General features: G+C 51.9%; 7 protein-coding genes and 2 long non-coding RNA genes across 14 annotated transcripts; 3 read left to right on the top strand and 6 right to left on the bottom strand.

The window, feature by feature from the left end:
• Positions 1-1,889: 1,889 nt before the first annotated feature.
• SLC16A4 (solute carrier family 16 member 4) lies at positions 1,890-16,156 on the bottom strand. 4 transcript variants are annotated; one of them, XM_064635716.1, is made up of 9 exons: positions 15,732-15,999; positions 15,146-15,249; positions 14,028-14,160; positions 13,206-13,349; positions 12,221-12,382; positions 11,165-11,704; positions 9,771-9,982; positions 8,802-8,895; positions 1,890-2,920 (listed from the first exon to the last, which is right to left on the bottom strand). In XM_064635716.1, exons 1-9 carry the CDS (start codon positions 15,745-15,747, stop codon positions 2,772-2,774), a joined length of 1,554 nt encoding a protein of 517 aa, XP_064491786.1. In that variant the 5' UTR covers positions 15,748-15,999; the 3' UTR covers positions 1,890-2,771. The 4 variants fall into 4 exon arrangements, with proteins under 4 accessions (XP_064491786.1, XP_064491788.1, XP_064491787.1 ...); XM_064635718.1 differs by lacking the exon at positions 13,206-13,349 and having other exon boundaries at positions 15,732-16,123; XM_064635715.1 differs by lacking the exons at positions 1,890-2,920; positions 8,802-8,895 and having other exon boundaries at positions 9,203-9,982; positions 15,732-16,148.
• Positions 8,874-10,613, top strand: LOC135402500 (uncharacterized). Its single transcript, XR_010425142.1, has 2 exons — positions 8,874-9,120; positions 9,734-10,613. It is a non-coding gene; the product is annotated as an uncharacterized LOC135402500 (long non-coding RNA).
• A 1,266-nt stretch (positions 16,157-17,422) lies between the features above and the next one.
• On the bottom strand, positions 17,423-19,307 carry LAMTOR5 (late endosomal/lysosomal adaptor, MAPK and MTOR activator 5). The gene is made up of 4 exons (XM_064635735.1): positions 19,190-19,307; positions 18,972-19,033; positions 18,190-18,307; positions 17,423-17,748 (listed from the first exon to the last, which is right to left on the bottom strand). Exons 1-4 carry the CDS (start codon positions 19,222-19,224, stop codon positions 17,688-17,690), a joined length of 276 nt encoding a protein of 91 aa, XP_064491805.1. The 5' UTR covers positions 19,225-19,307; the 3' UTR covers positions 17,423-17,687.
• On the top strand, positions 18,307-26,919 carry PROK1 (prokineticin 1). The gene is given in 5 exon segments (XM_064635734.1): positions 18,307-18,466; positions 22,246-22,434; positions 24,363-24,444; positions 24,447-24,487; positions 25,583-26,919. Coding segments are annotated over 4 exon segments (315 nt in total). The 5' UTR covers positions 18,307-18,466; positions 22,246-22,362; the 3' UTR covers positions 25,703-26,919.
• Positions 26,920-32,677: 5,758 nt separating this feature from the next.
• On the top strand, positions 32,678-36,565 carry LOC135402496 (embryonic pepsinogen-like). Its single transcript, XM_064635736.1, has 9 exons — positions 32,678-32,748; positions 33,123-33,285; positions 33,544-33,661; positions 34,039-34,157; positions 34,245-34,444; positions 34,780-34,893; positions 35,370-35,514; positions 36,081-36,179; positions 36,347-36,565. The coding sequence occupies exons 1-9, from the start codon at positions 32,690-32,692 to the stop codon at positions 36,482-36,484; spliced, it is 1,155 nt and encodes a 384-aa protein (XP_064491806.1). The 5' UTR covers positions 32,678-32,689; the 3' UTR covers positions 36,485-36,565.
• A 2,490-nt stretch (positions 36,566-39,055) lies between these two features.
• On the bottom strand, positions 39,056-51,038 carry KCNA10 (potassium voltage-gated channel subfamily A member 10). Its single transcript, XM_064635723.1, has 2 exons — positions 50,871-51,038; positions 39,056-42,770 (listed from the first exon to the last, which is right to left on the bottom strand). Exon 2 carries the CDS (start codon positions 42,694-42,696, stop codon positions 41,146-41,148), a length of 1,551 nt encoding a protein of 516 aa, XP_064491793.1. The 5' UTR covers positions 42,697-42,770; positions 50,871-51,038; the 3' UTR covers positions 39,056-41,145.
• Positions 51,039-53,678: 2,640 nt separating this feature from the next.
• On the bottom strand, positions 53,679-60,225 carry LOC135402499 (uncharacterized). The gene is made up of 2 exons (XR_010425141.1): positions 57,148-60,225; positions 53,679-55,155 (listed from the first exon to the last, which is right to left on the bottom strand). It is a non-coding gene; the product is annotated as an uncharacterized LOC135402499 (long non-coding RNA).
• Positions 60,226-77,088: 16,863 nt separating this feature from the next.
• On the bottom strand, positions 77,089-87,336 carry KCNA2 (potassium voltage-gated channel subfamily A member 2). Of its 2 annotated transcripts, none has more exons than XM_064635725.1 (3): positions 86,968-87,336; positions 85,493-85,879; positions 77,089-84,712 (listed from the first exon to the last, which is right to left on the bottom strand). In XM_064635725.1, exon 3 carries the CDS (start codon positions 84,629-84,631, stop codon positions 83,132-83,134), a length of 1,500 nt encoding a protein of 499 aa, XP_064491795.1. In that variant the 5' UTR covers positions 84,632-84,712; positions 85,493-85,879; positions 86,968-87,336; the 3' UTR covers positions 77,089-83,131. The 2 variants fall into 2 exon arrangements, with proteins under 2 accessions (XP_064491795.1, XP_064491794.1); XM_064635724.1 differs by lacking the exon at positions 86,968-87,336 and adding an exon at positions 86,723-86,954.
• A 9,657-nt stretch (positions 87,337-96,993) lies between these two features.
• LOC135402482 (potassium voltage-gated channel subfamily A member 3-like) lies at positions 96,994-116,578 on the bottom strand. 2 transcript variants are annotated; one of them, XM_064635713.1, is made up of 3 exons: positions 113,170-116,578; positions 100,747-103,812; positions 96,994-100,695 (listed from the first exon to the last, which is right to left on the bottom strand). In XM_064635713.1, the coding sequence occupies exon 1, from the start codon at positions 116,418-116,420 to the stop codon at positions 114,678-114,680; it is 1,743 nt and encodes a 580-aa protein (XP_064491783.1). In that variant the 5' UTR covers positions 116,421-116,578; the 3' UTR covers positions 96,994-100,695; positions 100,747-103,812; positions 113,170-114,677. The 2 variants fall into 2 exon arrangements, with proteins under 2 accessions (XP_064491783.1, XP_064491782.1); XM_064635712.1 differs by having other exon boundaries at positions 96,994-103,812.
• Between the last annotated feature and the right edge of the window lie 5,318 nt (positions 116,579-121,896).

The raw sequence follows: 121,896 nt of genomic DNA, 5'->3' as shown, positions 1-121,896 counted from the left end.
AGGAATTGGTCTGATGGAGAGGACAGGGAGGGCTCTCCTGGAAAACCTGGAGGTTTGGAGGCAGCCCATGTGTTGGAGCACACAGGATGGGAGGGGTGGACACTGTGAGTTGTTCTGTGGTGGCAGAGCTGAAAATCTGACAGGGATTGTGTTGAAAGGAGGAAGGTGTTGAGCAGAGAGGTTTTATTCCCAGGGATTGAGCAGAGCCTGGGGAGTCATGTGGGGTGAGAGCCAGGGGGGCAAGGATGTGGTGGGTTGGCTCTGTGTCCCCCCATTGCTTTGGCCTCACACTGTTAATAACTAAAAGCTCTGCTGAGCTCAGGGAGGTGCAGAATAAGAGGGTTTTAAAGGTTTGGGATTGGAAAACCTGAAGCCAAACATCCCTCATAGCCCCTGTTAGAGCAGCAGACCAGAGCTGCTGGTGATGTTTGGTTTGCTCAGCAGGAGAGTGAAGATCTCCAATGTTTCTAGAGGTGGAGATTCAATTTTTTCACTAAAATCATCATCTCTGCTGCAGGAGGGCTTGACTGAATTAGTGCAGGATTGGCTGAGCCAAACTACACAGCATCAGCTCCCCTTCCTAAACCCCAGAGCCTTCAACTCTTCTTAAATAATAATCTTCTCCTTAAATCCTGGTGGCTTGGGAAGTGTCCCCCTGGAGATCCTGTCCTGGACACAGACATTGACTGCTCCATCTGGATGCAGTGTTTGACCTTGTGGTTTGAGGTGTAAAAGGATGGGGGTTACAGTGTAAAAGGACCATTCCCAAAGCACTTCCTCCCTGTGGATTCCTGGGAGAAGCTACAAAACGAACCATTTTGTAGCATATTCCCCATTCCCTTTAATTTTTCCTGGTTTCAGCACAGTTTCTCTGCCACTGTGTAGTTGTGTAACTGCTGAATTTGGTCCATCATCTATGGAGGAGCTTTTTTTACCTATGACAATAATTCCTTTATGCTTTTATAATATTCCATAGCTTTTTATTAAATATAGACCACTTAATTTTGGGTTTGAAATGACCCATTTGACAGTTTGAAGGAGTGTTTCTGTTGGGGAAACAACTGTCTTGATGCTTTAATATTAAAAAAAAGGGATGAAGAAAAAAAAGAGTGAGAAAAAAAGGATAATTAAATCTCTTTGCAATTTAATAATAAAAAAAAAAGAGAGAGGAAAAAAGAAGGATAATGCCAATGGCTGGAATGAATCCTATGATATTCCAGGCTGACAGAATAATTTCAAACAATAATAATGCAAAAAATTGCAACTTCACTACTAGAAAGAAAGTCATAGCAGCTGTGTTGTGTCTTGACCTTCAAAATTAAATTTCTAGGATGCTGGTTAAATACAGGCTCAGCATTGGAGCTGCCTTTGTGTGCACATGGAATCCAGGGAATCTCTGGGGGGTTGGGAAGGGCAGAGGAGGTGGGGTTTGGTCTCTGACTTTGCTGTGTTTTGGTTCTGGTTTAATTGGACTGGTTTTGCCTCCAGGTCATCCATGCTGTGGGAAATAACAGATGCTGGGAGATGGAACTGCCTTGTCCTTCCTGCAGGAAAAGAGGGCTCTGTGGAGCAGCTTTGTCTGGATCCTCATGGAAGTATCAGCCTTATTCCCTGTCCTGGGATCCCTCCCCACGGCTCATTGTGTCTGAGCAGAAGGAGCTGAGATCTCTCTGTGCTTTGGCCTTGGGAGCTCCTTGGCCACCCCATCCCAAGAGGTGACTCAGCTTTGCTCCTGGGAATGCTCGGGAAGCCAAGGGATGGCTCAGGTTTGGAACTGTCTGGATGGACACACCAGGATTGAATCCAGGCTCTGGAAAAGCCCAGCTCAGGAGCAGAGGCAGGGACACCCAGGTCCAAGGGGCTTGTTGTGCCCATCAAATGACACTACATGAGAATCTCTCAGGTGGCTTTAATGAGGAGAAATAGCCAGGTATCCAAACAGAATCTAATCAGGAGAAACACCCAGATATCCAAACAGAATCTGATCAGGAGCAGTATCCAGATATCCAAAATAAATCTAATCAGGAGAAATAACCAGATAAAAAACCATAATCTAATCAGGAGCAATATCCAGATAGATATCCAGGCTGAATCTAATCAGGAGAAATATCTAGATACAAAACAATAATCTAATCAGGAGCAATATCCAGATATCAAAACAGAATCTAATCAGGAGAAATATCCAGATATCAAAACTGAATCTAATCAGGAGCAATATCCAGATATCCAAAATAAATCTAATCAGGAGAAATACCCAGATAAAAAACCATAATCTAATCAGGAGCAATATCCAGATATCCAGACTGAATCTAGTCAGGGGAAATATCCAGGTATCCAAACAGATTCTAATCAGGAGCAATATCCAGATATCAAACTGAATCTAATCAGGAGCAATATCCAGATATCCAAAATAAATCTAATCAGGAGAAATATCTAGATAAAAAACCATAATCTAATCAGGAGCAATATCCAGATATCAAAACTGAATCTAATCAGGAGAAATATCCAGATATCCAAAATAAATCTAATCAGGAGAAATACCCAGATACAAAACCATAATCTAATCAGGAGAAATATCCAGATACACAAAGTGGAGAAATATCCAGATATAGACCCAGAATCTAATCAGGAGGAATATCCAGATGTTCAGACTGAATCTCTCCTCTGGACTTCCCGTTCCCACTGTTGCTGTGTTGGTATTCCCGGGCCAGCTGGGCCGTGCTGGCCATGGCTTTGCCTCTGTGGATAAACTCCAGCCCAGCCTTTCCCCTTCAGCCAGCCCTGGGGTGGGGGCTCAGACGTTTGAGCTTCCTTCTCTGTGCCCAGGGCTCGAGGCAGAAGGACAGGGGGGAGAGGAGGGCACAGGCCCCGGCGAGGAGGAAGGAGCACACGTAGGTCTGGGTGTAGTCGTAGAGCCAACCTGAGGAGACAAGGCTGGGGTTAAAGCTCTGGGATTTCTCTCACTGGAAAAAGGTGGGGGGGAGGCAAAGGTTGTGTGTTCTCGTTTCAGAATTCCTCAGTTATTTGAGCTCTTCCTGGGCAGCATTTCCAGTCAGCACTAAATGTGTCTCTCTTCCCAGGGCCAGCTTTGATCCTTGTTGTGGGCATTGGGTTTAATTTGATTGAATTTAAGCCCTGATTTTTTTTTTTTTCCCCTGTTTAAGTGGGCCAAAAGCAGGGTGCCTGAGCAGGTGGAAGATCCCAATGGAATGACAGGATGACTTGCACGTGTTGGTGTTTCCAGCATCTGGGCTGCAAACCCCTCGTTTCTCCAGCCTTTTTTCTTGTGCCCCAATTTAATTCAGTTTTCTTCAGCCTCAATTTATTTCAGCCTGTCTAAATGAGAGACCCCAGGCCAGGAGCTGGGAGTGGACTTCCTTAAAAGCAGCTTTGTGAGGACTTAAAAGGAAAAGCTGAATTCCATAAAGCCTCAGGAATCTGCGAGGGTCACCTTTTAAAGTGACCTCCAAGTGTTGTGTTTAGTTCTGGCAAATGTGGGCAGTCACTGGAAAGGGGGATAATTCCTCTGGTGGAATCTAAAATATCCGGAGGGATGGGAGATGCTGCTGCACGTGATCAGATCCTGACTCACTCCCAAGTCTGGCATGGGAGGTGGGGGAGCAGCTGAGCCAGACCTGCTTCTGGTGAAGTGAAATTCCTTTGGGGACATCCCTGAGCTTCCAGGATTCACACAAACAGCAGGTCTGGCCTAAATCTGGGATTCTTAAACCCGGGAAGGAGCATGAAGCACCCCTGAGATCCTGGGCTTAGCCGTGTGGGAGCTTTAATGACCAGGCAAGGGAAGAAATGGGGCCTGAATGTGAAATTGGGGCTCAGAGATGGAGCTGCCGTTCCCTCGCCGTGGATTTCCCGGCTGCAGAAGGGTTTGTAAAGGCAGCAGAAGCTGCTCTTCCCCCCTTTCAGTTCCTCCTGGCTCATTCCTTTCTCAGGGGAGTTTCTCTGGGTTTTTTTCAGGAATTTCTGGGAGCCACGGCACAGGAGGAGCTGGAGCTGCTGGAGAAGGGGCTCCTGTGTTGCTGGATCGGTGACTGGCTGACATTCCGTGACCCCGAGGGGTTGATTCTCCAAGGTGGGCTCTGCTTTTCCTGCCTGGAAGTCTCTGGGATGTGGAGAGGAGACGGGATGCTGACCCAACCCTCTGGGTTGTTCAGGACAGAGCTCCAGCTGAGCTCAGATTTATTGGAATTATTGGTAATTTATCCTTCCTTAAATTAAGGATAAATTATCCTTATTTTTAATATGTCCTTCAGAGTATTTTTTGATTTTCCTGTGGGTTGAAGGGGATTTTTTGGGACCAATGGGATTGAGGAGCAATGGGATTTTCCAGCATTGCCTCCTCAGTGGCAGCACAGCATCACCTCCCACCACATCACACCTTTAAAGCACCTCCAGGGGCTGTGCCCCAATTTGTATAAGAAATATATATATTTTATATACTATATATTTCATACAGTAAATATATGTTTTATATATTCTACATATTCTCTATATTTTATATATATTTTTTATATGTGTATTTTCATGTATCCATAAATTTTATATATTCTATATATTTATATTAAAATATATATTTGATATTTATATATTCAACATATTATATATTTCAGATAGTCTATATTATGTATATCTATATTCTATATTATATATATTCTCTATATTTTGTATATAGAATATATATTTATATATTTTTCCATGTATCTGTATATTTTATATAAGTATATAATATAAATATATTATATATCATATATTTATATATGATATATATACTTATAATTTAATGTTAATATTATATTATTAATAATATTAATTTAAATAGTAATATTTAATATATACTTATAAAAGTATATTCTATATACTTATATTAAAAATACATATTACGTATATTTTACACATTCAATATACATTTTATATATTTAATATTTTATATATTTTATATATTATATATTTTTATATATATATTTATATATTGTATATGTTAATATTAAGATATATACTTTTATACATCCTATATAGTTATATTAAAAATATGTATTAGGTATGTTTTATATATTTTATATATTATATATATTTGACATATTTTCTGTATTCTGTATATTTACATTCAAAAATAATCCTTCCTGCTGCCACAAACCGAATTAGAAGCTCCTGGTGTCCAAACACCAGCCGAGCAGCAGTTTTGGAAGGAGTGCTGGTAACTCCCAGGCTCCAAAGCTCTCCAGGTGAAACACTCCTGGCACTGCTCCTGCTGGGATCAGCTGGTTAAAATTAGTCCTGGTGCCCTAAGGTGGAAAATGCAGTGGGCAGGTGAAGGTAAAATGTCAATAAAATGCCAGCCCAGCGTTTGAGGGGGCCCATCCTCCCCCCCCAGCACCCAGCCTTCCTGGGCTGCAGTTTGGGTCCTGAAATTGGGGTTGTAGGCAGAATATATCCTGAAATTCGGGTGATATTTGTATTCTGTAATTTGGATCATGTTATAGTCAGTTCTTCTGCACTTTGAGTTAATGGTTTGTGCTGCTTCTGGAAACAAAACAAGCCAAAATAATGTTTTTCTGATTTGATTTGAGGGGTTTTTCCAGTGTGCTGGTGGATGGGGAGCTCCAAAGGAGATTCCAGACTTTTCCCTCTGGGCTTTTGGCTGAACAGATTTGCAGGTAAGTCACCTTTCCTTGCATTGGGCTTTCTAATGTGCAATAGAATAATATTTTAAATATTATTAATTTTAAATACACTTATTTTACATCTAATATTTTAAATATTATTAATTTTAAATACACTTATTTTACATCTGATATTTTAAATATTATTAATTTTAAATACACTTATTTTACATCTGATATTTTATATATTTTATAGTTTTTATAATACTGTTATAAATATTTTAATAAATCTTAATGAAATTTTATAATTTTATAAAAAGTGATAAAATGAATTTACATTTTTATATTTTTGTGTTTTATAAATATTTACAAATGTTTTGTTTTTATAAATATTCTTATAAATTATATAATTTATAGAGTATATGACAGATTTAATTATTGTTAAAATATTACAGTAGCTATAATATAACAATATATAATATTGTATATTGTTACATTATGTAATACTATATATTATACATTTGAAATTATATATAATATCAGATTATTTTAATATTTTTGACCATTTTAACCTTTGCAGTTTTCATTATCAGTCAGGTTTTGCTGCATAAAAGCACTTGAATTTTATAAAATCCTAATTCTTAAGGTTTAGGGAGGTCAGAGCACCAAACCCCAAATGCTGAACTCTGGGTTTGGACACTTCATCAGTAGCATCTGGTTATATTCAGTTTTCATGAGAAAATGGAAGAATTTATTTGGATAAATTAATAACTGAACAATAAATTAACAAATGAATTAATAAATAACCTGGATCTTGAACTCTCAGTTGTTTCCCTCTGGGTGGATCAGTGAGAGTTTTATTTCCTGGCTCTATTTGGCCTTTCTTCATCCCACCAGCATTAAGCCAGATATCCTAAAAATCTGGAAAAATCACGAAAAAGCTGGAAAAAAAGCTTTTTACTGGAAACCTTGTTTTCCACAGTCCGGAAATGCAGCACTTCAGGAAGCAAAAGGCTTCCAGTTAATGAAAATACATTGCAAGGGCATGGAAATAAAACTGCAGTAGGAGACAGCCAAGTTATTGAGCTCCTTCCATGCTCTTCCCGGGGCAGGGAGTTCCGAGGGATTGCTCTGTGCTGGGAATTCAGGGAGTTCCGAGGGATTGCTTTGTGCTGGGAATTCAGGGAGTTCCGAGGGATTGCTCTGTGCTGGGAATTCAGGGAGTTCCGAGGGATTGCTTTGTGCTGGGAATTCAGGGAGTTCCGAGGGATTGCTCTGTGCTGGGAATTCAGGGAGTTCCGAGGGATTGCTCTGTGCTGGGAATTCCTCCCGTGCCAGCAGAGATCTCTCCCCAGGCAGTTCATCCCCCTGACAGGGGGAGCTCCCTGTCCATGAAATAAAATATAAATGAAAATGTTTGGGCTGCTCGAAATTGGATCCACTGGCAGAGTTTTACCAGCCCAGAGATATTGATTAGAAAAATCAATTTTTGCCTGTGCTGGCCCTGCTAAAGCTTCCCATTGAGCTGGGATTTCCAGAATCCTTGGCAGGCCTGGAGATTGGGAGGGCAGGAGGCAACAAATGATGGTTTGGTTGGGAAGGACCTTAAAGCTCCTCCAGTGCCGTGGGCAGGGACACCTCCCACCATCCCAGGTGGCTCCAAGTTTATCCAGCCTGGCCTTGGACACTTGCAGGGATGGAGCATCCTCTGGGAATTCCATTCCAGTCCCTCACCACACTCCCAGGGAAGGATTCATAGAATCCCAGAATCAGCTGGGTTGGAAGGGACCTTTGAGATCATCCACTCCAACCCTTGATCCAACCCCACCGTGGTTCCCAGCCCATGGCACTGATGCCACATCCAGTCTGTCCTTAAACACCTCCAGGGATGGAGAATCCACCCCCTCCCTGGGCAGCCCATTCCAATGGCTGAGCACCCTCTCTGCAAAGAAATTCTTCCTAATCTCCAACCTACCCCTCCCCTGGCCCAGCTGCAGACCCAGCCCTCTTGTCTTGCTGAGAGTTGCCTGGGAAAAGAGACCAACCCCCCCCGGCTCCCCCCTCCTGTCAGGGAGTTGCAGAGAGTGAGGAGGTCTCCCCTGAGCCTCCTCTTCTCCAGGCTGAACAGCCCCAGCTCCCTCAGCCTCTCCTCACAGCACTTGTGCTCCAGTCCCTTCCCCAGCCTTCTTGCTCTCCTCTGGACCTGCTCCAGCCCCTCAATGTCCTTCCCAGTATCCCATCTCTCCCTACCCTCTGGCACTGGGAAGCCATTCCCTGTGTCCTGTCCCTCCATCCCTTGTCCCCAGTCCCTCTCCTGGGAGACTCACTTCTAAGAGCTTGAGATGTGCCAGATCCTCCCCAGTGCCTTGTTTTCCTGGCAGAGGAAGAAGGGGAAAAGCTTTTCATCCTCCCTGTCTTTGGGCCCAGCAGCTCTCAGGGCTGAGCTCTGGGGTCTGTCCCCAAACGAGAGGTTATTGAGGCTTTTCCTGATGTTCCAGAGCCTCTGTTTTATGGGAATGCTGCTGAGCCCATCCCTGCCTCACCTGCCTCTCCTTCCCTCCTCCCCAGTCCAAACTCAGTGTTAACTCCAACACTGCTGGGGGGAAATCCACGGGAATGGGGTCGTTATCCTGCTGTGGTCGGGGTTGAACTGGGCACATTTCCCAAGCTGCTGGTTGGGTTTTGCAAACTCCCCAGCAAAACGTTGCCTGTGTGGAAAGACATTCCTGAAATAGGATTTTACCCCCCCCATTTGAACAGAAAACCAGGATGGATCCATGTGGTAGAGTGAACCAGCAGCACTCTTTATCACTGGATGTGTGTGGTGGGGGTGTGTGCATATATATATATAAAATACATGTAATATTATACTATATAGTATAAATAATATATAAAATATATGCATATTTAATATTGGAGATGTATAAGAATACAGAATATTAATGTTTATAATATAGAGTGCACAATATAGAATGTATAATATATATAGTATATTCTAATAAAGTATATTATATTGTATTATATTTATATTAGATAATATTTATATTATATTTTTATATTATATTGTATTATATTTATATTATATTTTATTATACTATATTATATTTATTATAGTATAGTATATTAATTATATTATATTATATTATATTATATTATATTTATTATATTATATATAGTATTTACCTGCCAGAGGAGGTCCTCCAATGGCTGCTATCCCTGCAAAGAAGGCAGCAAACCCCAGGTAGCTGTGGAGCTTTTCCACACCCACCAGATCCACCTGTTGGTAAACCAGAATGGATCATTAGTGATGGATTTCATGGGAATATGTAAACAGAAGAGATTTATTGATTTGTTTTTAAAGCACAAGAGATTAACTGATGTTTTTCCTGGGGAGTTTCCTCTTCAGCTGCAGCTCTGGAAGGACTTTGCCCCCTGTGGGTCTGATCCAGCCTGGAATCCCTTCGCCTCCTTAAGGCCAGGATGGAAATTACTGGGATGTGAGGTACTTTTCTGACTTCCAGACAATAAGACTTTGAGGAAGGTGTTTTAAACTGTAAATTTAAAACTGTAAATTTAAACTGTAAATGCCTTCCTAGAAAGAAATGCCAAATTATAATTATGCCTCCTCATCCTGATCATGGAATCCTGGGATGGTTTGGGTTGGAAGGGCCCTTAAAGCTCCTCCAGTGCCATGGGCAGGGACACCTCCCACCATCCCAGGTTGCTCCAAGTGTATCCAGCTTGGCCATGGACACTTCCAGAGATGAAGCAGCTTCAACTTCTCTGGGAATTCCATCCCAGCCCCTCACCACCCTCCCAGGAAGAATTCCTTCCCAATATCCCATCCATCCCTGCCCTCTGGCAGTGGGAAGCCATTCCCTGTGTCCTGTCCCTCCATCCCTTGTCCCCAGTCCCTCTCCAGCTCTCCTGGAGCCCCTTTAGGCCCTGGAAAAGGCTCCAAGGTGTCCCTGGAGCCTTCTCTTCTCCAGGGGAACATTCCCAGCTCTCCCAGCCTGGCTCCAAAGCAGAGGGGCTCCAGCCCTTGGAGCATCCCTGTGGCCTCTGTGGATTCACTCCAGCCAGATCCTTCCATGAGTGCTCCCTGTGTGTTGCAGACAATTCTGGGATCGGGAGCAGATCAGCACAACTCACCAGCACCGGGAGCACCAGAGCCATGAACCCCCCACAGCACAGGGAGAAGGCCACGGTGTAGGTGAGGAGCAGCGGGAATGTCGTGGCCAGGGGCCCCAGGAGGTTTGTGATCCCGCTCAGGACCAGGTAAGTCACGTGGAAATGGTACTTCTTGGTCCAGTTCTGGTCGGCCACCCAGCCCGAGAGCAGCTGGCTCAGCATCTCCGTGATGCCTGAGGGAACAGGAGCCACCAGAAACTCAGAAAACACTTCTTTGGGGATAGTTTTTCCTCTTTTTCCTTGTGGCACGTCCCAGTTTCACCTGCCTGCTACGACCACAAAGGGCTGAAACGCCAAAAAGTTACAGGGAGGTGTTTTTAGGCTGTTGTAAAATTGATATTTGGGGGTTTTTGCCTTTCCCCAGCTATTACCAATCAGTAAAAATTCAGTCAAGGGCTCTGCACTCAGCAGAAATCTCTGAAATGCCCTTCAGTAAAAACAGGGCAGATAAACTTGCTGTCTGATCCCTTTTCTGAGATGGAGAAAAAGCGGAATATTAAGAAATATGTGCATGAGATTTTAATTTTTCTAAAGAAGCCAATTGCCCAGCATTTCTATAAAGGCTCAGCAAACTTTTGACACTTGTTTTTTTACATTTCTCGCTACATTTTTATGAACCCAAGATCAGAGGAGAGCTCACTGTCAGCTCGTGTCTTGCACCACTGTGTCCCTCCTACTCTTAGTTCAAAATACCACCTGAATTTCTGGGCTCTCCCAAATCCCTTGACAGCACATCACTGCTAAATATCCCACAGCTCTGTAGAAGGAAAATGTATTTTTGTACAATAAAATACTTGAATCTGACTGAGATTGGAGCTGCTTTCTTAACCCAGCATGTTAATCCCAGTTTATAATCAGGCATGGGATTGTTTTTTGGGGAGTTTAGGTTGTTTTTTCCACCACCCCGTGGAGGTGGATTTTTTCCATCACCCCTTGGATGTGGATTTTTTCCATCACCCCTTGGAGGTGGATTTTTTCCACAATATTGAATTTTTCTCTCCTGGGTCAAACTGGAGCTCTTTGGGTTCTGAGTGATTTCTGTGGGTTGCGGGTTTAAGCAAGGCAGGGATGGTGGTGAGAAGGCTCCAGGAGGACAGAGAGCACCTTTTTACTGGAAAATTGGGTTTGTTGGGAGCAGGGAGGATGGGGAATCATCCACATTGGGTTAGGAGAACCACCCACCCTGTGAGAGCATCTTGTGCTGCACAGAAGGGGATTCTGAATATACAGAGGGGTCAGGGCTGTGAGCTCAACCTCCAACAGGATTCCTTCTAGGACATATCTGGGACTACTTCTTGGCAAAATTTGGGTTGGTTTTCTCTTCTGAAATGGGTTTAAAAGGTTCCTTTGCCTACCAGCCACTGAGATGAGGTAGGAGCCATCCATGCTGCTCAGTCCCAGGGTCTTGGCTCTTGCCACCAGGTGAAAGAAGGGCACGAAATAGGCCAAGTGGCTGAACAAAAAAGACCATGTGAAGATGAAGAAAAGGGGATCCTTCAGGGGGGACAAGTCCAGGAGAGGCTGAGAAGTTTCTTTTTTGGTTGCTGAAAGGGGTTTGTTGCTTCTCTTGGCCCCGGTGGCCGTTTCTGGTGAGGATCTGCCTGGGGTGGGTTTCTCCAGCTTTCCCAAAGCAGATGGATTTGTGGGATCAGAGACATCTTTGCCGTGGGACATCAGGAGTCTCTCTGTGGTGGGAAGCTCCTGTGCCTTGTGAGGGTGTAATTCCCTGTCAGTGGTTCCATCTAAACATCCATCAGGAGTTTCTGGGTCCTTCTGTGCCACTGGGGACTCACAGTCTTGGGTTTTGGCAGAGGAGTGTCGGGTGCTGATGGGTCTCAGCAACAGGCTGGAAGGCACCAGGTTCAACATGATGCCTCCAAAAATCAGGAGAGTTCCTGAGGGAGGACAGGAGGTGTTTTATTCTTGGAGTGAGAAGAAGGTACAGTAGAAAATAAGCTTTTATAACAGGCCATGCACTGAACATGGAGAAAGTCTGCCACAGGGAGAAGGCATTTTGCCCCCTCCTTATGGAGGAGGTAACAAAAGAGGAAGTTTTATTCCTGTTTTTCTGCCTAGAAGTCCTTTCTGCTCTGATGTACACAACAAATCCAGAGCTGCCTCTGGGATCTGGGAGCTTGTTTTGTTTACCCTCATTAGAAGTTGTGATGGACCTTTAGATGGCATGAAACTACAGTAAAAGGAGGGATTTTTGGGTTTGATTTCTCAGGTCTCTGTTTTGACGCCGATTTTGATGCGTGATTAGGTGTTTAATCATTAAGATGTCCCCAAACCATCCTAGGAGAGGCAGAGCTGTTGAATTTTAATCTTTAAAAGGAGCCTCTTCCCGTGCCCAGCTCTCCCCAAACGCCCTCCCAGTGCTGATAAATTCGGCTAAGCAGGAGGTCACTCACCTTGCCAGCCATAGAAGTCAAGGAGGAGCTGGGTGAATGGTGCCATGAGGAAGGTGAGCCCCATCCCAGAACGGGCCAGGGCGTTGGAGAAGCCCAGCCGTGCCCGGCAGCGCTTGGCCGTCATCACCGCGGCCGCCTGGTACAGGCAGGAGAAGCCCAGCCCTGGGGGAAGGTCAGAAAGAACACATCTGTGCCCAAACTGCATCGTGAGCTCTTGGAATTTGAAGTCATGCCATGCCAAGTCTCTGGGATGCAGCGTTCCTGGGGGGGTTTCCCCTGAACGTGGGATTTCTGCTCTTGGAGTCAGTGGAGAACAAGGTTTTGTGTGTGGTGGTAAATGTCTGGGGGGTTGGAGGCTGTGCCCTTTCAGTGAGATGTTTTAAAAGGCCAGGATTTGTTGGAGCCAGAAAAAAATCAGAGTTAGTTGGGTCTAGTGTGTTGAAACTCTGTTTTATTCTCCTGAGCATGGAGTTTTGAGGGTTCACACAACATCTCAGAGAAAGGAGCTGGGGATGCTTTGCCACTCGAGGTTTACAGAATCACAAAATAATTGAGTTGAAGGGACCCCCAGGGATCATCAGTCCAACCCCTGGCTCTGCACAGACACCCCAACAATCCCACCCTGTCCCTGAGAGCGTTGTCCAAACCCTCCTGCAGCTCTGGCAGCCTTGGGGCTGTGCCCATTCCCTGGGGTTCAGTGCCCAACCACCCTCTGGGGGGAGAACCTTTGCCTGAGATCCAACCTGAGCCTGCCCTGGCACAGCTCCAGCCATTCCCTGGGTGCTGTCCCTGCTCCCCCAGAGCAGAGATGGTTCTGCCCCTCTGAGGGAGCTGCAGACCCCCAGGAGCTCTGACCTGTCTCCTCTTCTCCAGCTGAACAATTCATGTGCCCTCTGCTCCCCCTGCAGACCCTTCCCCAGGTTTGAGGCTAAAGGAGCCAATTCCTTCGTGGTGCCCAGGGAAAGGTGTGTGAGAGGCTGCTCACCCAGGAGGAGTCCCATGGAGACGCAGAGGAAGGGGACACTGGTGGCCTGGGTGCTGACCAGGCACCCCCCGGCCACCAGCCCGGCCCCGAGGAGGGAGGTGGGACGTTCCCCCAGCCCCCGGCACACGATGGACACGAGAGGGGCTGCAAAGGAGAGAGGGACAGAGCTCAGGCTGAAGGTGATAACAGGGCCTCCCCACCCTCACAGCCAATTCCTTCCCCACATCCCATCCATCCCTGCCCTCTGGCAGTGGGAAGCCATTCCCTGTGGCCTGTCCCTCCATCCCTTGTCCCCAGTCCCTCTCCAGCTCTCCTGGAGCCCCTTTAGGCACTGGAAGGGGCTCCAAGGTGTCCCTGGAGCCTTCTCTTCTCCAGGGGAACATTCCCAGCTCTCCCAGCCTGGCTCCAGAGCAGAGGGGCTCCAGAATCCTGGAATCCCAGGATCTTTTGGATCGGAAGGGATCTTGAAGCTCAACCCATTCCACCCCCTGCCATGGGCAGGGACACCTTCCACTAGGCCAGATTGCTCCAAGCCCCGTCCAGCCTGGCCTTGGACACTTCCAGGGGTGGGCAGCCACAGCTTCTCTGGGAATTCCATCCTCACCACCTTCCCAGGGAAGGATTCCTTCCCAATATCCCATCTAAATGACACACAACCCCATCTTTAGACCACATCCCTGCGAAGTCACGTGTGGGTACCAACCATGTCCAGCTTGGAGCAGTCTGGGAAGGGAATTGGATCTGCAGGACATCATCAGTGCTCTTAAAGCAAACGTGCCTGGGGTTGAAGCACTGCCCCAGTCCTTGGGAATGCCAACTCACCTCCTAGGAAGCGCAGGGAGGACATGATGGAGCCAATCCAGCTGACCTGCTCCGAGGAGCCCCCCACCTCCTCTCGGAAAGCCACAAAGAAAATCCCAAAGGTCTTGAGCATCCCCATCACGAGGACGTTGACCTGAGTCAGGAGCAGACAGAGGTGAGGAGCCACAGGGGATCGGGAGGGAGGAAAAGCTTTTCCTTTTGCTTTTCTCATGTGGGTAATTTGTTATGATGATAAACAAATGGGACACTTGAGCTGGTGTTGGGGATTGTCAGCAGGGTGAGCTCATGGTGGCTGTTTAGTCTTAACAGACCCTCAAAAACCCCTCTACAAACTGCCTTTTCTAAGAAAAAGAAACAAAAATCACACTAGAACCCAACTCTTCCAGGATATTTTTGCTCTTTGAGTTACTTTTTAATACTAAAGCAACAATTAAATGGGTCTTGGCACTGCTGAAGATCCCTGGGAGTGGATGAGGGGGTGAGAGGAGCAGGATGGATGTTATCCAGGGCAGTTTCCCAGGCTTGTGCTGCCGTGGGAGCAAAGGACACACACTTTGTGTCCTTAATTTTAACTCCCTCTCACCTCCCTGGTAGCAGGGGGTTAATGATTGGCAGCCAGTTACTTGGGATGGGGTGGAACTGGGGAAAGCTTTCCCAGCTTGGGGGGTGGTGCCTTCATTACAGTTGGACTTGACGACCTAAAAGATCTTTTCCAGCCTTAGGGATTCCTTGATCCATCACTGGTGGGAAGATTGTGTGGTGTTAAATCCTGTGGAATGGAGAACTGGTGCCTTTGAGTGGAGAAGGGAGTCCCAAGTGTGTGTGTGCTGCTCTCAGTCAACCCCTGGCTCCATCTCCCTGCCCAAGGTGGGATCCCACCCTTTCTGAAGGGACAGGACTCCCCAGTGGGGTGTGTTTGAGTAGAGAACAGTCATTTTATCCTTGCAAGGTGCCTTTGGCCCTGGGCTGTGGGCTGGGGACCCTCATGTCCATCCCTGGGATGTTTGCAGCTGCCATTCCATAGGGAAGGATGAAGCTGGGTGGGATCAGCCTGTCCTGTCCTCTGAGTGAGATTTGAGGCTTTCCCTCTGCCTCAGAGGGATTTATTCTGTGCTTACCAGGAAGAAGTGAAGCACCACTGCCCAAGCCCACCCTCCATGTGCTGCTCCAGCCCCTGGGCTCTTCCCAGCTTCCTCAGGCTCTTCATGCTCCTTCCTTTCCCCTGCAATGGGAGTTTCAGGACACATTAACACCTTCCTTCGGTGCTGTTTCAGTTCAGAAGCTGTTCCCCTGACGGCAGGAGCTGCCTCGGGACCCCTTGGCTGCTGCCAGAGCAAACCTCACACTCTGCCTTCAGTTTGGAAGGTGGGGGAAGATCCACCAGCTTTTGTTGACAAGGGATGTTAAATTACACATTATCCCTGCCTGGAAGCTGTTTAATAGCCTTTCTCTTTCCCACCAAATTACTGTAACGACTTAAGCTTTAAGGGCTTTGAAGTGAAGCACCTTTTCAGCTTTAGCAGTTTGGTTTGTGCCCCAGTCAGGGGGTCACATCTGTCTGATCCAGTTTTGAGCCCCCGGGAAGCTCTTCCAATCCCATCCTCTGCTTGTCTCCCATCCCCTCTGGCAGAGGCAGGATCCTGCCCGAGGGAGCAGCTGGACCCTGGAGCAGCTGGGGCTGATGATCCTGAAATCTTTCCTTACCTCCTTGCTGCCACATGCTGGAAAATCCTCCCCAGAACAGTCGATGGTGAAGAGGAATTGTCTCTTCATTTGCTCCAGAGCCTAAATCCCCCCTTCCTGACTTGGCAGCCCAAAGTCTGCTCCTTCCTTCACATCCCGAGGGGATGATGGTGTCTGTCCTTCCTGCAAGCCCCAAAGCAGAACGTGGAGCTTGGCAAACGCTGGGGCTGAGTTACAGAGCCCATCCTCCTCCCCCTCCTCCTCTTCCTCCTCCTCCTCCTCCTCCTCTCTGTTAGGCCACAAGGCCGGAGTCCCTCCCCTTCCCCAGCTGGGAGCAGGAAATCCAGGGCGTTGGGAGCAGAAATCCTGTTGGGAAAGAGGAGGGGAAGCCTGCAAGGGTTGTAACTCCGGGGAAAGCTTTGAATGTGGCCGGAGGAACGAAGCGGAGGTGGCAGAGCTGGACTGGATCCAGGCCTGTCCCTGCCCAGCCCTTGGCTTGGGAAGCTGTCATTTGGGAGGGGATAGTCTGGAAAACTTTGGCATTTCCAGCGGGATGGAGCAGCTGGGATGGAGCAGCTGTGCTGCTGCAGCCCCGGGAGTCAGCGGGGTTGGCTCCCTGCCCCCATTGTAAACGTGCCCCAGCTCTGGATAAACATGGCCCTCGTGCTTCCTGCCCTGCTGTGGGCTGACTGGCACCCCAGTCAGCATTCCTGAGGTCAGAGAAAACTGGGATCACTGGGGGACCCTGATACTGATCTCTGCTCCCTCCCTTGGCAAAGTTCCATCTTTCCAGAGGAGCCCAAGAAATAAGGGAGTCTCTGAGCTTTCCCTGTAGGAAGACTTTTAATACTTGTATTAGACTTTATTTACATGGGATGGGGTTTGCAGGGAGGGTGGGAGAGGCCTGAAGGAGAGGGGGGGCAGCAGGGGCTGGGAGCAGCAGCATGTGCACTCAGAGCTCTTGGAATTCCAGGGGGAAATGCTCCAGCTTCAGCTGGCTCCACCTTGGTGGGATGTAGGTAGAGCAGAGGACTCTTCGAGGCCACCAGAGAGTTGGGCAGGCAGAGATCTCAGGGCTTTACTGAGAATTAACACTGAGCTGGACAGGACTGTGGACTCAGCCGTGCAGAGCCTCCTCCTGCCTGTTCCACGGGGGACTGGCACTGGCACTGTTGAACAGAGCAGCTCGTTGGAGTCCAGTCAGAGCAGCCTGAATGTCATTTTCTCTCTGACCCAGCCCAATTTTCACCTCATGCTCTGCTATGAAACTTCCCTTCCCCTCCTGCACGAGACCAGCTGCAGCCCAGCTCCTTTTCTCTCCCTGCCACACAGGAAGCATTGGAGTGTAGCAGCTTCCCGGGGCTTTTTTCAGGATTGTTTCCCTGCACTGTTTCAAATCTGGGGGCTGGGTTTGTGAGGATGTTGCCAACATGCATTTCCAGCTCACACAGGGCCAGCACATCCAGCTTTAATCCAAGGCACAGCGAGCAAGAAATTCTCCCACAGAACGTTTAACTCGAGGAGGTGAAACGTTTCCCAGGAGAAATTCCTTGGGAAGTGTTTGTACCTTTCCTGCTGGAGGAGCCTCCATTAATTCCACTCTCTTCTCTAGAGAAATGCTAATGAAGGGAGTGGGAGAAGTTACCTCATTTGGCTTTGGAAACAAAGCACCAGGCCCAGCTCCCACAGTGGACCAAAGAGAAGCAAAGGGGTGTTTTTACAGGTCATTTATTGATTTCTCCAACCAACAACACACATGCACCTGGTAGGATCTGACCTTCCACAAGCTGGGTGAGTGACCACGTGTCACCCTCAGCACCACAAGTGCTACAGTGGGAGTTGGAGACCTGGAGAGCTGCACAGGAGCTGTTCAGAAGAGAGGGAGAGCCTTCACCCCAGGACTGGGGTTCCAAACTGGAGCTGGAGTGCAGGGTTGTGCAGGGAGGAGGGGCTGGCAGTGCAGCTGGTTCCCAAGGATCAGGATGCCAACTTATGCACTGCTACAGTGATGGTGTCGTGCTTCTGGATCATGATGTTCCTAAAACAAGGAGAAAGTGCTGAGGGAGGGGGGGAGGAGCTGGTGGAGGTGGGAACTGGACCCGGGATCATTCAGCAGCTGCAGCAGCCCCAGCTCCAAGCCAGATCCTGCCTCCCTTCCCACTCTGTGAACTGGAGCCATCCCTGCTGCCACTGACTCCCACAGCACCGCCTGAGTTACCCACAGGGATCCCAGTGTGGAAAAGGAACAGAGCTGCAGTAACCACCCCCCTCCCAAAAGCTTTCCCACTGCTTTTACAGTGCCTGCCTCTTAAAATCCTGTTAATCCAGTGAACCCTGTGCCTGTGGCAGTGCCTCCTCCACAGCTTCAGAGCTGGGGCTTCCTCCAGGACCTGCTCCCGAGATCTGACTCCAGGAGGCTCCCAGGGCTGGGGAAAAGGAAAACGGGGGGAAAAGTGGCCCCGGCAGGCTGGGAACTTACCCGGTGTCCGACTCCAGGCACACCACGGGGGTGTCCGTGGGGTCCGAGCTGAGCTTGGCCGCCTGCTGGGCCAGCACGGAAATGATCCCGGCGTGTTCGTCAGAGAGAGTCCCTCGGCCTGGAGGGGGCACACGGTGGAAAAAGCCCCGTGTGAAACCCATTTGCCTCCCCCGGGCCAAGGGGGGCTGATCCTCTCCCCAGACTTGCTCTCAAACCACCAAAATGTCCTGAATTTCGGTGGCAGGAAGGGCCGGCTCTGGTTTCCTCCGCAGTACAGGTGGGTGGTGGCCCCTGGGGACACTCAAAGGTGGGGCCAGGACAGCAGGGCAGGGCCTGGTGTCCCCAGAGTGGGGTTCATGCAGGACAAGGCCAGGTACCCCCAAACGGGGTGGGGGGGGTTCCAGTAGGGCCAGTCCTGGTGCCCCCCCCTCCCCCGCGGAGTCCTTACAGGGGACGGGCAGGGTTTGGGGACCCCCAGCCCGGGGCCTCACACCCATAAGAGCCCTTAGGGGGCATGGGCAGGACCCAGGGGCCCCCACGCCGGGGACCCCCTCGGGGTAGGACCAGCTGCCCCCCACCCCCGGGAGCTCTTAAAAGGACTGGACGGGTGTTGGTGCCCCCCAGACCGGGGTCCCCGTGGGACAGCACCCGGCGCCCCCACCCCCGGGAGCCCTCAGACGGGATGGCAGGACCCGGCACCCCCACCCCCGGTGGCCCCCAGCCCCGCAAGCCCTCGGAGGGCCCGTGCCGGCCCCGGCCTCCGGCGGCGCTCGCTCACTCACAGCCCAGGTTGAGCCCCTGCGAGTCGGTGCACAGGACGCCCACCACGGCCGGGCTCTTCATGCTGGGGGAACACAGCGCGCTCAGGGCCGGGACCTCCGCCCGCCGGGGCGTCAGGCCGGCCCAGCCCCGCTCCCCCATCCCCCCTCCGGCCCTGCCCGCGTCCCCCGTGTCACCCCCCGTGTCCCGCCCGTGTCCCCCCGTGTCCCCCCGTCCCCACGTCTCCTCCAGGTGCTGCTCCAGGGTCCCCTCCATGGCCCCGCCGCCACTTCCGCCCCGCTCCGGGCGGCTGCGTCACCACGTGACCCCCTCGGACGGCGGCTCCGCGCGCCCAAAAGGAGCCGTCCCGCGTTCGGCGTCAGCGGCGCCGCCGGGGGAAATCCCACCCGCGCCGTTCCCGGGATCCCCCCGGGATCATCCCGGGATCCCGCACAATCCTTCACAATCCCTCACACCAGTACCGCGCCCTGAGCTGGGGGGAGCTCGCAGCAAACCCGCACCCCCAAGTCAGCCCTCCCTGGGTGCCTTTTCCCCGCAGAGCGTGTGACAGAGATGCAATTTTGGGTTTTTTTTTCCTTCCTTTCTCGACCTTTTCCCGCCCGAGCCTGGTTTAGTTGTGTCCCGCTCCCTTCCCGCGGCACCGCTCGGGGTTTGTGCAGCCAAATGAAATTCAGGCGGGGTTTTGATGGAGTCCCTGCAACTCTCTCCCGGCAAGAGCATCCTCTGGGAGCTGGACCACGGCGGGGGATGCAGGCTGGGATGCAGGTGGGGATGCAGGTGGGGATGCAGGCTGGGATGCAGGTGGGGATGCAGGTGGGGATGCAGGCTGGGATGCAGGCTGGGATGCAGGTTGGGATGCAGGTGGGGATGCAGGCTGGGATGCAGGCTGGGATGCAGGTTGGGATGCAGGTCGGGATGCAGGTTGGGATGCAGGTTGGGATGCAGGCTGGGATGCAGGTTGGGATGCAGGCTGGGATGCAGGCTGGGATGCAGGCTGGGATGCAGGTGGGGATGCAGGTTGGGATGCAGGTTGGGATGCAGGTTGGGATGCAGGTTGGGATGCAGGCTGGGATGCAGGTTGGGATGCAGGCTGGGATGCAGGCTGGGATGCAGGTTGGGATGCAGGTTGGGATGCAGGCTGGGATGCAGGTTGGGATGCAGGCTGGGATGCAGGCTGGGATGCAGGCTGGGATGCAGGCTGGGATGCAGGTTGGGATGCAGATTGGGATGCAGGTTGGGTGCAGGGACCTGGGACACGAGGATACAGCTGGGGCCCAAAATTTGCAGCCATGCTGGACCCTCCTCACCTTCCCACTGGGCAGAGAGGTGATAAAAGTGATTCTCAGCCCAGATTTCCATCGAGAACCCCCTCAAAATCCAGCCCGTGCCAGACCAATAAACACAGTGGCAGGAGAGCCAGGACCCCATCGCCCTCCCGAGGGGCAGAGAGGTGTTAAAAGTGATCCTCAGCCCGGTTTTCCGTTGAGCACCCCCCCAAAATCCATCCCTGCTGCCAGCAGAGGGTGAGAGGTGATTTACGGCGGAGCAGCCCCGGGCTGGGTGACGTTAATGAGGCCCCGGCTGCCGCCGCCCCCGGCTGCTCCTGCCGGTGGATTCGGGCTTGGCAGGTCAGGAAATTAAAATGTTATTGATGGGGGGAGAGAAGTGCAGCAGGATCGTTTATTTTTTATGTGATTTTTCTTTCTCCTTGGTCCAGCTGGGAGCTCCCGCAGGCAGCACAAAGAGCCCCCATTCCAACTGTCCAGGGGCTTCCCACTGCATTTCCACTGCATCCCACCCCGTGGGATGGCTGGGGATGGAGTTGCCTTAATTTGTTTGCTTTTTTTTTTTTCTTTTCACGCTTCTAGGAAGCAACGCTGGACAAAAATACAAATGGAGATGAGGGGCTGCAACCTCCCTGTCCCATCAGCCCCTTTGCAGGGAAACCTCCCCAAACCAGCAATTCCTGAGCCATGGTCGGCTGTGGGATTTCTGGAAGGAGAGATTTTTGGGAAAGTGGGGATTAATTAATTCAAGCCCAGGTGGAGGAGACTTCAGTGATGCAGCAGAGCAGCTGCCACATCAAAGGCTGGCCTGGGGGCAGGGCAGTGTTGGGGTTGGTTTTAACTAATTGAACTGATGATTTAGCACCAGACTGAACCTCTAGGGAAAAAAAAAGTTACCCAGAAAAGTCCCCTCAAATCCATATTTCAAATCCCAACCCACCTTGGGCCACGTTTCCCACATGGGGCGGCCCCTGGTCCCTGATTTCCCCCCCTTGGACCAGGTCTGGCCCCAAAATCGGCCTGGGGGTGTTTGTTCCTCAGTGGGAAGAGCCAGAAGAGATGGAATTCATGGTGCTGGTGAGGAGCTGGGATCCCACTGGGGTGGCTCCTGCAATCCAGGGCTGAGAAAATCCATCCTGCTCAGTCAGAATCATGAATCCAGTTTCTTTTTTTGGGGGAAAAAGGAATTTTATTCCCTGCTCTCGTTGCAAAAAGGGTCTTAGGCATCATGCCTGCCCCAGCCAGCACTGGGAGCTTGGTCTGGGGAGTCTCAGACAAATCCAGGATGCAGGATCCCGGGGTGGGTTGGCCATGGAAGGGTATTGAAATTTTTTAATTATTTTAATTCTTTTTATTGCTTATTTTATGGCCGAGGCTTCAGGAATTTCTTGCCCCCTGATGGACTGTGGTGCCTGGGGGTGTTTCATTTGAGTCCCCAAGCCCTGAGCACATTAGGATGTTGTCCTTTGCATCCTCACAGGAGGTAGAAATTAAAAAAGTAAGCAAATAATTCCACCTTTTCCTGCCTTTTCAGCCATCCTCTTATTCCCCTGCACTCCCAGGAGAGGCACCAAATGCAATTCGAGGTAGATGGGTTGTACTTTGAGCCATAAATCAACATATTTGCACATTATATTCAGATTGAAATGATGAAAAATACATTATTCCCTTTCTGCCTTCTTTTATTCTCCCAAATAAATGCAGCCAAGTCTCTATTTCTGGGGGATATTTATCACATTATTGCACCTTGGGCTCTTCCAAGATGGGGGGAGAGCAGCAGAACTTAATTCTTAGGTTTTCTTTTAGCTAAATAACCCCAAATTTTTAATTAAATTCTTCCATACACCTGTCAAGGCTACATATGGATTTAGGGGTGTACTTAGAAAATCCAGCTGTGCTGATAAATCCCCCGGGGGGGGATGAGGGTGGAGGGAGGGGACTTTTTCTCCCTTCTTGGTGATTTATTAACATTTCTTTGATGCCATTGGAGATTCAGGTCTTACCTGCTTCTTCTGGGATCATCAGGGGAGGAAAAAAAGCCCGGGATGGTGGAGCTGGAGGGGTTATAAAGGGTGTGAGGTGTGAGGCTGCTCAGAATTCCAGCACCATGGGCCGAATCCTGCAGCTCCTCTGCTTCCTCCTGCTCCTCCATTCCTGCCCCTGCGCCGTCATCACTGGGGTGAGTCCTGCTCCCACCCCCCAGGGGTTTGTATGGATTCATCTTCGTTATGTTGGGGAATAACACAGCAATCAGGCCTTTGTGCTGCTTGGTTTGTGTTGTTCTTTCCCCCCCCCGTTTTTTCCCAATTTCTCTCTCATTTTTCCGACCTGTGGGTGCTGTTCCCTCCACCAGCTTCTCCTCCCAGCCCCGTGTCAGTGGGGAAATGTGGGATTTTGGGAGGTTTTCCAGCAGGTAAAAATCAATATATCTTTATGGACATCTCCCAGAGCATGTTACCGATTGGAACAAGGGTTCAAACACCCCAAACTGTCCTTTTTCCTCCTAAATTAGAGGAATTATTAACAGAGGTGGGAGCTGTCAGGATGCTAAGGGCCGGTGGTTGCTCACCCTGTCCGTGGACTCAGAGTGTCCCTGAGCAAGCACTGGATTGAGGGTGGTGCTAAAAGTGAATTTTAGGGACAGAACCCAGGTTTCTGTGGTGCTCCCAGGGTCTGGATGCTGGTCTCAGCAAAACCAGGCTTGGCTGAACCCCTCTTTTTCCTCTGGATTTTTCCTTGAAAAAACCAAGCATTTCCATCCCACTGATTTCTCCACTGACTCCTCAAAAAGAGGGATAATGATGCTTTCCTGGCTTTTCCCAGCCAATGGGAATTTGGGAGTTGACTTCAACTGGCTCTTGGCTCCTCTTTCCCTTCATAGCCAGACCTCTTTCTTTGCAGCCTGTGGTGATTTTGATCCCTCCAACCTGGACCTTCAGAGCCAGGTCAGGGGGATCCACCTCCATCCAGGGCCAAACAGACCCAGCAGCTCCTGGAATTATTCCAGGACTTATCCCAGGGCTTGAAATTATTCCAGGGCCACATATTTTTAATACCACAAGGAAAGAGTTTGGATGTGCAGCTCCCTGGATGCCTGCAGCCCCCACCAGCCCCCTGAGTTTGCAGGTGAGGGTTATTGAGATCTGATTTTTAACAGAATTTGGGGTTTTTAAGGAGCTTTGGAAGCTCAGGGAGAATCAGGTTCCCACCAAGAAAGGGAATACTCTGTAAAATCCCCTTTCTGCCCAACCATGAGGGGGCTGCGCCCCAAAACTTTGCTTTATGGTGGGGTTTTTTTGTGGTTTTGCCTCAGCTGCAATTGCCACAACTCTTCAACCACAATGGGCTTGTGCTGGGAACTCCTGGGAAAGAAATCCCCTGGGAGGGGAGGGCCCCACGGGGGGTGTTGGGTGAATCCCATCAGTTCTCCTTGTGCTGCCAAACCACCATCAGGCAGAGGGGTCAGAGAAGGTTTGGGGAATGCAATGAGCCTCTCCAGTGATGGCCACCACATCCTGAGGGGAAAAATGGGACCTGCTTGGGGCTCAGAATATCCCCATCCACCTCCTGGCACCGTGGACTGCCAGCTGTTGGGGAGAGCTGAGGCAGTGTTTCCATCTGGGCCTCAGCTTCCCCATCCCTGTTTTCCAAAGTTTTATGTATTCCTTGGAGGGGAGAGGTTGAGTTGTTGGAATTACTCTGCTCCCACTAACAATAAAATCAAAGCTCTGGGAAATTGGGTTCCTGAGCAGTTTTCCAGGCTCGGCCGGGCGATATTCCCAGAGGGAGGATCTGCACAGTGGGTTTATCCCTCGATGCTGCTGCTCTCCCTTGGCACCAAAGCTGCTTTAAGTCAGGCAGCTGCAAACTTTCCCTCCGTGCCTCCCCCCACTGTGCCCATGAGGGATTTCCCCTTCATCCCACAGACCTCAGCACCCCAATCCCACCCGTGCCCTGCCCCGAAACCTCCCCAGCTCAACCCAAACCGGCAGAACTGGGAACTACCCCCTCCCTTTGGTTAAATCCCCAACCCCAGCGTGGGCTGACTCCACCAGTGACCCCCCACAAAGAGGGATAACGGTGCTTTTCCCTCCTCCTCCTCCCCAGGCCTGCGAGCGGGACCCTCAGTGTGGCCGCGGGACCTGCTGTGCCCTGAGCCTGTGGCTGAGGGGGCTGCGGGTCTGCACCCCCTGGGCCGGGAGGGGGACGAGTGCCACCCCTTCAGTCACAAGGTACAGCCTGGAGGGGGGACAGAGACCAGGAAGGGGCTCCAAGCTCCTCACAGGGGGGAAAGCTCCATTAAACCCCGGGATGGAGGAGGGGTTGGTGGCGGGGGGGGGGGTGTTGGGAGAATGGTTTTCCGGGGAGGAGGAGCTGGGAATGGAGCTGATTCCTGAGGAGCCGGGTGCAGCACTGCTACAGGGATGCTGTCATGCTCCTGGATCGGGATATTCTGAGGAAAAAGTGCTGAGGGAGGTGAGGAGGTAGCTGTGATGGGGGTGGGAACTGGACAAGGGAACCCAGTGCCAGACCTGTCCATCTCCAGCTCTTCTTCCCACTGCCCTGAACTCTGGGATGGAGGTGGGGGACTGAGGGGGGAATTTGGGGTGAGGCTCTGGGTGGCACTGTGGGGTCCCAGAGCTGGGGCAGCTGTTTCAGCCTCTACATTATCTTGGGCAATCCACTGCATGTTCACAGCACCCGAAATCAGGGAATCATGGAGTGGTTTGGGGTGGAATGCACCTTAAAGATCATCTTGTTCCACTCCCTGCCGTGGGCAGGGACACCTTCCACTAGACCAGGTTGCTCAGAGCTCCATCCAACCTGGGCTTGATCCCTCAGGAATGCTGTGGGTCTTGGCTGAGAGCTGGGGTTGAGCCACCAGCCCACTCCTTTGCAAGTAAAGCACAAACCACACTGCTCCAAACTGAGCCATAATTGCTCTGCCAAGCCAGAAGAAGCCAAGTTAAATCCCCAGAGCTTCCCCAGCTCCCTGATTTCTGTTGGATAAGAGCCCCCAGCACACTGGGATTAGCCCAGAGCTTGGTGCTGCTGCAGTCCCAGTCCCAGGAGGATTTAGCAGCAGCGTCCCAGCCTCAGGAAGAGCATCCCCCTCCCTGTGCTGTATTGATTTAACGCTCTGGGAGCAAGATTTAATGACTCTGCACCTTCTGCTTGCAAAGGAAGGGCTTCGGAGGGATCACAAACTAATTTCAGGCACATTCCTATCAAACCTTTGAGAAAATCCACAGATTTTCTCAGGGCTATGGCCCCATTGATCATTCTTGGGGCCATGACACCTCGTTTCTCTCCTTGTTTCTCTGCAGGTCCCTTTCTTTGGGAAGCGCCAGCACCACACCTGCCCCTGTCTGCCCAACCTCCTGTGCTCCAGGTTCCTCGACAGCCGCTTCCGCTGCTCCGGCCACTTCAAAACCATCCATTTTTAGGGGGATTCTCCCTAAAAACCCACCCATGAGCCCACAGCACCCGTGTCTTGCCCTTTCCCGTGGCTGTCAGGTGCCCACAGAGCACCAGGCAGCCTCAGAGTGCTTTTCTGAGATGGACAGTGTTGTTTTGAGCTGTTCTGGGGGGAATCTGAGGCCAAGCTGCTCCAACACGTGGCTCAGCAAAGCTCTGCCCCAGCAAAGCTCTGCCCCAGCAAAGCTCTGTCCCAGCAAAGCTCTGCCCCAGCCCAGAGCAGGATCCGGCTCCAGCATCCTCTGGATGCCCCTGGATCGAGGGACAGTGCCTGGCAAATGCCTGGGGCCTCACAAATCCCTTTTCCCCAAGCTGTTGGCTCCATGGCCTGGATGCTTCCAGGGAGTTCCCACCTCCCTGCTTTGTTTTATCCAGCAAAAGTCAAGGATGGGGAAATTTGAGAAGTGAAAGTAGATGCCAAGCAGCCAAGAGCTTCCTCCCATGTTTTTTAATCCTGGCACAGGATAAATTTTGGGATGTGAAGCTGAGCAGCAGCATCTCATGTTCCAGAGCACCTGCAGGGCTGGGGGAGACGCAGTTTAACCTATCTCATATTTTTCAGTTGTGAAAAACAAAAATCAAAGGGGCAGAAACTTCGTTTTGTGGGGAAGTGGAGCATTTTGATCAACACCCAAAACCTGCAGCTTGTGCCCAAACTGTCCCAAATCCAAACCCTCTGCAGCATCCTCAGAGCTGCTTTGTCTCTGCAATTCCCACTGGATAAATCAGCTCTGTAAGGATGGTTCCCATCGTGACACTGCCCAGTTGGGGCTTATCAGGATGATCTAATCTGACCCACAATTCGATCAAATCCATACCAAATAGCTGTAGGGAATCAAGGAATGGCTTTTCCCAAAGTCCAGGCAGGAAGAGGCTGAAGCAGAGCTGGTTGGAGCCGTGTTGTGCCAGATGTGGGGCTGGGATGTAGGGAAAGGTTTTCCAGCCTCGGCATCTCCCTGAGGTTCAGGCACTGTACGAGGTTTTGGGGGTTCTCTTTCTGTCAGGTGAATTTGAGAGGAGAATGGGACATTAAAGGTCATTAAAGTGCTAAAAGTGATTTTGGACACGTGTTTTCAGTTCTGCTCTGAAATACAGTGTGCAAAATTCATGTGTTGCTTGAGTTTCCTGGTTCCAACAGCAACCCCTGGGTGCAATAAAGACAAATATTAAAGAATAATAGACAGCATTTACAGCAAAAAACATCTCAAAATTATTGGGAACCTTTCAGGCAGAAGCAGGGCTTAAACAGAAAACTTAATTTTGGGTTTGGGTTCTCCTTGTGCAGAAATGACCTTGGAGAACCCTTGGAATTTGGTGCTGGGGCTTCACCCTGGTGAGGCCTGGGTTTGGTGGGGCTTGCTGGGATTTGGTGGGGTTTTGGGGGGACTTACTGGGGGTTAGGTGGGGTTTGGTGGGGATTAGTGGGCATTTCTGTGGGTTTTTGGTGGGATTATCATGGAATTTGTTGGGGTTTGCTGGGGCTTGCTGTGTTTTAGTGGGGTTTTGAGGGTTTGGGTGGGTTTTGGTGCTATACCAACACCCATTTCTATTTCTCCAGCCCCCAAAGGACCCCAGTGTGTGGCTGTGGCAGGCACTGCTTTGGGATTTGGTGTTTGAGGCCAGGCAAAAGCTTCTCCACACTTGTTCTTCCCCCCAGAAATCATAAATTTGGTGAAAATAAACCACTGCAACGATCAGGTTGATTCTATTTTAGGGTGGGGTTTTTTGTTTTACACATCAGAATTTTTGCTTTTTATTTACAAGAGAAAAGTCCTGCAGCATCTGCCCAGGTGGGGGAGTTTGTGGTACCATCACCTGGCACTGTGAACACCACAAAAAAACCCTCTAGAAATGGATCCCAGAGCAATACTGAGGGGAAAAGTCAAGAAAAACCCCATAATAATTCATAAAACTGTTAAAAATATACATAGTTTCGTGGTTTGGGCTTGTTTCCTTAACCTGCTTTCTCTATTAGCTGCCTCTGGCCACCCACCAGCTTGGAAATGTGCAGAAGGGGCTCTGAGTTTGGGATTTTGTTTAATTTCTAGACAACTCCCAGTGGAAAATACTGCAAAGTATTTTCTCCCAGCAGAAACAACAACAACAAGAAGAAATAAAACGACTTAACAGCTCCTTCCCATCCTCAGTTCCCATTCTGGGGGGACCTCCCAGACTCCAGGGCAGCACTGGTGGGAATTATCAAATTCCTGGTGGCTTTAAACTACAGGAGGTGACAGTTTAGTGGGAAGTCACTGGATTCTGGCACAAATAGAGGAACATTCTCAGTGAAAGACCAGGCTCTGCTTGATTTTAAATCGTAAATTGAAGGAGTCAGGAGTTGTCCATAATAAAGATTGTGGATAAGGTCCCTTTCCTGCATCCCTGCAGGGTTTTCCCTGCAGTTAAGCAGAAAAAACCCCCACTTTTAAACTGCTTTCAAATTGCATTTAGGGGAGCGAAACTTAGAAAATATCCTTTTTATTTTCCCCTAGAGGTGCAAAGTTCCACCCAGAGCAAAAGCAGCAAAGCTCCAGCTCCGTCCTCCTGGGGGGACAAGGAGAAAAGTCAACTTCCCCTTGAAATCAGGAGCACCAGGGGCTGTTTGATTCCTGGGAGCTGCTTTCCCCCCTGGAATGGTGCCAAGGGCCCCTTTCATCCCCCAGCACGTGTGTTTGATGTTCTGCTCCAAGGTGAAACGTGCCTGGCTGGACGTGCCAGAGTGGAATGGGACAGGGAGGGGACACGGCTGGGATCTGACTGGGACAGGGCTGGGATCTGACCAGGATAAGGTTTGGATCTGACTGGGACAGGGTTGGGATCTGACTGGGACAGGGTTGGGATCTGACTGGGTCAGGGTTGGGATCTGACCAGGACAAGGTTTGGATCTGACCAGGACAGGGTTTGGATCTGACCAGGACAAGGTTTGGATCTGACCAGGACAGGGTTGGGATCTGACTGAGACAGGGTTGGGATCTGACTGGGACAGGGTTTGGATGTGACTGGGACAGGGTTTGGATCTGACTGGGACAGGGTTGGGATCTGACTGGGACAGGGTTGGGATCTGACTGGGACAAGGTTTGGATCTGACCAGGACAGGGTTTGGATCTGATTGGGACAAGGTTTGGATCTGACCAGGACAGGGTTTGGAGTTGGCCAGGACAGGGTTTGGATCTGACTGGGACATGGTTTGGAGTTGGCCAGGACAGGGTTTGGATCTGACCAGGACAGGGTTTGGAGTTGGCCAGGACAGGGTTTGGATCTGGTCAGGACATAGCTGGGACCTGATCAGGACATGGCTGAGGTATCAGAAACCTGCAACATCCTGGTGATGCTCCCAGGTCTGAATATTCTACACCTAAAATAATTGCATGGAGGGTTTCCAAACAGCAGGGAAATATTCTATTCCTATTCCTATTCCTATTCCTATTCCTATTCCTATTCCTATTCCTATTCCTATTCCTATTCCTATTCCTATTCCTATTCCTATTCCTATTCCTATTCCTATTCCTATTCCTATTCTATTCTATTCTGTTCTGTTCTATAATTCTTCTATTTCTATTGTTATTAATCAATTCTGTTCTATTCTAATTAGATTCTAATTCTCTATTCTTCTCTAATGATATTTTAGTCTAGTCTATAATTCTCTTCTCATTCTCTTATTCTAATCGGTTCTAATTATCTTATGTTCTAATTCTCCTCTCTATTCTATACTATTCTATTTTCTTCTAATTATTCCCTTCTCTAATGCTACTCCATTCTATGATTCTTCTAATTCTATTATTCACTCTATTGTGTTCTATTTTAATTATATTCAATTCTCTGTCCTACTCTAATTACTCTTGGAAGTTGAGGGGTAAATTTGATCCAAGAGCAACCTTTGGAAACTGCTTGGCTATGCCAGAATTAATACTGGACTTTGGGAGCTTTATATACACATTTTTTTTGGGGGGGGGGGGAGGCTTGGAGTGAGTCTCTGTTCCCAAGGTGGTTCCTAAAATTCATCCCAGTGGTTTTCCTCGTTTAAATCCATCTTAAACTCCTGCCCCAGACCAAATTGGGATGAGCTTTGTTGCCTTTTTGGCGACCACAGCCCAGCCCCAGCCCCTTCCCACTCCTGCACAAACCACCTGGACGATTCCAGCCGGTTCCCTTCCTGAAAAATCATTACAAATTCCCACTTCATTCCACAAGATCACAGGAACCCACGGACCCCCCTAACATCCCAGTGGGGAGGGGATGGAGGGGCTCTGCCCACAACATCCTTCCTAAAAGTGGCAATTCCCGCAGGAAATTCAACAGGAAACTGAAAATAAAGATCCAAAAGCCAAAAAAATAAAGATCCATAGATCCATGCTGTCCACAGAGAAATCACCTGCAGCTGCCACCAGATTTGGGGGTGTGGAGCAGGTGGAGTTGCTCAGGATGTGCTGCTGAAATAAAAGCAGCCCCAGCGGAGCCATCCAGCATCCACATCCCACATCTCCCGTGTCCTTCCCTCCCCGCATCCCTCCCGCTCCCTCGGCACGCCGGGAATGCTGCGCGGATCCCCGAAGCCGGGAATGCCGGGCGGATCCCTGGAGCCGGGAATGCCGGGCGGATCCCCGGAGCCGGGAATGCTGCGCGGATCCCCGAAGCCGGGAATGCCGGGCGGATCCCCGAAGCCGGGAATGCCGGGCGGATCCCCGGAGCCGGGAATGCCGGGCGGATCCCCGGAGCCGGGAATGCCGGGCAGATCCCTGGAGCCGGGAATGCTGAACGGATCCCCGGAGCCGGGAATGCTGAACGGATTCCCGGAGCCGGGAATGCCGAGCGGATCCCTGGAGCCGGGAATGCCGAGCGGATCCCTGGAGCCGGGAATGCTGAGTGGATCCCTGGAGCCGGGAATGCTGGGTGGGCGGATCTCTGGAGCCGGGAATGCTGAACGGATCTCTGGAGCCGGGAATGCCGGGGGGATCCCTGGAGCCGGGAATGCTGAACGGATCCCCGGAGCCGGGAATGCCGGGCGGATCCCCGGAGCCGGGAATGCCGGGCGGATCCCCGGAGCCGGGAATGCTGAGTGGATCCCTGGAGCCGGGAATGCCGAACGGATCTCTGGAGCCGGGAATGCCGAGCGGATCCCCGGAGCCGGGAATGCCGAGCGGATCCCCGGAGCCGGGAATGCCGGGCGGATCCCCGGAGCCGGGAATGCCGGGCGGATCCCCGGAGCCGGGAATGCCGGGCGGATCCCCGGAGCCGGGAATGCCGGGCGGATCCCCGGAGCCGGGAATGCCGGGCGGATCCCCGGAGCCGGGAATGCCGGGCGGATCCCCGGAGCCGGGAATGCCGGGCGGATCCCCGGAGCCGGGAATGCCGGGCGGATCCCCGGAGCCGGGAATGCCGGGCGGATCCCCGGAGCCGGGAATGCCGGGCGGATCCCCGGAGCCGGGAATGCCGGGCGGATCCCCGGAGCCGGGAATGCCGGGCGGATCCCCGGAGCCGGGAATGCCGGGCGGATCCCCGGAGCCGGGAATGCCGGGCGGATCCCCGGAGCCGGGAATGCCGGGCGGATCCCCGGAGCCGGGAATGCCGGGCGGATCCCCGGAGCCGGGAATGCCGGGCGGATCCCCGGAGCCGGGAATGCCGGGCGGATCCCCGGAGCCGGGAATGCCGGGCGGATCCCCGGAGCCGCTCCCGCTGCGGTCCCGGGAGCTCGGGGGGAGCTTTGATGCTGGTGAATGGTCCCGGATCTCCGGGCAAACCCCCGAGAGGGCTCAGCGCCCGCGGGGTCACCTTGTCCTGTTTGCATCCAACGGGACTAATTGGATTTTCCTGATAACAGCGGGCTCCGAGCAGGAAAAACGTACATAACCCCCCCCGGCCCCCTCCCCGGGGGCTCACACACGTCAGCACCCAGTGGGGCCCCTTCCCCATCCCAGCCGGGGCAGGGGGGGTCATTAACGGGGGATCCCACTGCTGTTTGCCAAGAGAAGTCAAAATCCTGCCTCTGGCTCTGGGGTCCAACGTCAGGATGTGGAGCTGCTGGGAGTGAGTCCAGAGAGGCCTTGGAGATGCTCCAAGGACTGGAGAACCTTTGCTTTGGAGACTGGGAGAGCTGGGGGGGTTCTCCTGGAGAAGGGAAGGCTCCAGAGAGACCTTGGAGCCCCTTCCAGGGCCTAAAGGGGCTCCAGGAGAGCTGGAGAGGGACTTGGGACAAGAGATGGAGGGACAGGACACAGGGAATGGCTTCCCACTGCCATAGGGCAGGGATGGATGGGATATTGGGAAGGAATTCCTCCCTATGAGGGTGGCGAGGCCCTGGAATGGATTTCTCAGAGGATGCCCCATCCTTGGAAGTGTCCAAGGCCAGGTTGGACAGGGCTTCCACCTGGGCTAGTGGAAGGTGTCCCAGGAGAACCCAGCAGGGGTTCCAGCTGCTGCCAACGTGCATCCAGCACATGAGGCTGAGGCTCTGCAGGAGAAAAGGGCTTTGTAGGGTCTCCCCAATCCCACACAGAGCAAGGCAGCCCCTTTCACCCCTTCTCTTCTCTTCACCATCCCCTCTCTGAGGTTGCTTGGAGCAACCTGGGCTAGTGGAAGGTGTCCCTGCCCACTGCAGGGGTGGGACTGGATGGGATTTAAGGTCCCTTCCAACCCAAACCATTCCAGGATTCCATGGTTCTGTGCCCAAAACCAGGCAGTGCCTGGTTGGGATGCAGGATCTGGGGCCTAAAGAACGGAGTGTTTGGGGAGGGGATGCAGGGGGGAGCATGAGCACGATGGAATCAGCCCCCACCCTCCCTGGTGACGTGTTTGCCCCTGTTTGCCGAGTCCTTCGTTCCCTGCCTGTCACCTGCCTTGGCCGGGTGCCCAAAGGAGGGGAGGGGGCATCTCCCCCTGGGCCCATTGGCTCCTGGCACTGCTGCTGGAATTCCTGCTGCCTTTATAAAGCCCCAGGAATTCTCCCTGGCTGTCCTGGGATGATGCAGCTCCTCGTGCTCCTCTGCACTGCCTCTGCCCTCGCCCAGGGGCTCACCAGGTGAGTCAGCACAGCATCACCCCGGGGCCACCTGAGCCAGGTGAGGGGAGAAGATGAGTGATCTGAGCCTTTTCATGGCTTTGGGATGTAGAGGTGAGGTCTGAGGCTTGGGAAAGCTGCTCCAGGGGTGCAGAGAACGATGGGGTGCCTGGGGGAGGGCTGGTTTCTAGGGTTGTTTTGGGGTTTTGGAGAAATCCTCCTGACTCAGAGTTTTTTGGAAGTTTCCTGTGTTCCTGAAACAGCAGGAGCATTGAAGGTGTTAAATCCTTCTTGCAGGAGCTGCAGGCAGCAAAATCCCATCAAACTCTTCTTTTTTCTTTGTGATTTTTTTTTTTCTTCTTTTCATTCCTTCTTTCTTTTCCTGCTTGTTCCAGACTGCCCTTGGAAAGGGGGAAGAAGCTGAGAGAGATCCTCAGGGAGAAGGATTTGCTGTGCCAGTTCTTCCAGGACCATCACTATGACATTGGCACCAAATTCCCACATGCTTTTCCCAATGGGACCAAAATGGCTGTGGAGCCCCTGCTGAACACCCTGGACGTGAGTGTGGGCTCTCGTCCCCAGGGCTGGTCTGTGGGATGTCCATCCCTTATCTGCATGGGCCAAACCCAAATTCTTTCACCCCAAATCTCACATTTTCCCCCTCTCCTTGCCCTGGACAGAGAGATGTCCTCCCAGAAGCTCTGCTGGAAGCAGGGTGTCCCCATGAAAAGGGAGACCATGGAAGCTGAAAGCCTGTGGAAGCTCCAGGTTTGGTTTCATGCCTTAAAATCCACCCCTGTCCCCGCTGTCCCACAGGTGGAGTATTATGGGACCATCTCCATTGGCACCCCACCACAGGACTTCTCCGTGGTCTTCGACACCGGCTCCTCCAACCTCTGGGTTCCCTCTGTCTCCTGCACCAGCCTGGCTTGTCGTGAGTAAGAGCTTCCCATTGGAGCAGAGCCAGGTCCAGCTGCACATCCTGGGCTTGTGACTGAGCCTAAAAGTTGGGTGACATTGCCAGGGAACTGGGATCACCCCCTGGATCCATCCCATCCGTGCAGGGCTCTGGAGTGAGGAGTGTTTGGGGTGTAGGACCTGCTCAGTGCTGGGATAGGATTAGTGCTCACTGCCTCAGTTTCCCCACCTGTGATGGGAATTCCTGTGGATCCCTGGTTCTGGAGGAGGGGGAAGGACATGCAGCAAATTCTCACAGCTAAATTGTTCCCAAAGGCAGGATAATGAGCTTCCCTCCCCCCTTAGGCTTGGCCTTGCTCAGAGGCTTCATTTTGTGGTTTCCCCCTTATGTAGAAACCCACCAGGTGTTTGACCCCTCCAAGTCCTCAACCTACAGGAGCACGGGGCAGAGCCTGTCCATCCACTACGGCACCGGGGAGATGGAGGGAACTGTGGGCTCCGACACCGTCACCGTGAGTGTGTCCCCTGTGCTTCTCCACCTGCTGACATCAGCATCCCAGGGCCTGATCCAGACCTCATGGCACCCTCCCCATCCTTAGGTGGCATCTCTGGTGGACACCAACCAGCTCTTTGGCTTGAGCACCGCGGAGCCCGGCGAGTTCTTCGTCCATGTCAAATTCGACGGGATCCTGGGCTTGGGATTCCCAAACCTGGCAGCTGATGGGATCACGCCGGTCTTTGACAACATGGTGAATGAGAGCTTGGTGCAGGAGAACCTTTTCTCAGTCTACCTGTCCCAGTAAGTCCCGTGGATCCCAGGGACGGGGGAGGTGGTGGACCTCACATCTCGTGCGCGTTGTTGCATTTTGTGGTGGCTCCAGCTCTGTTGTCACTGTTGCCATCAGGTGTTGTCTCTATATCATGACATTCTGGGGGCCACCACACTCACTGGGGACCAGTTTCCAGGCACACAATTCCCTTTTTTGAGGTCCAAAACCCTGCCCCTGTGCCGGTGCCGAGGGCGGTGGACGTGACTGTGCCTTCACAGTCAGTGTCTCACTCCATGGGACGCACACTCCTGCACTGAAGCCACATGGCAAAACTTCCTCTGTTTTCCTTTCCTGCGTCACCCAGTGAGGCAACAGGGAGCGTGGTCATCTTCGGGGGCGTCGATGAGTCCTATTTCACCAACTCCATCCGCTGGATCTCCGTCTCTTACCAGGGGTACTGGCAGATCTCCATGGACAGGTAAATCAGCTCTGCTGGTCTGTGCTCACTTTGACATTGCTTCTAAAGAGACTGGGACCCACCACCATCAGAGCCTTTCCACTGCCATCTAACACCCCGTGGCTGAGGGATGAAGAAGTTAAGGGGCCAAAATCCGTAGTACTTTGGTAGTTGCCACCCAAAATGAGGATGCTTTGGGCCTGGGGCACAGCCCAGTTCCTATCCTGTGATTTTGGGGATGTCTCTGGTGATGAGTAGAGCAAAGTTATGGTCCCAAACCTCCTTTTTTGGGCTCAGCTGGGTCTCACCTTGCTGAGCTGAGTTCAGTGCTCATGTGTGCAACACTGGCTGTGTTCCCACTGGCACTGCAAACTCCAGGAGGGAAAAGGCTCAAGGGAAGAACTTTGGGTTCACCCAGCTTTAATACAAGAAGTTAAAACCCATCACTAGGGTCCATCCAGTTGTTTAATGCCCCCGTGGTTTGTCTCCCCTCCCAGCATCATCGTGAACAGCCGGGAGGTTGCCTGCAGTGGAGGCTGCCAGGCCATCATCGACACCGGCACGTCCCTTGTGGCCGGGCCACCCTTGGGCATCAGCAGCATCCAGAGGGCACTTGGGGCCAGGCAGGACAGCAATGGAGAGGTGAGAGTCCTCCCTGCTCGCCCTGGAGCCCACCTGGCACTGTGGAGCCAGTGCCAAATCTGACTCCGTGCACAGGGAAATTGCTCATGACAAACATCAGATACCTCCAGCAGAGCTCACTCTGAGACACCACCAGTGTCCAGTTTATTCCAGGAAATCACAGAATCAGAATATGCTGAGTGGGAAGGGACCCACAAGGATCATCCAGTCCAACCCCCGGCCCTGCCCAGGACACCCCAAATCCCACTCTGTCCCTGAGAACATTGTCCAAACCCTCCTGGAGCTCTGGCAGCCTTGGGGCTGTGCCCACTGCCCTGGGGAGCCTGGTCAGTGCCCAGCCACCCTCTGGGGGAAGAACCTTTTCCTGAGATCCAATCTAAACCCCCTGACACAACTCCAGCCATTCCTTCAGGTCCTGTCACTGGTCACAAGAGTGAAGCAATCTGTGCTGCCCCTCCACTGTCCCTCCTGAGGATATTGAAGACCCCAGCAAGGTCTCTCCTCGCTCCTTGCCCTCTGAACACGTTGTTTCCCTCCTAAGAGCCCCTTCCCTCTGCTCCCTGCAGCACAGTGTGAACTGCAGCTCCATTCCTGCCATGCCTGACGTCATCTTTGTCATCGATGGTCTCCAGTACCCTGTGTCTGCCTGGGCTTACACTGAGCAGGTGAAGTGGAACCAGCTGGTCCTGCTTGCAAGGACCTCTCAAGGTCCTTCTCCTCTCTCCAGTGGCTCATGGGAGACAGCAGACGAGTGGCCATGAGCCTCCAGAGCTGTGCAAGGAAAGGCACCAGCTCACACCTCCCCCCTTTGCCTTTTCTTGCTCCACTGCAGCACGACCCAGGATCCTGCACCAGCAGCTTCCAGACCACCTCTGGAGACCTTTGGATCCTGGGAGACGTCTTCCTCAGGGTGTACTACAGCATCTTCGACCGGGCCAACAACCGCGTGGGACTGGCCAGGGCTGTTTAGAGCCACCCTGGGGATGTGGTTTCACCTCCTGCCAGCCCACAGCCGTGGGTCTGGGCACAAATAAAGTGCTGATGGTTCAGAGTTGGTGGCTGCACGGTTATTTCTCGTGGAATGGTGAGAATCAGGAAGGAACTCAAACACCTGCTGCTTTGTGGTGATTTAGGAGCATTTGGTCATCACAGGCCTGCAGCCTTTAAGAGCTACAGGGACTGAGGGGGGGAAGCCAAGATTGGCTCTTTTATTGGGGCTATATCAGGAGATTGATTCTGGAAAACCCAGATTTCCACCTAGGGAGGGTGAACTCACCATCCCAGACACAGCCCATGTCAGAGCAGATCCCTGCAGACCCACAACCATGTCCCACCAGTAGCTTCCATGTCCCATGACCCAGTAACTCCCCATCTCTGGGCTCAGGGCTGGGGTCAGTCAGCCCCAAAACATCTCAGGGCAGTGAATCCCTTAGGAAAATGTGGCTTGACTGGAGTTTTCCCTTGGACAACCCAAGAGAGCAGGGCAGGAAAAGGCTCTCACCCAGTGCCTCCCATCGAGAGGATTTTACAGAAGCACAGAACCTACAGAGTTCCCATTTTCCTAAAGGAAACGACCTCCAGACATATTGAACCCTATTAAAAATGGGGGTTGCCTCTTTCCCTGGGAGCAGCTGCACTGGAATTTCTCAGCAGGAAGCTGGGAGAGAAATCCAAGTCTCTGCTGCTTCTTCATTCCTGCTGTGCTGAGGAAAAAGGAACTATTTGCATTATTTATTGATCAGTGAGGCTCCATCACCGGGCCTCATTCCTTACCTGATGGGAGCAGGGATGTAGAGGGAGAAATCCAGGAAATCAGAGTTGGAAATTAGTTTTTCTCTTCTCTCACTGTGCAAAAGTTGAGCTGACCATAAAGCAGGACGTGATGTGGGATGGTGGTGGTGTGATTTATCCCACCCCAACTCCCTGGGATCACACATTCCCAGGGTTCCCAGCCTCAGCTGCTGGGAATCCCTCGTGCCCAAGCAGAAGAGGGATGGCAGCCTGGATTTTGGGCAGAGGGACCTTTCTCTCAGCTCCATCACAGGAATTTTCTCACTGTTACGAGCACCAAGAAATGAGGCTGGTGCAGTGGGACCCACATCTCCAGGGGTCAGTGGCCCATGGACCTTCCCTGCCGGGATGGACAAGACCTGCAGGAGCACCCAGGGGCTGTAGCTGTGCTCTGAGTGGGTGGGATGGGAGTGGAATGTTGGTCCTTGCCCCTAAATGCTGTGCCAGGAGGCAGATCCTAAACCCTCCTGGCATGGCCATCCTGCACCAGTGCCAAGAGGCCCTGGAAAACATCACCCTGGAATGGGCTTCCTCCATGGGAGCATCCCTCCGGCCAGGAACACCCTTCTCACATCCATGTTCACACGTGCAATGAAGGAATAAACCAGCTAAAAGCTTCCAAGCATGAATTAGAGAGAGGGAAACCCACGTCTGGCCTGTCTCCAGCAGGGAATGTCTGTCCTGGAGTGCCATCTCCTGGCGGGATCTGAGCTCCTGAGCACCGGATCCCCACCCCTGGAAGTGTCCAAGGCCAGGTTGGATGGGGCTCGGGGCAACCTGGGCTAGTGGAAGGTGTCCCTGCCCACGGCAGGGGGTGACTCTGGGTGGTCTTTAAGGCCCCTACCACCCCAAACCGTTCTGGGATTCTCGGGAAATTCCGCTCCAAGGAGGAGGGAGATGTTTCTGGATGACGAATATTTCACACCTGGCCTCAGGTTCTGGTTTGTCCCAGGGATAAAAAGCAGCCAGGAAACACCTTTCTGATAAAGCAGAAGACAGATTTCTTGCCTTCTTTTTAGCTTTTCCTCTGGCAAAATTTCCAGAGGGAATTCAGCCTGTGTGAGGGAGGACATGAAGGATTGGCTCCTTGGGGCTTGAGTGCAGAACAGGGCTGTTACTGAGAGCTTTTTATGGATTTCACTGAGCTCTGAGCTTTGGGCTTCTATTTGGGAAGGCACCAAGCTGCAAACTGTGCAGGCAAATGGGGTTTCTGGCAGGTTTTTATCAAGCACCAGCTGAGTGTTGACACTTTGAATTCACAGCTGGTTTTCCTCCCCTTTAGGATAAATAGGAAGCAAGTTAATGAGTCTGGAGGGGTTTAATGGCTCTGACCCCATCCTTGTGATATAAATCAGGGATTCCCTTTGGACCTGGCTTCCCACAGTGGATGGTGGGAACCAAACTGCTGGGGAAACCTCTGCAGAGCTCACGGGTCTGGAGAGTTATAATTATCTGTTTTCCAGAGAAACTGTGGCTGCCCCATCCCTGGAAGGGTCCAAGGCCAGGTTGGATGGGGTTTGGAGCAACCTGGGCCAGTGGAAGGTGTCCCTGCCCATGGCAGGGGGTGGAATGAGATGAGCTTTAAGGCCCTTGCAACCCAAACCCTTCTGGGATTTTATAATGTCCTGTACTTCAACCCTCCCACACACAGTTCCCAGCTGGGGACCAGTTAGAATTCCCAGCTGGGAGCAGCACAAAGCCAAGAACAAAAAGCTGAGTCCAAATAAACAATGTTTCCTGCATGCCAGACTTTGAAGCATTTATTCCTTTATTTGAAGATAAAGTTTACAAGTGAATAAGAATCAGGTTGTTCATCCTTTCATCTGTCCCTCCCTCCATCCATCCATCACTCCATCCATTCCTCCATCCATCCATCCATCCATCCCAGCACCAGTATGGTCCATGTTTGCTGAGGGAGCAGAAGGAGTGAGGAGCTTATGGCCAAATATTTCCCAGCCCAAACCTTTTCATCAGTTTCCTGTGGTGATTTCCCAAGGAGTAAACATCAAAAGTGCTTCAGATTTGAGGGGCTGGGAGAGAATTTGGGGAGGGGACCATGAAAAACGTAAAAGAATGTAAAAAGTTTAAGTTTTCCAGAGGAAAAGGAAAGAGAAGCTGTTATGAAATGAAAAAAAGGATGTGGAAGAGCTGCTGGAGAGAATGGAGTGATGAAGGGGGAGGAGCTGGGGATGTTCCCAGCTGTTCCCAGCTGTGCCTTCTCCAGCTGTTCCCAGCTGTGCCTCCTCCAATCGTCCCCACAGACGAGCAGAACTTGAACAGAGTGGGAAGGAAATTAAATAGCTCTCACAGCTTCTCCTGCCTGAGATGATAGTAGGGGGTTTGCAAGGGATGGAGTAAAGAAAAGGATGGTGGAGGGATGGGGGAAAAAACAAGGAGAGCAGATGAAAAGATCTGTCCCAGATGAGAGAGGGTTTGTACTTGTTGTGTCTCAGATCCATCCCCTGGGATGCAAAACACCTTATTGCAGAAAGACAGTGCACAAAAAAAAAATAAATGCCCCAAACCAAGCCAACCACCCCCACCAATCAGAGCTGTGGGATTTCTGCCACGGGGGAAATCCCAACAAGCCCAAACTCGCATTTCCCATCACACCAGGATTAATCAGACCTAATCCCTGTTTCACCACTGCTTCCTGAATGAAGTTGCAAACCAGGGATGGTGGAACCTTCAGGAGATGAGACATCAAAGGTAGCAGATGTGGGATAACAGCAGACGGGAGACACTGCACAAGAAACTGTGATTTGATGGAGGCAGAGACATCCAAAGGAACAGCTGAGTGAGACAGTGAAGTGGCAACAAAACGTCTTTGTCAGAAGAAAACCTGCTGGCATTGGAGAGAAAGGCAAAATGAACTGCTGCTGGCTTCTCCCATCAAAGTGCCACTGGAAATTTGCATGTTTTAGCAAATCAGAAGTGCCTTTTTACAACAGGGAAACGTCAGGCCTTGTTTTCTCTGGGGATTTTCTCTGTGCCACATTTGCAGCAACAGAAGTGGCAATAAAAACTACAGGGTCACTGTGGCTTGTCCCCAAACGTGTTTGCATATCAGATAACCCCCAAACTGAGCATTTGCTGCAGGAGAAATCCCGTTTTGTTGCAGGAGAAATCCCATTCCCTCTCTCAGAGCTCAGTTTCCCATCACAAACCCCGGTGCCCTGGATGTTCCTTGTGGCTGTGCCACCATCCCTGGTCACTGTCCCTGTCCTTCTAATCCCCTCACCTGCTGGCTTGGGTCCATCCATCACTGCTGTGCCAGCAAAATTAATTAGTCAGGCAGACCAGGGAACTCATCCAGCTAAAAATATCCCTTCTAATTTCTTTTTGCCAGCTTATTTTTCAGGCAGAGCAGTCCAGGTCTGGGAATTGGTCAGATCCCCAGATCTGAAGTGGCAGGTGGGGAGGAATTATTTCAATGGATTAAAGAAACAGGGAGCTGGACCCATCTTCATCCCTGGCCAGTTGGGTGCCACCAAGCAAAGCATTTAATGTCATTTTGCCCTTTTTCATCTCCAGTAAATGGGGGAAATCTCTGAATGTGGGGAATTCCACTCTGATGCCACGGACAGAGGACAGATGTGTCAAAGCAGATGAGCATCAAATAAAAAACACCAGACTGATGGGCAGGGCAGAGAGATAAGAAAGATGGTATTTATTTGAACAGCCACAGGAAATCAGAGATTGAAAAACGTCTAGAAAAAAAAAAAGCAGCAGCACATTTGGTTTAAAAAAAAAAAAAATTAAATCAGAGCATGCAGATATTTGATACCTTTTCCAGCCAATCCCACCTGACAGTGCCCAGTCCCACCATGGCCTCAAGCATCATTTTTTGGCCTTGTCTCGAGGGTAACCCCCATTGGTCTTATTGAGGGACTCCATGCTGCCGTTGCCCGTTGCCACGCTGGCCAGGAGCCGCTCCACCTCCCCGGGCAGGATCTGCTTCTCCTCGTTCTCCGTCTCCCGGTGGTAGAAATAGTTGAAGTTGGAGACGATGACGGGGACGGGCAGCGCGATGGTCAAAACCCCCGCGATGGCGCACAGGGTGCCCACGATCTTCCCCCCCAGGGTGGTGGGACACATGTCTCCGTAGCCCACCGTGGTCATGGTCACCACGGCCCACCAGAACCCGTCGGGGATGCTGGAGAAGTGGGACTGGGGCTCGTCGACCTCGGCGAAGTAAACGGCGCTGGAGAAGAGGATGACGCCGATGAAGAGGAAGAAGATGAGCAGGCCCAGCTCCCGCATGCTGGCCTTGAGGGTCTGCCCCAGGATCTGCAGCCCCTTGGAGTGCCGGGAGAGCTTGAAGATGCGGAAGACCCGGACGAGGCGGATGATCCGCAGGATGGCCAAGGACATGTTCTGCTGCCCGTTGAGTTCGCTCTGCTGGATCAGCTCGGTGGTGAGCGTCACGAAGTAGGGGATGATGGACACGATGTCAATGATGTTCATGATGTTTCTGAAGAACTCAGTCTTGCTGGGGCACACGATGAAACGGACAAAGAGCTCGAAGGAGAACCAGACGATGCAGGCGGTCTCTATGACGAAGAAAGGGTCCGTGAAGGTGCTGTGGGCCAGCAAGGTGTCTGTCACATTCCTAGAAAGCTCCTGGGCAGACTTGAACTCCCTTTCCTCTCGGAACTCCGGCAAGGTCTCCATGCAGAAGATGATGATGGAGATGACAATGACCAGGACGGAGACCAAAGCTACGCCCCGGGCCGCACTGGAGCTTTCGGGGTACTCAAAGAGCAGCCAGAATTGCCTGTGAAAGTCATTGGTTGGTAAAAGGGTCTCAGGATCCTTGATGAACCCTTCATCCTCCCTGAACTGGTCCATGGCTTCATCGCCCAGCTCATAGAAGGTGATTTCATCGGCAAAGACGTCGATGGGGACGTTGGCCGGGCGCCGTATTTTCCCACCGGACTGGTAATAGTACAGGATCCCATCAAAACTGGGCCTGTTCCTGTCAAAGAAATACTCATTCCTCATGGAGTCGAAGTAGCGCATCCTCTTTTCCGGGTCCCCGAGCAAGGTCTCAGGGAACTGGTCGAGGGTCTTGAGCCGCGTCTCAAACCTCAGCCCAGCGATGTTGATGATGACTCGTTGGTCCCCCTCGTCCATGCCCACCCTCTCCCCCACCAGGTGGTCACTGAACTCGGCAGAGAACCTGGAGAAGATGGTCTCATTGTTGGCGTTCTCGCTGTTGATGAGGATCCTCAGGTTGGAGAGCAGGTTGGCGCAGCTGGGGTGGCCCTTCCGCGACTGCCCGGCGGGGCTGAGGTCGTTTGAATAACAGGGATCCTCCACGATCTGATCAGCGTTGTCAAAACTGACTAGTGCCACCTCCATCTCCTTCCAACTGGACACGTCCATCATACACTAATCAGATTAGCAGCATAAATCCCCGGATCCGACGCCGGCAGCTCGAGTCTTTCCCACGCTATGAGGATCTGCAAGGGAAGGGAGAGGGACACGATGCTGAACTGGGCTAAGTACACAGGTCACTTGGAGAGCATCTTTCGGGCCATGGGGTGGGGAATTTCCTAGACTGGCTCTGCCAGGTGCTCGGGAACAGTCACTGTGTCCCCAGAATATTCCTGACATTGCTCTGAACTTGGAGCAAAGTCAAAGAGGAGCCCAGGGACCAAGTTATGGAGCTGGGAAATTACCTGTCCTGCCTCGGGGAGAGAAATCAGATATTAACATGGAACAGTTCTGGGGAGATTTGCCCCAAAATGAACTTTCCAAGTAAACTCAACATCCTGATTTATTTCCCTCCAAATATGTTCTCTGGACAGGAGACACGACAGAGGGGCATGTGGAGCTGCTCTGTGTGACCATGGATCACCAAGGGCACAGTGGCTTCCTTACCCAAGGAACTTCAGCAGAAGGGAGTGAAAAAACCCAGGTGCCCTGGACAGCCAGGAATAGCAACCCAATTTAGGCCACGGAGCAGCAGCGACGCTGGGGCCAGTCCTGTGACGAGGATGGTCCCCTGCGCAGGGTTTGCTCAGTCCATCCCAGTGCTGAGATGATATCCGTGGAGACTGAGCTGCTCCCGGTGCCTCAGCATCCCAATTTCACTGAACTAATTCAGGGCTGTGAAGTTTTTTCCTCCCCAGAAGCAGATTTGTGCATCCTTGCTGACATACAGCCGGGAAAGGGGGGTAGGACAAGCCAAAACCCCAAATCTGTTGCAGAAATAGACTTTAAGATCCTGTCTTGTACAAATCCTCCCTCTTCTCCTCTCAGCTTTACAGCCCTGGCAGCAAAACTTCCTACAGGAACCAGCATCCACATCCCAGACAAGGGTTTAACCTCACTCTTTCCTCGGCAGAGATTCTGGATTTGGGGGCAAATCCCAAAATTTATGATAAGCTGTTTACAGACCATGTTCCTTCACTTAAACCAAAGCCCCAGAGCACGGCTGTTCTTAGGAATCCATCCCCATGGAACTACTTTGGGCTGGTTTTGTGCCAGTTTTCCCACTTGGAGACATGGAGAAAAGAGTGTTTGGGGCAGGGGGGCAGAACTGATGCCTGGAGGAAGCAGCAGACACGTGATTTTGCCCCTCAAAGTGATGTGCTGCAAATCCAAGGAGCCCCAATGGCTCCAGACCTGAGTCCTCCAGCCCCAGTTATGTCCAGCTTGGAGCTGCTCCAGCCCAAGGACAAGCTCTTCATGAGGTTGGATTCTTCCCAGGCTTAGCTATTTGGTGACTCTGTGAAAGGTGGTGCTGGAGGGACAAAATGTAACATCAGAGCAACAACCCAGAGCTGTGGATAACCCTGATTTCAGGAGCATCAGGAGGCAGACAAAGGGATGCCACAACAAGCCTGGCCCAAATAACGCTCTTTTGGATCTTTTGAGGGAAAACTAAGTATAAAACAAAAAAGAAACAGCAGCACAAATCATTCCCTCCTTGCATCCTTATTTTTTTCCTTAATATAAATCCCCCCAGATGATTTTAAATCCGAAAAAAAAGGTAAAGAAAACAAGTTTGAATCAGACTTTAGTGTTCAGTGGATGCTGACCTGACCCATCACACCTCCAGCCTGAGGGGAGAGCCCAGAGGGTTCCACCTGCCCAGGAGCTTCTCTTGGCAGTGGGACAAAGTCAGAGCAGCTAAAACTGGCCATGGAATTGCATCCTAAGGCAGCACCATGAGATGACCTTGGTATTTTAAGCATTAAGTTTTAAGTGCTTATTAACTCATAATACTGCTGGGCAAGGAAGTTCCCCAGCCCCTGCTTGAGGGATGTCTTCATCCCAAGATTTTTGGTTGCAGAAGGAATTGTGATGTCTTCAAATCTGGCTTTGCTCTGGAGCCTCCATGAACATCAAACTGAGCCCCCACTGCATCACCCCTTGTGGGGAAACTGAGGCACAGAGCTGTGATGGGACAATTTACACACCATGGGCAGGGCTGAGGGCGGAAAATTGTCCCCACTGGGACAGGGAAAGGTGATTTTCAGCTCTGTTTTAAGCCCTTGGGACAGCGTCCCACGGGACGCGGGGCTCTGAGGTTCCTTTTCCTGCCTTAAAGCCCCCAAATATGCTGATGTCTGTCTGTCCCAACACCAGACAGACGTGCCCCACCTGTCCCCAGGCCCCCACACCGCCTCATGTGTCTCCTTTTTCACTTAGACCCAAATTAACGGCCTGTCCTGAAGCCACAAAATCCCCTTCCAAAGCTTTTCCCTGCGCTCCGGCCGAGGCTTGAACTAGAAAGTTGCCTCTTTTTTTCCTCCTAAATCACCCAACATCTGCTTCTCGGAATCTGATTAACTGATATCCTTCAGCAGAAATCCCTGGCTGCAGAAAATAATAATAATAATAATAAAAACCATGGGAGGGGGAGCAATGGAGAAGAGAAAGGTCATTTTGAGGGAGAGTTTGTGTTTTGCCCATCACATCCCAGGAAATCAGGGCTGTGGTTCCAACCAGCCCCTCTGTATCCATCGAAACCTGGAATTTCCCTACACTTCCCATTCATCCTACTTTCATCTCCCTCACTCTCCCGAGGCAAAAACTGTCTGTTTCCAAGGTTTTATAGAAAAATGGAAATGCTGTCGCCCCATCCCCTCCCCATGAGCCCTTTATGGGATGGGAAGGGGGGTGGCTCTTCCCGTTGCCCACCCACATGAGCACCCACAAGGACTTACCTGGACAGGGCACGGAAGTGCCAGAGCTCTCTGCATCTGGGAAAAGAGTCATTAACCACACATCGAGAGGTGTAGGGAAAGCAGAGATGGAAAAAGAACCAGTCCAGCCATACCCCGGGAAGATCCCTTCGGGATAACGCGGCCAATGTCATTTGAAAGGCTCCTCTCCCTTAGTTCCCCCGTGCCGTTGGCCGGGGGTGGGTTTTGGCAGGCACGGCGGTGGCACCCGGCACAGTTCGGGGCCGCCATCCCCCCGGGAGCCCTAAAACCAGCTGAGGGGCCACGGGGAAACGGGGCTGGACAGGTGCAGGGGGCATCCCATGCCCGGGCTCCACTGGCTTGGGGAGGGGGGACGTGGCCACCCGGCTCCTGCCCCCACCCGCCCGCCGGGCAGGGACAGGGGAGGATGTGCCCTTCTGGCTGATGCCACCTTTAATCCCCAACAAAGCTGCGGATGGTCCAGCGGGGACAGGTCTTGTCCGTGACGTGGAGAGGTCTGAGCTGGTCCCCGGGAGAGAGGCTGAGAGCGGGGACAGGGACCCGGCACCGGGAGAGAGATTCCCAGCAGGAGAAAAGGGCTGCTTTCAGCATTAATATCTAATAATGATGGGAAAGAGAGAAGGGGAGGGGAAAGCCAAGGGTCGAACATCCCCTGGTGCCCACCTACCTCTTGCCTGTGGCCACGGGGACAGCGGGAGCTTTTCCAGGAGGGGACGGTGCCACCACCACGTGGGACATCTCCTGTTCCCACCCCGGGATGACTGGGACCAGTTGCAGCAGCAGGTACAGCTGGCACAGCCCTGCTGAGGGCATCACTGGGGAACAAGGGAGAGGGGCTGTGCCCCTTCCTCACGCCTGGATCCCAGCTAGCTGCTGGATTTATCAGCTCTGGTAATTAACTAATTAATCATTGAACACTCAGGGCAGATGGGACAGGGCAGGTTGGCACCATTCACCAAAACAACTGGGATTTTGGGTTTCCTTTCCTGTATTTTTCTTTCTTTCCATTCCATGCTCATGGCCATCCTCACCTTGGCTGCTCCAGAGGGGTTTCATCCCTCCTGGGTGGATCCCACCTCTACCCTCACCCAGGTTACCTTCCCACCCTCCTCGTCCTCCTCCTTCACCCCCTCGTCCTCCTCCCAGGCGTTTGGGAAGGCAGAGGAGGGAGTGGCACATTTCTCCCCGTGTACTTCAGCCTGGATTCCTCCACGGTGACGTTCTTTTGCTCTTGAGGGACACGGTCACCTCGATTTCCCTCCCTGCACACCCTTGGCTGTCCTCTGAGGTGTTTCTCCCGCCCTGTGACGTTAATGAGCACATTAAGCCTCCCTGTCCCAGAGGAGAGCCCAGCTTGGAGCATCCCATACTCATCCACGGCCTTCTGTGATGGAAAGGGGACATGAGATTATCCAGACCTTTGATCAGGCCCTTCAGGGCTGCTTTATCATCTTATGCACCCCTTCTGCACCTGCATGGATTACAGTCCTTACATTTCCTCTCATCCCATTGAGGCAGCTGAGGATCTATTGAGAAAAAAGGAATTAAATTGATATTCTTGGCACTTCAATTCACCCTGTGTCCATTTCCCCTTCAAACCCAGCTTTGGCAGGGCTTTGACCACAGGGTTTATAGGCAAGGTCTGACCTCATTTGAGGTTTTTTGTCCCTAACATCTGCCTAGAACTAACCAGGGGCACATCCTGCACCCAGACAAAGAACATCTGTGGCCAAGGGAAATGCAGGGAATGAAAACCATCCAGAGGCCCCGCTGATCTGGCTTGTGCTGGGGCTGAGAAGCTTTAGCAAAACCCCGCTGTTAACAGGAATCTCCCTGCAGTCAGAGCAGGGTTGTGGTCCAGGGGAGACGGGGACGGGGGGAGATGCCCGGAACGACATCGCTGCCTCCAAGAAATAGGGCGGTTACACAACCCCCTCTCCGGAGGGTTTGGCTGCACCCTGGACACCCTCAGGAAATTCTGCCTTTGTGTTCAGCCAAGGTGACTTTAAAAAGCCTTTGGCACTAGGATTTCAACCTCCCCCAGCCAGGCTGCTCCAGGCGTTCCTCTGGCGCTTCTTTCCCTCTAATCCTCTGCTCTGCGCTCCTGGTGTCCCCAGTGCTGCTGGAATTTATCCCAAATTTGGACCCCAAAGGGTCTTCTGTGTCCAGGAGGGACCAGAATGCAGAGAGTGATGGCAGGGGAGCGCTGCCCAGCAGCTCTGCACACACAGCTCTGACACCAGAGGGGAGAGAGCTGGACACCTCCCAGCCCCACCCAGTGCAGAGAGGGATTACTTGGCAAAGGAGGGAGTTTTGGGATTACTTGGCAAAGGAGGGAGTTTTGGCAGCAGGTCCCTGATTATTGTTTGCACAGGGAGCTTCATTTTCCCTGTGGGGAAAAGTGCAGCTTATCACCATTTCCCTGGGATCTGACATGGGATGAGGGACCTGGAGCAGGGTGGGAACAAGGAAGAGAAGACAGGACTGGTCCTGGAACATAAAAAGGCAGTGACACCTCAGCTGGGTTTTCCCTAATTCCCAAGCAAAATGATGCTTCTGGAAATCCATGTGGGCTGGGCTTTGCCCTGTGCCAGGCACCAGCTTTGGTCCACAGAGCAATTCACTACAGTAACGAGCCTTTGCTAATTATTCTCTCTCTTTGCAGCACTAATTACCTGGAGTTCAGCTCTATTCCAGCCCCATGGCTCCAGGATGGAGCTGAGGTGGCTCCACTGCACCTCCACAGGGGGAATTTTTTCTTTTTCCCTGCTAATTGAAGTGCCCCTCAATTAGCAAACACCATCCCCCTGCATCATGAGGGGACTTGGGATGTGCAATAGCAAACCCACAAGTTAAACACTCCAATGCCCTCGATTTAGGGCTGAGTTTATTAATATTCGAGCTCTGGCTCCGGCACAGAGAGTCCTTGGAGGCTTAGTGAGGTGCCCAGGGCATCTGTCATGGGTGGGGCAGGGCAGGAATCACCTCTGGAAGGAAAACAAGGAGCTGCAGGGGGAGATCCTGCAAAACTTCGGGGCTCAGAAGAGGTGTTTGTAAATCAAGCTGTTTAAACTCCAGGCAAACATGTGCAGCTGTGAGGGAACGAGCAGGAGGGGAGATGCTGGTAGTTTGTGAATGATAAAAATACAGGAAAGAATAATTCCAATCTTCCAGGGGGTGACAGGGGTCTGGGAAAAGCTGCCTCTGGTCTGAAGTCCTCAATATGGGAATAGTGGAGAAATGGAAAAGGGGCCAAAACATACTGAAATATTTGGCAATCCCAGGGTTTCTCCTGCCCCGTGACAATGAAGGATTCCAGGGCTCAGGAGCAGCTGGTTGTGAGACTCCTTTGTTTTTAAAGCAGAGGTTAAAGTGTGTCTGAGGAAAAGCAGGGCAGGACTTTTAATATTTAAACCCACACATTCTCTTTAAATGGCCAGAGGGCAGGTTTGGGTGAGATATTGAGGAGAAATCCTTCCCTGTGAGGGTGGGGAGGCCTGGCACAGGCTGGCCAGAGAAACTGTGGCTGCCCCATCCTTGGAAGGGTCCAAGGCCCCATTGGATGGGGCTTGGAGCCACCTGGGCTAGTGGAAGGTGTCCCTTCCAACCCAAACCAGTCTGGAATTCTATGCAGTTGCACCAGGAGATAGATGATCAGCCTGAAACAAGCACCACCAACTCCTATGAGCTACTTCCCTCTCCGTGCCTCAGTTTCCCCAGATCTGCTGTTGTGCTAATCCAGCCAGGACGGAGCTCTCTGGGAAAAGATGTACAGAAGGAAGATTCCAAACTGGATTCCTGGCACTGGGATGGAGGTGTCCATCCCTGCTGACCCCCCCAGCAGGCACAAAAACACCCCCAGCCAGAGCCCTGCAACCCTCCCAACTTCTCAGACCTCAGTCTGATTTTTCCGCCCGTAATTTTTTATATGAAAAAAAATCAGATTATCAGAGAGCCCGGGACACACAGGACACACCACGAGACAGATGAAACCTTCCTTATACCCAGCCATGGAGCCCGAAATTAATCAGCCACGGATTAACCGGGTCAGGACGTAATTTAATAACAAGTGAGGGAGAGTTCCTGCTTAGAGCCAACGTGGTCCCACACCAGGTGTGCCTGAAAGCTGCTGCAGCCCAGCACAGACAGCAGGAAGATGGAAAAGCCAGGTGGGATGAAATGAGCTCTGCAGGGCTGAAGGAATGGGGACCACCCGGGTCCGGGCCAGGCTTGGCTGCAGCTGAGCCCTCCTCATCTGCCCAGGGCTCAGAGCCGGGATTTTAACCTGATTCAGGAAGACTGAGATGGGTTTTTGACTCTGAGGGTGCTGTGGTGGCTTTTGGGGGTGCTGAAATGGCCCTTTGGAGGCTGAAGGTCTGCTCTGCGCCGGGATTCACGGAGCAGTTGGTGCTGCCAAGGGTTTGACACACTTTAGGAAGCATCTGATGAATGAAACACGGACACAAAGCGCTTTGGAAAGGCTTTGATAAGCCTGGACCTGAAGAGATGTGAGGAAGTGGGTGCCTGGAGGGAGCTCTTCCCTCCTGAGCATCCTGGCTCCACCCGGGCGCCTGGCTGGGGCCAGGGCAGGCAGCCACCCCTCACCCCCCTTCTGCTTACTGCCCTGTAACACGAGAAAGAACTCGACTCCAAATCGATGGGAAACTTTCCCAGGCTGTCCAAAAGTGCTGGGATAGAGGCAAAGCCCCCTCCCTGACCCAGCAGCAGGAGCTCAGAGCTGCAACCTCAGTCTGCTCCTGGGGGTGAGCAAATGACTTTGTCCCCCCTCAAAATCCGCACTGGCAGCAAACCCTGGAGGAGGACGGTGGCCAGAGCCAAAAATGGATCGAAGGGATAAATGGAAAGCAATAGGAAGCTGCTAATCGGGTCAGACGGGTTCCTGCATCGATCCCAAGGTTTGCAACAGCAGCACCAAGAGGAGCCCGTGGCAGGTTTGGGGTCCCGGTGTCGCTCAGGGTTTGTGGCATCACGCACTGAGCCAGAGCCAGTGCAGAGATCAGGGCACCCCCCAGCACATCCCAGCAACCCCACAGAACCCCCCCAGGTGAAGACATTGTGATCTGGACCCGGCAGCAAAAAATAATTAACAGTAATTAAGTAATTGAGATGGTGCCAATGAGACCCTCTGACTCCTGGTAAAGCCGGGGTTCATCCAGCACACGCTTGGTGATCGGTAGCACTTCACCCTCCCTCTTCCTCCAAGGACAAACCAAACTTCCCCTGTGGTCACCACGACCCAAAAAATACCCCCCAAAAAAAGATGAAACCAGCGCCCGACTGCCCCAAACCCACTCACCAGCCTCTCCTCTCCCCTGTCCCCCGAGTTCACCCCACCACAACAAAACCAAGAAGGGAGCAACAAACCCGGCTTTTGCATCGTCCTCATCTTCCTCCAGCGTGAGGGGACCCCAGTGCCCCTGTTCCCATCCCCGTGCCAGGCGGGGCTGCCCAGCCGTGCTGCCCCTTCCCCTCTCCCGGGCAGGGCTGGGATGCTCCAGCCTCTCCTGTGGAAAGGCGATGCCAGTACCCACGTGAGCCCAGTGGGACTCCTTGCCCTCATTCTCCTTGTGCCTGAAATGGGTTCTTTGCTCCCTCGCTGGGCCCTGCCCAGCAGCAGCAGCAGCGTCCAGGACTTCCAGCCACCTCTTATAGGTCCCCAAAAGTGTCCCACGGTGTTTGCTTTGCAAGCAGGGGTGAGGAAGGAGCAGCCTGAAGTGGAGCAGGAGGAGGAGGAGGTGATGCTCAGATGAGACCTTTTCTGTCCCCTCCATGCAGAGCTGCTTGCTGGGACAGTGCTGGTCTCACAGGGACCGTCTTTATTTGCACCCAAGGAAGGAGCAGCTGGGAAAACAGGGGTCTCCATTGCTCCCACGCCCAGCACGGCCACACACAAAGGAACCAGCCAGGTGGAGGCACCCAGGGCTCTGCTGGCCATGGGGCCCTTTGTCCAGGCACTTTTCCAGCATCTGGGCCTGGCTTTGCTCCGGTACACAGGAAAATCCCCCATTCCCAGGAGCCTGTGATCACCATTACAGGAGTTCCCAAAGTCCTGAAACTTCAGGAGCAGGAGCTGCCTCCCTGGAGGGCTTTTTCCATCTTGTTTTTATAGGATCAGGGGAGCCTGTTCCTCCACGAACCCCTGGGGGGGGTCACACCCTGATGTACCTCTCTGGATCCTGGCTGTGCCTTGGAATCAGCCTGGAGCAGCCCCTGGCAGGAGCTGGGCAGAGGTTCTGGATGTGGCCACAATCCCTCTGTTATTCCGAAGATCCACTGGGGTGTGACCATCACCCACTGTCCCTGTCCAGGCAGATGTTTCAACTCCCTGCCTCCTTTTCCAGAAGGATTTAATGAAACCACAACTATTTCCCCTTCCATTTCTCCCCCCAGTCCCTGCAGGGACCTCTCCCTTCCCTCCCTGTCCCAAAACTTCACAAGCAAAGGTAAAACCACGAGTAACACCCTGGGAAGGGATCAAACACTGAGGGCTGGGGGAGCATCAGCCAGGGCATTTCTAGGCTGACCTCCAAAAGTCATCTGCATCCTGAATCCTCATGCCAGCATCTTGGGATGCTGAGCTTTTCCCTCAAGCTTTATTTCATCCTGTGTAATTGGGGCAGGTTTCCATGCTGTGCCATTGAATTGGGAAAGGAAAATATTGAGCTCAGCCTGCACTGAGCCCTTTAAGGGCATCCCAAGAACGGGGGGTGTGGGAGGTGTGCAAAGTTGGGGTCTCCCAGAGGTGCTGCTCCAGAGAAAACCCAAGCAAATAAAAAGAAAACTAGATCCTGGAAACTCAGGTCTGGAAAATCTCCCCATAACCGTGGGGAAAAGGACATCTCAAAGGTCAGACAAAGCAAAAAGCTGCCCCTTGGGGCCCTTTTTCCCTGGCAGCCTCAGGCTTCTCATGCCAAGTTGTAGCTGATTTTGCCTTGGAGCAGTTTCCCAATCTCCTTCCCATGACCTCTGAAAGCAGATCCAGCCGTGCCCCAAGGCAGCCAAGCCTGGGGGGGTGTGTGGCCACCCCGGGTCAGGGGGGTCCTGGTCCCTACTCCACACCTGGGGCAGCCCTGACACGACCACGGCAAAACCAGTTTTCCCTGTGCATGCCATGAGCTGAATTCCATCTTGGGATGCAATGGCAAATCAGCCATGGGGCCCAGACATAGAATCTTGGCTGCAAAAACTGCAGGTTTCAGCCATTTTGGGACTGGGGGAGATGTAAAAGGGAACAGCTCAACCAAGGAAACCAAACCCTATTTCTCTAGGAATCAGCAAGACAATAATTTTTTCCCCATTAAAAATTAGGCTTTATTTGGTTGAGGCTTTGCTTGGATGGAAATTTCTAGAGTCTCTACAGGGATTGTCTCCCACTGAGACCATGGAATTCATCACACATCAAACAGGAACTAACAGTTCTGGAGTAAATCTGGGGTGCCACTTGATTGAATTGCACCCAACACCAACCAAGGAAAGTCTCTGGCATCTCCGAGCTCTTCCCCCCAGTCCTTATCCCCAGGGACTCATTTTCTATGGACTTTTCCATTAGAATTTGGAGGATGGAAGTGCTGTTAGTGCAAGCACTGAACACTGAGCCAGCAGCAGGACCCACAAGACCAGGGAAGACAACCAAACCCAGACTCTCTGAAAACCATGTTATCCTTCACCACTAAACACAAACTGTACCAAATCCAGCAGCAGTTTTGACCCAGCATTCCCATTAACCCTCCCCACACTGACCCATCACTGGGTCAGTGGGAATTCCCATGTTCCCTCCCCTAGGATCACCTAAAACACCCCTTTCATTTCCAAACCAACCTAAAAAGAAACACCCCATGAACTATTATTATTGCACCTGAACCTGGTATCATCACACCTGCATCCCATTCCCTCCCCACTTAATTCATCCCCACAGAACACACACTCCTGCCACTGCTTTGGGCTTTCAGTGACTGCTTGGCACCCTGGATTTCAGCCTGCCAGAAACACTGATGAACTCTTTTCACCCCAGGTCCTTGTGGTTTAACTGGAGCAGGCTGAAGGCAACTAAGATTTTCTGGGAGTGTTTCGAGGTCTCCAACGTTTCTCACACATGTTGCCATTGAGCAGATTTGCAGCAGCTGAGGATTTTCTGATGGAAGCCTGGCAAATCATTCAAACACATGAAAAAGATCACAGCTAAAAGTGACCACTTTATTTAAGCCTTGGAAGAGAAACAGAGGCTGTAAATGCTCAAAGCACAGAGTGTTTCTGAGTAGGTTGAGGCACAAAACCAAGAGCAGCCAAAAATCCTGTATCAGCACAATTTGGTATAAAAACATGAGTCAAACATCAATTTAGCTGGAGATAAAGAGAAACCTTTTCAACCAGGTGATTCTTTCAGATCCTAGTGATAACAGAGTAAAATAAGTGGCTTAATGTAGGTGGGAACTTTCCATGGGTGTTGGGCTATAATGGTTATATTTCCATTATATCATCAATGTCCTACAGGCCTCTATAAGCACAATAAATACAATTAAAACCAGTCACTCACCTGCAGTGTTGTTCAACCAGCCCAAATGACAGCCCTTCCCTGAGCAGTAGGAGGATCCTGGGTGGTTCTGGACGTGGCGAGTGCCTGCACGTCTCTGACACGCAGGTGAGGATCAGAGTTTGTCTCAGGAAAGACTCAGATTCAGAAATCCTACACCCTCGTGAAACCCTACCTGGCCTTGCTGTCCTTGGCTTTAAAGGAAACAGGGCTGCAACCAGGGCTGTGGTGCATCTTCACACACAGGGTAACAACTGACCCAAAAAACCCCAGACTCCTCAGGAACCACCCCCAAGGCAGAGGTTGGACCCCCAAGAGCCCAGGTCCTGAGCTGAACCCTCCCAGGGAGAGTTTTAGCACTTGGGAACAGATTTATCCCCACATGGGGTGAGGGATTCCCTTGACATTCAGACTTTCCCACTGGGCAGCAACACCTGTTTTAAGAAGTAGCATTTATATTTTAAGACCTAATGGCACCAAAGAGTCCAGCAGTTCTTGCCTGGCAATATATGGGTCTTGGTCCAGGCTCTTGGTCCCACCAAGGCACGTTCCTGCCTCCACAGGAGCTGCACAACCTTGGGATTGGGTCCTGGTCTCACTCTCTTCCCTGTGCAAGGCTTTAGGGAAATGAGTTCAGAACTGCGGGGTCCGGTTGACTTGTGGCCCCTCCATGTCCCAGGGAGGCCCTGGGAGCCTTTCAAGGGATTTTTCAGGAGACACTGAGCATCCCACCCTGTGGAAAACTCCCAGAGGAGCTCTGCATTCAGCTCCAAGCAGCACCAGCGACGCTGGGGAAGAGGGAACACGCTCCAAGGTCACAGAGGGGTCTTCCCGAGAGCAAAGACCCACCTCGTTCCCACCCAGCACCAGCTACAGGAGATTTTGGTTGCTTTGGTGGGTCCTTCCAAGCCTGTGGTATAGTGTCCTGGTCATCTTTATCCCAGGAATCCATGGGATGAGTTAAGCCCATCATCTCCTAGGTGAGGAGGGTGGGAGGAAGGTGCACCCTGGAGCTGCAGCGTGGCCATCAGCTTGTTGACCAGCGTGGATGGGTCCTCTCCACCTCTCCTTGCTCTCTGTGAGCTGACTGCATCTTAGTATCAGGTATATCATCCAGTCCTGCAGAAATCATGGACAGCAAGAGGTAGCATGAAAGGTCCATGGCTTGCCCAGATCATCAGCTTGGCCATTTTGCTTTAACCCAACCCAGCAGGAATCCAAAGTCCTCCCTCCTCCTTCAGGCACCACCCAAGGCCATGCCTGCCCAGCCCCCTCAGAGGTGGGACGGCCCAGTGGGAATTTCCCAGGGGTTACAGTTACACCACAGCAATGGGGAATCTCATTAATTACTCGTTCAGCTGAATGGTGGTAACGAAGGCACGGGACATATCAAGAATCATGTTTGCATGGCAAGTGGCACAGGAACACCCAGAGAGGGTGATGCTCCACAGAAAGGCCTGAAGTTGTTACAAGGACGTCAGAAGACTTGATACAAAAAGCTGGCTCATTAAAAGCTAATGAGGGAATAAATTATGCACCCACTCGGGTGGATTGTGTTTCTCCCTCCTCATCACCATCTCCATCACCTTCCTGCTCACTGCTTTCTGTCCCACTTGGGATTTTTATCTGCTTTATTTTCCTACTTTGCAGGACTTATATCTGATCATCACCAAAAGCCTCAAGGCTGAATCCAGCCTCTCCTCAGGTGATGCCCAAATCCATCCAGAGCAACCCAAGGGATCACCTGCCACCCTGAGCCCCCCCTGAGGAGGGCCAGACACTTCCCCCATCCCACCAGGGCTGCTCCTGCTCCCAGAGCCCCCTCGATGCCCTGGAAACCTGAAAGAGAAGCTCCAGGCAGCAAAACAAAAGCTTTGCAGCGTGTTTTTCTGCAGGATGTGCCGTGCCCTGCCTGCCATCTGCCCGGCCCAGCGGGAGCAGCCGGTGCTGGGAGCAGCCAAGCGCCAGCAGCTCCACCCCAGCCACGCTCCAGCGGGTCCCTGGCAGGTGGAGAGGGATGGGGAAGGCTGAGAGAGGAGAAAAAGGGAGGGGTTCTGCACTTGGGACTTGGGGTTCCCAGCATCCCCAAAAAACAGAGCAGGAGAAGGGAAAGCTGAGGCTGACTCAGTAAAAGGAGATTTGGGGTTTCCCCGTTCCCCGACTGACCCCAGTGCTAAGAGAGTTCTGGCATCTGCCTTGGCAGAGCATTCCCAGCTGGGATAAGGCAGCAGCTGCCTGGGCTGTGGGCAGGCTGGCACTGCCACCCGCTGCTGTTTCAGCTGGGACAGCAATTTTCCCTCTTCCCTTCCCCAGCCACGTTTCCCTCCTGGTCTGTGGGCAGCGCTCCGGTGTCTGCCCCACGCTGAGCCGGGTCTGTCCCGTCCAGTGCTCCCTCCTGGGCTCTAAATCCCGGTCCTGAGTCCATCTGCAGAGCTGTTAAAGGGAACCAAAGTCTGTGGGAGTGGGTATTCTGGTAAATACCTTGGATTCCACCACCTCTGTGCTTTGGGGTTGGCTCCTGCCAGTCAGAGGGAAAATAAGGGATGCTCACACAGGAGAACTCTCCACTATTACTTTGATTTTGAGGTGTCAGATACCCCAACCACTTCCCCAATACACAGAGGAGGTGAAGAGCATTTAGGACAGAGCCAGGAGTGACATCCCAGCCTCTGGACCAGCTCTTTAATGGAAGGAGGATGGTCCCTGTGCCCTGAGGCCCCTTTTCCCAGCACTCCACCTTCTCTAACCTTCCATTACCACTTTCTCTGCCCACTCTGATTTCATGGCCTGGGCTATGCAATCCCTCATCCCCGTGGTGGGGCAATCTGATCCCCCTCCCCTCGTCAGACTGTCCACAAACACCATCCCTGATCAACCCAGACCCTACAATGACCCCAGTGAAGTTCCTCCCTGCGGGACTTGATGCCCAATTCGATGCTTCCCCAGCTCCTGTTCCGTGCCTGTCACCTCCCCGATGGGTTTGGATAACCCCAACCCACGTCACAGCAGCTCCTGGTCACCAAAATCAGGCTATTCTGTATCAGTAATAGGAAACTCCCAGCACCTCTGACCAGGGCACATGTCTGCTCCCTGGGGAGAGCAGCATCTCACCCCCCTGTCCATGTAGGATGGCATCAAAGGATCCTTCTCCAGCCTGAATTTAATCCCCACAACAGTCTCCTCCCTGAAGGGTCGTTGCTGCATCATTTTTCTTCAGCCAAAGGATGAGGAATCCCAAAATGGTTTGGGTTGGGAGGGACCTCACAGCTCACCTCGTTCTGTGGGCAGGGACACCTTCCACCAGCCCAGGCTGCTCCAAGCAACCTGGCCTGGGACACTTCAGGAATGAGGCATCCACAGCTTCTCTGGGCTGAGGGAAAGGAGAAGGAGACGGTTTCTTTTCAGATAATGGGGGAAGCAAAACCATACAGATGGAAAATAAAAGGCTGAAGCAAGGTCATAATGAAATTCTTCCCCTTTGGAGCCCCTGGAAACCAAGGAAATATGGAGGAGGGGGAGGAAAGTGGGAAATTAGGTCCCTTCTTCTCTCTGCACATGCTGGGGACAGCCAGGAGGAAGGCAAGGGGGTGGCTGTAACCAGGCTCAGGGCAGGGGAAGCTCCTCCTGGGAGGTGCAGGAGACAAGGATGAGCCAACATCCATCCCCAGTGGACATTCTTGCTTTATGGAGTCACAAGGCCAAGCACAGCATCACTTCATTGTCTCAGAACCCTTTCCAAAGAGAGATTATAGGTGGGGAAACTGAGGCACGAGAGGGTTGAGCTGCCAAAACATCCCTCACACGGGGTGAGGGAGGTGCAGGTTTGTTCCCTTCCCTCCTCTTTCCATCCACAGCCTGAGGGAGCAGCTCTGCCTGTTCAGGTTCCTTCAGCTGAGCCTCCAAATCATGCTCCTGCAGCAGCTGAAGCCTTGGAACAGCCAGAAGAGCTTGCTGGTGTCTCCAAAGCAGCAATCCCTGTCTGCTCTTTGGTTATGGGGTCTTGTCGGCCACGGCTGACTCTGAAAAAATGACCAAGAAAATTAAAGTTACTGTCAGTAATCTTAAATTCCCCTTGCAGGGAAAGTGTGCCCCTTCTGGAGAAGCTTTAGTGGACAGTAAACCACAAAAAAAGATCAAAATAGCTCGTACCAGGCATTAAATCCAACAGTGCCCCTGTCTGGGGGATGGAAATACAGCAGCTTCATCCAGGAGGATTTTTACAGCACGACACATTGATTTAAATCTCACCAGGATTTGGGACAACTCAGAGTCTCCAGGATCCACTGGCTGCATCCAGCCCCAAATCCAGGACTGTGCTGCTGAGGAATTGGGGTCCCCACATCCCGTTCTCTGCAGGGGGGAGGGAGGGAACGTGGCTAATTCATCCCAAAAAAGGGTCCTGCAGGTCTTGGCAAGTGGCTGTGGTATGACAGCTCCTGCCAGAAGAGGACAGTGGCGCCTGTGCTTTATTTAGGAATGCACCAAGAGGGATAGAGAGGGCTCGAGTTCCATCTTTGCTCTTAAAAATCACCCATTTCAACACACACACAGCAGGATCTGAGGGGGATCGAGGCTCCTCCATCGAGCTGTGGGTGCAGAGATGCTCGAGGAGAACATCAGCTGCAGCAGGGCTGGGCTGCTGGGAGGGAGAGGGGATGAGTTCCAATGAAAACTGAGTCTGGAGCCATGTTTTCACCTCTAATAAAATAGGATTTACTGGGCCTTGGAAAGGTGAGAAGGGAGCTGCTTCAGTTGGTGCCACCACTCATAGGAAGGAGATAAAGGGTGTGCATGGACTGAATATTCCTCTTCCTGCACTCAGGTAGAGAAAAAACCAGAATGGAAACACCTACATATCAATATGAATATAAATATGATATTAATATGCATATAAATATCATAGAACTACACAGGAACAAGGATTCAAGCTGTTCCCTGTGTCTTGACATACTTTCCTAACCCCAAACTGAGATCATCTGACCCCAAAGGTGGGACTTGCCCACAGCAGAGGGGCTGGCACAGGCTGCCAGGAGAATTCCTGGCCTGGAATTACAAAGCTGAGGATTTAAGTGGGAATCTGCCAGGCCCCACTCATGACCCGGGGTCCTGCTGCTGCTCCTTGCTCTGGGGAGGAAGGTGAAGGTGGGAATGTTGGGTGGGACTTTCTTGCTACCAAAAATCACCGAATTAGGGATCTAGGAGCAAAACACCCCATGGACTCGGCACCAGCTCTCAGGTGTTGTAATGAGAGATTGAATCAGAGCTGTTTCATGTGCTGAACCTCCAATCTGTACATCTCCCTCTAAAAAACATTCACCACAGGATGAAGAGCCAGGATTGTCCACAAACAAGTGTTTTCTCGGCCCCACTCCTCTGGGGCAGGGGGAAAAGGGCCCCTTGGTGATGGACACCAACGTTTGGATGCTGCAGGAACTGGGAAGGACCTGTTTCCACTTCAAATTCCTGCAAACCCCTCCCTTTCCTGCTGGTTTGGAGCTCCAACAGGCTCAGTAACCTTCACTCCTGTGATGGAGGGAGGATGCAAAGGGCAGAGAGCCCGTCCAGGAAGGGTCTGGGTGGAGATGAGCCTTCCCAGCATTCCCCTCAAATGCTGTTTTCTTTCCCCAAAGCTCAACCCTTGCAATCCAAAACCCGAGAGAACTCCCAGAGCTTGGCAGATCCACGTGATGACCTGTCACATCCCACTTCATCAGCTCCCTCTGCAGCCCTGCTTGACCAAGCAGAAATGATGGGAAAAGACCTGACAGGCAGGAGCCCCTTCTCCTTCCTTCAGCCATTCCCTCCCTTTTCCTGATGTTTAAAACCTCCTGTGGCTCCTCAGCTTGTGCAAACCTGCAGTGATGGTCCTGGAATTTAAGGGGGGACAAGAGCCCTCTGGGAAATTTACCCTGTTTGGGATAGAAAAGAGAAAAAACACCCACTCAGCACCGAGCAACTCCCTTGGGCTGGGAGAGATTGCACTTAAACACGGATAGAATCATCAGGAGTTCTTGGACACTGAAATATCTGTCACCACACAGCTCTCCAGGGGCAAAATATTTAAAACAAATGTTTGAAAAAAAGAAAGAAAAAATCAGCATTTTTTCCTAACTCCAGGTGGCTCCTGGGGAGCCAAAACTTCCCCTCCACCCCCCCATCCATTCTCCTGCTCCTGCCAGCCCAGCAGGAATCACCCCCCCCCCCCCCCCCCCTTCCCACCGCGTGTGCCCGGAAAAGAGCTGGGAAAATTTGCTGCTGTAAAACAAACCAACCCACAGAAACCCACCTCGGCTCATCCCTCCCATTAACAACCTCTCTTCCCCCTCTCGGGATCCCACAGGGGAGGAGGATGAGACAGGAGCTGCCAGAAAACTGTCACAACATCCCCGGCACCGCTGCCTGTGAAATGCAGATCGCTCCCTCCGACAGCCACATCCTGCCTTTTATTCCTGTCTAAGGATCTAAACTCAACCCATCCCTCCCTTACACTCTTCATGGCCCCACTCACCTGCTCAAATTCGAGATCACTACATTCCTGGCTGTCCCAGTAACACCAGCAGACCGGGGATGGTCCTGAACTGGTTTCCCTTTGCCAGAAGTCCTTCCCTAACCTCAGGCAGGTGGAGCTGCTCACCAGATTATCATTCCTTAGGTGCCCAACTAACCCGCAGCCTTGGGAGGCTCCAGATTCTCTGAGAATGCAAATCAGCCGTTTTTCCTGGTGATTGGGACCAGAAAATCTGGGTGAAAATCTAGGAATGGATAGGGAATAGGAAGGAAGAGGTGATGGTGCTGGGCATCCTTTTGAGCCCAGATCCAGGGCTGACTGCAGCCTCCTCCCTTCCCATTCCCCACTGTTTCCCTAAGAGGGTGAAAAGCAGTGATGGAGATGCTGGACCATCCATGAAGATGCAGGATCATCTATGGAGATGCTGGACCATCCCTGAGGGTTGGCCCATCCTCTCTGTCCCACAGATCCCAAGCAGAGACAAATTCCTGCAGAATCCAGCAGGGCTCTGCAGCACAGTCCCCAAGGCACAAATCCCTGGAGATGTGACCTGGGAAAAGCCTGGAGGTATCACCCCCATCCCTGTCCTTCTCCATGGTCCTTCCTGGAGGAGCCAGGGGTAGACAAACCTCTGTTTGCACCCACAGAACAGCGAGATGTCCTGCACCCCTTGGAGAGCTGAACTGGGGGAGCCTCCACGTGCAATTCCCAAGTGGGAAATAGCTCCCTGGGAAATAATCCTGCTGGGATTAGGGAGAAACACTCTTTTTCATCCTTTCCAACATTAGCTGCCCCATGGCAGCCCATGTCTTGACTCAGCCCTGCAACTTGCCACCATCCTCCCAACTCTGAGGGGCCTCTTGGAAAAAACTTTTAAGCAAAATATTAGAGTTGTTCCCCCAACTGTGATAAATTCCTGAAATCTGGGAAGGCAGAGGTTGGCTCTGGGGGTTCACAGTGGGAGTTCCTCTTGAAATCCCACATCAGACTGGATCTGCCTCTGGTTTGGGCACAGGGACAGAGATAGCCCTTGGCCTGGGCTCCCCCCGTCCTCGCTGGAATAAAAGGTCAAAATAAGAACTACATTTCTTGGAGCCAGGAGTGACTAATTCTCCTCTGGGAGCAAAGAAATAATTACGGGTCTTTCCCAGGGAAGGGAGAGCCCTTAATTATAAAGCTGAGCAAACCCTCGGTGTAACCTTTGGAATTTCTCTCCTCTGATCAACTCCTGGCACCTGATTTCTCCACTCACTAAGTGGGAATGATCCCTCTCTCCCACCTCACTGGCATGACACAGCCCTCACTGGGACACCTCCGTGGGATTAATTCTGCAGAATCATCCCATTTTTTTTGTTACTATGGTTGAATAAATTCTTAGGGAAGCCCAGAGGTGGTACGTGCCCACTCATGCACAAACAGGGAAATTCAGCTTTTTCCATCTACAGAAATCCAGGGAATCCTCTGTTTGCAGGGTAATGGTGCTCACCAGGCATGGAACTGATGCTGCTCCATAAGAACCCACAGATTTTGGGATGCAGGCATCCAAATGCTGCCTTTAATTTCCTCCGGGGGGAAGGGGGGGTGGGGGTTCTGCTAGGAAACAGTTTCCCAAGAAAAGCTAAAAAATCATCAGTTACAAACCCAATCCCCCAGATCTTTGGCTTGTGGCTGTTTTGGGCATTGGAAAACTGAGGCATGGAGGGATTGTTCTCCCAGCGCAGGTGGGAGATGAGGGGCCAAAAGGGGCAAAAACCCAACTGCATCTGTGGAGTCGAGGGACCAAATGCCCATGGAGACACACGTGGGACACACACATGGGGTGTCCCAGCAAGTCCGGCTGGATCCCACACTTAGGAAGGGAGTTTTTAGGATGGATAATGGGAAAATGCCTCTTGGAGCTTGGCATGGGTAGAGAGCAGCTGCTCAACCTCCCTGGCAGCCCCGTGGGGCTCAATCCTGCTCCGTGCTGCACCATGAGCTGCTTCCCGGCTTCCCACTCCTCCTCGTGCTGCTCCAGGAAGGATTCGCAGCCTCCGCGGGGCTGCGGGAGCTCTGAAACCCCTTTTGAATTCTGCTCTCGCCGGGGATGGAGAAGGAGACAGAGCTGCAAATCCAGCAGCCTCATTCCACGCCTCCCGCCGCCGGCAAGGAACGAGCAACAGCCTGGGAAGCTGGAGGGGAAGGGATCCTCCCGCGGCGGGAATCAGGGGAGCCGCGGGATGGGGATGTGCTGCGGGAATCAGGGGAGCCGCGGGATGGGGATGTGCTGCGGGAATCAGGGGAGCCGCTGGACAGGGATGTGCTGCGGGAATCAGCGCAGCCGAGGGACAGGGATGTGCTGCGGGAATCAGGGGAGCCGCGGGATGGGGATGTGCTGCGGGAATCAGGGGAGCCGCGGGATGGGGATGTGCTGCGGGAATCAGGGGAGCCGCTGGACAGGGATGTGCTGCGGGAATCAGGGGAGCCGCAGGATGGGGATGTGCTGCGGGAATCAGCGCAGCCAAGGGACAGGGATGTGCTGCGGGAATCAGGGGAGCCGCTGGACAGGGATGTGCTGCGGGAATCAGCGCAGCCAAGGGACGGGGATGTCTTGCGCGTTCCGAAGCCCAGCAGTGACGGCACGGCGAGACGGGCGCTGCCTTCCCTTCCTCTGCCCTGGGAATTTCTGGGATGCGGGGCCAGCAGGAGGCTCCTGGGTTCTTCCCCATGGCCGCACTGGTGAGGCCGCTCCAGCTCCGGGGCTATTTCGATGCAAACAAGATACCACTATTTTAAGAACGAGCCCTAATCCCAGGGAGAGGAGACACAGAATTGTGGGTTTTCTTTTCAGACGTGTTTCATCCCCACTCCTCTCCCTCCAAAAAAATCTGAATTTTTTGTCACCTGCTCCTCTTTAGATCCAAAATGGTGCCAAATTCCTCTGCAGGCCGGTGGGAGTCAGTCCTGAGAGGGGAGAAGCTGCCGGGTACAGAAAGGCAAAGAGGATTTTCCAGCCCTATTTTGCAGAAGAGGTTTGAAACACTTATTTCTGCCTCGAGGGTGTGATTGAAGCCCTTGGGTCCCCAGAAAAACTGTCTTCAGGGGGTTGTGTTATGCTTTCTGCAAGCATCCCTGAGGAAAACTGCTTGGGAACAAGCAGGAGTATGGAGGGATTTGCAGCACATTCCCAAAGACAGCCTCACCTGTGGGAAATCGGTCCCTTTCGAGTCACACAGGTGGGTTATAAGACCACCTGGTGCCCAAAGTGGGATATAACCCCTCTGACATCCCCTCCTTGCTCAGGGACACACGGGCTGAGAGCCGAGCCTGGGGCAGGATTTCCATCCATCCTCGGGGGGTCTGCCGTGCTCCAGAACGTCCGTGGGGCCCCGCGTGTCCTCCCATGCCCCACTCAGACATGGCAGGAGGGAAAAACCCCTCTGGTATCGGTGCCAGGTTCATCTCCCCGTGCCCAGACTGCGGCCACTGCTTCCCCTGGACAGCCCAAGACTCTCCCTCCCTCCCCACATTCCCGGCCCGTCCCTGTCAGAGGAATCCTCCCCGCTGAACACAACGGCCCCTGCCAAGATAAAAGCGAAGCTGTGAATAATTCATGGCTCAATCTTTTTTACCACCGTCTGCTGTAAATATTTAAATAGCTCCAAGATGTCTGAGCTGAACTTCGGGAGGATGAACCTCCGGCTCAGGAAGCAGCACCACGGAGAGGGGGAGCTGGGAATGCGGCATGGGGAGGGTGGGAGATGCCATGGGGATGGAAGGGAACGTCCCTGTCTGCTCTGGGGCAGGGACAAGGGAACCCCAGGGGAAAATCTGATTTATATCTCCATAAGGAACAAATCTACAAGCCTTTCTCCCCTTCCAAAACCAAGGAAGTTCAGAAAGGGACGCAATCCCACTGCAGGATACACGAGAACATGGTTCAACTCTCCTCCCCTCTCCTCCACTGCCTCCGCCTGGCTCAAAACCTCGGGGGAATTTCTCTCGAATTTCTGATCGCCAAAAAAAGGATCAGCAAATTCTCTTTCCTCTGGTCTGCAGCTCCCTGGGCTCTGATCTCCACCTGGAAAACAGGAAAACAGCATCTGACATTAAACCAGCATGTGACTGTGGGCCAGCTCCCAGCTCCCAGTGCAGCGTCCAGCCCAGACACGAGGGGGTTATTTACCTAATCCCAGTGCTCTGGAACCATCTGGGAGCTCACTGCAGGAACCAGGAAACCCCTCCAGGGACAAACCCCATCCCAGCAGTGGGCTTGTTTCATTTCTATTTGCGGTGTGTGGGAGAACAGCACGTCCCTGAGAAGCTGCTGAGTGGCCACGTGTCTCCTCCTGCCTCAGCACCACTGCGGTGGTTCCCAACCCTTCCCACCGGGAATGGCTTGGAGCAATTGCTGCCACCATGGCTGCAGAAATGGGGCCTTCTGCATCCTTCCTTGATGTGTCCCATGGCCACCTTGTTCCCCATCTCCATGTCTCCCCAGGGCTCTCTCTCAAGCCCCCTTTGGGAATGTGCTCAGCTGCTGAAAGGAACTCTGGGCATTTTCCTCCTGGAGGTTTAAGTGGTTTTCACCAGGACTGGGGGTTTTCCAAATTTGCAAGAATGGTTTTAAATGCGCCAAGTTCTCTTCACTCTTCCCTTTCTCCCTGCCCAGTGTATGAAACATTCTCGTGGTCCTCTTGGTCCTCCTCCTGGCAAGACTCTGGTTGCAAATTCCTTCTTCATCCTCCAGTGAAAAGACCAAAAGACACTGGGCCATGAACAGGGAACAAGGAGCACCCAGCACCAGCACTTCCCACTTGTCCCACCCTTGAGATGTGCAGCTCCACCAACACAGAGGCTTTGGGGCCATCCTTGGATAAAAACCACGTCCAAGGCACCTCCACGGGGCCTGACCCTGTTATCCTTTTTTTAAAGGCAATTTATGGTCTGGAAACAAGGGGGAATGGTTTAGATTGGATATTGGGAAGGAATTCTTCCCTGGGAGGGTGGGGAGGCCCTGGCACAGGTTGCCCAGAGAAGCTGTGGCTGCCCCATCCCTGGGAGTCTCCAAGGCCAGGTTGGACAGGGCTTGGAGCAACCTGGGAGAGTGGAAGGTGTCCCTGCCCATGGCAGGGGGTGGAACTGGATGAGCTGCAAGTTCCTTCCAACCCAAACCAGTCTGGGAATCTATGCAACAGCTTTCCCACCTCTGGAGGCTGTTGGTGAGGTTGGTTGGTTGGTTGTTTTCCCACTCTGGAATTAGAGTAAATGAAGAATTTGGGACACCAAAACAATTTGCAGTTTGAATATTTGAATGAGTGTTGCTCTTCAGCCAAACATTTAACTCAGTTTTAACCTTTTAAAAAGCCTTTTCTCAACCAAATTAACATTTGAAACAGAAGCGATTTTGTTTTCTCGACGGGATGCTTTGATAACTTCAAATCTCTTTTTCCTCATCTCCATTCCCAAGCCAAGATATTAATCAAAACAATATGTTTCCCACAACTGCAACAACAACAAAAGGCTTTGAGTCCATGAGTCATCATTTTTATGTTAAAAAAAAAAAAGGAACATTTCCCCACTGCTCAGGAATGGCACAAATCTCCACATCAACCCCTGCAGCTGTGGAGGAGTCCTGAGTGGAGGTGCAGGTTCAGGCAGTCTGGGCAGTGCTTCCTCCTTCCTCTGAGGTTGATGGCAAGATCTACAACCTTTGGGACATGGTGGGCTTTGCCAGGTTGACTTATCTCACCCACCCCCAGAGATTTTGGAGCCTCCAAAGGCGAAGGAGAGTGCGCGGATGAACTAAGCACACAAGTGTTGATCAGCTGGGGATGTTTTCCCAGCTCTTGGTTGTTCTTCCGACCTCAGGGAATGAAAATAGAGGGAAATGCCCATGTACAGGAGAGATTTTACCAGTTTGTGTGGATTGAAACACCCCAAAAAAGGATCTCATCCACTTTCAGCCCAGGGATTGCACTGAGCGTGGTGAAGCCCATGTGCAACTCAGATCCCACTCCACGGGACCCTGGCCTCTGAGTGGGCTCAAAATGTCCCCAAAACACAAAAAAGGAGTTCAAAAGCCACTGGGCAGAGGGACATCAGTTGTGGGTCTTTATACCACCTCACAAGAGGTGGGACAGGATGGAGCCCATGAGGTGCTGCTGCCGAGGGGGCCCAGGTGCCTTCAGAAAAACAGAGGAAAAGAAAGGAAAGGGGAAAAAAAATAAAAAAAATCACAGAGCTGAAAGCCCTGGCTGATCAATTTTCCACAGAAGGCTGCTGGAAGGCTGGAGGGTTCACTCTGTACTAAGTGGTTTATAGATTTCCTCTAAATAGGAAGATGCAGCTGCCGGTGAACCACGTCACGTGGGTACGAGTCTGGCACAGGGGGGCAGGGGACAGAGTTTGGGATTGCTAGACTGGCCCCTTTCTCCTTTCTGCCCCAGAAAGCACGTTTAGCAGGGATTAATGGGGGGAGAGACCCTGGGAAATGCTCCTTCCCCCTCGTTGCAGGGGGATTGGGTTTTAAAGCCCCACAGGACACCAAGCCCCTCTTTTTTTTTCAGGATTTGTGCTAAAGGAACTTGCCCAAGGCCTTCTAGGGGGGAGAAAAGGGGTGGAACATCCTTTCCTGTGGGGAACAGGGCCAGGCTGAATTTTGGGCATGATCCTGCCTAAATGTACTACCTGCTTTGCCCCAATGGTGATCCCAGAGGGGGCACATCCATCCCACCAACACCTCCTCATATCCCACTCCAGGGCTCTGAAGTGGGATCCCACAGGTAAATGGATGAGCAAGGATCAAACCAGTCCTATGCCCGAGCCAAGCTGAGATCAAAGGTGAAGCAGAGATGCTTAAACATCATCCCAATTACACTCTGGTACCAGAGGGGAGAAGTTTCCATTTAAGCCAAAAAGTGGTCGGGGATGAGAGGCCTGGAGGGCAGGGAAGGGACTGATCAATCCACTCATCATTTATTTATGAAAACAGTCGATGGGAGTGGGAGCCACAGACCTTGCAGGAGGATTTGTGAGGAAAAATGGACAATCAAGGCAATAACTTTGGGATGGACAGCCTTATCTGGAGGGTCAGATCAATAGGGAGAAGAACCACATGACACTTCTTGTCTCTGCCAAAGGCCACTGGAAGTCTGCCCATCCTTCCCAATGCTTTTAAGAACTAAGAAAGTCACTAAAAAAGGTGTAGCTTTGCTCCACGGTAGGAACATCACCAGGACAAGCTGAGAAGGACATTCCTCACTCTGGAGAGACCCAGATTCAGCCTGATCTCCCTGCAGATGCCTTACCAGGTCCCTTGCAATGTCTTTTCCTCCTCCTTTGGATGTGGAAATCCTCTTGTAGACAGATCTGGTAAAGGGGACTCATCAGCTTGGCCTGGGAATGTGTAGCCATGAGGTAGACCCCATGGGCAGAGCCTTCAGCCAAATATTAAGAGAGCAAGGAATAGGATACTCTGACAAAAAATATCTGGTGGCTCTTACTCAGGAGTCAGCAAGGATGCACATCCAAAATATTCACCTCCAGGCAGAGTCTGGGCTCTCCCAGGGGACCCTAAGGGTTGAGCCTCCCCATTGCCATGGGATTTGGGCACCTACACCCTCACCTTCCCTTCCTGCAGCAAAACTTCACCCTCAATGAAGCCAGGGAGGCAGGACCAGGATCTCCAGGCATTTTAAAGTCCATTATCTGGCAGGGTAAGGCCTCAGCCTCATCAGGCATAAAATCAGAGTAAATCCAGGGACATGTGCAGGGGCAGGGCAACAGAGCAGTGGCAGAGGGTGCTGGGGCTCTGGCAGCTCTGGGAACCAAAGGCAGCCTGAGCTGTGCAGCTGGGGATGAACCAGTTCAGTCATCCAGAAAATCCAGCACTGAGCCCTGTGGACACTTTCATTGCCATGGGTGGGACCTTGGTGCTCCTCTGGGTTACTCACCAGCATCAGCCCCCACTGCTGTGAGCAGGGATGACTCAAGGGTACGAGAAGTTGACTCGTATTTGATGTGGGGAAAGATGGGACCCTTGGGAACATGGAGCCCCTTGACTCATCTCCTCATCTCTCACATGCGTGGGGACATTCCCAGGAGAACTTCATGGGGTCTGGTTGCCAAAACCACCACCATGGTCAGCAGAGAGAGATTCTCCACATCAACAACCGAGTCCCATTCAGATATCTGCCTTCAGGCAGAGCAATAATGCCTTAAAATTGTCATTTCTCTGCATTCCCAGTGAAAGGATTCAGGGAAACAAGCTCAGCTGGACCACAGATTTTGGTGCAAGAGATGCCACCCAGCAGAGCCACCCTGCTGTCCCCAAACCCCCTCCCCTGTGCCATCACTAAGGCTTGTGGCTGTTACGACTCACCCCAGAAAAAGGGGGAGGGTAACCAGGTTCTTATTAATAAATCCCTTGGGGTGGATTAGAGTGAAACGACACTGAATAACCAGTGTTTGAAAACATATATATGTAGGGTTTATTTTAGAACAATTTTGTTTCAAAGGTAAAAAGGTATGTTAGCATTCTGTGTGTTATCATCTGTATCTCTCATCTACAGCAACATGGTATAAAGAGAACCTTTGGGGAAAAGGCATAAGGGAGAGAAAGAAAAGACAGGATAAGGGTAAGGGAGTGGAAGGGAAAGAAAAGCTGAGAGTGGAAAGATGTCTATAGTCACCATCCACGGGGTCCAGAGATGGAACCTGGGAGTTGCAGCTCCCATGTCTGTCAGTTGAAGTGGTGGCCTTGATCTGTTGGGGGTGGGGGAGGGAAGCCCCCACACTCCAAGGAGTTGTGAGTTATTATATCCATGGATGGTGTCCCAGGCTGTGCCTCGAGCCTCCAGTGTCTGCTGGGCCTGCACAGAGTTCCCGTGAGGGGCCTGGGAAAAGGGTTTTTCCCACTTTTCATGGGCTTTGATGGGCCATGCCATGAACCTCCAACATCTCAGACAGCCCAGAGCAGAGTTCATGTGGTGGGCATGGCAAACATGGCTCTTCTCACCTTTTCAGGGCTTGACACCTTCAGCAGCACTGGAGGGGGAGATGGGCCCAGCTGCCCATCAGAGGGATAATGCAACAGTCTTGAATGCCTAAATCATGAACTGTTTCACTCTCTGACAGTGGCACCCACAGCACTGTGTTGGTTGGACACTCAACCTTGGCAAGGGCTTTCCTTGGAAAACCATCCGGCCCAGGCATGAGCAGGCACTGTTCCACCACAGCAGATGGTGGGAGCACAGGCAGCCGGGGAAGCAGATCCCAGCACACCAAAGGCACGAAAAGAGCATCCAGAGGGGTCTTCTCTCTTCTCTCCAGGCATGAAAGGCACCAGCTGAGAGAGCAGAGGGAAACGTTCTTATGGCTCTGCTGTGGGAATACAGACCTGGGCCTGGAGCTGGTGGTGGGCAGTGGTTACAGCCATGGGAGCCCCACATGGCAGCACTGCTCTGCCTGGGCACACATCAAAGCCATCCCATCCCACCCAGCCTTTAACAGGCCTTCAGAAGGGTCTTCCAGGTGTCCTGGAAATCCAAGTGGCACCTGAAAGTGGAGCCTCTATGGTCCATCTGAGCTTGTTTCCCTGACTCTTTCCACCATAAATGCAGAAAGCCAGGTTCTTTTCAGGCTTCCCTCTTCTTGTCCCAAGGCAAAGGGTTAAATTAAGCCAGACAAATCACGTGGAGGAGTTTCTCTGCTGAGAGAAACACTGAGGACAAGCGGAGAGTCCTCCTGGGAACGTCTCCATGAGATACCCCCCAGGGGACCAGCCCAGTGAGGGGCCCGGCTCCAGAGCTCTTCATTCCCAAAGAGAACCACCACAGTGAAAACCCCTCTGTTCCTGGCCACAGGGTCAGTCCCTGGGTCAGCACAGGGCGGGAGGGTCACCTCTGCTGGGAGGAGGGCGGGGAGCAGGACAAGGACAGGGATCAATAGGACAGTCACCTCCCTGCATGCCAGCAGTGCATTTAATCCACTAAAACACCTTCCTCCCATTTGCTATTTATGGCAAAGAAATGCCTAAACCCTGAGCTTTGTGCTGAGCTGGCGGGTCTGCGGGTGCTGCTCGTGCTCCAGGAGGGAGAGGACAAACTCCTGGAAGCCACATGTCACAGCAGAGCCCAGTGGAGACACCCCCAAGGCCCTGCCAGGGAGAAGCTGCCTGAGCAAACTCTCTCCCTGCCATCCCACTTACCCTGCAAGGCACCAAAGCAATGCCTTGTCATGGCTAAAGGGGCCTTGGCTTCTCTTTTTGGAGCTTTTGGGGGTTGTTTCCTCCCCATGACAACTCCCACCACGGCCACCGTGCCCCCATCCCACCTGGAAACCACCTGAACTAAACTCAGGAGTCATATTCCCCTACAGCACCGTCCCTACGGCTGAACTAGGGCATGGAAGGACCTCAGACCAGTGCTTACTGGGATTTAATGGGTGTGTCTGTGTGTCCATGAACACGTCCCATGGATGTGGACCAGTTTGGGGTACCCACCTGTCAACCAATGCAATTTTCCAGTGCTGAAGGAGCCAAATGGCAAAGGCAGCCAAAAACCTGAGTCCCCAGAGGCAGTGGAGGGGTCTAGGCCAAGGCTGAGCTCACTGCAAATGCCCTCAGGGAATCAGCAGCTCCTGTGCTGCCCCACTCAAACTCAGGCTCCTTCCAGTGCAGGATGAACACCAGCAGCACCCAGGAACATCAGTGTGGGTTTGGAGTGTACCCTGGGGCCCCAAAGCTGAGGAACAAAATTGAGCCCATCTGCCCTTGGGCTGGGCTTCTGTTTTCCAAGCAGTATTTCCACCCAGACAGTCCCTCAGTCCAGCTCCCCCTGAGCCCCCTGCCCGGGGATGCTGCAGGCAGCAGGAAGGCAAGGAGGGACTTTCCCCCAGGAGGCTGCAAGGATGAAGCTGCTGCTGCTCCAGGGACAGTCACACGTGTCTGGAGCCTGAGCATCCTCCAAGTGATGGTGGAGGGCAGCTAATGTTACCTGCTGGCACCCAGCCAAGGCAGGGAGGGAAAGCAGAGGAGGATTTGTGCTGCAGAGCTTTGCCAGGGAGCTCTTCAGTGCCCTTTCTCTCTGTCCTTGCACCTCCTGTGTGGTGCAAACCCCTCCAGGGTGGCACAGCAAGTGCCCTCCCTCAGAGACCTCCCATCTCTTCCTGCCCTGGGAAGGCTCCTGCTCACATGAATGTCCAAATGATCCAGGGATGGGATTTTAGCATGTCTGCTGCATTCATTGGAGGTGGAATGGGAATGTTGGAGGGGGATGGAAGGGAGGGGCATATTCATGGAAAGGGGATTTTCAGGACCACAGCCCTCTGTGCAGCACAGGGAGACTTCTGGAAGCTGAAGAGTAACTGCAATGCCATTGGGAGCTGAGCAGAGGACACCCTTGCCCTGCCACCAGTCAAACTGCAGGAAGAGCTTCTGCATAGACCATTGCCTGTTCTCCTCTGCTGGAATCACTGCAGACAGACCAGACATCTGAATCTTCTCTTTCCTAAAGCACTTTAGAGCTCCTAATGAAAAGCACTGTGTGAGAGCCACGAAATGGCAGCAACAGAATAATAATAGTAACTCTCCGTGCCTGCTTCTTGCCAGCCTTACTGGATGCCACAACCTTTTTTTTCTGTGTCTGTCTTCATGAAATTATGCCCTGTTTATACCAAATGCTCTGTTGTTGTGGGTTTTTTTCATCTTTAAGGGTTTCAGGGCATTACTGTAACTCAAACCCCTTAAAAACATTTGTGAGTAAAGTGCTTTGGGCTGCCTGGCTGGGAGATGTTACACCAGTGCAGAGCATCCTTCTTTCTGATTTGATGGAGGTCCTTCAGGGTTAAATCCTCTTTCTGCCTTTTAAAGAGTGGAAATAACCAGCATGTGAGTGTCCAAGAGCATGGATCAGACTAGTCTGGAAGTGGAAGAAGTTGTAGCCATCTGTGCTGTTGCTGGAGGGAGGCCAACAGCCAAGGGGGACCTCATCCCCCTCCATCCCTGGGAGGTGCCAGTCTCTCCACAGAGCACATTGAGGCCCAGGTGACCCCAGCAGACCAAACTGCTTGGTTTTAGACATCTGAAGCTGTAAAACCAACTTCCACCCCTGTTCTTTTTCCCTGGGCCTGCCCAGCCCTCCCAGAGGGATAAAACACGAGATTTGGAGCAAAGCAGGGCTTGCAGTGGGCAGAGAGAGGCTGCAGCAAAATGGGAGCCATCACCCATCTTCCCTCCACCCTTTCCACCTTCCCAGCCTGATTTTGGGCTTTCTAGGACCCAACATCAGGGACCTGGGACCAGCCTCCCTCACCTTCCTCTACAGCAACTGGAGCGGGGTGAGGCCCCTTCCAGATGGGATCCAGCTGCCTGCAAACATTTCCTTGGGGATGAGAGGGCTTGGATCTAGAACAGCTGCCCAGATACAAATCTCTGACTGCTGGGACGTGATTCACTCCAGCTCTTCCCCACATCATGCCAGGGATTGGTGGGACCTGGCCATGGCCATGGAATCTCATGGGATCAGAGAATGGTTTGGGTTGGAAGGAACTTCAAATATCCTCTTGTTCCAACCCCTCCTGCCATGGGATCTCTGGTGTCCTGCTCAGGGAGGACTTGGGAATTTAGCTGATCCATCCAACTGATTCCTTTGTAAACTCGGACAGAATGGGGCTGTATCTGCTGTTACCTCCTTCTACAACTCAGAAATTTTATTATCCCCAGAGCCAAAGCTGGTAAAGCTGTGAGATAAAAATGCTATTTCTGCCCAGGATTTCTGCAGCTGCCTCCAAGCACTTGCAGCCACTTTCTAGTTATTAAAGCTCAGCTATGAAGAGCTGTGCTCCTTCAGCAGAGATTTGCCTTTAATTAGCCAAGGATAAAAGGACAGTGGAAGACAACCCCTCTCCTAAGCGGAAAAGGCTCCGCTCTCAAACGCTGCGCCGTCGGCGTTTCTGCGGAGGCAGGGAGCAGGTGCCTGGCAGAAGGGATTTGTTCTGCTTCCCTTCCCCTCCCCAAACCTTAACCTCTCCCTGGGCACAAAAACGCACCCCTGGGGCCCGATCCTGCCCGGTGCCCGCGGATCTGAGGGGAGGGACGTGCGGGAGGGGGGTCACGGCAGATGCGGGGGCAGCCGGTGGACTGTGCCCAGCTGATCTCCGTGGGGATGTGAGGAGCAGGGTGACCTTGGCATCTCCAGCTCCCCAGACCCCGGTGCTGCTCTTGCCAGGAGCTGGTTTGAGCGGCATTAAAGAAGCAGCAAAACCAACTCAAGAGTTGTCGGCAGCCCTGGGGTTTCTCTGCCAACACGGGGGCTGCAGTTTCTGCCCTTGGGTGCCTGTGAACTCCTCTAAACCAACATCCTCCCAAAGACTCCTTTGAGGAGCATCATGGAATTCTGGTGGATCAACACCCTCAGCTCCTGTGCCCACCCAGGGTGGTGAGAGAGCTTTGCCCCAACAAAAGCAAGCCACAGAGAGCAGGAGGGGGGCACACCTTCTGCTGAGCCCTCAGGAAACTTCCCAGATTCCCCAGACCCAGATTCTCTCACTGTTTTTTTAGGATGAAAAGATAAAAAACTGAGGCAGTCTCACTGTGGCTCTTCCCTGGCACAGAGAGGCACAAGGCACTGAGATGTCCAAGCAGGACCTCAGCACTCCAGGATGAGAAAGGTGCCTCCCCTGGGAAATCAGGGTGACATTGGAACAGGGTGACAGGGGCCCAAACATTGGGGTATATCTAAATATTTGGGTAGAGCTGGCTTTAGTCCTTGGATCTTATTTATCTGCCCTAATGCTCTGTAGATGTGAGGCCTCAGCAGACTCAGTTCTGACTCTGTAAAATTCAGATTCATGTTTAATACACCCAAATATTACTTCATCTGCCTAACCCCCCCTTCCCCCACCCTGGACACCATTCCAGGGTGCAGAGGAGAGCTCTGCTCCCAGAAATAGGTTTCTCAACAGCCGGCACAAATGCAAAGGAGGGAGAAGAAGGAGCAAGGAGGAAGTGGAAAGGAGAGAGAGAGATTGGCCTGATTTCCAGAGCTGCAGGATAAATGTGCCTCTCGGAGCTGTGTACGCTCCAAAACTTTGCCTAGAGGTTACCTAAAGATAGACTGTGGGGGCCCCGCTTCACACACCCACCCTTGCAAATTTTGTGTTCCCAGCTGCCCAGTTAAGGCTCTGTGGTATCACCAGCATTGCAGCAGGGATGGCTCAAATCAGCACCAGCTCCCACCCGAGTCCCACCACCCCAGGCACCTACAGAGCATCACCAGGAGACCAGCAGCATCCTGAGCAGGGGATCATTTTCCCTTTCCTTCTCTCAACAACCCTCACAGCTCCAGCCCAGGAGGTGCTTTCAGGGTTCGAGCGCCCGCTTTGCCAAATGGAAGTGGACTCGCTCACAGCTAAAAACTCCTGCTGGTCTCAGGGAAACGTGCCCTGGGGTTTGAGCACCCCGAGCTTTCAAGAAGTAGCCCAGGTAATGCTTTCTTGGCACTTGAATCCTTGCCTTTCTCAATGGAAATGAGCAGGATTTGGAGGGATCCAGCCCCTCAGCAGGGAGAGGAGCTTCTGCAAAGCTATATGGTGTGGTCTTCCCACGACCGGGAGCATCACTGTGCCACCCTGGAGGTCTCTGACTTATGAGCTCCAGAGCAGATCCATGAGGAATTTCATGGGGTTTTGGTTGGCAGAGGTGACACTCAGCAAAGAAAGTGGCAGAAAGTAGGTCAGTCAGCACGGGCAAACCCAGCCAGGCTGCGCTGGGTGGGACCAGCCGCTCTCTGCAGCCAGGAGGGCAGGCTGGGAGCCTCCAGTCTGGGGAGGAAAGAGCTGCCCAGGCATGGGGAGGTCTCCCGTTGGATGGGGGGATTCTTCCATCCTCCCCTGAGCTCCTCGAAGGGTGTGAAAGCACAAGCAGGTCGGCTGGAGGAGGTGGCAACACCCCGATGACATCTCCCACATCCTCGGAGCGTGGCCAGGATGGTGCCACACGCTGGCACTCCCACAATTTAAAATAATTACCGAGTCTCCCTCACAGCATCCTCCTGCCACAGCTCTGGAGAGCCTGTGCAGAGCAGATGGTTCTGCAAACTACTTGTTCCACTTGGTGTTTAGGTATTTATGGGCCCACAACCAACAGGACACTGAGAAGGGAAGGGTTTGGCATCTGCCAAAACGGCTGGAGCATCTTCTGGGCTTGGAAATGGGGCTGAGAAGCACAAACTGGTCCGGTTTGGGGGCTGCTTCCACTCAGCATTATGGCAAACACAGACATTTTGTTCAAGGTGCATTGCCCATAAATGCTTCTGTTAATTTTTTTGCTCTTTGATGGTTTTCTGTACTTATATGTTTGTAATTGGCTGCTCTTAAACACTTCCTCTCCCCCCAACAACATCCATCCATGGGTTCAGCCACCCCTTTATGCATTTTCATTGTCCTAATATTAAGATTTGTGATTTGCTGGGTCCTTGGAGGCAGCTGAGGAAGCTGTTAAGGATGGGGAAACTGAGCCTGGAACGGGACATGACATCCCTGGGTCACACAATGGCCATGCTGGCACAAGTGACATTTGAACCCAAGACTCTGAGCCCCATACCAGGGGCTTCTCCATGACCAGTGTGAGGGGATTTGGGGCAGGTTGAGATGGAGGTTTAGCACTAACCCTTGGTTTACCACCTCCCAGAGCCGAGCAGGACCAACCCATCCATGAGAGATGGAGATCTCTTTGGTCTCTTGTGTTTCATCTCCATCCCATGAACACAGGTAGGGGGGTTACCTCGGCTCTACCCTGTAAGAAAGGAAACCCAGAGCAGCCATGCTGCCTGTGAAAGCCACCAAGCAGATGGATAAACCCCCAAATTTGAGCACCAAGGGCCCCCAAAGCCTCCCCTGCCCTTTGCTGCCCCAAGACACTCATAGGAGAGAACAGCAAGAGAAAATATTGTTACAGCTGTTCCCTGGGGATGGCCAAACAAACCATTCCTCTGCAAGATTCCATTCCCTTCTAGGAGACATCTCCAAGGATACAAGGCCTGTAACCCTGGAGAGGATATGCTACCAGCACCATCCCTGCCTATTTGCTTCTCCCTCTTCCAAGAGAATCATCAAGTTAAAAAACACCCTTTGGGGGCCCACAAAGTTTCCAAGAGCAGGTTTATCCCCCAGCAGCAGCCATTCTCCATTACCTTCATGGACATGGCTGATATCCAAGCTGGAGGAGTGGAGAACGATGGGGAATGCGGGTTTGACCCCTCTTCCAGCCCCTTCCCCTGGAGCTGGAATCTTTTCTGGAGCAAATCCCGTGGGAATGCTGTACACACCAGGCAGCGTGTCCGTAATCCTGGAGTCTATCACCAAGATCCATCAGCTCTTCCCTGAGCATCTCCCCCTCCACCAGCCCCTGCAAACTGGCTGATGTTGGAGCACAAAGTGATCTTTCCATGGCTCAGACTGATTATTTCTCTTCTCACAGAAGGTTTTAGTCGTAGATGAAAACACATCAAAAATACAACCACTCGTCTTTTCCCCTCCCACCCTCCACAGAGCCGATATCAAACTCCTCAATAATATACATATTTATTTTCTCTTAATTAGTGCCAATATTTACAAAAATCGTGATACTTTGTGAAGAATAAATTATATACACTCATGATAAACCAGACAGCAAATGCTCATTTGGGATATGTATGTACACAGATCTATATACCTATATACAACGGACAGCCTTATTGACTCGGGGGCCCCTCACCCCTTTCCACCCGACCCCCAGACACCCCCCCAGTCAATAAGAGCAGGAACGTCTATAAACACTGTGCAAGTCAGGTACAGCTGGTGTCTAAATTTTTTGTCTAGCAAACGCATGGTTAAATGACTTGAAATTCCTACCAGTTTACAGGCCTCTCTCCATTCCTGGTCCCATTTCTCCCGTAACCATGGAAACAAAAGGTTCAGCTCCAGCATCCTTAGGATGAGTCCTTCTTGGATTTCCTCTTCCTATCGATTCGCTCGAATTAGGCACCACATGCAGGGTTGATCCAATACCCATTTTTTCCCCTTGCTGTTTGGGGATGACATTGGAGGACGAGAGCGTGGTCTCGAGCAATGAGGGAGCGAGAGCAAACCCATAATTACAGTCTTATAGGCAGCAGAAGATATTAAAAAATAATAATAATCAAAAAACCCCCAAACCCCAAAAGACCAACCCCAAGCTCAGGACAGCCAGGCAGGGCTGGGGAGGGGACGCAGTGCCTCGTGTGTGGCCCTTGGGTGGTTACACAATGTCCAGCAGCTCCTACAAGCCAAACCATCCCCTCTCCGGAGGGAAAACACGGAATTTCTCTCTCATCACGCACAGCTCGGCTGGGGGATCCTGTCCCTGGGTATAAATCAGTGCTGTGCTCCCAGGGAGGATCCACATCACTGGAGGCTGGTCCCTCTCCCATGAATGGGATGCATCAGGGTCAGAGAGCTCCGTTCTGAGCAGGGGGATGGAATTTGGGCAGTGATGTCACAGGGACACTGAGGCCATGGGCTGGGGAAGGGCAGGGCTCTGGCCAGAGGCTGGACCCTGGGGGAGACCCTTGTCCCCCTTTGGGCCTCCTGGCATTGGCAGCAGCTGGTGCCCAAGAGGAGCAACCAAGGGATGTGATAGATGTGGAGAAGGTCAGATGCTGCCAGGGGTGCAAAGAGAGAGCCATAGCCTTATTTTAGGTGCACAACAAAATGGTTTGGGGCTGACTCCTTTTTTCTCAGCCCTTTTTACCCTGGCAGCACACTGACCAGCTCCCATGGATGACCACCATGGAAAACTACCATGGATAACCACCATGGATAACTACCATGGATAACCACCATGGATAACTACCATGGATAACCACCATGGATAACCACCATGGATAACTACCATGGATAACCACCATGGATAACCATCATAGACAAAACTACACCCATGGGTGTAGACCTTGAGAGAAGGTTTCAAGGCCAGGTTGGACGGGGCTTGGAGTAACCTGGTCTAGTAGAAGGTGTCCCTGCCCATGGCAGGGAGTGGGCTTTAAGGTCCCTTCTAACCAAACCCTTCCATAATTCCATGATAAACCTACCCTGGCTCCAAACAGGAGCTACCACACTGGGACCAAAAGTTGCCATAGTTCAAGGGACTTAAATCCACCCATTAAAAAAAATAACCTCAAAACCCCACCTGGTGCAGCACAGCACTTGCATCACCACCAAATCCTTTCAACTTCTCCTTGGCTTTCCCTGCACACTCACAGAAATGGTCATGATGGGCCCAAGGTGGGGATTCAGGATCAGGAGCAGAGACTGCTGGTTAGCAGAGGGTTGCAAGGAGATGAATGTCCCCAACCCCTTGGGAAACTCCTGCTTCCAAAGCCAAATCCAGCTCTCCTTCACTTGGACCCATCCCCAAGTGTTTTGCAAGCTCTGGGAAAGCTACAAGGTTTTGGCAGCGATTTCAAGGGCTGACCCAGGAATTATCTGATAACAAAGCAAGGCCCTTCCTGAAATATCTCCTCCTCCTCTGTCTTTTTCTCTCCTTCTGTGTATTTATGCACAAATATGCCCATATTTATACACCCACGTGCCACACTCTCATCACGCCAATCTAGAGATCCTCTTCTTCTTATAGCTCACTATTCAAAGCTGGAGGACTTGGACACAAAATTTCTCTGCAGAGATTAATTTTTCCAATAAAACACAGATCATTTTTTCCTAATCACATGGTGGCATCCAGCTGGTATTTGAGCCTCACCCATTGCTCTTAGCAGAGATTTTGGAAGATATTAAAGGGTTGATGGGTTGCTGGAAGGCTTGGGCATGAGGTTGGGTGTAGAAGACAACCCACACTGTAATCCCAGTTTTCCATCTCTCCAGAACTGTGGCACAAAGGATAATCTAAGAGAGACATGCTCTCTCCTCCAGGAGCACCTCCACAGACCAGAGAGCTCCAGTCCTCCATCCCAGCCCTGCAGAGAGGCAAATTTCTCCTCAGGAGGAGGAAGGGAACCAGACCACCTCCATTAAGTGGCCTCATGCAATCAAACATGGATGGTGGGACACCCCCCCTTTCCCGGTCCCTAATTTAGCATCCTCAGTCTGAGCCATTTTGCAGCTCATTTTTGCACCCTTTCAGAGTCAAGAAGAGGTTGGGATGCTCAGCATCTCCACAGAAACAGGCCCAGAGCCTCTGAAACCAAATTCCTTGAGAAAAAAAAAATAAGAAAAGGAAAAAATATCACATTCTCCTCCTGAAAAACTGGTTCAAGATCATATCAGTGAGTCAGAAGCAAAGCTAGAAATAGCACTAGAGCTCCGACCTGCAGGCACAAATCCCATTAAAAGCTATAGGAGAACCATTTCTGTGTGCAAGGGAGAAATCTGGACCCCTCTGCTTCGTGCAGACGGACAGATCCCTCCCAGCCACAGCCTCCCCCGACCCTTCCCACCCTGAACAAACATCTGAGCACTGATCTGGTTGTGTGCCCTGTTTCCCAAACAAGTGCAGAACAGAGCCAATCCCCCAGCAGGGCTTGTTTTCCCCAGGAACCTCTGCTGGGGTCAGTGCAAGAGGTGCAGGATCTGTCCTAGGGAAGGACTGGCTGTGCCAGTGGGGACAGATGTCAGCACCCATTGGTGACAACAGGAGAGTGGCCTCTTGCTCTTCGGCCCCATTTTTCACTGGAATGCACCTCTGGGGTTTTCAAAGGCAGCTGGGCCCCCCAGTTTGGTGAGAAGGTTTGGATGTGACTGATCTTGCTCACGGATCCGCTCTCCCCTCCCGCCCGGCCTTGGAAAGCCCACGAGAACAATATTCCCAAAACACCACCTACCCAGAGGAAAACACAACCTCCTTCCTCCCCAAACCACAACGGCACTCGTGCTCCCAGCGTGCACCCAAGGCTTTGGCCAACCATCCCAAACCATCCCAAGCTCACAACCAGGCACTTTGCCAAGTCTCACCGACTGACAGAATCCCAAAAAACGTGCAGCAAGACCAGGAATGGGATCACCAGGTGTGGAGGGACCCAGAGGTGGGTGAGCAGCATCCCAGCACATCCAGCAGCTTCCCTGTGCAAGCTCATGTCTCCATGGACCCACAGGAGCTGGATCAATGGGAGTTGGCTGACTGCCCCGGGAATTGTGCCCAAGCTGGAGACTCCTGCCAGCCCTGCCCCATCCAACGTGATGAGCTTCAGGAGTCAAAATTTATTGCTTTTGATTGTGTTGATTTTTTTTGGGGGGGGGAGTTTCAGAAGCTCCCGTTCCCAAGCTGCTGCAGGAAAGTGGGAGCAGAAGGCTCCCAGTATAATGAGATTAAAGAGGGGCTGGGTGCCCCGTGGTGCTGAGCACACTGAGCCCCAACCCCTGGATGCTGCTGGTCCTTTGCCCCAAGCAGAAGGCAGGACTCTCGTGCACAAGCCATGGTATCAATTATAGCCAGGCCGGAATCAATCAACCAACCAATCCAACAAAACTGAGGAGTGTTTCCACCTGGCTGAAGGAAGCCACATCAGCACAAGGTCTGGCCCCAGAGCATCATTTGGAACCATTGCTGGAGAATATGTTAGCACCGGTTGGTTTATTGTTATTTAGTAGAGTTTTCCTCTCTGAGCTCAGGAAGGGTCTCTGACCTCCCCCATATGCTCTGCCAGAGGATTCCTTCCTTGTGCCCACACTTCATGCAGTGGTACAGCACTGACTGTGCCCCAATTCAGCCCAAATTCACCCCAACTGAACCTTGTTCCACAGCCCAGGGAGGCTTTGATTGACCACGACCTTGACAGAGATTTTCATCCCTCTCCCCTGACCTATCAGAGGAACAGGACACCTGTCCCTGGGGATTGTCAGCAATGAGGGAGACACAAGGAAACCCAGATGGGAATGGGGAAAGCAGACGAGATCCCCCTGGATCAACAGCTCCCATCCCCAAATACCAGCAGGGATGAAGAAGCAGAGACAAACTCAGGCTCTCTGCACCCCAACTCACTGCTCTAAAAACCTTGGAAGAAGGCAAAGCAAAGGCTCAGAGGCACCAGCTCAGATCCAGCCCACCCCCAGCACATGCCCTCTCCATCATAAAGAAATAACCCCCAGCCCTAGGGCTCTATGTGGTTGAAAAAGAGTTTTCCAACCCAAAACACGCCCTGCCCCGGTGATCCCGTGGGCTCCACGGGGTAGGTCATCCTGCTCCAACCCATGTCCCACCATCCCAGCACCCCTAAATCAGGAAATCCCCGATGCCCCAAGAGCTCTGTTTGCTGAGGATTCGGCCCTGTAGTCGCTCTCTAAATATCTACATACACACACACAAGAATTATACAGGAATGGCTGAAAACTGCTGAACAAACAAGCCAAGAGAGCAATTCCACCTGCTCCTGGTGCCCTCTCTGATCCTCCGTGGTTTCTGCTCCTGACACCAAGATTAATGACTAATTACTCGCCCCATAATGAGTGCAGGTGTTTAACTTTCAGCTCACCTTCCGTTGCACTAGTTGGCTCTTGGGTCTGAATGCTCAGACACTCAGGCTTTGCCTTGTTACCTATCCAACTGTTGTCAGCACATGCCTTCTCCATCCTGTTTTTAACTATAGCTGAGATTTTTGAACTCCCATGAATCTCCTTTGAGCCACCGGAGAATCTATAAACACTATAAACATGAATATTGTATAGTCTACTAAGAAAATATATATTTGTGTGTGTATTAAATATTCAGATTCATGCAACAAATATCCATGCAGCTGTACTGTATTACTGGTTAAATTTCACTGCAGTATAAATATATTATAGGCCACAGCATAGTTGCTCCAGTTTTATATATAGATGTAAAAAAAGATGCTTTTTCCAACTCATTTTCAATATATTAGTGGAGATGTCTTTGGTGAGCCTGGAAATATTAGGGATGGAAGTGTTATCTGAAGAAATACTAAAATCCAAGCGCTTGATTTATTTACCCGGCCCTCCCGATGCCTGGCACAGAAAATTTAAGACTTAATAAATAATGTGCTGTCACACTAATTATCCCTCCCCTGGGCCTCACACTGGCACACTGCAGTGGCTGAAACTATTGCAGCATGCAGCATTTTCAGTTATGAAACACAAGCCTGGGCGACGCGGCCGGGCTCGGCATTCCCAGGGTGGAAACCTGAGCCTTCCAGCAATCCGGACACTCGCCCGCATCGTCCCTTCATCAAGCTCTGCCTGACCTTTCCCAGCCGTGCCCTGGAAGGTGGTCGTCACCCCGGACAGGGACCTGGCACAGCCCGGAGCTGCCCCTCGTATCCCCATCCTGCTGCTCGAAATACCTCCCACATCTTCGGAAACCCACAAGCCTGGGATGGGAGAAGGGCAACAAAATGGTTTGGGTTTAGTTTGTCGGTTTGTGTTTGTTTTTGTTTTTGTTTTTTTTTGCACAGACGCTTATTCGGTGTGGAAATAGAAGGTTAAAAGTAACTTACACAGCTATTGCTTCCCATGCAGAACCAAATATACACCGTAGAAAATACTGTGTTAACTACAATGCAGAGCAGCACTCAATATCTGCAATTGTTCCACTTCAGCTTTAAATACATTACTAGATTTTAGCTACTAGACATCGGTTAGCATTTTGGTGATATTCACATAGTTTGTGTTAGCTAGGGTGCAATTGGCTGTCTTCAAGTTCTCCTCCCTAAAATCCTCATTGCTATTGTTTACGCCTTCCTGAATCTCCATATAATCAGACTTACTAATAGTAGAGGCACTTCTGCTTTTCTTTAGGTCAGGGGAAGAGGGGATCTTTGGGCAGCTGGTTACTTGCAGATATTGAGCCTGCTCCTCTCCCTCCGTCTCCCGGTGGTAGAAGTAGTTGAAGTTGGACACTATGACGGGCACTGGTAAGGCAATCGTTAATACGCCGGCAATGGCACACAAGGAACCCACTATTTTCCCCCCGATGGTTGTGGGGACCATGTCTCCGTAGCCAACAGTCGTCATGGAAACCACAGCCCACCAGAAGGCGTCGGGGATGCTCGGGAACTGGGACTCGCTCTCATCGGCCTCGGCGAAGTAAACGGCGCTGGAGAAGAGGATGACGCCGATGAAGAGGAAAAATATCAACAGGCCCAGCTCCCGCATGCTGGCCTTGAGAGTCTGGCCCAGGATCTGCAGCCCCTTGGAGTGCCGGGAGAGCTTGAAGATCCTGAAGACCCGCACCAAGCGGATGACTCGGAGGATGGCCAAGGACATGGCTTGCTGGCCTTGCTGGCCATCCTCTGGCTTCTCGGCCAGCTCTGTCCCTAAGGTGATGAAATAGGGGATGATGGCTACGATGTCAATAATGTTCATGATGTTGGTAAAAAATCCAGCCTTGCTGGGGCAGGCGAAAAACCTCACCAGGAACTCGAAGGAGAACCAGATGATGCAAAGTGTCTCCACGATGAAGAAGGGGTCTGTGAAGGAGGTGGACTGCTGGTACCCCATGCTGCTGTTGGAATAGGGGAGGTGGCTCAGCCCGCTGCCATGCATGTCTTCATTCTCATCCCGAAAAATGGGCAACGTTTCCAAGCAAAAGCTGACGATGGAGATTAAAATCACCATGACGGAGACAATAGCTATAATCCTGGCAGGGCCCGAGCTCTCGGGGTACTCAAAGAGCAGCCACACTTGTCTCTGAAACTCGTTCTCAGGCAACGGCCTCTCCTCTTCTTTGATGTAGCCCTCGTCCTCTCGAAACATCTCCATCGCCTCTTCCCCCAGTTCATAGAATCGAATCTCTTCCGAGAAGATGTCCAAGGGCACGTTAACCGGCCTCCTCAACCTCCCCCCAGACTGGTAATAGTACAAAATCGCATCGAAGCTGGGCCTGTTCCGGTCAAAGAAATACTCGTTCCGGAGAGGGTCGAAATATCTCATCCTCTTTTTAGGATCCCCTAATAAGGTCTCTGGGAACTGGGCGAGTGTCTTGAGCTGCGTCTCGAAGCGCAGCCCCGAGATGTTGATGACCACCCTCTCGCAGCACTCATGGTCGGCCTCAGGGTTGTACGTGTCCTGCGGGTGACCGGGAAGAGCTGCAGCTTCATCTGCAGGATCTCCAGTAGCAACTGTCATATTGGGCTTTCAAAGAAATCCTTATGCTAAACTCTTCCCAGGACCCAGTGGTGGGATCAGGTTCAGGGCAGGGCTACTATCCTGCAGAAGGACAGGTACGTAGGGTTGAAAGAGTCTCATGAAAAGGCAAAGGGATGAGATAAAAAAAAAAAAAGAGGAAATAAAAAATTTAAAAAAAAAAAAAAAAGGAGAAAGAAAATCACCCCTGCTGAGAAAGAGAGAGATGGAATAAAGTTGGGGGGAGGAGAGCAGATCCCTTCACTAGCATGTCTATGCCCTTTCTTGTGGGGTTAATTTGCCTTCTATGATGCAGAGTTCAACAACTCCCATCTAAACCCATTAGGTGGAACAGAGAAAACACCTGAGGAACCATCACCTGTTCAAAACCAGCACGGAAAAACTGGCATTGGCAAAGCAGGGCTTTTTTTTTCTTGGCTAAAAATCAAAATTCCAATTAAAAAAAAAAGAAATCAAAAACAAAGAGGGGGAAGGGAAGAGAAAGGAAGGGAGAAAAATAACCCCATCCAGCCCTAAAGTGGCGAGGGGACCCCAGGGGGTGCCGGGCTCAGCTCATTCCCAGGCATGCAGTGAAGGGTTAATTAACATTTAACCGTGCGATCTCAGGCAATCGACCCTCCAGAAAAACTCGAACTCGGCTTTTAACACCTTCCCAATCCTCTTGCCCTAGCCACGAAGCAGCGGCTCGGCGACATGCTGCCCTCCCTGCCTGCAGCCAAGCTCTGGAATGCGGAGCCAGCGATTCCCCGTGGACCACCGCAGTCCCCCTCCTCGGCCGCTGGTGTCCCGGCTCCTGTCATCCTTTGCAAACCACCATGGCACACAGAAAACAAATCACATTACCTGGAGAAGCCAAATCTTAGTCTCTTAGTAACACCGATTATCTGACCCCGGGGAAATCCTAGAGAGAAATACAGGCTTCCAAGATCCCCATAATTTCCTCTCTCTTCAAAGTTAAAAATAATGGTGAGTCATCGTAGAAAAAGGAGAAGGGACATAAGAGGGGTTAAATTCCCAGATGGTGGAAGTCAGGTCTTGTAATGGTTTGGACTGGAGAGAGAGAGAAAAGAGAGACAGAGAGACAGAGAGACAGAGTCTTCCCGGGAGCTGTTGCAGATATGCACTTCAGGGCAGATGAGCGTCTGTCTGATGCCTTTGGTACGACGGTGAAAAGCTGCTAAGCTCAGCAAAACCCGATGTCTCCAGTGTCCTCGGGAGGTGTGGCATCGCCTGGAAAAAACACCGAGAAGGTAACAAGCTGCTGGAGGTTCCAGAGGAGCATCTGCAAAGCCGCGGCTCCTCCGGGCACCGCTTTTTTTCCTCCCCGCGAGCTGTTTGCCCGCTGCTCGCCCGCCCCGCACTGCAACGCGAGCCGAGGGCGAGAGCGCGCTAGAGCCAGGGCGGAAAAAGCCAGAGCCCAAAAAGCCAGAGCTCCATCTCCCTGCGCTCCGCTCGGCGCCGCGGGGCCGATGCCCGGGGGAGCCGGTGCCAGGCGCAGGAGGGGGGGGAACGACGCAGCCCCCCCGCCGCTGAGGCTCTGCAAAGCCACGGAGGGTCCCCACCACCGCCAAGCCCACGGGGCACAGCACCCACCGGGCACAGCACCCACGGGGCACAGCACCCACCGGGCACAGCACACACCGGGCACGGCACACACCGGGCACAGCACCCACCGGGCACGGCACCCACCGGGCACGGCACCCACCGGGCACAGCACCCACCGGGCACAGCACCCACCGGGCACGGCACCCACCGGGCACAGCACCCACCGGGCACGGCACCCACCGGGCACGGCACCCACGGGGCACAGCACCCACCGGGCACGGCACCCACCGGGCACAGCACCCACCGGGCACGGCACTCAGGGCGCTGCGTCGCGTCCCCCGGTAATTCGGTAGGCTCCGGTTTCATCCACCAGATCGAACCCCCCCAGCGGTCCCTGCGTGTCCCCCTCCAAGGCCCCCTGCCCCCGCCGGCAGCTCCAAGGACCCGCACTGTAGGCCCCGACCCACGCGACCTCCATCCACCCTCCCCGTCCTCCCAAAAGCCGACGCTCCCCCCCGGCCGACCCACCCCCGTGGGAATTCGACTCCGCCGGGTGAAATTTCTCCTGGGGATGTTGAGGCTCGTGTCCCCGGTGGGTGCCGGATCCTCACATCCCTGCTCCCGGCGAGTGCTCCTCCGGATCATCCTGCATTGCCTCGCGCCACGGAGATGCTCAACCCGGGGAGGCACAACCAACCTCTCATTATTGCTTCCTTTTTTTTTTTTTTTTTGTTTGTTTCTCCCCTCCCAAATGAAATAAAAACCCCTCTAACCTCCCTTCTTCAGCTCCAACTCGACTTGTCTACTTTGAGCCAGGGTTACAGAAATGGGTAGGGGAGGCAGGTGGAAAATAACCCCGCGGTGCCAATCTCCTCGGCGAAGATTTCAGCCGGCTCCAGGCCATTTATGCCCGTTGGTTCCTCTCTTCATCCCCGAGGTGCAGATATTGCCGCAGATCCCTCTTTTCTTGGAAATTTCCCTTTTCCGTGCAACCCTCCTCTCCCTTCTCCTTATGCACTAGAAAAAATAGTACAACCCTGACGAGGCTTGCAGCATTCAACCGCTTCTCTTAACCCTTTTCTGCCAGGCCCAGAGGAGGGGAGGTCACATTTGTCCCAGTTTTTCTCCTTTTCCTGCATCTGCCTCCCCACCACTCGCTCCCCAGCGACTCACTCGGGAGTTTAGCTGGATTTGACCTTCCCTGGCTCCTCCAAGCATCATACCAGAACACCACAAACACCATCTTTCTGCTCCTGCAGGAAAGGTCCGGCAGCCACAAATGCCCATGTCACCAAAAAATCAACCAACCTTCAAGATTTTATTTATTTTTCTAATAAACACGCAGGTTTTTCTCCTGTCCGTAAATTCTCTCCTCCCCTTCCTCCCTTTCCAAAACACCTCGAATTTGTTTAACAGCACAGAAATTTCCTTTTTTTTCTTATTTTAACAGATTGATTTTATTTGTCATGGGCTCTGGGCTTCTTTCTCTGACTCCAAGCAGTGATGCTCAATGGAGAGGGTTACGACATCGTCTGAGTTGACATCACCTATCCCAGCACCCAGTTTCTCCTACTTTCTCCCCATCACCTGCCTTCCTGGCAAATAACCTCCGCCCCCCCCCAAGTATTTTTAGGGTTAATTCATGCAAATTTAGGAGGTGGGGGGATGGAGGTGGCGAAGATTTGCCCAAAGCCCCGGAGTTCTCTCCCTGCCCGCACTGCAGGCAGGAGCCATGGCTGCGTCTCGGAGGGGTGAGATTTGGGGTCGTGTTTGCGTCTAAATCAAAAGTCCCTCCTTTTGCACCGTTCCTGGCCAGGATTATTTAAGCAGGGGAGCAGCGGGAAGAGGGGAAGGATGCAGGGATGGGGGGGGGGAGAGAAAAAGGCACCAACTTACACTGGGTTCTGCAGTCAGGCATGCAGCGAATGCACAAGCAGCTGCTCCGCGCCACTGCCGGCACCGCTCACCCCCGGCCCCCCAAACTCTCCCCCGGACTCAACCTCCGAAGCCAGCAAAGCTTCACCATGAATATTCATAAGATTAATACGAGCGTCTCCCCCCCTACCCGCTTCCCCCCCACCCCGCACCCCTCCTCCCAAGCAAGAGACCTAGATTTCAACCACTGGGAAATAATCATATCCCTGGATACATGATGCTGCTTTACCATGCGGCTCCAATCCATACCATAGCCCTGGTAATAGCCTGGATCTGCTCGGGGAGAACGGGGGGATGGAGAAGCAGCAGCTCCCTGCAGCTCTGGGGAAGGAGATGGGGCAGGACCGGACTCTCTGCTTTGCCCTTGGCTGGGGTGGGGAACCTGAAAAGCAATTATTTTGTATCCCTTTGCCTTTACTGAGGCCCCTTCACGGGGAGGCTTCTCCCACCCCAAAGGAAGGACATGGCCAAGCTCCTACAAACATATAAAACCTATGGATCAACCCCTGCCTTTAGGCACAAGGGAGATGCATCTGCTTGGACCCCTCTGCCATCCCCTCGTGGTCCCACAAAAAGCATCAGGGAGTCCCACAAGGGTCCTGAACACCCAGAAACATGAGCGCTGGAGGAGGGAAATGGGGGATATTTCTCTTCCCATACACAGGGGTCAAATTTGTATGGAGGGTCAAATTTGTATCCCTAAGGTGGGATGGAGGGTGTGGACTCCCCTGAATGCTGGAGCAAATCAGTGCTCGGTGTGGTGCCCAGTGATCCGGGGGGATGTGGGGACATTATTTTAGCTCCCTAAAGGTCCCAGAGCAGCAGGAGGCACAGACAGAGAGCGGGTGCAGCACTGGGGGATGCAATCACTCTTCATCCTGAAACAAAAACTGTATTTCCACAAGCCCCAGCCAGATCCCAATATCGAAAATTAATGTCTAGCCCTATGGAAAACTGTGAATCCTTTGCAGACAGCCCTGGCACTCCATGTTTCCCTCCTGCAGGCATCCAGCTGGGAAGGAGGCTACTCTGGGTGAGGGTTTTTAATGTCATCTGCAACATTTTAGCCTTTTCTGAAGGCGGATCTGCCAGAGCAGGGGAGGTTGAATCCAAAAAATGACTTGCCCCAGGCTAATCTTTATGCAGTATGCAGAAACTGAGGCTGGGCAGGGAACAATTCCAGTAGAGCTGAAATTCCAACTTTCTCTTCCTGCTGTTGCCTTGCCAAGGTTCTGCAATAGCAGGGGGAGTTTGTCCCCTAAACAGCCCCAGCTCTGAACAAAGAGCCAAACTCCAGAAAATCAGGGGAATTTCTCTAGACTGAGTGATGTTCTCTCCTCATTTACTCTCCTAATTGTGAAGCTGTAATTGTCTGTGTGTCTGCACTCACCTCCTCCAGCCACGCTCACTGCTCCAGACATATCCCAGCTCTTTGGAAAACTGGAGTTCTGCACCCACTTGGCTCTTTCCCAAGGATTTAACCAGCCGACGTCTTTGCATCAATATTATTATGAAATAATAATTTCCTTCTGAATCATCTCCATCTCAATGGATTTTATAGACACCCAAAGTGGAAATCTTACCCCATCTGTGTGCGTGGTGCTGGGAAAGGCACTTTGTGTCCTGCTGGGGACACCATCCCACCTCCTGCAAAGCCAGAGGGACTGCAGGGCTGGAGCAGATGCCAACAGCCACTCCAGAAGGAGGGTCCCCCGTGTCCCAGGGACGGGAGATTCGGTATCCAGGTCCCATCAGGAAACAGATCATCTCTCTTTGTTTCACTGTCTTTATTCCCAGGGAAGCCCTCAAGGCTTCAGACCATCTGTTTGTGAGTTTGCAGACCACCTACAAATAGAAAAAATGTGCTTTTTTCCACCCTTTCCCCCCTCCCGTATCCGGCTGGTGGTGTGCTGGGAGGTGCTCTGGGATGTGATGCTGGGAGGGATTTATTAAAACCACAGGGCAGGGTTATCCTCAGGACTGGCCTCATCCAGACCAGCAGTCAGATTCCCAGTCCCAGTGTCACTGGGAGTCCAGACTCATACCCAGCCCCATTGCTCAGGACTCCCAGGGTGGGCACCTGCAGATGCCAAGGGCAGGGGTGGGAGAAAGTCTCCAAAGAGGACAAACCCTGTCCCACCACCTGCACACCTGCACAGCCCCAGATGGTCACATCTGCCCGTGGAGTCACTCCTGGGACCCCATCCCAGCCCCTGCAAAGGCAGAGGGACTGAGGGCTGGACTGGATGCCAGCAGCCATTCCAGAGAGAGCATCCCAGCTGGACCAAGGCTCGCCCGTGGTGCCCAGCGAGGTTGGACAGGGCCAGTCACTGAGCCCCATCTCCACCCCAGCCACGGCTTCCCAGATGAAGGGGTTGACAGAACTGGGCCTTGTGTCATTTTAGGAGCTGTGAAAGCTGTGAGTGAGTTCCCAGGACTGTGAGCCACCTCCAGGGAAAGCATCTGACCTCCCCCACACTGCCAACGTCAGAGGATGGAGCTCTCAGACCTCCAGCACCCCCTCACCCCCCCCTTCGGGTGGTGACAAGAGGAGGGGACACCAAGAGACATGGGTGACCCCGATATGGTGGTGTGTCTAAAAATGAACAGCCTGGGAACAAAGTGACAGCCCCATGGAACAGGAGAGCTTCCACAGCAGATGCTGCTGGTGAATCCCAAAATACTGTGAGGAGAGAGGTCAGAGCAGCTTCCCCCACCCAGGGAGACAGGGGAAGGTTTGGGGCTTTGCCTGGAGTGATGTGGGAAAGGAGGAGCAAAGCAAAAAAAAAGATGCTGGGCGGGGCTCCTGGTCCCTGGGAGAACCCTCTGGATCCTGGGGGGGTTTCCTGGGGAATCCCCTGGATACTGGGAGGATCTCCTGCAAAATCTCTTGGTTCCTGGGGGAATCTTCTGGTCCCTGGGAGAATCCTCTGGATACTGGGAGCATCTTCTAGAGAATCTCCTGGTCCCTGGGAGAACCTCCTGGATACTAGGAGGAACTCCTAACCCCTGGGAAAATCTCTTGGTTCCTGAGAAGATCTTCTGGTCCCTGGGAAGGCACAAGAGCCAAAGGAAAACCAGCAAAAATCACCTATCTACAAAGTTAACATTAAATACCTTCCCCTTCTGTATTTCTCCAAGTTTTTTTTTAATAACAAAATATCCAGTTATTTTAAAATAGCTCCTTTGGGTTCAGTCTGAATTCTCAGCTGGTCAAGGCCACTGAGTTGCAACACTGGGCCTCCAAAGATGCTCCACCAGCCTGGACAGAGCATCCTGGACTGGAGAGGAGCTGGGCACTACTCACTGAAATAAAAGTCTTTTAGCTCAACCAGAACATGGCAAAGAACTTCAGCTCTTGAGATGCCTGTGAATATTTCATGCCATGGAGCAGCTGCTCCAGCAGAACTAATGGATCTGGGCTGGCACAGGGTGGGTGTCAGGCCTGGGGGGTGTCTCCCACCTGAGCTGCTCCAGCCTCTTCAGTTAAAAGGCTCTCAAAGCCACTTTATTTCACTTGCACAAACAAAAAGGACAGGCCAAGCCAAATCAAGGAACAGGAAAGGAATCAGTGGCCTCCTCGCAGGCAGCAGGAGGGCTTTCTGCAGACGCTGGTTTTAGAACCTGTGGGTCTCAGCCCCAAGTGTCTCTTGGTGCTGAGTGGGGGCCAAGAGCTGCTGAATTATAGAATCATATCACAGAATCAGCTGGGTTGGAAGGGACCTCCAAGATCATCAAGTCCAACCCTTGATCCACTACCCCTGTGGTTCCCAGCCCATGGCACTGATGCCACATCCAGTCTCATCTTAAAAACCTCCAGGGATGGAGAATCCACCCCTTCCCTGGGCAGCCCATTCCAATGGCTGAGCACCCTCTCTGCAAAGAAATTCTTTCTAATATCCAACCTACCCCTCCCCTGGCCCAGCTGCAGACCCAGCCCTCTTGTCTTGCTGAGAGTTACCTGGGAAAAGAGACCAACCCCCCCCGGCTCCCCCCTCCTGTCAGGGAGTTGCAGAGAGTGAGGAGGTCTCCCCTGAGCCTCCTCTTCTCCAGGCTGAGCCCCCCCAGCTCCCTCAGCCTCTCCTCACAGCACTTGTGCTCCAGTCCCTTCCCCAGCCTTGTTGCTCTCCTCTGGCCCTGCTCCAGCCCCTCCATGTCCTTCCTGAGCTGAGGGCCCAGAACTGGACACAGCACTCCAGGGGTGGCCTCACCAGTGCTGAGTCCAGGGGCAGAATCACTTCCCTGGCCCTGTTGGCCACCCTGTTCCTGAGCCAGGCCAGGATCCATTGGCCTTCTTGTCCCCCTGGGCACACTCTGGCTCCTGTTCAGCTTCCTGTCAGTCCAAACTCCCAGCTCCCTCTCTGTCTGGCTGAAGGTCAGATCTGAGCCATAGAATGGGGTGAGATTTTTTCCAACACCCCAGACACTCCTCCCTCCTGAGGAGCAGCAGGACTGCAAATGAGCCAGGAGGAAAAGTGGTTTGAGAGGAGGATTTCCCTCTTCTCATCCTCCCTCACAGAGATGTGCAGGGAGGTGAAGCCACAGTGGGGATGGTTGGGCTGGGGGGTGCCTTCTCTCTGGGGCATGATGGCACTGTGGGCACGGTGGCAGGGGCAGCTTCAGCCATGAGATGGCACTGAATGGAATGGCACAAAGTGTCACTGAGCTTTCCTGCGCTGCACCAAGTTTTGGGACGTGGCAGCCCCATGGCCATGCCAAATGGTGAGACAAATCATGGAATCCCAGACTGGTTTGGGCTGGAAGGGACCTTAAAGCTCATCCAATCCCACCCCCTGCCATGAGCAGGGACACCTTCCACTAGCCCAGGTTGCTCCAAGCCCTGTCCAACCTGGCCTTGGACACTCCCAGGGATGGGGCAGCCACAGCTTCTCTGGGCAACCTGTGCCAGGGCCTCATCATCCTCACAGGGAGGAATTTCTTCCTTATATGGAATCTAAATTGACCCTCTCTTTAGTTTTAATCCTGGCTCAGGCCAGTCCTTGATCTGCGCCAGATTCTGAGCTGTGCCAAAACAAGGGCCACGTCATGGGCCTAATTGTGGATCATGCCAGGCTGGGAGCCGTGCCAAATTCCATGCCTTCTCCACCTGGCCCCTAATCCTGCCATAACCCCCTGGCTGCCATCACCATGCAGCCAAACCCCCCTGTGTCTTTGCTGCCCAGCACAATTCCCTTCCCTGCTGGTATCCCCTTGGAATGTCCATGCCATGGTTATTTTATCACCTCTGCTGAGCCACCAGGGGTGGCAGGAGATGCCCCATCGTGGTGACCCTGCCCTGGCCCTGCGTGTCCCCAGCTCTGGGCTCACTGTTCTCAGGGTAACTCGGGCAGGTCCCAGGTGACAAGGATACGGAACAAGGTGACATTCCCAGGCTATCTGAGCAGGCATTGTCAGAGCCTGATCTGCTTCCCCTGGGTCCCAAGTGAGCTCAGACCCCACATCCCCTCTCCTCGATCCCCCGGGAATGCCACACAGAATCCTCTTCCCCGTCATTCCTGTATTTACTATCTCTTCATTTCCCACCCTCTCTTTTGGGAAGAGACAGACTTCCCCGTTTCCATGGAAACACTCCCCCTCTCCCCTCATTTCTTCAAAGAGTTTTTCATCCATTTATTTCAAAAATGGCTATTTTTAGCCACAGCTTCCCTTTCTTCCCCTCCCCACCCTCTGCTTCCAGGTCACGTTTTCCCAGACGAGCAGTGCCCACCGGGGCTGTCACTGCTGGCACTGAAGGGAGCTGTGGCATCGCCCACATGCCTTGGTGTGATGCCCTAGTGCCTTGGGCAGGGCAGGAGCAGCTCAGATCCGTGGTGCAGATCCTGGTGGTTCCCTTGATTTGTGCTTAAATGCTCTGGGGCTGTGGAAAAGTTGCTGTATAAAGGAAATGATTGTGTTTGCAGGAAGGACCATTCAAAATTCCCATCACTCTGTGGAGTGACTGTCTCAAACCATGACAGTGACCATCCCTGCAGCGTCCTCTGATTCCATGGATTCCACAACCCCATGAAGCCAAGGCAATATTTCCTTTCCTGCCATCAGGATAAACCAAGAGGTGACACACCAGCTACTGTCAGAGCAGGAAATAAAAACTGTTTCCACCCTTCCCAAATACAGAAGAGGAGAAACAACCACCCAAATCCTCAGGACCTGGGACCCTGTGGACAAGTGGGGTGAGAGGCTGGGACTGCAGCACTGCTCAAAGAAACAAGTCAATTGAATAAAAACAAATAGCCTGGACAAGGTGCTGTAAATAAAGGAGATTTCCATGGGGGAAATTACAACCTTAGCAGTCCCATGGATAAATGTGGAGCAGAGGGATGGACAGCATCCCTTGAAAAAGGATGCAATGCCTCACTGGTTGGAATACAAAGGAAAATCCCTTTGGGTGCTACCATCCATTCAAAAAATAGGAAGTGAAGTGTCTAGAAAAAGGGCTCCTTAGCAAGGCACAGTTTGAGGAGCAGGGAAATACCTTTAAGAGCCCGACTCCAAGCTGGAAGAGCCCCTCTACAGCATCCTGGAAAAGTCATGGCTGAAAGAGCTGGATGCTCTGGCTTGGAAAGAGGGACATGACACAGGCCATTAAAATCCTGCACAGTGGTGAGGGAGTGAGCAGGGAATGATTAATCAATATTTCTTCATCATGCAAGGAAGAAATAACACCCAGGGAAATTCCCAAGCAGCAAATTCCAAGGCAGCAAGAGAAGGATTTACTGCACAGCTCCGTGGTGTGCAGGGATGCACTGCTGGAGGGGAGGCTTCCAAAGCCACCCAGCCCTCACGTGGGTAAGGAAGAGACAAATATCAGCCAAAAGGCAGCAGAACCCAGCCCTTGTGCAGCCAAATTCCTCCAGACCCTTATTTTAAGCTGGGTTTATCCATCACAAACCCAGGGAGCACTGGTGCCTGCTCCATGTGTGGCTCTGAGCACCCAACCCTGTGTTTCTGCTACGAGGGCATTTCCCACTGTTTACAACCTCTGGGGATGAAGCAGGAGACATCCAGCCTGGAATCACACTGTGCCATCCCTAGGCTGACCTGCACCCCACCAGCCTCTCTGCTTCTCTCAGCTCTTCCTCAAAACATTGGCAAATCCAACCCAACTCCGGGCAAAAGAGCTGTTGGCACTGGTCACATCCAGCCCCTCTGCAGCTCCTTGGTGCAGAGTCCTCTCCATCTGTTTATCACTCTGCAAAACCCACAGGGGCTGAGGGTGTGCCTCCAATCAAGGTTCCCCCCTGAATTTGGTCCAGGAACATCGCCCTCCACCCCTCAGTGGTGCCAGGGAAGGTGTGTCCTGGGGCTTTTCAAGCAGGCCCAGGTGGAATGTGCCAAATTCACCTTCCTCCAGAGCTGCTTTTGGCTGCTGGTGGTTTCACGCCGCCTCAAAGTTTGCAACATCCTGTTTGCCACGGATGTTTAAGCACCCCCCAGTTCACCACATGTCAACTGAAACCTGCAGCTGGAGCCACCACGGGGAGGAGCTGAGAGAAATCAAGGTCACAGCACAGAAAGCAGCAGCAAGAGCTCCCAAAACCCCTGAACCAGAGAGGGTCACTCCTCCCAGCCTGAAATCTGCCCCTGCCACCCACACTGGACAGGAGCTACTGTGGTCCCATCCTGCATGGCCACACTGGGATAAATTTGGGAATATGTGAGCTGGAGCTGCTTTTGCTCAGCATGGATCATCCTTCCCCCAGCAGAGCTGACAGCAAACCTCGAGAGCAAAGAGAAAAGAAACCACACAAACCCTTTCCACCCCCAAGGCTGCTTTACTAGGAACTTCTTCGACCCTTTCAGAATCCTTGAGGCTGACAGGGCCAAGTGAGTTGTTTCCTCACTGCTGAATTCCTCTGGTTTCATCCTGCCCAGGGTGGCTGTGGGCACAAGTGGCTGATGCTCTGCTCCCAGTCCTGAGCCTTCCAGCTCAGCTCCTGGAGCCTCTTGCAGGATTTATGCCTGGAATTCAGTCCTGAGAATGGGATTTGCAAAAATAACCGAGTACCTTGGGATAACAACCTGTGCTCCTGGCTCAGTGACCACTGACATAAAATCCCCTGGCAGGACCTGGGACCTCCAGCCATGGGACAGGGCCCAGTAGCACTTGGATGCACAGTTCCAGTCATTTTATCATGGAATCATTCAGTCATGGAATCCTGGAATGGTTTGGGTGGGAAGGGACCTTAAAGTCCATCTTATTCCACCCCCTGCCATGGGCAAGGACACCTTGTGCTATGCCAGGCTGCTCCAAGCCCTGTCCAGCCTGGCCTCGAACGCTCCCAGGGATGGGGCAGCCACAGCTTCTCTGGGCACCAGAGATCAAACTTCCACGTTTTTAAGGCATCCCAATAATGCCAAACAAAAGCTTTGACACTATTTGGCCAAGTTTGCTTTTGGGTGAAGCTCAGACACGGTTTGAAGCCAAGAACAAGGTTTTCAAATGAACTTCAAACCTCATTTTGCAGGATTTCCATCTGTGATTGGAGCACGTGGGTCACATCCCCATGGGCACCTCCACTTGCTTTTGCTTTGCCAGAGCAGCAGCAGTGACATTCCTTTTTGTGATGCATCATCAAAATTTAAGGGTTTGCCTGGAGCTTCTTCAGCCCATGCAGAGTGCACAGATCTTCAGATGGATGCTTGGGATGCTGGAAATGTGCAGATTTTACCCCCAGATTTTATTTGTCTCCCACAGTAAATTCTACTCCCAGGAATGGCATTAAATGTCAGGTTATTTCACCCTGAAAAATTAGTTCATCCAGTGGATGCACCTCAAACCTCATCCGCCTACCAACCTTCCCAGCCCCAACATCTTCCCTTCACCCCACTTCAGTCTCAAACACTGTGTTTCAGCCGTTTTATTGAAGTTTGTGTATGAAATAACAGTTTCAAGTTCTAATGAGAAAAAAAAAAAAATTAAAAAAATAAATTCAACATCAGGTAAAAAAATCCACACGACCAAAAAAAAAAAAAAAAATCACTTTTTTTTACTGGTAACTGAACACAAGGCCCACACCACGGTGGAGTCACCAGGACAACGGGAGGCAGCAGCTTGGTTTAGCATCAGACTGGTGTCAAAAAAACCCGAGTTTTAAACTATTGGAACACAGCTCACTGGCAAAACCAGAGTTTAAAATTAACTCAGAGTAACAAGACTGTGTTTAACACCTCCAGTCCCAAATTGCATTGTTCCTGTGGCACCAGATGAGTCAGGATTTAGTGAAGAGTTTCGTTTTTCAGTCCCATACACTGAATTTCACAATATTTCACTGTTAATACACCCAGTGTATGTCCAGTTGAGACAGGCATGGAAAAGCATCTCAGCATTACCCAGTTGCACATGTGAAGGAGGGAAAGCAAAGTCAAAATTATATCCAGCCATCTCCATCCCAGGAAGATCCCATGAAAATAGGATGGGAAATTAAGAAACACGAGCTGCTGCTGTGCTGGAGGTCGATGTGACCTTTTGCCACGTTTTGGGGTCTCAGGTGATGAATTAAGAGCCTGTTCTCTTGAAAAATTCTAAATTCCAACATGAGAAGACCTGACTCTCAGCAGAGAGGGGGATTTTCCTGCAAAACCTGAGCAATTTGGCCAACAAAGTCCAATTCCAGCACATCAACAGCAGCCTAAGGAACGTGGCAGCAAACACATTGTCTGGTATCAAAACCATATTGTATCTCAGGCCCCTCCTGACTCCATTTCCCCTTAATACCACTTGACTCACAATTCCAGCTCTATCAATGACTTGAGCATTGCCAGGTAAATTGTCCTGCTCCAAAATCATCCTCTGGAACAGGATGGACTTAAATGGACTTAAAACCAGCATCAGTGCCTGGCCTGGCAATGGTCAGAGCTGATGTGTTATGGACAACACCAGGCAGGGTCAGAGGCATCTCAGGCCATTCCCTTTGAAACCTGATGATGTAATCTTGGAGAAAGCAGAAAAAATGGGAAAAAGAAACATAAATATACCTGTATCAGAGGCTGGTGGATGAAAATACTGGGATTAGAAATGTGTAATTTAATTCAACCAGGGCTGCTACAGGACTTTAACCTCGTGTTGAGGGATGACTCTGTGCCTTCCAGCTGACTCTGAGCAATGAAAGGAAAAGCAGGAGAGTGAGGAGCACTGTATCTCAGAAATCCCTTAATTTTAAAAGGATTCAGTAGCAATGGTAGCATTTGAACACCTGTCTCAGAAAACACCCAAGTGTGTGTGGGAATGAAACTTCCAGTGTGGTCTAGGGCTGTTTTCTGAGTCCTGGGGGGGGGGGGGGGTTGTCAGCACCTGTGGAAAGAGGTTAGAGTCTGGGATGGGACTGCAGGAACCATGGAATCATAACTTAATAGAATCCCAGACCAGTTTTGTGTTGGAAGGGGCCTTAAATCCCACCTTGTTCTACCCTCTGCCATGGGCAGGGACATTTTCCATTAGACCAGGTTGCTTCAAGATCCATCCAGCTTGGCCTTGAACACTTCCAGGGATGGGGCAGCCACAGCTTTTCGGTGCAACCTGTGCCAGGGCCTCACCAAATCCTGACTTTTCCCCCCAGATCCATCAGGGCAAAGCAGCCCCACAGTTATTTCCTCGTTGCCTCCGACAGCCTGTTCCAGCCACTCCTCTAAGCCCCATCCCTGTGCTGTGTCCCCAGAGCCTTCCTTAGTGCCCTTAAACACTCAGATCTTTCCCTTTCTAATTTTGCTGCCTTCTTAAAACAGCTTAAAACAAGGCATTAAAAACAAGCTGCTTTTCATGACCCTACACCAGCCCCGCTCCCCAGATCAGCTTTTCCTGCCTCTCCAGCAGGATGGAGCCAACAGCAGAGCTCTAAAATTAAATGGGGAGAGGGTTGGTGCTCAGCCTTTCGCTGTGCTGGGCACAGAGGAGAAATATCTGCCTGTTCAGAGTCTAAAGAGCACGTCCAAGGCACGACAGCTCCGAGATGCTCTCGCAGCGTCTGGGAGCAGGGCTTTGAAGGACTATGAATAAAGATGAGCTGCCTGCCTTCGGATGATTATGGGAATCAAAGCACGCTATTTTTTGGATCTTCTCCTGATGTCAGCCATCATTAAATCGCTCCTTTTTTTGGTTTTTTTTAATCGGCTGGATACATTTTTAATTTGCCTTCCCCTGCCAAACCCAGCCCTCCGCTCCCAGCGACATTTCCACGCGGCTGCCCCGCTACGATGGTTATCTTTGGATGCACGAGGCTGGAGTCAGAGTGGTGGCAGCACACATTAATACACTGGACTGACAGTTAAAGGCTATCAAACTCTCAGTAATTGTGAAAAAAGCACATCAACAACCAGCTGGCTCAAGCAAAAGGAACCCGACGGGATGGAGCGACGTCAACACCCGTATGTACAACAGGGAGGAAAGGCTGGAATTTGGCAGGATTGTCACTGGTGTAAGATGTCTGTGAGGTGGTTGGGACGCACCAACCCAACTGTGTGAAGGGATCTGGTTTTTCCCACACCTTCAATCGTCAAAATACGTTTTTGAGCCATAACAGAGACACTTAAACAAGTGGCTGTTGAAAACAGACGAGGTATAATCATGTTACAGACACACACCCCCCCCCATAAAAAAGCTCAAAAATAAAAATAACTTTAGTACCGATACATTCTATCCCCCATTTTAAGGGCTACTAGATCATGTTCCAAAAGAAACTAAATATAACACCTTTGGGACCAGGGCTTCCCAAGATCCAGGTCTGTGTTGCAATCCAGAAAATCAATCTCCCCCTGTTAATATGTCATTATCTCTGTGGGCAAAGCCCCCTTTATGGGGGCTTTGGCTGTTTGCAGCCCAAACCCATCAGCGTGGTAGAAAAGTGGTTTTTGGACCAGTCTCTCATGATTTGAGAGTTGCAGAAGCTTCTGTTCAGTCTCCTTTGCAGGTCAAGATCTCACTACAAACCCATCACGCTGCAGGGAGGCTGCAAACAAACATGTTTTGCAGCTCCTTAGGAGTTTTGGAGGTGACATGGCCCAGAAACACCCAGCTCCCACCTGCCCCAGCTGCCAGCAGCTCCGTCTGTGGCAACTGGGGAGAGAGATCTGTGGTTATTTGGGGTTCCCTGATGGAAACAGGCTCAGCCCTCACCCTCCAAACATTGGGCACTTTTCCTGCTCTTTCTTTAAGGGGTTTTTTTAGGTCTCAGAGTTTTTATGGTCTGAGCATTAATTAATTTTGGTGCTGGAGGGATGCAGGAAGCTGGGTGGACAGGTTTTCTCTGCAGGGACAGGGAGGGATCCTTGGGAGGGAGGTTTGGAAAGCTTTGCAATCCACTCGCAGACCCTTCCAGATCCATGGGGAATTGCCAGCATGGAAATTTGCTGGAGGATCCCATGGAGAAGCTCCCTCTCCCCATCACCCCTCAGGGCAGGGCCAGACTGGAGTTAGTGAGAGCCCCTGCTCTAATCAGCTCTAATTTGTGCAGGCAGATTCATTTCCCACCGGGGCTTGTTTCACCTCTGGGATTCTCTGGCATCCCTGTCCAACCCTGTCACCCTCAGCTCATCTCCGTGGGCTCAAGGACCTGCTCCATGGGCTCCTACAGCGTTCAGGCTCCCCAGCCCAGCTCAGGGACCTGCTCCATGGGCTCCTACAGCATTCCTGCTCCCCAGCCCAGCTCAGGGACCTGCTCCATGGGCTCCTCCAGCATTCCTGCTCCCCAACCCAGCTCAGGGACCTGCTCCATGGGCTCCTACAGCATTCCTGCTCCCCAACCCACCTCAGGGACCTGCTCCATGGGCTCCTCCAGCGTTCCTGCTCCCCAACCCAGCTCAAGGACCTGCTCCATGGGCTCCTACAGCATTCCTGCTCCCCAACCCAGCTCAGGGACCTGCTCCATGGGCTCCTACAGCATTCCTGCTCCCCAACCCAGCTCAAGGACCTGCTCCATGGGCTCCTACAGCATTCCTGCTCCCCAACCCACCTCAGGGACCTGCTCCATGGGCTCCTACAGCATTCCTGCTCCCCAACCCAGCTCAAGGACCTGCTCCATGGGCTCCTACAGCATTCCTGCTCCCCAACCCACCTCAGGGACCTGCTCCATGGGCTCCTACAGCATTCCTGCTCCCCAACCCAGCTCAAGGACCTGGTCCATGGGCTCCTAGACTGTTCCTGCTCCCCAGCCCAGCTCAGGGACCTGCTCCATGGGCTCCTCCAGCGTTCCTGCTCCCCAACCCACCTCAGGGACCTGCTCCATGGGCTCCTAGACTGTTCCTGCTCCCCAGCCCAGCTCAGGGACCTGCTCCATGGGCTCCTACAGCGTTCCTGCTCCCCAGCCCAGCTCAGGGACCTGCTCCATGGGCTCCTACAGCGTTCCTGCTCCCCAACCCCCCCCCAATAAATCCCAGTGCCAGCAGCACCAGCCCTCTCTCATTCCTTCAGCCCCAGGGCCACAAGGTTTGTACCACACTGGGAAGAGTTAAGAGGAGCAATGTCCCACTGAGAGCCAGACCTATATCTGCTCTTCATTCCCCAGCTCATTACACTGACTAAAACTGCTGGGTTTATCACTTTTTCTTTCTTTTCTTGCCATTTCAGCCCATTCTGCTCACCCTGCACCCACACGTAGCCCCCAGAGACTCCTGGTTTTGGGCCCCCCAGCCCTTCTCCCATGAGCAAGGTCTCCACCACCAATGATGCCATGACAGGAGCAGGAATTCAAGCCAAGGAATTATCTGTGATTAGAAAAACAAACAAAATAAATGCAGCTTCACCAAAGTTGATGCATTCCTTTTAAGAACTACATCATTTCTCAACCTTAGGAGAATTTCTCAACCTGAATTTCAACTGGAGTTTGCATGTGGGGCTCAGCCAGCCAAAAAGGAAGGTGACTTCTTCTGCAAGTCCAGAGCAATCCCAGCCTGAACCTGCTTGGATCCTGTCTGTCTTCAAAGCTCTTCTGCAAGGAGAGACACGTGAGGAAGACAGTAGGTTTGCTTTGCCATGAATATTCCAAAGTTTTCCCATTTCAGAGCCTTTCTTCCAGTTAGGGTGTTTGTTTTTAAGTGCATCCCCACTCAGGTTGTGCCTCAAAGCATGTCACAGGTGCCTCCTGTGGATGTTCCTCATCCCCTGCCTGGAATTTGGTGTGAAATGCAGGTAAAGAGCTCTGCTGGGGGCAGGATTCAGGTTTTGGTGCTGCCTCCAGGCAGAGTGGTCCTTGTTGAACCTTCCAGGTGCCTGGTAGAAACCTCACGGCTTGTCCTTGGACACATCAGCCTGAACTCCAGAGTCTGCTCCACAGACATAGTTCTGTCTCCTGTTACCTCCCCCTGAGCATTCCCTTCTTCAGAGGAAGCTCCAACTCCCTTGGTTCCATCCAGTCCAAACTAACATTTCCCAAACCATTTCCAGGGAGTTACAGCACTGCAGACACAGAGGTTCCTGTGCTCATCTGAGTCCCACCAACATTATTCTCACCCTTAAATCCAACACTCTTGCAAGTATTTCCTTGCTTCTCTGACTGAGTATGTGCTGGGCAGATTTGAGTCTCCAAGATGGAAGAGGCAGCATCAGGAGGTGGGATAAAGCTGGAGAGGGAGAGGGGGGGAGCCAGAAGCAGGAGGGACATCAACTGTTTCCATTTATCCCTTTGCAGCTGATTTATCCCTTTGCAGACCACTTATCCTGCTGCACCAGGATAACATTGATCCCTGCAGTTCTAAGAAATGCAGTGAGGTCAGAGAAACCCCAGGTCTAGCAGCTTCCCAGCCCAGCACAGGCAACCCACAGCTCTAAACCTGCCACCCAAAACCTCAGCGTGCAAAACGAAACAGCAATGGGCAAAGGAGGAATGGACTTCCCAAGTGAGGGAATACTGTAATATTCCCTGTGGAAGAGCAGAAAAGGGCACCCAGGCTCTCATGAAACAAAGCATGAGCATGATCAGCCAGGATTCATCTTTTTATACCTTTTCCACCTCTGGAAATTCGATTTTTCCTTAGTTTTCCATGGAGTGATCCTGAAAGCAAGGCACAACTTGTTGACTGTTCAACATCATTTTCCTCAGCATTGCTGGAGATGTTACTTTCTTAAGAAGGACTTAAAGTGAATCACAGCTTTTGGTACAGCACAGAACTACTTATAAAGGGCATTTACAGGAAAGGGAGAAAAATGGAACAGAAATTATTCAGGAATAGCTGAGAGCAGCCCGTGGCCTTCAGCAGGGAACAGTGAGAGCAACTGGATTCCCTCTCTCCCTCCCACTCCGAGCAAAACACTTCGACTGAGCTTTAGCAGCTCTGCTTAATCTTTCCCTTCTGTTTGCTTAAACTTTCAAGTGATTTTTAAAAAAAATAATAATAAAACCAGACTGAAATAATGATGTCCAAATTTCCACCTCCCCTCCTCCTTTTCCCTGGTTTTGCTCAGCCTGGTTATATTGCACATGAGTTGGAGACAATCTTCTGGCTGCAGAGATGTTTCCTTCCACATGAAGCACTTGTTAGAAAACACGGATAAGATGGCAAATACTCCATAGGTATTCATGTATTTATGGACTATGAACTGGGTTTAACTGGGGAGGACAGTCTGGTCCACAGCAGCGTTGGTCACCATGTCCAGGATGTTTGACTTTTCCTTGGGGCTGTTTTATTTCTCAGCACAGTCCTGGAGGTCGTAATTTTGAAACATCTTCTGTTATCTGTTGGGCAGAGCAAAAAAAACCACTTTTATGCTTTGGAAAACAAGAAACAGGTTATTTTTTTTCAAAGTAAAGTGGAAGGGATGTCGCACGTTGGCCCCCTCAGGCAAATTCACGTCTCCATTTCTCACGAATGAAAAGCGAAAACTTGCTAATTAAAATCCTTTAATGGACTAAATACCACACAGTCTAAAGTGAGCTAAAGATAGAAAAGAAGATTCACTAAATAGATCCTGGTTATTAACTATTATCTCACTAATGGAAAGTTCCAAATGCAGAATAATTAGCACGAAGTGGGTTTTCCTCATCATGTTTTTGTCTTAGTCAAGCTGGATTTGTTCCAACTCGATCACACAATATTGTGCAACTGGTTGATCTTATAAATCCAGTACTGGGGCTGATCTCACTCCCGGTGCTTGGACTGTGGAGTTGCTCCCACAGAGCTCAAACTCAACACCCCATTTTGAGGCAGGAATGGAGCAAAGGGCCAGAAAATTGTCCCAGTTTCTGCAGTGCTGGAGCAGTGAGCTCTTGGACCCCCCTGGAATTGCAGCAGTAACTCAACAGCACCAAGGGACTCATCCTGACTCCTATTTTAATATAGGGAGATGCTCTTCTCTGTCTTTAAGACACAGAAATTCCTACAAATTTCATGCAACTGTTTATATCCCTCTCATTTTTCAGAAAATCCATGTTCTGCCTTCGGAGCAATCGAGGCATCCCCTCCTCCCATCAGGTGGGAATGAAGTCAGGTGCTTCATTCCCAGCCAGTGAGGAGGAAAGGGTTGGAAGGAGCTGTAGTCCCAGCTCAGAGCCCAGCCTAAGGCACCAGGACCTGCCTGGTCCCAGCTTAGTCCCCAAATCAGCCTGTTTGCCACAAAGGGAGAGGGAGGATGGAGATATGCAGGATGGGATCCATGTGCTGAGGAGGGAGACATCCACTCTGGATGCTGCAGGGATGAGGATACAGGGGTGGTGATGTGGCAAGGATGATGGGGATGCAGGGATGCAGCTGAAGGGATGATGACATGGCAGGGATTATGAGGATGCAGGGATGAGGTACAGGGATGGTGAAGTTGCAGGAATGATGAGGATGCAGGGATGAGGCACAGGGATGGTGAAGCTGCAGGAATGATGAGGATGAAGGGATGAGGTAAAGAGATGATGAAGTTGCAGGAATGATGAGGATGCAGGGATGAGGTACAGGGATGGTGAAGTTGCAGGAATGATGAGGATGCAGGGATGATGCTGCAGGGATGAGGATGTTGCAGCTATGATGAAGTTTCAGGGATGAAGTTGTAGGGATAATGAAATGCAGGGATGCTGAGGATGCAGGGATGATGGTACAAGGATGAAGGGATGATAAGGATTCAGGGATGAAGTCGCAGGGATGATGATGTTGCAGGGATAATGGGCATGCAGGGATGATGTTCCAGGGACAATGCTGCAGGGATGGTGATATTGTGGGGATGATGATGCATTTGCAAGGATGATGAGGATACAGGGATGGTGATGTTGCAGGGATGATGAGGACGCAGGGATGATGAGGATACAGGGATGGTGATGTTGCAGGGATGATGAGGACACAGGGATGATGAGGATGCAGTTGCAGGGATGAAGTTGGAGGGAGGATGATGTTGCAGGGATGATGCTGCAGGGATTATAAGGATGCAGGGATGATGAAGATGCATTTGCAGGGATGAGGATACAGCAGCAGGGATGAGGATACAGCAGCAGGGATGATGGGGATGTAGGGATGGTGATGTTGCAGGGATGGTGATGTTGCAGGGATGAGGATACCACAGGGATGCTAAAAGCCAGCAGAGAAAGGAAAGAGGAAAGAATTCCCACAAGGAACAAAATTCCCTCGTAAGGCAGTGCAGCACTCAGGGAAATGAGCTTCCAGAGGGGCTCAGTGCTCCTTACAAGGGGCTCAGACCAGCCAGTTGTTCAAATACCAGCTTATCTTGAAGTGCCAGAAGGGACTGTTCATGGACTTAAAGCTAACTGGGGTTTATGCTTTATTAGACTGGGCTTGCTGGGGGGATTACACCCTCTCCCACCTGCCAGCAGGGAAGGGCTTCTGTCTTTTTAGCAAAGCAGTGATCAAACTGCTGGATCTTCAAGCAGCACTGGAGTGTTACACACCCATTAAATAAACACACAAATAAAACCCAAATAGCACCTTCAGCCTGGGAAGTGTCAGTGATTCGGCCATGAAGGGGAAGCTGGAGTTGATGCTCTGCAGATTAAGTGGTAAATAACAATTTTATCCCCACCAGACAAATCATCCAGTGCTTTGGGGTACTCTGGTGCCTTTCCAAGTGTATCCTTGCTCTTGCAGAAAGAAATCCGAAATCCTCAGCCTAACAGTTATGTTATTTCACTGGATTTGGTAGGAACAGCAGTAGGGGTGAGAAGTCATGAGCATTGTGGAGATATCACTGCTCCAGCTCCTGAAGGCACCCAGATGTCTTTCCATCAGACAGGGGTGATGAAATCCTCTCTACTCCAAGAGAAACAGAGGATATTAAACAGCAGCCACAAAAATTAGATGTTTTTGAATAATCTAAGCCAAATAACTTGTATCTGTGCATTTAGAGTTGCTGAACCAGCTCCTGAGAGCACAAGTACAGAGCAGGTCCTGAGTCCTCCCAGGGGACTGGAAAATAGCTCCTGTTTGGGCCAGGTTTTTAAGGGATGAACAAAGTGACCTGCAAAAATGATGGGTCAGGCCATCTGTCACTGATCCCAAACAATATGCTGGGATGGCTGAGTCTTAGCACAGAATTAAAGAGAAAGATATAATTGATGCCAATCAACACAGGGTTAGGGAAACCAGATCTTATCATATTAACTGATATCTCTTCTTACTGAGTCCCAGGCTTGGCTGATAAAGGTGCTTGTGTAAAGCTGTCCTCTGAGAGGATCACATGGCAGTTTGGTTAAGAAAACAGAGCAATAAAGCCAAATTCCCAGGAGATATCCCAAGTGAAACACCCAGCTGACTCCTCATTCATGCCATGCTTTCTTTGAGCATTTTGCTACGAGGATGGGAGAGACATTCCTGAAAGTTTCCAGCCCCAGGAGGAGACAGCCCAGGCTTGTTTCTGATGCTGCAGAAAGATTTCCTCCTTTAATTCAGAGGGATTTGAGGTGCAGAACATTCAGGAGCCAGCACCCACTGATGCACACGCAGAGGTAGGAAACCCCTCAAACCTGCAGTGCTGCACCCAACTCACATTAAACTCCTTCCACATCCCCCCTGCAAACTCAAATTCAGAGCAGGCAAGTTCATTTTAAGCCCAAACTTCTGATGTCTCATTTCTGACCTGCTGCAACAACTTGAGGTTCAAATTGTTACAGAGCCATGGTGGCAGCTCCAAGCAGAGACCAGCAAGGAGGGAGAGGAGGGTTCTCAATTCTAAATGCACAGAGAATTCAGGAGAAATGGGCCATCAGGGTGGAAAGGGAGAGGCACAGGGAAGAAGCCAGACAGAGAGGGAGCTGGGAGTTTGGACTGACAGGAAGCTGAACAGGAGCCAGAGTGTGCCCAGGGGGCCAAGAGGGCCAATGGATCCTGGCCTGGCTCAGGAACAGGGTGGCCAACAGGGCCAGGGAAGTGATTCTGCCCCTGGACTCAGCACTGGTGAGGCCACCCCTGGAGTGCTGTGTCCAGTTCTGGGCCCTCAGCTCAGGAAGGACATTGAGGGGCTGGAGCAGGTCCAGAGGAGAGCAACGAGGCTGGGGAAGGGACTGGAGCACAAGTGCTGTGAGGAGAGGCTGAGGGAGCTGGGGGGGCTCAGCCTGGAGAGGAGGAGGCTCAGGGGAGACCTCCTCACTCTCTGCAACTCCCTGACAGGAGAGGGGAGCCAGGGGGGGGTTGGTCTCTTTTCTCAGGCAACTCTCAGCAAGACAAGAGGGCTGGGTCTTGAGCTGTGCCAGGGGAGGTTTAGGTTGGATATTAGGAAGAATTTCTTTCCAGAGAGGGTGCTCAGCCATTGGAATGGGCTGCCCAGGGAAGGGGTGGATTCTCCGTCCCTGGAGGTTTTTAAGCTGAGACTGGATGTGGCATCAGTGCCATGGGCTGGGAACCACAGCGGGGTTGGATCAAGGGTTGGAGTGGATGATCTCGGAGGTCCCTTCCAACCCAGCTGATTCTGTGATTCTGTGATTCTATGAAATCACAGGAGAGGAGGATGGTGGTGGAAAGGAGAACTGAAGGCAGAGCTGGCATCTTGGGAAGCTGAGTGAAACCTCGGCCTTCCCTCCACCCAGGGGAAACAACTGTGATTATTGGGGTACCCAGGGAAGGTCTGCAGGCTCTGCCAGCCTCAAGAAAGCTGAATTCAGTAAAACCTTTGGAGGAGTCCTTATTTCTTGCTCTGTGCTTCAAAACTGCCTCCTCCTTCCAGAACAGGTTTCACTGCAAAAACTTTCTGAGGCTGCTCAGAAAGGGAAGGGGAGGGGAGGGGAGGGGAGCCACTGGCTCGTCTTGCCACACATCCAAACCCAGCCTGCCCATGTTAGAGATGCTAAAAATGAAGTGCAACCACTGTAGCAAAGCAACAGACGTGCCAGAACTTAAACATGCTCAGAAAAGCGTCGGAATCACAAGTCTGAAGGAAGTGAATCATTCCTAAACAAACCCAGCAGCGCCTGCTGCCGTCGGCGGGGCTGAGCCAGGGGCTCCAAATGAGTGTGAAGGAAACGGCCGTTCCCGCTGAGAGGAGGGGAACAGCAGCCATCAGGGAGCGTTTCAGCTCCTCCTGACTTCAGTGAGAAGCTGAAGGAGATTGGAGACATGTTTTAATTTACTTGAGCATGTCTCGGTTCATAAGCAGAGAAGTGACGGTGCCCTGCGGGGAGGTTCATGCGGGGAGGTTTCCCTGCCCTGCTGCTGAGCATCCTCAGCACGGAAAACTCAGGCTACGAGCAGTGATGAGACACAGACAGACCCTGAAACTTGTGGGTGTCAGAGAGCAGCAGGGCTTGATTCTGTGGCTGCTTTTTTGCCAGCAACAGCGATAAAAGGGCTCCAGCTGCAAGGGCAGAGTGAGACCCTGCACACACCCCTCTTCAGAGGAACCATCCCACACAGGGATGGTTCTCCTGAGCAAAAACTGGGATTTTCTGAGTGACAAAGAGCAGGAGCCCTGACACCTCCCCAGGCAAAGCAGCCAACACATGTCCATCAGGTGGGATAAATATCCCTTTGACAAAGACATCATTACTCATTTTCCTCTTTGGGAAGCCAAGTATGGGAGTAAAAGGTCTCAGTTACATCTCAGGCCCAACCACAGAGGATCTGGGACAGCTTTGGCTGAAGCAAGAGCCAGGAGGGACTGGGGAGACAGGGCTGGGGTTGCTCTGCAGGGACCCCCTGGCAGGGAATGAGTCCCCTCCCTAGGATGGTTCTGCCTTACACGAGGTCTGGACCCCCCCTCCTCATGTCAGTCTCATTTCTGACCTAAGAACTCTCCTATCACCACCCCCAAAAATGAAGTCAAACCACTTCCCCTCCACCACTGCCAGAGAAGTGATTCCCAGCTGGGCTGAGGCACCTCAGGGCACCTGCCCCAAAATATCCTCATCAAAGTGGTGCTGGTCACATTCCCAAGACTGTTTCTGAAGGAAAGAAGCACATCCCTCCATCACTCCATCATTCCATGGTCAGTGTCCAGCTCCCACCTTTGGCTCTGTGCTCAACTCCCACCCTGCACCCACAGCAGCACCCACTGGGATAGCCCAGACCTCTGCCATGCCAACAGCACCCAGAAAAACGGGAAAAGGCAGGAATAGCCCATTCTTAACACATCCTCCAGCTCTGCAACACCCCCAGAGTCAAGCCAAGCACCCCATTCAGACTATGGGTGGGACCCAGAGCAGGAGAGCAGTGAAGGAGACAATTTATAGAATATTGCCCTGCCCACAGCACCCTATAATTATAGAATCATGGAATGTTTTGGGTCAGAAGGGACCTTAAAGGCCATCTATGACAAAGATGACCAGAAATCCCCTATTTCCCTGGGCCCACACCACTGCCCTTGCCGAGGCTGCTGCTGCTCTGAGCTCTCCTTCCCGATGCAGACAGCAAACTGAGGGGCAAAATAAGTTACTTTTGTGCCCTTTTTGTCCATTTGCACTCCCGTGTTTGCAGCCCCCCCAGAGATCACTTGTTAAAGCGTTTAAAAATGGGGAAAGCAAAGCCCTGCTTCCCTCGGGCTGCGCTGGAGCCGCCGTGTGCTCTCACCAGGATATGCATATTTTAAAAGCTTGGCAGGAGAGGGCTCCAAACTACACAATTAAAGAGGTTTTACACAGAACGCTCTCCGTACACACCAGCCACTGCAAGAGACCCTTTCCCTGTGTTATCCCTGCAGGAAAGACCCCTCTAGAGCCCATGACCCTGGATGGCTCCTTTCCCTCTGCTGGGGAAAGCACTTCTCTGCCCTTTGCCTTGCTTAATTGCCCATAAAGTGGGGATTAACAACAAAAACCGACCTCTTTTGTCAAGGGATAGAGCAGGAACAATTGCCTGGGAAGAAATTTAACCCTCCTGGAGGAAAGAGATACCTCCAGCCCTTGTCTGTGTCCACCAGTGCAGTGGGACAGCTACTGCTCTGCTCCTCGGTCACATCGAGCACCCAAAGGGTGCTGGAGAACAACAGACCTTTTTAGAAGAGGTCAGGCCTGAACACATAAAAAACGAGAGGGCAAAGAAACAGGAGAAAAAGGTGGCAGCCTCGAAGTACCAAGTGGAGGGGCCAGGGTTGGGGTTGTTGCGTGTCCCCTGCAGCCCCTGGTACCAAGGATGTGTTTTGAGGTGGCATCAAGGGCTGAAACAGGGGAATAAAATACAGGCAAAGGCAAAGGGAAAGGGAAGGGAGCCTGTGAAAAGAGGGAGCAGGCTGTACAAGGCTCTAGAGCACCCAGTGCCTCTATACTGGGGGTTGGAATGAGATGATCTTTAAGGTCCTTTCCAACCCAAAGCACTCTCTGATTCTATGATAAACTGAAAGCATCCATGGAGACAGCTCCAGCCTCCCAGGGCTGCATCCCTTGCTCCCATCCTGCAGTGCCAGCAGTGTGATTTGTCTCTAAGGTGACCAGAAGGACAGGGGAGGAGGAGGACATTTCTGAGAGCATCCCTGGGGCCGAGATGGGGATTACCAGTGCTCCAGGGTCCCTGCTGCCCCGTGCTCGCTGGCTGGGCACTGGGAAATGTCAGCCAGGAGTTGTGGTAATGCCCTTTCCTCCATTTAATGTAATAAGCTGAGGCTGGAGGAGCCCTTTGCCTTGCAGACAGCAGGCAGCAGCTCTGCTAATACTAATCCCCTAATGCTGCCCCTCTAAGCACATTAGGAACAGTTGAGTCCAACACGCTGCGAAGGCTGAGGCTCATCTTTAACTCCCCAGGGACTGTAAAACACTCCCTGGTCCCCTAACAGGAGGCTCATGGCAAGAGAGAAGAGCCAGTTTAATAACAGCTGGTGTGGAAAGAGCAGTTTTTCAGTGATCTCTCCAATTCCCCACACAACACGTGCAGCAGCCAGTCCCAGGGAAACCACCAGACCACGGAACAGAAAGTATCTGTAGTAGAATCACAGAATGGTTTGGGTTGGAAGGGATCTTAAGGACCATACAGTTCCACCCCCCTGCCATGGGCAGGAACATCTTCCACTGTTCCAGGTGGCTCAGGTTGCTCAGTTTATCTCATTGAACCTACAAGACAGCAGAGAGGGAAGATGCTGAGAGAAAAAGGGCAGACCATCAAAAGGATCCCCCCAGTTCTCCACTTACATTTTCTGGGTGCATCTGAAGAGCAGCAGTGATTTTATATTTTTCAGTGATACCACTCAGTACTGAAAAGTACTTTTTTCAGAGGGAAAGAGGTGACATTTAGGTTGGATATATGGAAGGAATTCTTCCCTGGGAGGGTGGGGAGGCCCTGGCACAGGTTGCCCAGAGAAGCTGTGGCTGCCCCATCCCTGGAGGTGTCCAAGGCCAGGTTGGACAGGGCTTGGAGCAACCTGGGCTAGTGGAAGGTGTCCCTGCCCATGGCTGGGGGTGGAACTGTATCTCTAAGGTCCCTTCCAACCCAAACCATTTGATGATTCTACTGGAGAAAAACTGCCTTTTACTCCAGTGGGTGAAGTGGTTTCCTTGCCACCTCTCCCATCCAGCACCATTTACCATCAATCAAATCCATTTGAAACCATTCTGCCCCTACAAAATCAGGCAGGGAGGAGTCAGGAAAACAAATCAACAACCTGCAAGGTTTGTGCTTATTTTAGATGGCAGAGAAACCGAAAATTGTTCTGTGCTGTTTCCAGGAGCACATGTGGTTTCCGCACCCTGAGCAGCTGCCACGAGGAAAACAGAGACAAAAAATTCATCTGCAAACTCTCCAAATGAGATGTTTCCACTCCTTTCAGACTCAAACCCTCCTTTTAGGAATATGCATTGTGGGAAAGCTTTAATAACAATAAAATTTAGTAACAATAAAAGTTAATAACAACAAAAAGGGAGAACTCATAGGCAGAAATGGTATTTCAGCCTACTGGCAGCCTGGGCAAAAGGCAAGTTGGGGTGTTCCCAGTTATCCCAGACAAGGAATTCCAGTTATCCTGGATAAGGGAACTCAGGTTTGTAACTTGCTGTAATGCTCCAGAGCATCTTCCTAATAAAGATCATTTGTCTGACCCTCAGCTGATGAAAACCACAGAAGCTCCAATAAAACCATCACACACCAGGAGCCAAGGAGCTGCTGTGATGTTTTTCTTGGGGCTAAGGGAGAGTTTACAAACTGTCCAGATCCTTTAAAACTGGGATAAAGTCCCAGCTAAACTCTGATTTTGGCATGGCTGGCATCTCTCAGGACAAATCCCCCTCTCCACACCCTTGGGAAAAGTGTTACTTGCACAGGTTGGGGCCAGAACTCTCTCTTCTGAACACCTTTGCCGTGTGCTACCCCAAAGGAATTTGGCTTTCTTTAACCCAAAATCCAGCAAAACTGAGGAGAGTCAGAGCCAAGGTCCTCAAGGCTGAGCAGCCTGGAGCTGGAAGCATTAAACCACTGAAAACCACCTTTTTAGCACAGAATTGAAGAAATCCAGCTGCAGAGAAGCAGCAGAGACTCCCTCCTACCACAGCACTAAAAAGTAAAGTGAACAGCAAATATAATCAGAGGAGCTACAGGAAGTGATCCCACTTTATCTAAAATTTATAAAAATACCCAAGAGCAGCAGGATAGGCTGGAAAATAAAAGTAAGCAGTGGAAAGCATGGGGTTTGTCCCCCCAAAAAGCAACATTCCTTTATGACTCCATTAAAGTGTGTCCCGTGCAAAGCTCACCTGATCCCTTCAGATGTCCCGTGGCCCCTGGTGCACACGTGAAGATGAAGGTGGTGAGTTTTCCCTGGTGGGGTTTTTGGTTATTTTTCAGTCCTGCTCTCTCCTGTCCCCCTTGTCTCCCAGAGCTGCTGAGGTTTCCCAGCCGAGCTTCCCGCTCAGGACCGTTTCCCACTGGGTTTGGAGTCATTCTTGGTGGAGCAGGATGAACCTCCATCCCCAGATTTCCCTGCCAAAATTGCTCCTCAGCAGGGGACAGGTGGGTTTGGAGGTGTTTATTGCCTGGGGGGGCCTCATTGGGCACAGGGGCCGTGGCCCAGGAGGGGGGTGTGAAGCCACGATGTCCTGCGGGATGGCAGGGCTGGAACCATCTGGAAAAAGGTTTTTTGCAGGAAGAGCGAGGACCAAGGGGGATGGGAGCAGGGATGCCATGACAACCTTTTGGGGTTTCCCAGGAAACCAGGGTCGCCATGGCAACTGCATCACTCCTGGTTGGAATCAGTGACTTCCGCTGGAAGGCGTGCTCACCGCTCTAATCTTCTTGCGATAAGAGGCTGCATCTCTCCCAAAAGCATTGCAAAAAAAGGAGGAAACGTCCCTTTGTCTCTGGCTGGGTGGGTTTGGAGGCTGCCCAGAGATGATCCGGCATCCCCTGGTCCTCACTGGCATCTCTCTCGGCTCCCGAAACCACTGCATTGTGCCTTTCCCTTCCCTCCTCCCCACACGCAGCCCCTCTGCACAGATCAAGCTGGATGGAATAATTCCATCAGTTACACGGGAAGGGAACTAAGAACGAAAAACAAGAGCTCTGGGTTGGGGGGTTTTTCTATTTAAATCAGCATTGATTGCACTCCGTCTCTGACCAGATTAGAATTTCATCAACAGTCTAATGGGAAAAAAAAAATGGAATCTGTGATGTGCCCGTAATGGCTCATCACAGGATTCAATATAAAGCATTGTTTAACGACGTGGTAACAGAGACTCTCTGCAAAATTAAACGGTTGTTTCCTCCCAACCCCCTCCCAGTGCTCTCGGCTACATGTTTTCCTCATTCCCCCACCCAGCCCGGGGTTGTTAATCCAACAACTGAGCTTATGTGACGGCAGGGAAATCGGCTCCACGCTGCCTTCAGGGAAAGGGGGAGGAAATTCAGGAGCAAAGCCAGAGGATCCCCAAAACCCCACAAAGCAAAGCTGCCCTGCAACACGTTGCAGAACATCTGTTTCGACAGTGAGTGTGGTTTGTCTTCATCTTCCTTGTCTTGTTACCCTTTAGCCGTCCTCTTCTTTGGAGAATTTTAAATCCTTTTATTTTTGGATCTTTAGAAAGGAAGGATCTAAAAAAAAACCCATATCAAAAGGAGGGCACACACAGACCGACGATGGTGCATGTTCCACACAACACCGACACACAGTCACTTTGCATTATTATTGTTATTATTATTATTATTGGTAGCATTTTACCGCATCCTCAGGTTTTTGTTGCTGTTTGTTTGGTTTGGGATTTCTTTTTTAAACATCCGTGAAGATCTTTTTGATGTTCACACAGTTGGGATTGTTTGTGGTTGTGCAGTTGCCTGCTTTGAAGGCAGCCTGTTTGAATGCACTGTGGTTGATCCCCCCTTCCTCGATGACCATGTATTCGGACTTGCTGAGGGTGGAATTGCTGCGAGCCTTCTTCATCTCCTCGCTGGACGAGAGGTGCTGGCAGCTCCCAACGTGCATGTACTGGGCTTGTTCCTCACCTTCTGTCTCCCGGTGGTAGAAATAATTGAAGTTGGAGACTATCACAGGCACGGGGAGGGCGATGGTCAGCACCCCCGCGATGGCACAGAGAGAGCCCACGATCTTGCCCCCAATAGTGATGGGGTGCATGTCCCCGTAGCCCACCGTGGTCATGGTCACCACGGCCCACCAGAAGGCATCGGGGATGCTGCTGAAACCCGAGCTGGGGTCATCGGCCTCGGCGAAGTAAACGGCGCTGGAGAAGAGGATGACGCCGATGAAGAGGAAAAATATCAACAGGCCCAGCTCCCGCATGCTGGCCTTGAGGGTCTGCCCCAGGATCTGCAGCCCCTTGGAGTGCCGGGAGAGCTTGAAGATGCGGAAGACCCGCACCAAGCGGATGACTCGGAGGATGGCCAAGGACATGGCTTGCTGGCCATTGCCTTGCCTCTCGGCCAGCTCAGTGCCCAGAGTGATGAAGTAGGGAATGATGGCCACAATGTCAATGATGTTCATGATGTTCTTGGAGAAGGTGGCCTTGCTGGGGCAGGCAAAGAAACGGACCAGCAGCTCGAAGGAGAACCAGATGATGCACAAAGTCTCCACCACAAAGAAAGGGTCAGTGAAGGACGACACCATGGAAGCAGCCGAGGACGAGGAGTTGGTGAAGACTTCAGGTGGGAGTGGGCCACCGCCCGTCCCAAAGGTCCCCCCAGTTCCCTCATAGTCGTGGTCATCCCTGAATTCAGGCAGGGTCTCCAGACAGAAGATGACAATAGAGATAAGGATGACCAGGACAGAGACGATGGCAATGCCTCGGGCCGGCCCAGAGCTCTCAGGGTACTCGAAGAGGAGCCACACTTGGCGCTGAAACTCCTTGTCGGGAAGCGGCCGCTGCTCCTCCCGAATGAAACCCTCGTCCTCCCGGAACTTCTCCATGGCCTCCTCCCCGAGCTGGTAGAAGCGGATCTCCTCGGAGAAGATGTCGATGGGGACGTTGACGGGCCGCCGGATGCGCCCGCCCGACTGGTAGTAGTAGAGGATGGCATCAAAGCTGGGGCGGTTGCGGTCGAAGAAATACTCGTTGCGCAGGGGGTCGAAGTAGCGCATCCTCTTCCGCGGGTCCCCCAGCAGCGTCTCAGGGAACTGAGCCAGCGTCTTCAGCTGGGTCTCAAAGCGCAGCCCCGAGATGTTGATCACCACCCGCTCGCAGCACTCGTGCTCCCCAGCGCCCGCGGGCTGCCCGGCGGGCGGGGCCGGGGCCGGGGGCTGCTCGTAGCGCTCCCCCCCGAGCAGCGCGGGAGGGGGCTGCGGTTCCTCCAGCAAAGGGTCTCCTCCGCCGCCTTCCACCACGGTCATGCTGCCCTCCTCCCCTTCCTCGCCCTCCTCCTCCTCCTGCTGGGGGCCGGGCTGGGGGGCGGCGGGGGGCTCGGTGTAGCCCAGGTTGTGGTGGCTGCTGCTCGAGCCCCGCGGGTGCCGGCCGGCGCAGGAGGCGGCGGGAGAGTGGAGCAAGCTCCGGCGCTCGTCCATAAAGGTGTGGGGCGGAAGGGGAAGGGGGGGGGAGGGAGGATCGGAGAGGCGGCAGCCGAAGCCTCTTCTTCCTCCTCTTCCTCCTCCTCCGGGCGGAGAGGGAGAACCAGCCGGTCAACTCCTCCGGCGGCTGCCGCTGCTCTGAAGAGCCGAGGCTCTTCTTAAAAAATCCGCCCCCAGCCCTAGCACCGCCTCACTCGGTCACCGCTCCCGGAGACACCCACCAGCCCCCGGCCCTGCCCGCAGACCCCGCCAGCTGCGGACAGCCCCTCCCCGGCCCTGCCTGGGGGACCCCCCTCCGTCCCCCAAACAGCGCCGAGGGGCTTCACAGTCTCCTGTGAGAGCATCCTTTGGTGCTCAGCGGCTTGCAAGTAGGGAGAGGGGTTTTGGGGGTTTTTTTCGTTTGGTTTTTTTTTTTTCTGGCAGAACCGCTGCCTAGAAAGAGTTTTTCTGCCCTTCCCTGTGTGAAATGTGATTTTTATTCTGGATTTTGGGGGTTGCCTGTTGGTTTTCAGCCACGGTTTCACGCGGTGGCAGGGCTGTGGGCAGGGGAAAGCCGACAGCGCAGCCAGAGACAACAGTTGGTTTGAATCAGCGTCTGGGTTAGGCTGGGGATTGTTTTTTCTGTCTAGGAGAGCGTGTACATATGTATGTGCACACACGTGTGTGTGCTTGTGCTCCTCTTCAAAATAAACAGAGAAGCAAAGCTGAGCCAGCCCTCGACCAGGGAGGTTTCAGGCTGGACCCAAATCTGTCTTTCAGACTTTCCAGCAAGAAAACCAAAACCCTTCAGTTTGTTGGTTTTTTATTTTTTTTTTTTTCTTTCTCCCTTCAGTTGATCTTATGCAAATGGTTCAATTCTGGGCAAAAGGGACTTTTCCAGGTGAAAAACCTCCTCTGCAGGAACTCGGCGCAGGAAAACACCCTGTCTCCAGGAGATGTGGATCAGGGACAACCTCTGATCTCTGCACCCCCATCAACCCCCCCTCCAATTTTCACAACTCACCCCAACAGCAGAAGCACTTCAATCTCCAATCATGTGACAAGTGGGGTTTATGCAATTCAGAGAACTCCTGGCTTAGGAAAGAATCATGGAATGCTTTGAGTTGGAAGGGACTTTATATCTCATCTCATTCTACACCTGAGCCATGGGCAGGAACACCTTCCACTGGACAAAGAGCTCAGCCATGAGGGTTGGGGAGAAGTGAGAAGGGAGACCACTTTCCCTTCCAGAGCCAGATGGGTGGTCCCACCATGATGAAGTTTAAAACCCCTCCACCATCCCCACTTGAGCTCATCTTCCTGGTTATTTTTAACCTGCACAGCCTCCAGAAAATAAGGAGAACAAAAGATGAAAAAAATTAAACTTATTTATACCTTAAATCAGAAACAAGCTGTCCAAAATACACAAATCTGGGTGGGGGAGGAACAACAACAAATATTGGTGTAAGAGCTGAGCCTGAGCTCTAAAGGGCAGATGAAGAGCGTGGATGGAATCTGAGTGAGCTGAGCCCACCTTCTTCTTTGCTGACAGAGTGGAAAACACCTCTGCCACCAGAAATCAGGGAGGATTCCCACAGGAATGAGCCCCAGCAAGGTGTGGATGAAAAGGTGGACATTGACTCACAACCCCACGCAGGGACACTCATCTCTAGGCCATGTCACCTTGCCCCAGACTTGGACACAAGTCTCTTGTCACCATCTCCATCCATGGCTTTAAGCCTCACTTTTAAGACCTGTTTTCCTTGAGGGTCCAGATCTCCTGGGATGAGGGTATTGAAGCACTGGATCCCCAGTACTGCTTCCCCAGCAGTTCATAGTGCTCATCAGCAACATGCTCCCAGTAAGAGCATCCACCCCTCCTGTCCAACCCACAGCATCTTCCAGCCATCCCAAACCCCAGATAAAGCAGAGAGCAAAGCCCTGGAACACCATTAACCCTTGAGCTCCCCTTGTTGCTTGCAGGTTGAGAAAAATCCCTGGCAAAATTTCCCATCCAAGTTTGAGGCTTTATTTTCATAAACATGAAACAGCCATCATCCCCTCACCACAGTCGTGTGTGGCAGTTAAAAACTTGTCTGGCTCATCCTTTTTCCCTGCTAGGATTTCTGCCAATAAATCAGTGTTGTCTGGTCTAAGGCAAACAAACAAGGCTGCTTCAAACCATGAACATTTATTGAGGACACAATGCTGGAGGCAACAAGGTGTAACTTCCATAGTTGCCATGATTTACTCTGAATCTGTCAGGGGCAAACTCATCAGGAATTAACGATGGAGCCACAGACCTTTGGGATGCTGCTAGGAAAATATTTCCCTTGAAACCAGAAGGATTAAGCCCTTACCCCACACAGACATTAACCCTTGAACTCCTGCAGCTTTAGTCACTGGCTCAAAGGATTTCTCCAGGGGCTGGTGGCCCCAGGCATGGTGTGTCCTCCTGGCCCTGTTTGCTCCTCCTGCTTCCCTGTAATCCTATCAAAGCCAATTAAGCTGTACCAGGCAGCAACATAGCTGCAGGCAGAGGGCAGCCAGAGGGACAGATCACCTCCTCTCCAGCCATAACCCCTCAGCTCCTGGCTTCTCCTGGGGTTTCCAGCCCAGGTTTGGATCATCACCAGGGATGCAGCAACAGCATCAACTCCTCCATGAGCCTCCACCAGTTCCCCAGAGGGATTTGCATCCAGGAACTGCAGCAAGCCCAAAATTTGTCAGGCAGCAACAGAGGTGGTCTAGGTCAAGTCCCAAATCCTGGATTTCTGAGCACAGGGGCAGGAGAAGGGACATCTCTGTGGTGTCTAACCCAGACAGAGCTTTCCTGTGAGCTCAGAGCTCAGTGCAGCATCAAACCTGCTCCTCAAGGCTGTGGTTTGCTGTCTAATGCGAGATGTCTCAGACTTCCCTCTGCAAATTTCCCTCTGCTTTTTCATCCATCTCCTCTGCTGCATCTGGTCTCCACAAATTTGATTTTATTCTTAATGTCCATTTAAGAAATCCCCCTGTGCAATTACCTACGGGCTGCCCTGGAACAGCAGACGCAGCTCCTATGAAGAAGCAGAGCAAGCATCATGCTTTTCCTCCCTCAATGCCCCTCTCAGGGCAGATTTTCCAGCAGAGGGGACACGTAGCTTGCCTCTTCACACAGCCAGACCCAGACCATGAGGGAATCCACCCAGCATCCCTCCCCAGGGGAACACTGGCTGCACAAAACATCTCAGGATGTTCACTGTGACTCTCAGTTACTCCCAGCCTCGGGGCTGCCCTGTCATCCTTCTTTCACCTTGAAATGTTCCTTCCTTCTTGATGGATCCCAACATCTCCCAGGCAGCTTTTTGGGGTTGTTTTTCACCCACCAAACCCCCCCTTGTCCCCTGTTAGCACCAGCAGCTGGGCAGAGAGTGGCAGCCCAGCTGTGGCAGTGAGCAGGATGTCAACCACCCTCCCCTCCCTCCCATTTCAATGGGAACTCTGCTTCCATTGATAAATTTGAGACAAATCTGCTCATCTTTATTTCGGAGGATCAGAAACCTTTCAGCACAAACATGGTTACAATAATACCTTAATGCACTGCAAATGTATTGTCTCTCCTCCCACAGCAAAGCCTCGACTGCTTCATTAAGGCAGAGAAGTATTAACTCCCTGGCAAGGTTTCCCATCTCATCTCATCTGGGAAACATGAGCCCAACCTCTGCTGCTCATAACGCTGATAAATGTTACAGATAAAAGCTCGAGGTTGTCCCTGGGATCACTAATCACAGCCTGAACCCTTTGCAGGCAGGACTGCAGAGACTGTTGGCATCAGCCAGTACAGCAGCAACCTGACTTTTCAACATTAACTTGGATCAATCATGAAATCAAAGAATCGTGGACTTGTTCAGGTTGGAAAAGCCAGCTGAGTCCAACTGTTTACCCAGCACTGCCCAGGCCACCACTAACCCATGTCCCCATTTAAAACTGCCTTTTAAATTCCTCCAGGGGTGCTGACTCCACCTCTGCCCTGAGCAGCCTGTGCCAGGGCCTGACCATCCTTTTGGTTAACAAATTTTCCCTGCTCCCCAACCTGAACCTCCCCTGGCACAACCTGAGGCTGTTTCCTCTTGTCCTGTCACCCAGCAGTTGGGGAATAAGTTGAACAACACACCTTCTGGCTCCAGACTGGCCAGTCCTGCCATTCTCACTCTCTGCCTCCCAGAGGTGGGAGCATCCCTACAGTCCCTGAGGCTCCCACCCTTCCAGAAGAGCTGGGATGTACCCCAAGAAGGGGTCACTGACCCCGTTTCCAGAGATCATGAACCCCATTTCATCTTCTTGAGCCACAAAAGCATCCCATGAGTGTTACCCCTTGGGGATAAGACACGTTCTCCACCAACGCCATCCAGGGAGGCAGCAGGAGGGATGAGGAATGAATCTTGATTTCCCAGGATGGATTTAGTGCTCTAACTCTGGGGCACATAATCCCTATTCCCGTCTCTGTCTCAGACTCTGGGAATAGCTCAGTCGTGGGGTGAATCCTTCAATCCCTCTGTGCCTCAGTTTCTCATTTGTGCATTAAGGGAGTATCTCTGGCCTCCCACCTGAAGTGTGTTTAAATCCTACACCAGAAGCTTCTTGCTGTGCTCACAGTTGCAGAAAACAAGACACTGAAATTTGGAAGAGGGAGGAAAATCCAATGCTGTCCAAATCCTTGGTTTGCTCAGCCCTCAGCACAGGTGAAGAGCATCACTGGGAGCTCTGTGGGGATAACTGATGCCTCTTTAACAGGACATTTGGCACCAGGCACAGCAGGACTCCAAACACCCTGGGAGTCTCTCTGACTGCTGCAGCCCAGCTGCTGAAGGCAGAAGATCTTCAGAGAACAGTCATTGCTGCAAATAGAGGGGAGAAGTGAAAATTGAAACTGATAACCCAAAATAACTGAGCATGGACAAGAGCTATTTTTCATGGGGTTTTTTCCTCACAAAGCTGTGGATTGAGCAAGAGCGTTTCTTGGCCTGCAAGGAACAAGTTTTGTGGGCAAAAAAGATCAGCTTGAACAGAGCTAAATTCCATCCAGCCTGTGGGAATCTGTGGGTTACGACTCGGGATGGAGTCAGACCTATTTTAATATCCTAAAAACGTGATTAACTGGGTGGCATTATGATGGCTCAACAATGTTAATGCCAATTCAGCTGTAATGGGGATCACATTCCAAGGCCTCCACAATGACAGCAAATGATACCTCCAGACTGTCCTCCACAGCTCCTGTTGCACGGCATTATTTGATCATTAAGATCTAAGATTACATTGACAAAGCAATTTAACCACAAATCCTGGGGAAAGGCAGGGCAGCATTCCGTTGTCCACAGGAGTGGAAGATGACCTGAGCTTGTGTGAGGGGAGGAGGAAAACCAGGGAACATGTCAGGGATTAGGGGTGAAGCTGGGAGAGCATCAGTGTTAATCCAGACGCAGCCTCAGCGTGAAGATGTGAAAACCCCAAT

Source organism: Pseudopipra pipra, chromosome 25 (genome assembly GCF_036250125.1).
Source record: "Pseudopipra pipra isolate bDixPip1 chromosome 25, bDixPip1.hap1, whole genome shotgun sequence".
In the NCBI taxonomy this organism is placed as follows: domain Eukaryota; kingdom Metazoa; phylum Chordata; class Aves; order Passeriformes; family Pipridae; genus Pseudopipra; species Pseudopipra pipra.
This window is presented reverse-complemented; position numbering and strand designations above follow the sequence as displayed.

What these genes read in the sequence shown, in the direction of transcription:
- KCNA10 (XM_064635723.1), bottom strand. Translation starts at nt 42,696, where the DNA reads ATGATGGACGTGTCCAGTTGGAAGGAGATGGAGGTGGCACTAGTCAGT.
- KCNA2 (XM_064635725.1), bottom strand. Translation starts at nt 84,631, where the DNA reads ATGACAGTTGCTACTGGAGATCCTGCAGATGAAGCTGCAGCTCTTCCC.
- SLC16A4 (XM_064635715.1), bottom strand. An exon ending in CTCCCTGCGCTTCCTAGGAG is followed by an intron (nt 13,350 to 14,027) that starts GTGAGTTGGCAT and finishes TCTCCTTTGCAG; the next exon opens with CCCCTCTCGTGTCCATCGTG. An exon ending in TGACTTCTATGGCTGGCAAG is followed by an intron (nt 11,705 to 12,220) that starts GTGAGTGACCTC and finishes GTCCTCCCTCAG; the next exon opens with GAACTCTCCTGATTTTTGGA.
- LAMTOR5 (XM_064635735.1), bottom strand. Translation starts at nt 19,224, where the DNA reads ATGGAGGGGACCCTGGAGCAGCACCTGGAGGAGAC. An exon ending in GAGCAGCACCTGGAGGAGAC is followed by an intron (nt 19,034 to 19,189) that starts GTGGGGACGGGG and finishes GTGTTCCCCCAG; the next exon opens with CATGAAGAGCCCGGCCGTGG. An exon ending in TGCCTGGAGTCGGACACCGG is followed by an intron (nt 17,749 to 18,189) that starts GTAAGTTCCCAG and finishes TCCTTGTTTTAG; the next exon opens with GAACATCATGATCCAGAAGC.
- LOC135402496 (XM_064635736.1), top strand. Translation starts at nt 32,690, where the DNA reads ATGATGCAGCTCCTCGTGCTCCTCTGCACTGCCTCTGCCCTCGCCCAG. An exon ending in TGGCAGATCTCCATGGACAG is followed by an intron (nt 34,894 to 35,369) that starts GTAAATCAGCTC and finishes CTCCCCTCCCAG; the next exon opens with CATCATCGTGAACAGCCGGG. An exon ending in CCTGGGCTTACACTGAGCAG is followed by an intron (nt 36,180 to 36,346) that starts GTGAAGTGGAAC and finishes GCTCCACTGCAG; the next exon opens with CACGACCCAGGATCCTGCAC.
- LOC135402482 (XM_064635712.1), bottom strand. Translation starts at nt 116,420, where the DNA reads ATGGACGAGCGCCGGAGCTTGCTCCACTCTCCCGCCGCCTCCTGCGCC.